Consider the following 144179-nt stretch of genomic DNA (forward strand, 5'->3'; position numbering starts at 1 on the left):
TAGGGGCCCTTCCATTTCAGTTGTAATTGATCCTCAGAGGATCCTTCTTTCCAAGTTTTTAGTAAGACTAAGTCTTCTGGTTGAACAGGGATGCTATTCTTTTCCTTTGTGGAGAATAACAATACTTTATTTCCATAATCTTGAAGGGCCTTTTGAACCTGACCTGAGTTGATAATATGGGTGAGTATTCTATGTGTCTCCTCATAAAACAGGAGGTCTGAAGTTAAAAAGGGCCTCCCATACATCGTTTCAAATGAGCTAAGTTTTAATGTTCCCTTTGGAGCCATGCTTATGTGCAAGAGAACTATAGGTAGGAGAGAAACACAGGCCTCCAAGGTCTCCTGACGGAGCTTCGTTAATATCCTTTTTGAAACAGGGTTGGCTTTTTCTACTTTATATGAGGATTGAGGCCTCCATGAGGAGTGAAGATGATAGGTAATGCCTGAGGCTGAGGAAGCCTAAGGCTGGGTCACCCTAGCTGTGAATGAAGGTTTGTTATTACTTTGCAAACTTTTTGGTAATCCAAACCTTGGAATGATTGAAGTAAGAAATTGCACACTTCCAGTGCTTTTTCTGTCCTTGTAGGGAAAGTTTCTATCTACCTGGTGAATATGTCTACAAGTGCTAGCAAATGGCATCTGGGTGAAATCTATTTGCAAGTCTTCCCTAGGTTATATTTCTTGGTGTTAACGTAGGTTTGAGCAGGGGTTGGGGCATGGGGTGGCTTTCTGGGCTATTATGAGCACAGAGTTCACAGGCCCTGGAGATCCTTTTGCAGCCTGGAATAGTCCCTTCCCCAGGAATATTTGGGAAACCAATTTGAATAGAGAATCCCATCCCAAATGTGAGGAGTTGTGGAAAAGCTTAATTATTTTTCATTGCTCAGCCTGCCACATCAAGGGTTACCGGGGGCTCCTCTGTGGAGATGGTAAGGTATCCTGTGGGAGCTGAAGAGAACCTTGGGCCCTGTCAGCCTCTGTTGTCTTGGCCGTTATGGGTTTGGGTGGCCCAGGCTCTCTTGGGAGCCTGGGGTAGTCTCTTTTCCAGTGCTACTCTTGATTACAGAAGGTGTGCTGATTCTGGCCCAAGGGCCAGCAAGTTGAGGGCTCTCATCTGGGCATCCCAGATGCTGATCTCATTACACTTAGTCGGAATGGGTAACCTTCAGGTGGCAAGGGGCTTGAGGCAGCCACGGACAATTGTGCTTTTTGGTTATTTCTTTTGTTTTTCTCCGCCTCTTCTACCCTGTCTCTATTGTAAACTCCAAAGGCCATCTTTACGTGTTGGCTCATAGGGGTTTGAGGTCCCATTTTTGCCTTTTGCAGCTTCCTCCTAATGTCACGAGCAAGCTGAGTAATAAGATTTATACCCAGGAGATGGCGCCCTTCCGGGGAGTCTGGGTCTGCATTTGTATATTTCCTGAGGGCCTCAACCAAACAGCCCTAAAACAGAGCAGGATTTTTGTCCTTCCCCTGAGTTACTTCTCTAACCTTTTCATGATTGAGTGGCTTAACCACATACTTTTTCATACCTTCAATTAAACGAGCTACCATGTGATTTAGCATTTGAGGTCTTGGGAAGCCCTCTGGTAATACCACAGAAGGTCCAGATCTGGAACTGGATCTCCCCTCACACGATAAATGGCATGGCCTTAGTTATGAGCAGCCACTCCATCTGCATATTCACAGGCAGTTCCCAGAACCCTTTTTCTCCTCTAAAGTAGAGTACAGGTGGACAATAATATTTGTAACTCATGTCAAGTTAAGTCAAAGGACATGGTCAACTTAACAAACTATTCTACAAACTTCCCTGAGTCCTCTGAAAACTCACCAAATTTCTCTTTGCGTAAAGTCAAATCAGACTTAGAAAAAGGCACATATACTGGTTGTCCCCACATCTCCATCAGCTACCTCTCAAAATGGACACAGGCTCAGTTTTAGGGGCTGATATGGGGACCTACTCTTGGTGGTATTGGTTGGACTTACTTCCTTGGGCAGCAGTGGTTACAGGCTGGGTTTAGTTGGATAAGGGAGAAGGGTGTTTGGTAACCTTGGATGGGAGCCACTTCAGAATTGGGGAACTGAGGAGGCTCGGCACTGGGGAGGAGGCACGGGCCTTCTGAGAGGAGTCACTGGGAGGGCATTATCTGGGATATCTGGTGTGGCTTCTTTGTGCCTGGAAGTGAGATGAGCCACACGAATCCTACAGTTGTCCCTTAAGTCCGGATCCTGGTAAGGGGCCATAAAAGCCGGTACATACACGCCTGTAATCCCAGCACTTCGGGAGGCCGAGGCGGGCGGATCACGAGGTCAGGAGATTGAGACTATCCTGGCTAACAGGGTGAAACCCCGTCTCTACTGAAAATACAAAAAATTAGCCGGGCGTGGTAGCGGGCGCCTGTAGTCCCAGCTACTCGTGAGGCTGAGGCAGGAGAATGGCGTGAACACGGGAGGTGGAGCTTGCAGTGAGCCGAGATCGCGCCACTGCACTCCAGCCTGGGCGACAGAGCGAGACTCCGTCTCAAAAAAAAAAAAAAAGAAAGCCGGTACATAAAGAACCTCTCCCTACTTTCCTTCCTTTTTTACAGAATAAGTCCAGTTATAAATAATATCATTTTAGGCCAGATTTCTTGGTCTCCCAATTTGTATTGAACCCAAATGGTGTTGCAATAGAAAAAGAGTTTCTTTCACTTTGTGCTGTCTGATTGGAATTTGTTCCAATTGCCTAAAAGGCATCCTAGCAGCGAGTCCCTTGGGATGCTTGGTTGTCGTCCCCATGTTTAGCAAGGATCTGTACTAGATGCAGAAACTTTTCTAAGTCTAGCGAGAGCCCACTTATTTTCCCTTTCAGATTCCCACCTCCCTTTTCCTCAAGAAAGGTCAGTAGGGGAATTTTCACCAATTCTTGCAAAGGGGGCATAAATACAGTTAGCAGGGCATGACAAAAGTGAATTTTGAGATATGACTGGGCAGTGGAGTGGTGACTGCTTCTACCAGTAAGTGGACTATGACAAAAGAGGTGTTTTAACAAGGAAAATATAGAAGGAGAGGGTAATGGGATTCTCATAGTCTGAATTCTACAAAAAGCAAAGAAAGTGTTTACTGAAATGAGCAGTATGACAAAGGCAAACAACGTTAAAAGGGTGCCTACTGCCAAAAAACCTGGAGCATTGGCCAACGAGGGTCCCTTTCCCAAATGCCAAAAACCCTGGGGCATGTGAGGGTTGGCCAACAGTGAACCACAAAGACCCAAGACCTAACATAACTGGGGCCACAGAACAATGTGACTCTGGTGTTCCACAATCAGTACAATGCGAAAACCTCTCAAAATAAACAATTGTTCCCATAGCCAAAGCAAAGACCACAAATGCGATAATGAAATTGGTGTAAAAGTAAAATGGCTGGCCGTTAGAGACGCAAAAGAGAAAGGTCTGAGAGAAAGAGCAACAAAAACATGCCAGTCATGCTCCCTTCTGGGCCACCTAAATGACAGGGGATAACAAATTATCAAGCCAGAGGTCCTGTTTCCACTTCCTCATTCACCCAGAAAGGTCGATATCAATGGGGAACAAAAGAGAGACTCAGCCATCCGTGGAAGCCAGTTGGTGCCGATCAGTTTTAATTTGGGTTATGGGTGAAGATTTCCCTCAGGTTCCCTCAGCCTGTTAGTCACCAGGAAACATAATGGCTCTGAAAGGATGCTTTGGCTACTGCTGCACAGCTCCATAGCATTAAAGCCCTATAGACTTACAGCTCCCACCTGTAATGAGTCCTTGTCTTGTTTGTCTTGTTTGTATTGTTTGTTCCTTCATCCCTTCATGGTCACTAGGCTGATGCAGGTGTACCCCCAAATTGAGGCTTCACCTGGGAAGGTTCTTGGCTTTTCTCAGGAAAGAATTCAAGAGTAAGCCAACAGGGAAAGAAAGCAAGTTTATTAGAGAAACAGTGTACACGTAAATGCCTGCGCCATAGACACAGCAGGGCTACCCTATAGTTAGAGTGGACCAGACTAGCACTTGTGAATTCCTGGTTAACTGTACTTATACCCACTCTTAATTGTATGTTAAATAAAGGGCGAATTATTTACAAACTTTCTGGAAAAGGGACGACAAGTTCCAAGAACCATATAAGGCAACTTCTGGTTCATTACCATGGCATCATTTGTAAACTGTCAAAGCACTGGTGGGAGTGTCTTATGCAAATGTGTTATAGTTCCTAGTCCTGGCAGTTTTGGGTCAGTTTCTTTGCTACATCTTGTTTTATCAGCAGGGTCATGACTGGTGCTTAGAGGACAAGTCCTGCTAATCTCCTACCTCAAAGTCCTGGCCATTTGGGGTTGATTATTCTAGGAACCATCGTTTGGCTTTCAAGACTGTCAATGGAGATAGTAGTCTGACTTTCCACAAGTCTGACTTATAGCAGGCTGGCTTCCTGGGCTGGTTGAGTTCCAGGGCCGGTTGTTACAGGCTGTGGGTCAGAGTTCTCCTTTTATGTGTGGTCTGGTCATTTTTCATTTGTATATTCAATCTCTCAATACAACACAAAAAATGATTACAAGGGGCAATACAATACAGTACAGTAAACCTAGGTGTGAACAGTCCTCATTTATCACCTTTGGTCTCTCCAGACTACTGGATTCTGTTCTGGTCCAAGTATACATACTCTTAAATTTAACACTGCAGAGCCAGAATAGGGTCAGTTTCCTGGTAGCCTCAGAGACTCATGGTAAGAAACCCTTAGGTCAGCTATACAGCTTATCCTTCAGTTCAAAAAGGAACATGGGCAGGAAATGAAAGGCAAACAGAAGTGACAACTGTTTTTTCTCCCAAACCACCTCATGGCCATCGTGTTTTATCTAGAAACCTTAATGAAATTACTGTGTGAATCTTTGAAACTGCTTTTTATTACTCTCAGATTTAGGTGATTTAGGACTATATCACTCAAATAAAACTATTTGTGGAGCCATAGTGATAAGGTGCACAACTTGCTGAAGGGCTTGATGACAATAAATTCTGACAGTCAAATTGACCTTGGACAGGACGCCACATGCAGGTGCTTAGAAACTTTCTGGGAATTGTGGAGGCACTGCTACATTCCATGTGTGGGAGTTTAGATTAGAAAAAAGCAAAAGGCACTTGAAGGTAAATGAACTAACAGTTCTGCTTTGGGTCTTCTTTGAACAGGAAGAGAGATTGATTGTCAACTACCAAACTTATTTTTGTACATACATTTAAAAATGTAGCACTTTGATGGCTCTCAACAAAGAGTAGTAAGCAAAAGTAATGAAACTTTGGCAGTGTTTTCTTACTACTAATTTAGAAACATTTCTATTTGCATTATCAGAGACCATATTGCTTTTTTTTCTCTGAGCTGTCTGAGATGTTGTACAAATCCCATGTCTCAAATAATTTCAAATGAGATTGAGAAAAACTAATTTCAACTCAGTCTAATAGAATAAGCATTTGTTGATGTCATACCTTGTTCTCAGCACTGCCATCTTAAGTAATGTCAAAAGCTAACATTTCATTCTTGATCTTAATATAAATAGAGAAGTACAGATTAAAGAAAGTGAAAAGCTTCATAGGAACTACTAGAAAAATAAAAATAGAATATGTGCTTTTAAGAGTAATGAAAATACAATAGCAATTAAAGTCTGGTCTATAAACAACAGAGAAATAAAAGGAAAGTGAGAAAACATTGAAAAACAAGAAAAAGATGTCATCAGACAAAAAATAAGTTATCACAACCAAAAGAAATGATTTGAACATTTTTTATAAGCAAAGATTAATTATACTCTCTCTCTATAAATGAAACCCATCCTAATAATCCTAGATGGCTTAGTATAAAAAGATAAGCCAAGATGCACTGGAAAAACCACCAATAATCAAAATGTTGATGTTGCAATATTAATATCAAACAAGGATAATTCCAGGTCAAAATAATTAACATAGCACAAAGGATATAATTTTATATTGATGGAAATAATAAAAATATTATCTTTTGGCAAAGATTACAAGACATAGGCTCATTCATGCTGTTGGAGGATATACACTAGTCAATTCTTGTCAGCCCTCCTCTTCTGCTATGTCAATCACAAGGGGGCCATCTGATAACATTTACCTCTTTTCCTAATCCATTTCCTGCTCATTAGGGATAGTTCCTGTACCTCAAGATGTTACTCATCATCTTCAAAAACAATTTTTAAACCCTACTTTCTGAAATATCATTTTGGTTTTCTATTGCTGCATTAAAAATCACCGCAAATGAAATGGCTTAAAACAACACCCATTTATTAGCTCACAATTCTATAGGACAGAATTCTGGAAAGGCTTAATTGGGTTCTCCCCTTCAGGGTCTCACAAGGCCAAAATCCAGCTTGGGATGTCTTATTGTTACTATCTGCAGTGGGTATCTATTATTTTTGCCTGTCAGGCACACTTTCCCTTACTTTGGAAGTAGCAACCTATTTTTCCCTTTAGTCCAATTCCATACTTTCAGTCCAGATTGTTTAGAAGGGATGGGCATCATCCTTCAAGTCTAACCTCATGACACAGACCCAGCTGGAGAAAGTACAACATTACCTCTGGGCCTGACTCTAGTGACATTTTCAGAGTAGATTGCATGAGTCAAGTCAGGTCAACGAGTGACCAAGACTTTTGCTAGAGCTTGAAGGAAGAGGAATGCTTCATGTTGTGGGGAGTTAGGGAATAATGTAAGTCAATGGCCATCTTGGAGAGGGCTTGGTTGAGAATAAGCCAACCCAAAAAGTAAAGCAGAACCAAGAAATAGAGAGACAGTATCCCAAAGACATTATTAAGCCCTGGGATTCAGATGTGCTTAAACCAGACGTACCCCTGGAATTCCCAGTTATGTAAATCAAAAAATTCCTCTTTTTGACCTAATTAGTTTAACTTTCTGTCATTTGTCATCAAGAGTATACTAGCTCAATGCTAGGCATAGTGGTTTGAGCCTGCAGTCCCGGCTAGTGGAAAGGCTGAGGCAGGAAGATCACTTGAGCCCAGGAGTTCAAGTGCAGCCTCGGCAACATAGCAAGACTCCATCTCTTAAAAAAACAAAGCTGAATCACTACTATTATAGAAACTTTAACTGGAAATTATCATTTTACTTGGAAACTCTCTGGACCTCATTTATATTAAAGCAATTAGATGACTACTTAAAATTCAACCCAAAAAGCAGGGAAAATTTCACTTCCTTTTGTACTTTTTTCTTTTTCAGACAAGGTCAAGAAATTTTCCAGCTTCTTCCCTGAACCTTCCATTACCCCCAGATTGGTGACTAGGTGTCCTCATCCTAGAACAGCCTCTGTTCTACGCAACAACCCAGAACTGCCTGCTCACACCTGACCCTCTGGGGGAAGCCTCTCAGTCAGTTCATTACCAGCCTGCTCACCACATGGTTGGTGGCAGGGCTTGTCAGGGATATGGGCAAATTTCCATCACCCTCAGAGTAGAAAAGACGCCCTGCCCCACCCCCCTGATTTTCTCTGAGCTTTTTCCCTGAGAGATGAGATTCCTTCAACCAGATTAAAGGCCACAGAGAACAAAGAAAACCACAAGGATACGGAGTTTAATTTCAAGTACCACTCCTTTCATAAGAACTCTTAACTGGTAGCTAAATTGTTTCATTCTTGCTGCTAATAAACAATGAAGGTTGGCTTATATGGTGAAACCCCATCTCTACTAAAAACACAAAAAATTAGCCTGGCGTGGTGCTGTGCGCCTGTAATCCCAGCTACTGGGGAGGCTGAGGCAGGAGAATCGCTGGAACCTGGGAGGTGGAGGTTGCAGTGAGTCGAGATCACACCACTGCACTCCAGCCTGGGCAACAAGAGCAAAATTCTGTCTCAACAACAACAACAACAACAACAACAACGAAGTTTCCAAAAAGCAAAGCAGCACTGGGGAGAAAATAACGAGAATATTTTATGAAAATGGATATTCGGTCTTTGAATAATTAAGGATATCCAACTTATAGGATATTTTAAAAGTCCCTAAGCCACCTTTATGCTAGACTATGTCATTACTGATCTTGGGCATTAAAATTTATCATAATAATTATGAATAACTCTGTCAAGGTATTTCACTTATTGGCTGGATTAGATATTAAAATGAAGGAAATGTTGAATTATAGTATACATTGAATATTTAATAAATTAATCCCCCATGCTGACAGTAGGAGTTCCAGAAATAATGCCTATTGCATGTTAGCACTTAATCAATGCTAGTTAGTGATAATGGCTTAAGGACAAGTAGATGCCAAATTGATTCACAGTCCAAATTAGAAGCACAGAGGAATCATACTCAAGGTTAAAATCATTCTAAAAAAGACTGTTGGTAGTTACAGTTACAGGAAAGGAAAGAAGATTGAAGTTTTGCTGAAGTTGATTCCTTTGAGAGTTGTGAGACATAAACTTATTCATATAAATTTTGGCTCTGGTTTCTAGATCTGATTATTTTTCTTTCATTTGATTTGTACCTGGGTTTTCAACAATAGATTCTGACTCCAAAATCCATACTACTTCTCAAAGTTGGAAGAAGAGAGGAAGGAAACAGAGAGACAGAGAGGAGGAGGAGAGGGAGAAATAGGGGAAGAAAGAAGAAAAGGAGTAGGACATGGAAAAGTAAGGGATGAGGGGGAAAGTGGGAAAAAGCAAAAGAAGAAGAGAGAGGAAGAGGGGAAAGAAAATAGGGATGGGGGGAGCTGGAGATGGGGAGGTCTGGTTCCTCACCAGCCCCAGTGTGTCCCCCAATCCCCCCTTTTCTGAGCAAGAACCTCTTATTCATTTTGACGTAGCAGGTGGACTCCAACTTTTTGTAAAGAATACTCAAAAGGAAAACCACAGATGTATATGTGAGTAACAGGAAGTCCCTATTCCTGGAGTAGTAAAAAAAAAAAAAACTATACAATCCTTGATTAGGACATCACTGCTTAGTTTTTAGTTTCTGAGTGCTATACAATTTAAACAGGAGTTTTTAATATATTTAAACTGTATTTGACATAGAGATAGTACAAATTAGTTTTCTTAAGCAACGTTAAATTCTTGTCTCTCAGCATAATTAAAAGACATTTGATAGAGAGAAGTAATTTTAATGGTGGGGGAAAACATGCTACTGGAGACTTTAGGAGATCCTGAGTAGGGGCTTTTCCAGGAATTGAGCACAGATCAAGACAGGAAGGGAAAGGAGATGGCAAAGAGGTTTGCCCCCACAGACGTTTGCATCTGGTTGGTTTACATCTGTTTTAGGTTTGCTGCCCTGTTCAGTTCTTGGCAATCTCTTCAGGAATCTGATAAAGCTAATAAGGAAATTTATTAGCATAAGCTCACTTCCTGAGTTGGCCTGCCTACACTTATCTTACAGAAAAGTCCCAATTCCTCCCCAACCTGAGCCCTAGTTTTCTCACCATAGGGATATTACAGCACGAAGGGATTAATATAAATAGAAGGCATTGCTTTAAGCTCTATACTTCAGTGGTTTGATAAAGTTTGAGGAAAACAGGGATAACTCAAGTATGTTGAGGATCAGTGATTTCACATTTAAAAAGTATAAAACTTACTTATAGTCTTGAAGAGAAAGGATTCTATAGGAATGCAAATTTATCGTTATCGCTGGTACCATATCCAAATTTCTTGCCTACATTTTTCTGATCCAGGCTATTAAATTTCATATTAAACTAGAATAAAAAAGATATTCATTAAAAAGAGCTTGTAAACAGATAAAGGTTGAAAACAGTGAGTATAGGAAACTCCACACAAAAAAACCCACCACATTTTAGGATATTTTTACAAATGATAAAGACAAAGTCAGGATGTAATAATACTAGCAGCAGAAGTTTAAATTTAAGTGAGGACTGAGCATCTATTAGGCACTGTTCTACCTGCTTTCAATGTATTTATTATCTTATGTAATTCTAATAAGAACCGTTGGCCGGGCGCAGTGGCTCACGCCTGTAATCCCAGCACTTTGGGAGGCCGAGATGGGCGGATCACGAGGTCAGGAGATCGAGACCATCCTGGCTAACACGGTGAAACCGCATCTCTACTAAAAAAATTCAAAAAATTAGCCGGGCGTGGTGGCGGGCGCCTGTAGTCCCAGCTAATCGGGAGGCTGAGGCAGGAGAATGGCGTGAACCTGGGAGGCGGAGCTTGTAGTGAGCTGAGATCGTGCCACTGCACCCCAGCCTGGGTGACAGAGTGAGACTCCATCTCAAAAAAAAAAAAAAACAAAACAAAAAAAAAACAAAAAAACCCTCTGCAATAAGTGCTGTTCTATTCCTATTTTATTGATAAAGAATCAAGAAACCAAAATTCTACAGTATGTATTGGTGTATACAAAGAGAATGGAATGCACATAAACTCGAGGATATCACAGAATTAGTATCCTAAATCCTAGGACAAGGATGTTGAAAAGTATTTAGTAGACACAGAAGACAATGAAGTTTATAAATTTGATACAAACAGGAAAGTGAGTATAACAAAAAGCATATTCACAAACTCTAATAGGTGGTTGGCTTGGCTTAAGGAACTCTAAAATAACCAGCTATGTTTGTTTTGCATGTTTTCTTAACTTATTGCTCCTTGGTGTGCTGAAAAGCTTTTAAATCTCTGTGGTACTTATGCACTGTGGAAAGAGCTTGGCCTTGGGCAGCTTCCATCTTTGAGAGAAATTGTCTGCAGAGATCTGACATATTGGTTTCACATATATTATGTTACCGCCACTCTAAACGTAAGTAAAATGAACACATGAACAGATGACAGCAATGATGATAATATTTTTGGAACAACAGCAATATTCTGTGCTTTGATTGGACAGAATTGAGCTTGACATGGATCATATTTCCCCTTTTAAAGTTAACTTATGTTTTTCTTTTCATTCTGCCTAGAAGAAAGCAGCTAAAATAGCAGTCAGCACTCTCCTAGCATTTGGCTGGTGATGGTGGACTGTTTATTTGGTTTTAAGAAATATATTTTAACTGTGGCTGTCAGTAAAATAGAGACCTTAGCATACCACAGGCACCCACACTATGAACCACAGACCACGGAAAAGCACTTAGTAGTTATATGTAATCAAATTTGTGCCATCTGATACAGAAGAGTGCCTCACTATTTATGGGAGCACTATAACACATCTTTTATAAACCGAGAATCTATTTGTAGTGTGAATGGTCTCTTACTCTGTTTTAAAGTTTGATTTTTTTGTGTAGATGTGGTCTTCCTCAAGTAAGACACTTTTGGAAAGTAAACCTAAGGTAATCAAACATAATGAACATTCATTCATTCATTCAACAATGAAGATATCTGTATTAAGGACTATGCTGGGTAAGTGATTGCAAGGAGGAAGTGCTTTAATGCCCCTCAGGTACTCGACTAAGGCCAGGGAGGAGAGAAGAATTCTGATGTGTTACATATTCTTTTCCTGCAAAGTCAAAAATGAAACAAACGTCTTTTCTTCTGTAACATATCTATCCAATAACTTCTTGAAGGCAATGTTTTCTTCTGTAACACAGCTATCCAATAACTTCAAAAGGCAATCTTTTTAAAATCTCCTTCCCACATATAACACACAGCACAAAAATGTGATGAATTTGTGTTGTCACGAAATATCAAAAATGTCAATGAGGAGAACTTGACAAGTCCCGGGGATCTGAATGCCCGGAGTCCTAAACTGTACCTAGAGTCTTGCAGCGTCATAGCCAGAAGGGACTTGCGATTCTTGTGCCCACTCCACTCTACGGTCCCGTTCCCTCTTTCGTTTTTCAGAGGAAGAAACTAGTGTTCAGAAAGGTAGGGGAAGGATCTGAAACTGGAGCTAGGCTTTTTGATCTTCAAACTTTTTAGGTGATTTGCTGGATGAGTCTGCTCCTCCTCTTTTGCAGGCAGGAAAGCTGTATAGAATGACAAACTTTGGGTTTCAGGGGATGTTCTCTCGTTCTCTTTTAGTTAAACTTATTATAAATAACTCGTAAGCAGAAGGTGTGGTGGCAATGGATGATGGACGGTAAAAAGAACTTCCCCAAAGGCTGGGCGCGGTGGCTCACGCCTGTAATCCCAGCAGTTTGGAAGACCGAGGCGGACGGATCACTTGAGTTCTGGAGTTCGAGACCAGCATGGCCAACATGGTGAAACCCTGTTTCTACTAAAAATACAAAAAATTAGCCGGGTGTGGTGGCGAGACCCTGTAATCCCAGCTACTTGGGAGGCTGAGGCAGGAGAATCGCTTGAACCTGGGAGGCGGAGGTTGCAGTGAGCCAAGATCGTGCCACTGCACTCCAGCCTGCCTGGGCGACAGAGTGAGACTCGGACACACACACACACACACACACACACACACACACACACACAAAAGAACTTCTCTAAAGACAGCCCGAACAGACCCACTCGGGGTTCAGGGAATTTGCTCTTCCCTTGGTCCTTAACTGACCTACCACTCCCCAATAACTGCGCTCAGCCACTCTTAGGATTTGGCGGGTGGACAGGCGAAACTGCGGATCCCAGGATGCAGTTCCCCCCTTCATCACCTGTGTAGCCCGGTCGCTACCCTCACTGCATTCTGGGAAATGTAGTTTCTTATCAGTAACGACAACGTCTAGGAAACGTTTGGCCGTCAGGTTGGAGGGATCCGCCCCTCCACTGGCCCCGCCCCAGGTTGCTTAGGAGATAAGAGACGCCGAATCTTGGTACTTACGTTCCTGCCGGGCAGGACAGGTGCATAGGGAACTCCTCAGAGGTCTGTACCTCGAGGGCTCCCATGGATAGCCTTGACAGATCCTGCCAGGACTGGTGCGACAGGAAGCAACACTGGTTGGAGATCGGACCACCGGACTTGGTGGAGCGCAAGGGCTCCCTGACCCTCCGCTCCCATCACAAGAAATACTCGAAGCCGGTGTTGGTGTATTCCTGGTGAGCGAAGTCCCCTCGCAAGTTCCCGGGTGCTGCGGGGAGGAAAGAGAGGGGAAAGGATGGAACAGGAAAGGAAAGGAGAGTCAGAGAGAGGGGACAGGAGTGGAGACGACAGAGGAAACGGAAAAAAGAATGAGAAAAGTGGGGGAGAAATGTAGAGAAAGAAGGAAATGAGAAGAAAGGTGAGAAAAAGATGAGACGAGAGAGGAATGGGAAGGAGGAAAAGAGAGAAAAGAAAGAAAAGGGAAAGAAATATTTTCAAAGGAGAAATAGAGAGAGTGGGAGAGAGGGTTGGAGCAGAGAGGAGGAAATAGGAGAGCCTTTCAGGGGCAGCTCCCAGCCACACACTGGGCCACGCAGCAGCCAAATCCCCGCCACCTGAGGTTTTAGCTCATTCACACAGAGCGGGTGTGTATAAATAGGGGGTGAAAAGGGGGTGCTGTCAGAGGCCTGGAAATCACATTTCTGACACAGGCACTTACTCATAAAAGGAATTAGAGGCCAGGGGCACAGCAGGAGGGAGATGCCTATTTAGAGGACCAGCCTCCAGGGCTGCCACTTCCTGGGGGTAGGGTGTACATGGAGTGATTTGAACGAGGCCCCTCATATTTTCTAGGCTACATACAAGAACTTTTCTGGCCAGAGACTGCAAACTGGCATCTCCCACTGGTTAAGGCCAACAGACATTGTTTGGCATGAGCTCTGTTTACTTTTTTTTTTTTTCATTTTAATTAGTTGGCCACATTTAAAACTAGGAGATTCACAGTAAATCCAGGGTTGTATCTTTGAAAATTTGAAAGTCTTGGCCAGAGAGGATTTTATTTCTCTGGGGAACTATGAATGTACCAGAGCTGAGCACTGGCTACACCTTAAGATGGGTGTTGTTCTGTCTTTAGGAACTTCCCTCGTGTAAGTTCTTGCTTGGCCCCAAGAAGCATTTGGTTTACTTCTTGTGCTTTAGAACTTGACCTGGAAATTCACTTTCTCTTATTAAATATCACAGTGACCAATAGCAACACTGTGATGTATAACTGGAAGAAAAGTGGAAACTTTTAGGACTTTTCAAATTCTTTCCCTTGAATTAACTTTCCTGGCTCTGCTGTTGATAGTAATTACATTTGGAGTGGTTGGAATATTTGGGAGGGGCGTGAAGAAAAAAAAGAAATGAAAAGAAGTCACAAATCTTGTCTACTTTATGTTTTTGCTTTTGAAAGAAATGAGTGATTTTGACTCTAGCCCTAAGGCTAAGCCCGACTTCATCCCATTCATTCATGTAATATATGCGACCCCTGCAGTTTCTGTCTTGCAAACTTTCTAAAGCCTATTCCCTGCTTTCCAACAAGTTTACCTTTCTGCTTTTACTTCTCAACCCTGAAACTGTCTCTCTTCCTCCTTTGAACTCAGTATGAGAAGTTATACAGATTTGGAATCCAAAACTACACTGGGAAACAGAACATCCTCTTTTAGCCTCATATAGGGCTTACCTCATAGCTCTCAAGCAAAACACTTAGCTCTTCTGTGACTCTGTTACCCCACAGAGATTTGAGTCATACCATAAATCACCACTAGAAGTTATTGTTAAAGAGAAAGACTTTTTGCAAAGGGACAGTGCTTCTGCTCTCTGCTGCACCACTATTACTTTGAAAATTGCATTGTGAAAGTTACAGACATCAATAGCAAAACCACAGAAGAACACAAATGAGAAGAAGGTGAGGAACCTGGTGAGGAGAGAAGGATAGTGGAACGCTGTAAGTCATTCCAGCCGCTGCTGAAAATATAGCGGGACCTCATGCGTTGGTTTTAGAAGGAAGGCTGGGGAACAGGAAGACTTAAATTCAACCCAACATACATTTGTGTGTCATGCACTTTGCTACATGTTGGGGACATAGAGGTAGAGAAACAGATTCAATGAGATAAATTTTATAAAGCATTTAGCATCATTCTAGGAAAATCATAAGTTGTCAATAATATAGGGTAGCTGTATGAGTACATTTTCATACAGCTATAAATAAATACTGGAGACTGGGTAATTTATAAAGGAAAGAGGTTTAATTGACTTACAGTTCAGCAGGTCTTGGGAGGCCTCAGGAAACTTACAACCATGGTGGAAGGCAAAGGCAAAGCAAGCACCTTCTTCACAAGGCAGCAGGAGAGAGAAGGGTGAAGGAGGAACTTCGAAACGCTGATAAAACCATCAAATCTTTTGAGAACTCACTCACTATCATGATAGCATGGGGACAACTGCTCTCATGATCCAATCACCTACCTCCCTTGACACATGGGGACTACAGGTCCCTCCCGATGTGGGGATTACAAATCAAGATGAGATTTGGGTGGGGACACAGAGTCAAACCGTATCAGTAGCTAACACTATTGATTTAGCATAGCATAATGGTTAAAACTCGGGCTCTAGGTTTGAAAACTAACTCTCTTGCTGTGTGTTGCGGCAAGTGACTTGACTGCTCTGGGCCTGTTTCTGCAACTGTAAAATGGGGATGATAGGATTATTATAAGATTACATGAGGTATGATATGTAAAACACCCTTTAACACATGGCCTGCCACATATTAAGAACAGTAGAAGTTAGTTTCGCTCACGTGCATTTGAAGAGACCACCAAACAGGCTCTGTGTGAGCAACAAGGCTGTTTATTTCACCTGGGTGCAGGCGGGCTGAGTCTGAAAAGAGAGTCAGTGAAGGGAGATAAGGGTGGGGCCGTTTTATAGGATTTGGATAGATAAAGGAAAATTACAGTCAAATGGGATTTGTTCTCTGGCGGGCAGGAGTGGGGGTCACAAGATGCTCAGTGGTGGAGCTTTTTGAGCCAGGATGAGCCAGGAGAAGGAATTTCACAAGATAATCTCATCAGTTAAGGCAGGAACAGGCCATTTTCACTTCTTTTGTGGTGGAATGTCATCAGTTAAGGCAGGAACTGGCCATCTAGATGTGTACGTGCAGGTCACCGGCGATATGATGGCTTAGTTTGGGCTCAGAGGCCTGACAGTTAGTTATATGTATTAGGACATGGCCATTGACCTCAAGGAGCTCCATAGGGCAGAAAAGGAGAATAATATCAATAAATTCAGTATCATCTGATTTTTGCAAAAAAGAAATGATTATAAGAAGCAGAGGTAATGGTGTGGTGGGGAGGTTGGTTCCTGAGCAGGGTTTTGAACTAAGGATAGGGACAAAAAAGAACAGGCAAGTGCAGTGGAATAGTAAAGAACAGCCCCACAGGAAACAGAATTCTTTTTCAATAGTTGACAAATACAGTTGATCCTTATTATTTCCGGATTCTGTGTTTGTAAATTCACCCACTTGCTACGATTTATTTGTAAGTCAAAATTAATACTTGATGCACTTTTGTGGTCATTTGTAGACATTCTCAGAGCGGAAAAAAGGCAAAAAAATTTGAGTTGCCCTACGTGCATGTTCCCAACTGAGGTCAAACAAAGCAAGCAACGCTCTGCCTTTTTGTTTCAGCTCTCATACTGTAAACAAGTATCCTTTTCATGTTCTATTTAATGCTTTTTTTTTTTTTTGCATTTCGTGCTTTTTGTTTGCTATATGGTAAAATGGCCCCTAAGCATCATGCTAAGCACAAGAAGACTGTGACACACCTTACAGAGGAAATGCATGCATTAGAAAGCTTCATTCAGGTTTAAATTATAGTGTAGTTGGCAGTGATTTCAATGTTAATGAATCAACAATACACGTTATGTAAGGTGTTTTTAAACTGAAACACACATAATACAAGGTTATGTCTTGACTGACAAAAATATTGTGACCAGAGGCTCACAGAAACCTAACCTTGTATTTCTGTATTTGCTAATTGAGTGTTTGAGGCAAGTTTATAGAATATAAAGATAGCAAGAATTGACTGTGAAATGTGAGAAGCACTAGCATTTTCTGTGCTGACTGTATTGCTGGCATACTTGTTCTTCCGTATCCAACCAGTCACCAAGATTTGTCCTACAAAGCTGAATAAAATTCAGGTTGTGTAAAATTCTAAATTGAATGATGTCATTGACTTATTTTTATGCATTTTGGTCATAATTGTTAGCTTTCTATTGATTTGTTTTATGATAGATTAAATTTTTATTAAATTTTAATATCTTTTATTAGTGATTTCTTATTTAATTGATGAACACTTAATATCTATAAACACACCATTAGCATGGCTTCTCAACAGAGTATTTAATCAGTTAAGTGACTGTACATATAGGTACAAAATAAAATCTGTATCTGGGAGAAATTCTGACTTTCCTCTGATAACACAGTTCAAACATTTAGATATTTTTTCCTGTGTTTCTCTTTATCTGGCATGTGATACAGAGCTATTTGACCTCATTACTCATATTAAAATCCGTTGTGTATAATAGACGTGATAAAGTAATATCTCCAAAATCCTTTTTAGGGGATACCTTTGGTTCGTTACTAGGATAAAACATTGCCAAAGAGCCACCTCTTCCTTGCAACTGAAGTGGTCGATAGAGCCATATCACCCTTATCACACCTTGATGCTTCTGAGCCAGAGATGCCTTTTCTAGGAATTATTTTACCCCACTTATTCCTGTAGCATTTATGGAGCCATATCATCAGGTGATTCCATTAGAACTGAACTAAGGGGAAATATTTTCTGTTAGGATATCTTCCCACTCATTGGAATGATGAAATACTAAGAACCACAGCAATTTAGACTTACCCTTAACAAATTCTCTCATGTGAGGCTAATTCTTATATTCATTCATTCATACTCATCTTTTCCTTGGCCAAATTGACATCTGGTAACAAGTGATAATAATTTAAAGCAAAACAAATTCATTGGGATCTCCATGGAGACAGTTCTTGCTCTGGTCTCCATGGTGACATTTAGTTTTAAGGACTCAGGTTAATTTTATGTATTTGTGATTTTAATTACTTTTCTTCCCTGCCTAAGCCCCAAATTAAAGAGCCTGGGAGTTTCGCTTCCTGTCTCCTATAGGAAGAAACCAGAAAGATAAACAGAAAAAAAGGGAAGAATTATGGTGATAATTGTGGGGTAGGGAATTTTGTAGTTTTAAAGACTTTTACACAAAATCATCTGGGCTGGGGCAATAAATTAGAATTAGAATTAAAGAGGGGAATCTTTCCATGAAGCTCTTCAGACTTCCCCCCACCCTACTGCACTGTTTGAACAGGAAGTTTATATGTATTTAAGGTACTTCACATTCACAGAAGCACCCAGTTCCAAGACACTAGGATATCATGAGTGCACTTAAATAGAAAAGAGAGTGTCTGAATTTTCTAATATGCTGTGTCATTCTTCCTGTATTTAATCAATGATTTTCTCAGGTACTAACCTGGAAGCATTTAGAGTTCCTCCTGTCACTGGAGACCAAGCTTGTGTTACACAGATCTTTGCTAGCCAGCAATCCCATCTTTCTACATCTCCAACACACATTCGAGAACTACGATAAAAAGCAAAGAAAAAAAAGTAAGGACCCTTGGTAACAACATGCTGCAGCCTGTCTTTTTGCTGAAATCCACAAGGGCTTCTTTTCTATCAAGTTTTCTTCTTTCTGCCTTTAACATAGACTTAGGCCCTCAATCAAAAGCTTATTAACTCTTAATTTGTACACATTTTTAAGTTTGGTTATGTGGTTTCCATGCAAACAGCACAAAATTTGACGGGAGAGGGAAGAGGCTTTAAAGGGGCTTTTGGATCTATAGTTAGAAGGCAGAAAGAAGGGCAAGCCTCAGGATAAGGGATAAGAATGCAGTAGGTGCTCAATTAATGTTTCTCAAATAAATGAGCAAATGAGCAGGCAGAAAGAATAAAGACAGAAACCCAAAAGGTACTGCAGGCTGGGGCCCTATATTTATATTTTAATGAGGCCTTGAAGTAAAAGACTACAGTATAGTACAAAATCCCCACTAAAACCAGGGCTGATTTTCACAGCCATGCTCTTGATGCAATAGCATAACATGGAAGTATGTTTGGACACCTCTGTAGAAATGACCTTAGAAGGGTATAATATATACTTCTGTTACAATAGTAAAGAATTTTTAAATGGGAGCTAAGCTTGTGCTGTTCCTAGTTGCAGTGTGTGTCATACCATCAAGAACTGATGGGTATTAATGAGGTTTTGAGTTAATGTAGGGACGAATGATATTTACACTTTAAAGAGATATTTTTATTTCTCAATTTATACTTTAAAAAATTCCAAATTATAATATCATGCAGGCATTTAAGATGATGTAATAGTAGGCTAAGAACATGGAAATATATTCACTCTGTAGCGGGTAGCAGAATTAGAAATATGCACACAACTCAGATGCATATATAAAATTTATTTTCTAAAACCAATCCTCAAACTTTTCAACTGTTGGTTACTAGAGAAAAATTCAAACATGCCAATTAAAGCTTATCTCTGTCTCTTTTAGTTTAACAGCTTGTTTTAGGTTAAAATAGTCTCGTTCAGAACAGTGCCCACTCTTTGAGTCCTTCCTCCTCCACCTTCTCCTTCCCCCACTACCATCTGTATGTGTACGAGGGGCTGAGGTTATGTGACATTTTGGTGGGGGTGGAGGAGTGAGGCCTCCAGATCTATCGTAGGTCCTTGTCCTTGCTCGCCTCATCCTGGTCCAACCGCTGTGCATGCTGCTGCTGCTGAATTTGTGGCTGATCCTGTTGGTTTGTTGAGGACTTGGTGTCTCTGCCTCCAGATTCGGTCCCACTCGGTCTCTTGCAGGGGACTACAGATACCTGTCAGGCTTGTCCTCTCACAGCCCCCGACTTAGGCTGGTCACCCTGCAGCCACAGTGGTGGGGCACCTCTACCCTCAACATGGTGGCGTGCAGCTGGCCCAGTGATACTCTACTCAGCTTCCCTCTCAATGCCTTGGAAAGAGAGCGAGCAGATGCCATGGTTTGCCCAGGATGGTTTACTCTCATTGGCCTGAGACTTACCAAAAGCCCCTCTTTTAGTTTCTAAAGTGTTCTTCAGAAGATAAATTACAAAGTCATCCTCCCTGTGGTATATTTGGGAGCTTCTGGTTCTTGTTAATAGAAGCTTAAGGAATTTAGAAGGTCTTTTGATTCTCAACAATGCCTGACTTTCAAGAAAATATCTCACTCAGAACTCAAAAATTTCATTTTGTCAGTCAGAAGTTAATCAATAATACTCCATTTTTCTTCAGATTTCTGGTGAAACAGTCCTAATTTTTCCCAAAGCAAATGTGGGTATCTCTGATTTATCAGAGCAAAAGTTATTTTAAAGGCTGGCTCAGTAAAGTATAAAGATTAATATTTGAAATATTAATCTCAAGTATAAAAAAACAGCATGTACTGGAATTCTCTCTTTGGTTAAAAATATGTGTCTAGGTTGGGCACAGTAGCTCACTCACGCCTGTAATCCCAACACTTTGGGAAGCCAAGGTGAGGGGATCGCTTGAGCCAGGAGCTTGAGACCAGCCTGGGCAACATGGTGAAACCCAATCTCTACCAAAAAACCACCAAAAATTAGCCGGGTGTGGTGGCACACCCCTGTGGTCTAAGCTACTTGGGAGGCTGAGGCGAGAGGATCGCTGGAGCATGGGAGGCAGAGGTTGCAGTGAGCCGAGACTGAGCCACTGCACTCCAGCCTGGGTGACAGAGCTGGGTGACAGACCCTGTTTCCAAAAAATAAAATAAAATAAAATAAATGAGTCTATATGCACTGAAAAGAGAGTGAAAAAATATTCACCATGTAACATGATACTTATTACTGGATGGTGCATTTATGGATTATTTGTCTTTTTCTTTTTTCTCTTTGCTACTTCTACATTTTCCATAATGAACATGTATTTTCATAATAAGAATAAAGTAAAATAACTTAAAATTTGTGATATCACTTTCTACAGCTTTTCCCTGGATGCAAGCATTCTCTAAAGGATCAGAATTTAGACACAATACTTCATTTCTTTCAGCTTCTGAGTCACCCTCCATGGTTTATTATGAGCCTTTTAAAAATATCTTTTTAATTGTTAGTTTATGTTGGGTAAAAAGGATGATGTTATTCACATTCATTTGGTTTAACCACCCTTTCATTCTCGTCTGCGTTCTACAACGGTGGATCCTACGCCACGGTTATTTTTAATCTAGTCCTACATTCTCATTCCTCAACATACGCACATTACCTACAAATGCTTCTGGATATAGTAGTTTTTTGGGGAAAGCACTATATTTTTTATTTTTCAAGATGAAATCCAGGAGACTCAGCCTCCTTTTGCCCTGACTACATTTTTCTTCCAGTGCTGTTTTCTTTTATGAAATTCCAGTCAAATTCTTTTTCTGAAAACTGATCGTTATAGAATGATTGTGCCATGACCTTTGTGTGAAAGTTTGCTCAACTTAACTGGCATTTACAAAAATAAAATCGTTTTACATGCAAGATAAGCCCTGGTAAGGCAAAGTATACAGAAGAGGCATTTCACCACACGGGCAAACTTGGATAGGAAAGATCCTTGCTATACAGAAGTACCTCTGCCTCAAACCAAACCTCTACCCTTATGACCATCTCATAACTGGGCTGTGGAAGCCATTAGAGTCCTCTCCTTGTTGTAATGCTGCTGTAGTCTTTCCTCTCACAGATAGTCTAAGGTACTTTTTCACCAAGCTTGTTTTCTTTTACCTTACTGACTATCTCTTTCTAGGTAAGAGTGTTGTGGTTGGGAGAGGAAGTTAGAAGAATGTGGGGCTTCGTGACATTTTGATAAGGAGAAGTTCACACTGAGAAGCCCAGACTTGGGGCTCAGGGTGTTTTGTGGCACTAGAACTAGTATTGTTGAACACACTTCTCTGAGTTTCTCTGGGAACCCATCCCCATTCGCACCATTTTCTGTGTGTACTGGTCAGAGCTCTTTTGGTTGCAAGTGACAGATGGTCAGCTTGCCCTAGCTTAAGAAAACAGAATGAATTAACTCAGGATATTCCTGGATGATTGATTACCAGGTGAGAAAGGCAGCGGTAAGCTGGGCCTTAGGAACAACTGGAACGAGGGATGAAAATGTTACCAGGTCTTACTGTGTTTCCCCTCTCTCTTTGTGGGTTTGCTTCATCTTGTTGTGGAAGAGTATGGGAAACATGGCTGCTGCAGTTCTGGAATATATAACTTACATCTTGATCCCACAAAGAAAGTTTGGCTTTAAGGTATTTTCAGTTCTGGCTCAACAAATTCCAGGCCATATGTCTTTCCCTGGACCAAGTACCTGTTTGGAGTCATCTGGCTAGGCAAGGGCAAATGGAAATATGGTAGCTCTCCAAGAGCAACGAACAAGGAGGACGCATCCAGGAGAAGGAAGGAGTGCTGGGCTGGCAGTCCTAGAGTTACTGCAGTGGAGAAGGAATAGCAAATTTTACACACTCAGTTTCACAGCAAAAGTCTAGAACATAACCTATTAATATATTGGGAGACTTCCTACAATTGATGCTATTTTGACTTTAAACTCTCCCTCCCCAGCCAACTTGTATCTACTCAATGCAATTTTAAAAAATGTATCTTAGATGTAATGGGCAGAAAACAGAAATCTTGTGTAGAGATTAGATGAAACATATCTTTGCAGTGCTTTGCAAAGGTTATGAATAAATTTGAGTACTCTTATTTTACTTTTTTAAAGAAAGGGTTTCACTTTGTCACCCAGATTGGAGTGCAGTGGCTCAATCATAGCTCATGGTAACTTCAAACGTTTGGGCTCAAGTGATTCTCCTGCCCCAGCCTTCCAAGCAGCTGGGACTATAGGCATGCACCACCATGCCTGACTAATTTTAAAAAACTTTTTTTTTCTTTGGTAGAGTTGACAGTCTTCCTCTAATACCCAGGCTGGTCTTGAACTCCTGGTCTAAAGCGATCCTCCAACCTTGGCCTCCCAAAGTACTGGGATTACAGATGTGTGCCATTGCATCCAGACTTCTTACTGTTTTTGATAGGCATTAATCTTTATTACTGTTTGCTTTATTTCATTTGAAATACAATTATGTTTTAGTTATTATTGGTCACACCGTGTATTTTCTTTATTTTTATTTAACTAAGTTGTGATGCATTAACAAAGAGAATTAATTGCAGAAATATTATAATATGTTTATTTGGTAAGCTACTAGATCTCCAATCAGATGGTTCCAGGTTCAATTAAATGGAAGAATTAATATAATACCATTTATCTATTGCAAAGTAAATTTCATTGCAAATAATTTAGCCTCCTTTTATAGACAGTGATAGGATAAAATTTTTTGAAATTAAAATATAGGAATAAATAACTTGTCACAATTTTTTAAACATTTGGAAAAACTGAATTGCTCAGTAAGGATCCAGAAGCATTAAATAAGCTTTTTTTAAAAAAAGCACTAAGCTTTTATTCACTATCTTCTTTCCAGATGAAGAACTCTTTTTTTTTAATTGCATTTATTAAAAGTGTATTTATGAATCCATTGCTCTGTTGAAAGCACTTTGCTGGGTTAGGAATTTGACAGTGACTAAGACATCCTCCCTGCCTTTAGGATGTTAGAGGTTACTGTGAGATAGGAGTGGGGAGGGCTACCCCAGCAACTACAATGTACTGTGATATGTGTTTTGATTAGCGGTAAGCAGGTTGCTCAGGGAGCATCCAAGAGGAGCCTTTAACTTAGGCCTGTTGGACCAGGGGAGCTTTTCAGAGGAGGTTCACCTGGTTCCTAGGATCCCCAAGGAGAACTAAAGTATGATGCATTAGTTTCCAACCGAGAGCAGTACTACCCTTTCCCCAAGAGTCTTTGGAAATACGTGTGGGCATTTTTTGTTGCGTAATGACTGGTATCTTGTGATGCAGAATGTGTGGTTGTAAGAATTGTGACTCTTAGTCCTGGAGGTGACCATAGCATCTTAACAACATTTATCCATCTATCTATATGAAGCCTAATTTACATATCCATAAACTATAAGAACAGCCAGATGGGTGAAAACAGCAGAACTAACATGTATCTAGCGTCAACACATTAAGTTTAGTTAGTTTGCATATGGCCATTTATAACAAGGGTGTGAACAGCAACTCTCCTAATAGATCCAGTCAAAGAAAGGGAATTCCCCACTCAGTATTGTATAAGAACCCCGAGCTTTCAGAGATCAGTGGCACCTGCTCTCCTTGTAGGGATGCAATAAGGCAACAACGGACCACTGCAAGCAGTCTCTCAGAGGTTAGGATATTGTGATATCCCACCCAGACCTCTAACAAATAATTAGTTGTTATGTCATTATTAGAAAAATTTAGTCTGGAAAGATTGCATGGTTTTTTAATTTGAATTTTTCTTTGTGTGTAAAACAATCCTATAATAAACATAAGTAATTTGGAAATACTATTGTTTGGTTTCCACATATGTCAAAGTCAGTGTGGCGCGTGTAATGTGGTAAGTCTTGCTCCTTGTCTCAGCCCTTGCCCATGTAGCTCTGACAAATGAGCAGGTCAAGGTGTACCAAATGTCCTGCTGGACTTTCAGGCACAAATATGAATTTTTTTTCCCTACTAGTACTGTTTTGGGGAATAACTCTTAGCTCTGTGATAATTTTCTTTATTTCTTCTATAGAAATAGTCTATTCGGATTTTTTTTTTTTTTTTTTTTTTTTTTGCCCTTAACAGTACCTTTTTTTTTTCTCAGCTGGCCTTAGGCCTAAACTTTTTTTTTTTTTTAAATACTTTAAATTTTAGGGTACATGTGCAAAACGTGCAGGTTTGTTACATATGTAGACATGTGCCATGTTGGTGTGCTGCACCCATTAACTCGTCATTTAACATTAGATATATCTCCCAATGGTATCCCTCCCTATTTGGACTTCTTGTTTCTACTGGGGGCGTTGGGAAATAGTTTTTCTTAGAAAGTCATGTAAGTCATCTAGCTTTACATATATATTTGCATAGAGTTATGGAAAGTAATCTTTAATGATTAAGGTGTTTTTCTTCTATTTTGATGGTTATATCCTATTTTTAACAATTTTATTAAGATGTAATTCACATGCCATACAAATCACCCTTTTAAAGTGTATTTAATTCAATGGCTTTTAGTATTCACCAAGTTGTGCATCCATCACCACAATCAATTTTAGAATGTTTTATTACCCCCTCAAAATAAATCCCACTCCCTTTATCCCTTACTCCAAGCCTCCCCTAGTCCTCAGCCCTCGAGCCACAGGCAACCACTAATTGATTTTCTGCCTCTATAGATTTGCCTATTCTGGGCATTTCACATAAATGGAATTGTACAACATATAGTCGTTACATAATATTTTCAAGGTTCATCTGTGTTGTAGTTTTTATCAATACTTCATTTCTTTTTATTTCTTAATAATACGTCATTATGTATTTTAGTAGATACGGGGTTTCGCCATGTTGGGCAGGCTGGTCTCAAACTCCTGACCTCAAGCAATCTACCTGCCTCTGCCTCCCAAAGTGCTGGGATTACGGTGTGAGCTATTGCACCTGGCCAAAATATATACATACTATTTAGTCTAACATTTTCCATTGTTTCCGGTGAAAGAGTTTATCTGTGCAGCTGCGGGAAATGTAACTTGGTTTGCACTCCAAGAGGCCACCTCTGTGCAATCTTGTCGATCTCTTCTCAGCACTCCTTCTACTTGGCCTCAGCTGGACTTTGGCTGCTTTTAATAGCCCTTGTACATGTTATAATCTGGGGATGATAACTTGTGATTTTGCCAAAAATTTATTTGCTTTTAATTGTTTCATTTCCTTTGCTGTTTTTGAATGAATTCTAGGAGGAAAGGGAAAAATGTACATTTGTGTAGTTACGTTCATTATGGAAGTCTGTTTTAATTCTAGATTTTATTCCTGAAGAAAAGCTTATTTGTTTTCTAATGTTAATGCAACAAATTGTCCTGAAACCAAAAGACTTTGTATTATCTACTCAATATGCACAGCTCATGGAATCACTAAGTGTGATTTAAAATAGATCTTAAGGTGACATAATGTAATCTTTTGATGTTATTCTGGAATAATTCAAATTATTTAAGCCAGTAAGATTAAGACTATTGGAATAGGAGCTTACACAGGTAATTGAGTGATTCTTTGCTTTTTGTTTTGGACGGGGGCAGGCTGATCTCCATGTCACTCCATGCCAGGTATACTGCAAGGTGTTTCAGACTACAGTAATTACTAATGTACAGTGCCCCTTAAAAACTCCCTCTTTAGCCCTACTTTTCCACCACCCAGTGTCTTCAGCCAGCTATTGCAAGTTGTTTCTGGAGGAGAGGATCAAGGAAACTCAGAAGTATCCTAGGGTTTGAAGATTATTGAGACCCAGTTGTCTAACCATAGGGTGACAGAACGTACTCACCCTGGTTTGACAATGACAGTCCCGTTTTTCACCACTCCTGGTGTACTTAGCATCTTATTTCCCTCTAAAAGTGTCCCAGGTGGGATTATCAATTGCAGTGTTGCCCTATTTTATACATGTCCCTTCAGCTGTTTTCAAAGTCATGTGTTTGGCAGTTAATCAGACTGACCACATTTATTTAACATTTAAACTGTTACGATAGACAAAGCCTCCAACTGTTGTATTCCTTTTGATTCCTTCCAATATTTTCCATAGGGCCTTCTGTTTTGAAGATTTTCTATGAAGAAAATTTATAATAATGATGGGTCTTATTTATGTGCCACTCAATATATGCTCAGTGGAGAAGATGACTTCACTTATCTGTCTCCATCAAATGGTTTCCTTTTGAGTGCAGTTAAGTTTCAAATTCTGTGGTTTCATGGTTATAGATGCACAGATCACATACAGCATGAGACACATAGAAAAACAAAGTATTTCTTCGTAAGTCTGAAATGTCACAATTTTTACAAAGAACATAAGATTTTCTTTATGATTCTGCAAATACACCTGAAAGTCTTCATTTATCAGTTTGAGGGCTATGCCACCAAATAACACTGCCTTGGCATGTAAATCATTTGCCCACGAAATCTTCAAAGAGTATTGTCAATGTCTCATAGTCTTTGATTCTATCGGTTTTATGCTTCTAATGTGTTAGGGAATATAGCTGACTCTCAAGGGTAATTTTCTTTTAAAGTTCTAGATAGCAGATGATTATAAAAATCTAATAGGAAAGGTATCTTTTGCTTCTCATTTCACCAGCTTTATATCAGAAAATACAATAGCTAACGGCATGGTTGTGAACTACATTAATAATTCTAAAATTTAAAATTAATATATCCTGCCATCTGGAGTCTTAACTAAACATTTTAAACATCTTTGAAATCTGCAAAGAAAAGTGTGTCTCTTGTCAAGTCACCACAAGCTAGAATTCAGCTCAGATTTTCATTGTTCTCATGTCAGATATTGCTCAGATTCAAACCCCTTTGCAATCAGTGTTATGCATATGTATGTTGAAAGTTTTCTCATTCAGCAAGTAGATTTATAATTTCTCTGGAGACAAGTTAGCATTGCAAAGGACTAGCATCTCTATATGCATAATTACTCCCTCTTTACGTGTGCTTTTGCAGACTGAGCCAGGATACTCTTCATTTTTATGGACACGTTTGAAAGCCGTTGCTTTCAGCATTTATATTAAGGTGACAGTAACAAAATGTAAGAACATTCATCTAATCAATCAATCAGTCAATCATTTAAGATTTAATGAGCATTTACAATGTGTCAGACCAAGATCACAAAGATGAATAAAAAATAATCCGTGTCTAAGAAGCTTTCTGTCAAATGAGAAGGCTGATACATGAACGGATAATTACAAAACAATATGAAAGGTGCGGCAGTGACAAAGATGCTGGTTTCTTTGCAACCTCCCAATTCCCTTGCCCCACATAAACATACAACCACAGAAACCCTAGAGTATAACCTGTTTCCTTTCCTGTAAGAAGAATCCTACGACCTAATCCCACCCTCTCCTCCGCTGACACGGAGCTGGGCCCTCTGGCTTGGGGCAGCCTTGGGGAGCTGCAGGACCTTCCTGACCTGCAGCTCTGGATTCTAGTTTGTTCAGTCCTGCAACTCAATGTAGCAAGTTTTTCAGATAGCTAAATCTATTCAGTTTGAAGGACTATGAGATTGTTTTTACTGATTGTTGGTGTTAGAGGCCTTCTTATGAAAGGTGGTAGATGATTATTTTATTTTGAATGTTCTCGTCAAAACAAAAAGTTGGCAGCTTTATGTTGGCCCCATCCTTTTTGGGGGAAAGTTTGGCTGCTCCATGAAGCACTTAGGTTTGGGAACCACTGAGAGTCTGGGGTGCAACTGTTCTCTAGGGCTTTCTCAACCTTGGTACTATGGACATTTTGGGCAAGATACTTCTCTGTGGTTGGGGGCTGTCCTGTGCATTGCAGGATGTTTAGCAGCATCGCTGTCCTCTACCCGCTAGACACTGGTAGCACTCTCCTCCTTAGAAGTATACGCAACAATGTCTCCAGGCATGGCCAAATGTCTGCATTGTCTCTGGGGTGGGAGTGGATGCCACAAATTGATCCCCTTCTCCAACCAGATTGAAAACCACTGGTCTAGAGCAATATTTTTCACGACCCATCAATGTATTGTGAACTCAATTCAGTGGATTAATAATGGCATTTAAAAAAATAAAATAATAGAGAATAAAAAGTATCCAAATTCCTATGAGGGTAAAGACTGTTTTGTCACATTTTGGCTTCAATTTCTTTTTTTTTTTTTTTTACATTTTATTTATTTATTTATTTATTTATTTTTTATTATTATACTTTAAGTTTTAGGGTACATGTGCACATTGTGCAGGTTAGTTACATATGTATACATGTGCCATGCTGGTGCGCTGCACTCACTAACTCGTCATCTAGCATTAGGTATATCTCCCAATGCTATCCCTCCCGCCTCCCCCCACCCCACAACAGTCCCCAGAGTGTGATGTTCCCCTTCCTGTGTCCATGTGTTCTCATTGTTCAATTCCCACCTATGAGTGAGAATATGCGGTGTTTGGTTTTCTGTTCTTGCGATAGTTTACTGAGAATGATGATTTCCAATTTCATCCATGTCCCTACAAAGGACATGAACTCATCATTTTTTATGGCTGCATAGTATTCCATGGTGTATATGTGCCACATTTTCTTAATCCAGTCTATCATTGTTGGACATTCGGGTTGGTTCCAAGTCTTTGCTATTGTGAATAATGCCGCAATAAATATACGTGTGCATGTGTCTTTACAGCAGCATGATTTATAGTCCTTTGGGTATATACCCAGTAATGGGATGGCTGGGTCAAATGGTATTTCCAGGTCTAGATCCCTGAGGAATCGCCACACTGACTTCCACAATGGTTGAACTAGTTTACAGTCCCACCAACAGTGTAAAAGTGTTCCTGTTTCTCCACATCCTCTCCAGCACCTGTTGTTTCCTGACTTTTTAATGATTGCCATTCTAACTGGTGTGAGATGGTATCTCATTGTGGTTTTGATTTGCATTTCTCTGATGGCCAGTGATGATGAGCATTTTTTCACGTGTCTTTTGGCTGCATAAATGTCTTCTTTTGAGAAGTGTCTGTTCATGTCCTTCGCCCACTTTTTGATGGGGTTGTTTGTTTTTTTCTTGTAAATTTGTTGGAGTTCATTGTAGATTCTGGATATTAGCCCTTTGTCAGATGAGTAGGTTGTGAAAATTGTTTCCCATTTTGTAGGTTGCCTGTTCACTCTGATGGTAGTTTCTTTTGCTGTGCAGAAGCTCTTTAGTTTAATTAGATCCCATTTGTCAATTTTGGCTTTTGCTGCCATTGCTTTTGGTGTTTTAGACATGAAGTCCTTGCCCATGCCTATGTCCTGAATGGTAATGCCTAGGTTTTCTTCTAGGGTTTTCATGGTTTTAGGTCTAACGTTTAAGTCTTTAATCCATCTTGAATTGATTTTTGTATAAGGTGTAAGGAAGGGATCCAGTTTCAGCTTTCTACATATGACTAGCCAGTTTTCCCAGCACCATTTATTAAACAGGGAATCCTTTCCCCATTGCTTGTTTTTCTCAGGTTTGTTAAAGATCAGATAGTTGTAGATATGCAGCATTATTTCTGAGGGCTCTGTTCTATTCCATTGATCTATATCTCTGTTTTGGTACCAGTACCATGCTGTTTTGGTGACTGTAGCCTTGTAGTATAGTTTGAAGTCAGGTAGCGTGATGCCTCCAGCTTTGTTCTTTTGGCTTAGGATTGACTTGGCAATGCGGGCTCTTTTTTGGTTCCATATGAACTTTAAATTAGTTTTTTCCAATTCTGTGAAGAAAGACATTGGTAGCTTGATGGGGATGGCATTGAATCTATAAATTACCTTGGGCAGTATGGCCATTTTCACGATATTGATTCTTCCTACCCATGAGCATGGAATGTTCTTCCATTTGTTTGTATCCTCTTTTATTTCCTTGAGCAGTGGTTTGTAGTTCTCCTTGAAGAGGTCCTTCACATCCCTTGTAAGTTGGATTCCTAGGTATTGTATTCTCTTTGAAGCAATTGTGAATGGGAGTTCACTCATGATTTGGCTCTCTGTTTGTCTGTTGTTGGTGTATAAGAATGCTTGTGATTTTTATACATTGATTTTGTATCCTGAGACTTCGCTGAAGTTGCTTATCAGCTTAAGGAGATTTTGGGCTGAGACAATGGGGTTTTCTAGATATATAATCATGTCGTCTGCAAACTGGGACAATTTGACTTCCTCTTTTCCTAATTGAATACCCTTTATTTCCTTCTCCTGCCTAATTGCCCTGGCCAGAACTTCCAACACTATGTTGAATAGGAGTGGTGAGAGAGGGCATCCCTGTCTTGTGCCAGTTTTCAAAGGGAATGCTTCCAGTTTTTGCCCATTCAGTATGATATTGGCTGTGGGTTTGTCATAGATAGCTCTTATTATTTTGAAATACGTCCCATCAATACCTAATTTATTGAGAGTTTGTAGCATGAAAGGGTTGTTGAATTTTGTCAAAGGCTTTTTCTGCATCTATTGAGATAATCATGTGGTTTTTGTCTTTGGCTCTGTTTATATGCTGGATTACATTTATTGATTTGCGTATATTGAACCAGCCTTGCATCCCAGGGATGAAGCCCACTTGATCATGGTGGATAAGCTTTTTGATGTGCTGCTGGATTCGTTTTGCCAGTATTTTATTGAGGATTTTTGCATCAATGTTCATCAAGGATATTGGTCTAAAATTCTCTTTTTTTGTTGTGTCTCTGCCTGGCTTTGGTATCAGAATGATGCTGGCCTCATAAAATGAGTTAGGGAGGATTCCCTCTTTTTCTCTTGATTGGAATAGTTTCAGAAGGAATGGTACCAGTTCCTCCTTGTACCTCTGGTAGAATTCGGCTGTGAATCCATCTGGTCCTGGACTCTTTTTGGTTGGTAAGCTATTGATTATTGCCACAATTTCAGATCCTGTTATTGGTCTATTCAGAGATTCAATTTCTTCCAGAGTCTCACTTCGTCACCCAGGCTACCAGTGTAGTGGTGTGATCTCAGCTAACTGCAACCTCTGCTTCCCGGGTTCAAGCGATTCTCATGCCTCAGGCCTCTGAGTAGCTGGGATTACAGGCACGTGCCACCGTGCCCAGCTAATTTTCTGTATTTTTAGTAGAGACGGGGTTTCACCATGTTGGCCAGGCTGGTCTGAATTCCTGACCTCAAGTGATCCGCCTGCCTCAGCCTCCCAAAGTGCTGGGATTACAGTGTGAGCCACCATGTCTGGACAAATTTTGGTTTCAATTTTATGCATGGAAATACATGTACATATTCTGGATTAAGAAGTATCATTTTTTGGCCAGGCGCAGTGGCTCCCGCCTGTAATCCCAGCACTTTGGGAGGTCTAGGTGGGTGGATCACCGAAGGTCAGGAGTTCGAGACCAGCCTGGCCAACATGGTGAAACCCCATCTCTACTAAAAATACAGAAAATTAGCTGGGCACGGTGGCGTGTGCCTGTAATCCCAGCTATTCAGAGGGTTGAGGGAGGAGAATCGCTTGAACCCAGGAGGCGGAGGTTGTAGTGAGCTGACGTCATACCATTGCACTCTAGCCTGGGCAACAAAAGCAAAACTTCATGTAAAAAAAAAAAAAAAGATTGATCATTTTTCTTACTGGGGACTGTAGTTGAAGAATTTGAAAGTTACTGCTCTAGAGGCATTGTAAATTCTATTTTAGTACATGTATTTATTTTTCTCATGAAGAATTTTTCATTGCAACAAATAAAAAATCATGGCAAGTCGTTCGATGACTAAACAAATGCCGGTAGCAAGGAGAATGAGGCTATATGAAATATACATTATTGCACCTTGATTATTTTTATATATGTATATATTACATTTTAATCACAGAAAGGCTATAAGGCTTAGTTAGTTTTGACAAAGTGTTTAAAAATACCCAGCTAAAGCCTGTTGTAGATATTATCATTACACTTAATAATATTTTGCATTTATATGTCACCTTTCATTTGAGACTCTCAAGGTGTTGATTCATTTAGTTCCTCAGTTTATGATTCTCGGTTCATCTCAGGAAACCTGAGGCACAGGCCACTGTTCCCCTAACATAATAAAGTCAGAGAATTAATTCAGTCTCCTGTTTCCTTTAGAAAGCCTCAATCATTTTATATATGGTAAATATGTATTATACAGAGAGCATATAGTAAAGACATATCTTATATTTTATTTGGGTCTATATATTTTACTATATTTCATACAGTATATTTTATACATTTTATAATTTTTAAACATGTATATTTCTCTCTGCTAGGCTGGCAGCCTCTTGGGAGTAGGGGCAGATTTGGGGCTGTGAATCTCTCAGAGCCCCACAGGCTGTGGGCACAGCATCCATGGGCAGCCGGCAGGCACGAGGAAATGCCAGTTACATTAGCTCAGTCCCCCAAAGAAACACCTTCATTATGGATTCATGGTTTTAATGCTGGGTTTTTGGCTGCTATCTAAGGTTGCTATAGGAAAAAAGAACATATCTGCATCTTTTGTAAGAATCTAGTTATCATGAAACTTAAAGTATATGGTAGGATCATTAGGGCCACATACTGACTTTCACAGACCATAAATATCTTTGCTTTCTTGGGCCCCTTCTTCCATTAAAAAAAAAGTTTAAAATGATAGTTAGACTGATGGTATAAAGACAGGTATAATCCAAGCTGGATTATATATATATATATATATATATATATATATATTTCTGATTTAAAAGTAGTTATTTTGTAGGCCTCTAGAAGTATGGGCCCTGGGCCTTCTTCAGTGTCTAATAAAGAGGTGGGCCTTGGGGCAAATATGCTGAAATATCACTGGTATGTTTCCCCTTCATTTGTGTGCTGCTGTAGGGATGTACTCCGGTTTTATTGCCTCAGGGAAGAATGACCCAGCAGGTAACAAAAGAGCCAAATTATTGGATTTGGATTTCAAAAACTTGGGTCTTAGCATAAGCCTGATAGATTTGGGAGCATGAAGAGCCAAGCCACCCTGTTCCACAGCAAATGAAGAATTCATGGACACAAATAGGAGAAGGCCAGAGAAAAAGCTGAGAATGTTTGAATTTGTCTGGGATCCTGAATTTGAGTTAAGATTTTGGAAATCCTGGAGCCAGATGGGACCTGTATTAGTCGTTCTCATGCTGCTAATAAAGACATACACAAGACTGGGTAATTTATAAAGGAAAGAGGTTTAATTGACTCACAGTTCCACATGGCTGGGGAGGCCTCACAATCATGCTGGAAGGCAAATGATGAGTAAAGTCATGTCTTACATGGCAGCAGGCAAGAGAGAGCTTGTGTAGGGGAACTCTCCTTTATAAAACCATCAGATCTCATGAGACTTGTTCACTATCATGAGAACAGCATGGGAAAGACCCGCCCCCATGATTCAATTACCTCCCACAGGGTGTCTCCCATGACACATGGGAATTATGGGTGCTACAATTCAAGGTGAGATTTGTGTGGGGACATAGCCAAACCATATCAGGACTTGTCATTGCTCTCCCCATCACCCCCTATTCCCAGGGTAATGTTTTCAGAACTGCTGAAGATTGGGTCTCCCATGTGTCCCCAAGCCCAGAGTGCTGGAGAGATGAAACACTATCTGTTCGGTGGATCAGGCACATAACCCAGGGATGGTGCTGGGTTTCCAGGAACCCAGGTGGAGAGAGACACTAGAAGGTGTCTGGTGGGCTAGAGAGTGGCACCCTTGTGGCAGAGCACCAGTCTACCTATGAGTTTGTGTGGCAAGCCCAGGAGGATGGAGACCTGCATGGATCTGTAAGGGAAGACCACAGGGGAAGGAGAGTGTTTCTGCAGATGTAAGCAAGGAGAAAGGATGGCAACAAAGATGGATTCTTGGCATTGTGGCACCACACAAACCCCTCAGAACTGGAAGAAATCCAGAATTGACCAATATTCCGGTTTTTCCTCTTGGTAAAATGAGAGCTTGGAAGAAAAATTAAGTTCAATTATGGCAAAACTAAGTTCCAATGTATACCAGATTTTGGAGCCTGATTAGTATTCACTATACATAGATGTTTATGATGCTTTACAGCATATGAAGGATTTTCTGCTTTTTAAAAAAATTTTAATTCATATTAAGATCTTAAAAGGTATTGTTATTATTTCTGTCCTCATATTATACATGTGAAAATGGAAGCACAGAAAGGTTAAGTGACTTCCCCAAGGCCACACAGCTGGGACCTGGTTGAGCTTGTGTTGTCCAATATCCCCCCTGAGGACTTAAGTGAAAGCTTCCTGTTAGGATCTCATAAAATGCTGGTAGGTTACCAAAAAGCATTTAGTGTTCTGCACTTTGATGCTCAGATGTGAGGAGAGAAGAGGGCTCAGGTGTGTTTTGCTTGCCGCCCCACCTTGGGCTCCCTTGCTGCTGGGTTCTACTGCAGAGCTCTGCTGTCATGCTCAGAGGTGGGGAGGCAGGAGTGTTAATGGGAATGTAGTGCAGGGGCTGAGCCCTAGTCCAGTGGGGGTGGGGAAGGAAAGAGGATGCCCTTTGGATTCGGTGCCCAACCTAGGTTAAGGGAAGCAATTCTTCTTACCTAGATTTTTACCCACACTTACCATGTTGTAGATTTTTCTTATTTTTGTGTCTCTCTATCTAGACTGCAAGCAACTGAAGGCAGGGACTCCATTAGACTCACTTCCCACTGCATCCCCCACACCTACCAAAGTCCCTGGCATGTAGTAGGAATTTTAAAACATTTGTGGAATAAACAAATGGCTGGATGATTGAATTCTCGGGTACTTGAGTGTCCCCTAAACAATTCTAGCCCTGTATCCCTTAAAGCAAAGTAACTTCTGAGGGTTGCTTAGTCTTAGCATCCTATATTTCACTCAAGAAAGTTCTATTAAAAATAGCTACTTCAGTTGCCAGCCACTTCTCCTACTTTTTCCTTCTCTACCCCCAAATCCTCTTCTTCCTTCTTCCCCCTCCCCTCCCCCTCCCCTCCCCTCCTACTTCTCCTCCTCCTCCTCTTCCTCCTCCTCCCCCCCTCCTCCTCCTCCTCCTCCTCCTCCTCCTCCTCCTCCTCCTCCTCCTCCTCCTTCTTCTTCTTCTTCTTCTTCTTCTTCTTCTTCTTCTTCTTCTTCTTCTTCTTCTTCTTCTTCTTCTTCTTCCTCCTCCTCCTCCTTCTTTCTTCTTCTTTTTTGAGACAGGGTCTTATTCTGTTGCCCAGGCTGGAGTTCAGTGGCACAATCATGGCTGACTGCAGCCTTGACCTCCCTGAGGTGATCCTCCTAGCCCAGCCTCCCGTGTAGCTGGGACTACAGGCACATGCCACCAAGCCCAACTGATTTTTGTATTTTTTGTAGAGATGGGGTCTTGCCATGTTTCCCAGGCTGGTCTTGAAGCTTCTAGGCTCAAGGGATCTGCCTGCCTCCCAAAGTGCTGAGATTACAGGCGTGTGTTACTGTTCCCTGCCTCTTATTATTCTTAATCACTCTTTTAATCAAGATGTTTGGTATATTTTTTCCTTCTTCCATCTACATTTTTAAGAACTGTTTTCTTCTACCTCATGTTTATCAGCTTCCTTTATTGCCTCTTTAGAAGCAGAAGCACAGGTTATAAATCAATATGGGCAAATACTTTGCTGTCTTGTTTTGAAAAAAATTGTAATTAAAATTCATGGTAGAAAGAATTTCTAAAGTGGAAAGTTGCCTTTCCAAGATATTACCATGTCTTATTTTAGAACTTACTGTTGGTAAACTAATCTACATTATTAAATAGGATTCAGTTCATTGGAATCACTGAGTAATTACTGTGTTTGATAAGTATTGTTTGGGTGATATTATTAGTTTTATCACTTATGCTAGGTTGCTTTTAGGAATTAGCCTCAGCATTACTTGAAAAGAGATGGAAAATACTTTATATGTCACAAATCTAATAAATTTATACTTAATACTACAAATATAGAAAATTTTCATTGGATAATTTTTAAAAATCTGAATGCAATACAGAATAAATAAACTACATCTCTTAACGGACTCCTAATTTTTTCTTAAGGCACCGTGACAGAGAAGCTTTTCCCAAAGGTTATGATATAGAGGGTCCTGAGAAAGTTAAAAAACTGTGTAATTCAACATATCGGCGACTGGGAACCGATGAATCCCCAGTAAGTAGTTGCTATTACTTCGTTTGAAGTCTGAAATCTTTGTCATAGTGAAACATAAAAAGGTAAAGGGAGGAGTGTTTTGTGCAGCACCATCCCTCGTTAACTGTGTTAGTTACTTAGATGACTTAGTCACTGTGTGCTGAAGCAACATTACCTGTAAAATGTGCCTACCTCACAAAGTGATTGGGCGAATTACATGAGATGAAGCAAGTTGAGTATGTGGCATGGTGCCTGGCACATAAAAGTGCCTAGGAAATTGTTCCTGTTGCTATGATGCTGTTGTCACTACAGCAGCAATATCCTGCTAGATGTCTCCTTTCACCTCCACAATAACCCTGCAAAGTAGGTATTAACCATCACTAATTACAGAGGAGGGGAAAGAGGCTCTTAAAGACTAAGCAACTTACTCAAAGTCACACAGCTAGGGCGTGGAAGAGGGAGAGTTTATACCCTGGTCTTTGGTTTCAAGTGTTTTGTGCTTATCTTAAGCTGGTGGAGTTGTGAGTAATTAAAACATGCTATTAACAGTGTCATAATGTTTGTACAATCCAGTTACAAGAAAAATATTTATGGCATAAGTAATTCCTGTTTTAATTGAGGTGAGTGCGTTACTGCTTGGCTACCTAGGTGTCTGTCCAGTCAGCATAAGGCAAGAGCTCAACAACTAGGAGACCCCCAAATTGGGTCCTACAATGTCACGAGCTTTGTGGCTAGCTGAAGACAATTTAGCCTTAGAGGATGGCCTCGGGGCATGAAGAGCTGGTGATTTGATGAGGGTGGTCGTACAGGTGATGAAAAGATTGGGTTTGTGTCACATTCTGCCCCCGCCCCCCAAGGCTGGGCTAGTTTTAGACCAGCATTTGAAATGGGGCAGGTGTAAAAAGACGCATAATTCCACATTGGAAATTGTTCTAGAAGATTCTCCATTCTGCAAGGTAATGAGGACAAATTAGCTTAGCATGGCAGTGCCATTTCCTCCTTTCCTCTTATAGTTGCAGTGGACAGAGAGTAATAAGGATCGCCTGGAGAATGGGGATTTATCATAAAGTGACAGCTGCCTGGATATAGAATGAGCAAACTTGCAGGAACTAACACAGCTCTAAAGCAAGGCATCCCCATCGCCACCCCAACCTCTCTGTGTCACATGCACACACAGAGTCTCTTTGGCATCTCTATTTCTCTCTGCTCAGGTTTACCTCTTGCTCCATAGCCCAGATCTCAGGGGAATCTGATGATTTCCTCAGTTTCCACCCAACCCTCTTCCCTTTGCACCAGGCTGCCTCATGGGTCATCAGCCAGCATGTGGATGGGGCTCTGCAGTGTGATGCCCAACTCAGTCAACATCCACTTGCTCCATTCCCCCACAAACACAGCTTCACCTTGCTTTCTTCAGCATGGGGCTGTGGTCAGGAGAAGAGTAAGCTGGGCAATTCAGGCATTGCTTGACATGCACTTAGAGACTTTGGTCCTTAAAAAACATTTATTTTTGATTTCTATATTAAAGATGTTTTTAAAGAACTTTTGGTCCTTAAAAACATTCATTTTTGATTCCTATATAGAAATGCTCTTGGTTTCTGGGTATTCCTATACCTCATATCGTGGGGGAAGTGAGATGAAGCGGGATATGAGGTATAGGAACCACAAACATTCCCTCCCCAATATTATATGCGTTACAGTGGTCAAGCCTCAGGTTTAATGAGAATGTGTAAATAAATAGTAGTATTTACTGTCTGTATGTCTTTTTGTTGATGGCCATTGAAACCCTGTCCTCCACCTGCCAGATTTGGAATGTGTATTCAATAGAAAAGAAAATAGACTGAGGAATCACTATTTCTGATGGAACTGCTATTCTCTATCTTAATAGCAATTTACATTTTTCCCTATAGACTTTCTGTGTATAAAGCACTGGCTCATCCATCTTGTTTTTCATTCTTCACAACAAAGCTATAAAGCTGTCAAGAAATATATTATTATTTAGTTCTAAACCTAGACTTACAGATCTTAAATGACTCACCCAAGGTCCCAAGTGTAAAGAAAAGGAGGGGATACTGGCGCCAAGCCCCCACACCTTCACATGCCAGGTGTGAGGCTGGATATAGCAAGAGGATGGGCAAGTCCTTCTTCCTGTTGTCACAGAGATTTGGTAAAGGCCTAAAGACACTCTTGATAGTTGGCAGGAACCACATGCCTTAAAGCAAGAATCTGGGCCACCTAGGCAGGACCTGCTAAGAGACTAAATTAGATTAAACCAGTATGAGTAGTTATGTCCTTAAAGACAAGGGACTGAAGAGTTAAAAGAGTATTCATGTAGTTGTGGGTTCTGTGCCTCTCTTTCTCCAGTTGAGAGAGGTTTCAAGGGAACCACTCAGAGAGATTAATATGTATGTCCTGGAATTTAGAGGACACGGGGTCCAGTCACATGCCTAAAAACCTAAATGTGAGAGGTCATGCCTGATATGGCACAGCAGAAAGAGGGAGTGCGGGGCAGGGACAGTAGTGGTCAAGAAGAGACTTGCCTAAGACTTTTATTAAACAAAAGGAAATAACTTGCTGTGGGAGGGAAGGGGCAGTTTGATTAAAAATGAAATTGCTTTATGATTGCATCCTATTGATGCAATAGGATCAATTCAACAAGATGGTTCCATTAAAAGTGCTTCATTTCATCCTCTGGACAGCTGTTCAGGCAGGTATCATGCATGATCCACATTGGATAAATGAGGGAGCTGAGAACAAGTGAAGCTTAATCACTGGTGAAAAGTCAAACAGCTAGAAAGTGTATTAAAAATTAAAATCTATTGTTCTTCTCTGGCTCTAAATGCTAAGATCTTAGAGACTTTTCCAAACTGCCTCTTGGAGTACCAAACTTTTCCACTTCTAGTGTGCTGGCCTTTTTACCCTGCTACACTGCACCTTCCTTGTAGAAAATAGACCTGATTATTTTTTGCTCTGGCTTGGATATTGTATATCTCACTGCATATGTGTTGGGGCTTTGATTTCTTACATCTTAGCCATAACTTCTGTCCTATTTCCTGAATTATGTCCACACACATGCTGGCTAGCCCTATTCCCATCTGTTTCCCCTTCTGAATGCCTTCTTAACATTTTTGGTTTTTTTGCAAGTTTGCTGCTGAGTGGCTGCTTTGTACATCCACCGCACTTTCATTTAGCTGATTGAGGGTGTCCTTGTCCTTAAATGCTGCTGCAGGAGCTAATATGAGCATCATTTATTTGTAGCAGAGTTTAAAATCGGACTTACTTTTGTCTACGTTTTGGCTAAGGCTCTAAAAGTCTAAGAACAGAACAATAGCCTCATGTGCCGAAGTAAAGAATTAGGTCACTTATGCAAGATCCTCAAAGAAGATGGTGTTAATAGGCTCCCACTCACATGAGGGATATAAGAGAATTGAAATGCAAGAAGCCTCAAGAGGAGTTTGATAGTACAGAAAGGATTTTGGAGAGTGTGCTCTAAGTCTTATCTGCAAGGACCCTTGTGTGCCTCACGAAGTTAGACACAAGACTCTGGTGACTGGTCAGAGGAAGCAGAGCAGAAAGAGGGAGCCAGCTCCTCTAGAGGTGGAGCAACAATGTGTGAATCCTCGGTCCCAGATGTGCCTCTTGTGGATCCATTGTGGACCATGGGGAAGAAGAAAATGACATGGAATCATTTCAGAGCCTGTCGAACAGCATCTCATAGTAGGTGCCCAATAAATATTTGTAGAAGGAAAAGAAGGAGAGATGGGAGGGCATCTAGCTGGGTTTCCAGGAGCCGAGGCAAGACATTTAAGTCTAGCCAGAGGCATCTTCTATCATGGGACATGCCATTCAATGTTCCCAGAGGTGATCCCAAAGTCTACCAGAACCTCCCAAGAAAGTCACCTTGGAACATTCACCAGTGCCAGAGAGGGTCAAAGATAAACATACCCAGGGGAAACCAAAGCAAGATTACATTCTGCCATTCCCACTTTTACCTCTCTCTCTTCCTCATCTCCACACATCCTTGGCATCAGTCCCCAAGGAGATAGAGGGAGGTGGGGAATGGGGAAGAAGTCCAAGTGGGATAATTGAGAAGAAGCCAACTGTGCCCCCTGTTCCCAGTATAGTGGGCCAGGCCGAAGCAGCCCCAAGGTGGAGGAATGAGAATCTTCCCATGAAGTTTGAAGTTTTGGCTATTATATGGGACTGGCATTTTAATTACCTCAGTGAAAATCCTCTTGGGACAAAAGTAGCCAGAGAAGTTTTGTATTATCTGAGAGTCACCAGAAACGCCCCGGGACCTGTCTTATATTTCATCAAGGAGCATGAGAAAGAACTAGTCCTCTAAATGACTGTGGATGGGCAGTGATGGAGGAAAAATAGATTTGTTTTCTGATTGTACCTACTTATAAGTCCCACTTGTTCAATAAGCCAGTTGCCCTTTTGTATGTAAAAGAGCAGTCCATTCTTATCATATCTCTCTATCCCCTTTCCCTACTTTAGTTTTCTTCATGACACTTACATTGCTGGACATATTTTAGACTTACTTAGTTATTAATAGTTTGTCACCTTCTGTTAGAATACGAGCTCTATGAAAGTGGGGAGTTTGGTCTATTTTGTTCCCTGTTTTCTCCCCAGTTCCTAGAACAGTGCCTAGAACATAGTGGATGCTCAATAAGTATTTGTGGAAGAAAGGGAAGAAGGAAGAAATGAAGTAAGGGAGGGAGGAAGGGATGAAGGAAGTAAACAAAGAAGGAAGGGAGGGAGGAAGGGGAGGAGGGAGGAAGGGAAGAGGACAAAAGGAAGAAGTTCTACATTCAACAAACATTTTTTGAGGCCCCATTACTTTGCCAGGCATAATGCTAAGTGCTAGGGTGAGAAACATAATTCAAAAATTGGTGCCTGTATATAAGGAACTCATAGGTTCCTAGGGGAAATGGGAACACATAACCACGGTGGCAAAGGGTATGATGGATGCTATGACAGGAAGAACATCAGGATGCTGTGAGGTGTACCTGAACTGAAATGGGTTGGAAGGAGGTTTGGGTATGGTTTCCTTTGAAGCTCTGGAGCTGAATCCTAAAGGAACCATCTCTTGGCAGAATCTGGAAACATACCATTCAGGTTTCAATGGTGGGATAATTGATTTCCTATTTCAATGGTCCCTCAGGTTTCAGGAGGCCAAGTGAGGCCATTGGGGAAATAGATTCACAGGAGAACAGCAATTCAAGCCACTGGGTTTGCCCTGATTGTCTTATTCTAAGCTTAGTGGGTAATAGCGTTCTAAACTATAGTCTTTTACCTGGACTTTATTCAGGTGCTACATATCTCTACCCAGGTGAATTCCATGAAAACTAAAATCATCAAGAGTATGTCTATCATCATTGCTTCAACTTGTAAAGCCTTTCACCCAAGGATCCTCACAACACTACCAAAGGCCCTATCACAATCACTTATGTTACCTTCCTAGCATGTGAGGCTGATACTAAAGTGAGAGCCACTGGGAGGCCAAAGAAAGACCACTTCTGAGAAAGGGGTGCATGTTGAATCCCATACACCTAGAAGGATTAAGTACAGAACACATATGATGCTGTGTCATAGAAGCTGAGAACTTGTCAGACATAAATGAACAAAGAAATACATGAGCAATTTATTAAACAGATTTTTCTTATACAGCTAGTGGCTCAATGCCAAGGCATTTTTGGAACTAACAGGACAACATTGTTGAGCAAATTAGGCTAATATTAACAGCATCACAGATATTTTGGATTTAAAAATGGCAAATAAATGAATAGTACAAAAGTATATTAGCATTCATTTTATGAATAGATTAAGAATAGCCAAATAAGCCTAAATCTGAGCTGTTTTAGTGAATAAAAATATGACATTTAAAAACTAATGTCCTAAAAGGGATACAAACGATATAATTATACCAGATATGGGAAATTCAATTATTTACTTAATTGGTTCAAGTATTTTTTTCTTTGACATTGTAGGATAGTATTTTGACCAGTATAATCTTATAATCTTATAGATGCTTCTTGCATTCATATCTAAGCACCTGAAAGGGGTATATGGATCAAATGTTTATAAATGGAATATTTTAAATGCCATTGCAGGGGAAAGGAAGATGTTTGGGGATAGTAGGCTGTTGAGCTAGGGTCTCTTCTTGCTTCCTGTCTCCATAATCTTGGAGCTTGTGGTTGATGTCACAGGTTTCAGCATTCTCTCCTGGAACAACTTTGGATCAGCTTTTCCAATATCACCACAATGACATCTGGCTTTCCTGTGTTAGGAATTCCGTATCAATTTTGGCCCACTGAGTGTACTTCCCTTGTTTTCTGCTGCATCTCTGAGTCTATTTATTCTAGCAAATATCTTCTCTGTCATTTCCAGACGTTTGGGATGGGAATGAAAGCAGGCCACCCAGCATTTTGATCCCATCACTTTCATTTGCTGCTCCTTTTCTACATCAGTAATCATGCCCTAATTTAACTCTTACAGAAACTAGACTTTAATTTTTCATTTATATTAGTTTGCTTAAGCAGGTGTAACTGTTATGTTGAACAAACGAGACTTGAATTGGGCAATCATGTGCATGTATATACACACACACCCGCACGCACAAACATGCAGAGACACACACATCCATATTTTTTGCCTCCACTGCCTATTTACCCTGCTTTCTGGAATCGGTTCTTCCTTTATGCTTGGACAAAATGCTGTGCAGCTTCCTTAGGTTTTATGGTCAATCTCAGATAATAAGAAGCCTATTGGTCCCATTTCAATAAGTAAAATATTTCATCAAAATGATGAATTTCATTTAGAGTTAAAGCTTTTCTCTTCCTCCAGCTACAGCCTGCTCTAGGCTGGTAAGTCTGCAGAGGGAAGTGAGTGTGAAGGGTAGGCCGAGTTGGATAATTTTTTATTTCCCCACCTGCTCTGCTTTTCCTTTCCCCCAGACAACTAGAAGAGCCTTTTGTGTTTATTTTACTAATATTAAATATTTAATTGAGACTATTTTGTGACAAGAAGTGGTTTTGTCATCTCAGAGTGATCATGAAAAAATGAGACTTGTTATAAATTTATTTCTGCTAGAGACAGGAAAAGGAGCATCCCGTAAGCCAGGTGTGGTGGTGCACGTTTGTAGTCCTAGCTACGTGGGAGGCTGAGGCAGGAGGATTGCTTGAGCCCATGAGTTTGAGGCTGCAGTGAGCTATGATTGTGCCACTACACTTCAGCATGGGTAACAGTGAGACCCTATTTCTAAAAATAGAGAAAAAAAAAAAAGAAGAGGAAGAAGGAAGAAGCTCATAAAAGCTTGCTTGAAGAGGTAGTTGTGGAAAACAATAAAATTATTTTTCTGATTGCACCCTATGAGTCTCAGTTGTTCAAAATAATAGCAGTTATATTTGCAGAGGCCTCTCTCGGATCCTTTAGAATCTTTACATGGCACTGCTGAGTTAACCTAGATGTGAAAACAGCCAGGATTTCCAAGGACAAAACTTCTGAGAAATAAGTATGGTCTTTGTGATGATTTTAAAAGATAATCAAGCCTTTGTATATATTTTTTTTTTTTTGGCAACGGTGCAGAAAAGCTACAGTTGGTAGGGGGAATGCTGCTTAACAGGCTAAAATAAGACTCTTCCTTAGTTATGACTGAAGATCTAAGATAATAGATGCCAGCTCCTCCTTTATTCCAAGTAAGTGAGATGCCAACCCACTCATGCAGAACATGCAAATTATTTGGGCGGTAACTGAGTTTTGAGCTGCTTGGTGTCTCATTCACCTTGATGATTTAAAAACAAACAAAAATGGTTGAAATCAAACAGATCTGGTCAAAATAATTTAGCAGTTGGAGGAGTTGTCTGGAGAGAGTGTGCATGCTGTGAATCCCACCCCTTTAATCTCTTAAGGGGTAGGGGTGGGAAGTGTGTCTCCTTAATTTCCACCCTGAGAGTGGGGCCTCAATGATACCACCCAGGGAACTTGATGCACTGGGGTCTCACTCATGCTTGACAAAATGCTACAGACTGGAAGGTTCCAGAAGCAGCCTGTGGCATCAGAGGGAAAAGCTTGACGTGAGAAGTACCTGAGCTTCTAATATGGTTTTGCTCTGTGTCCCCACCCAAATCTCATCTTGTAGCTCCTATAACGTGGGAAGGACCCAGTGGGAGATAATTGAATAATGGTGGCGGGTCTTTCCCATGCTGTTCTTGTAATAGTGCATAAGTCTCATGAGATCTAATGGCTTTAAAAACTGGAGTTCCCCTGCACAAGCACACTCTCTCTCTTTGCCTGCTGCCATCCATGTAAGATGTGACTTGCTCCTCACTGCCTTCTGCCATGATTATGAGGCCTCCCCAGCCCAGTGGAACTGTAAATCCATTAAACCTCTTTCTTCTGTAAATTACCCAGTCTTGGGTATGTCTTTATCAGCAGCATGAAAACGGACCAATACACCTTCCTTCACTGTGGGTCAGAGGAATATACTTTCTGGGTGCCTGTAAAGAACCCAGGAAAGAATTGTCAATTGGGGATTATCTAAAATGAATCTTGCCATAAGAGATTCTGCCAAGGGTAAGTCATCCTCAGCAGAACAGTCTGGCCAACCTGAAATATATAACCTGAGAAGTCATAAGTGTTCTCTTCATTCCCTGTACCAGTCACCCAGGTTATGTGTCTACTGGATTTACTTCCCATAAGTGCAGCACAAATGGGAATTCATTCTAGAAGAATAGAAATTGGGATTTAAAAATAATTCGTACTCAGGAAAACAGGGAATATGAATGATATTATGAAATGAGCTTCCTCTATCCATTAGATATTTTCTATATTATAATTTTCTCAAGCTAGATTTTATTATGTAAATTAAATGGAAATTTTAGTGATTATCCTGCGAGTTTGTGCTGTGTTAATTTAGCTATCTCACATACCAAATTGCCAATCTCCAGTCTGTGATATACATATATACAAAGCCCAAAAGACTTTTAAACATATGGAAGTGCTTTATGAAGTACCATCCTTATGTCAGGTTATGAACATTTCTGCACCAAAGTGATTTTTTCACATTAAGATGGTGTAGGATTAGGTTTGCCTACATGCAACAGACACTGAAAATCAACAGAGGCTGTTCATATAGGGTTGTATTATTTCATGTAAAGGGTCTGGAGGATAGCAGGACTGGTATGAAAGTTCTATGTATTGTCAGAGACCAATTCCTTCCAGTTTTCTGCTCTGCCATCCTTGGGTAGGACCCAAGATGGCTGCTGGAAAACAGTCATTTTGTCCCCATTCCAGGCAGCAAGAAGGAAAACAAAAGAAGGACTTTCCCTGGAAGTTCTTTCCAAGGAAACAACTATTTCCACTTATGCTTAATTGTCCAGAACCAGTAACTGATCATATCTAAGTGTAAAATAATCTGAAAAATGTGGTCTGCAACACCAGGCACCCAGCTAAAGTTTGGGGATTCTATTGATGATGAAGAAGGAATGTCTAATATTGGGAGATAACATTTGCCGCTGGTATAGGAAACAGAAGTTAAGAGTTGTCTTTGGAGTCAGATGGCTTCTCTTTAATTCTTGGCTCTACCACTTACAGGGTTGTAACTTAAGTCGAGTCTCCAACTTTCCATGTCTTCATTTCCTTATGTGTAAAGTGAGAATTGTAGAGTTGTCACAAGCATTTAATGTGAAGATATTTAGAACAGTTTCTGGCCATGTGCTGTTATTACCATTATCCCCATGATTTACTATAACCTACTATGCTATAGCTAGTATAGCCTCTGGAGTTTGTTTACAAATCTAGTTGTAGAACCTAGTATGATGCCTGGCACTTAATAGATGTGGACAGATGGATGAATGAATGAGGCAGACTGCATGAGTCTTAAATTGTGGAGCTTCTACTTTCTAGCTGATTTGCCTGGGCATTATTTAATCCCTTCCAGCCTTAGTTTTCCCTTTTTTAAAACAGAAATAAATTATACCAAGTGTTCTTCATTTGCACCTCCAGATCCACTCTCCACTCTTCTCACCCTGCTTTGTGCCAAGGAGGCTGACCTCTAGGGTTGGCTGCAATGAGCTCCTTGCCTTCTGGCTTTCCACTGGGTGGGCCCATGGGAGGCACTGGCAGGTGACCAGAGGTGGGAGGAGAGGGAGCTTGGACATTTATTTCTGTGATTTCCTCCCTGTAGGACCATGGTTTGGCAGTGGCTGGGTTTCTGTTATGAAAGATACAACTATCAGGTGGCCCTCACTACAGCTGTAGGTTGTTCTGAGTAGGTTGATACAACTATCAGGTGACCCTCACTAGAGCTGTAGGTTGTTCTGAGTTACAGTAACTGTTCTACCCTCAAGGTTCTCCACTATTGCTATCCTCAGTGTGCTTCAATAGTGTTGATTTTCTTAATGGTTCCCACACGTTTATAAAGAGATCCTTCATTAAATTCTCCTCAGTTCCCAATTTGATTGTTTTTCCCTTCTGAGACCATGATTAATATTAATACATAACACTCAGAGGGTTGCTTTGAGAAGGTGTTGAAATAATGCATTTAAAGTGCTTAGTACATTGTCTGGCACAGAATAAGCACTCATTCTGCTCCACTAATGCTATGATTATCTGTTTCCTTTTACTCCTCTATTTTATGTTTGGCAATATCTTTGTTTCATATGATTTTCAAAGAGTTGGTTGATTTGCTGAAATGTTTTACTGTTAAAAATCATCAGAGCATATCTAAGCTTAATTTTTACACTTGCTCTTAGCCAAAAGGCTGAGAAGCAATCTAAGCTTAATTTTTTGGTCAATCTTATACCTTCAAACAAAATGGTGGCTACTAATTTTTTCTCAAAAGATTTTTTTTGCTGTTAAAATAAATAAGACCCAATGTAGTGTCCCCTACCATCGACTTTGAAACCTGAACATCTAAGAAGAAGAGTAGTTGAGCTAAGGGTATATGGATCAAAGCTGGGAAATTTGGCTGGGAGGATAGTCATTCAGGAGGTTGAGGTCTTGGAGAGCAGTGCTCTGAGAAGCCAAGGATCTAGAGAGCCATGGAGTAGACCAGGAAACCAGCACCAGAGACTTAATCAAAATGGTTTTGACTAGGCTAGACTCCTGGTTATAGAAAAATCTTATTACTAAAGCAAAATGGACCCAAAGCATCTGACTATAACCATGATACTCTTGCAGTTGAAGGCTCTGGTTTTCTAAAGAGTGGTCTCTCTTTAAAAAACAACAACAACAACAACAGAAAGTCTAGTGGTATTAATGTGTTCTGAGGCTTCATGAATATCTTGGGGAATCTAGTCTTTCAGATAAAGTAATGGATTTTCTTGGTGATGAGTTCTGGTTCTTGGCTCTGAACCTCCAGCTTCATGATCTTCTAGAGTTTTGTATGGAGAAAATATTGAATCCCTTACATCCATTTTTGTTCCTTTGATCCCTGAGATGTTACCCTTGATGTTTCTGCAATTGGTTTGAGTACATCTTATAGTTTGAAGATTTTTCCACATCGCAATAATTGCTTAGTAATTAATTGAATTATGCTGTATGACCGAGAGTGAATAATAATGATGATGATGATGATATCTGAAGTCCTTGTGATTTACAAAGTGATTGCTACAAACATTTTCCTGCTTAGGGTATTTAAAATATACCAACCCTGAAAAGGATAAAGAAGGAAATAGAAAGTAGGTAGAGTTAGTATATTTAATTGAATGCAGTTCTTTCTGTTTCATAGAAACAACCAATTTGCTTTTTATTTCCCAACAGCATCCAGTAATTGCTATTTTTACATATTTATGATGAAATAATTGACAGCTATGATCTATTACTTATTTTTAATGTCAACTAGAGTCAACAATTAAAATCAGAATGTACTTCAATAAAAACATGTTTTAGTAACTGACCATTTGTAGTGAAAATTCATTTTTCTTATATGTGGCTTCTATGTTTCCAGATTTGGACATCAGAAACACATGAAAAGTTGTCACAAATGTGTTTAAACACAGAATGGGTTGAAATGAAGAGCAAGGCTTTATTGAATGAGGAAACAGTGAGCTCCGGGATTATCGAAAGGTATTCTTAATACTTTTCTTTACTTTATAGAATGTGGACATGCAGAAAGGACTTGTATAAGTAGCAAAAAGGTATAGTGACCCCAGTTCCACACTAAAGGAACATATCAAGCACATTTGTCTCAAGCTTCCATGCTTTCTGCTCATGCTGTTCTCTCTGTTTGGGAGTTTCTTTTCGTCAATTGTTTACCAATCAACTCTCTACTTATTCTGGGCCCAGCTAAAATGCCATTTCCTCTTTATATGTGTTTTTTTTTTTTTTTTTTCTGGCCCAAGGTTCTGACTATCCAGGTTTGAACCCCAGCTCTACAATTTACTGTAAAAGTTATTTGGTGTTTATAACCCAGCTTGTTCACCTGTAAAATGGGAATTACAAAAGCATCTACTTCGTAGGGTTGTTATGAAATTTAGACGAAATAAAGTATGAAGTGTGCATAGAAGTATTGACTGACATGCAATAAGAATTAGGTAAGCTGTCATTAATCAGAATTAATTGCTTTTTGATTTTTGTTCTCTGAGTATTTTATGTCCTACATGACAGTTGGACTTGCATTCTAGTTATTTATATGAAGGCATTTCCTCAGGAATAGAGAGTTCTTTGAGGATAGAAACTCTTTATTCATCATAGTTGTCATCCTGCATCCTGGCACAGTGCCTCCCCATCGAAGTGTATGACACATAGCCTTTGTCTTATACTGTAATTGTTGAAAAATGCAGTCAAAATAATGACAAAAATGCTAAAAATTCCATTGACTTGTTGAGACATTTTGTTTTACAAAGTTCATAAAAGTTGCAAACATGAAAACTCTTTAAAAAGTAATCATCATAAAAATCTAACCCTAAATTAGTTTTTGTTTTGTTTTGTTTTTTGACCTGGAGTCTTGCTCTGCTGCCCAGGCTGGAGGACAGTGGCGTGATCTTGGCTCACTGCAACCTCTGCCTCTCAGGTTCAAGCAATTCTCCTGCCTCAGCCTCCCGAGTAGCTAGGGCTACAGGCACATGCTGCCACGTCCGGCTAATTTTTTTTGTATTTTTAGTAGAGACTGGGTTTTACCATGTTGCCCAGGCTGGTCTTGAACTCCTGAGCGCAGGCAATCCTCCCGTCTCGGCCTCCCAAAGTTCTGGGATTACAGGCGTGAGCCACTGCGCCCAGCCCCTAAATTAGTTTTACATGGCTTTGAAAGTTTACACATTACACTCTAACAAGTTTTCTAAAAAAATGTTATCTTGTTTTAGGGTCACCGGATTGCCTGCCACAGGTTTTGGAGCTGTCTTTCCTAGACATCCACCGGATTGGAGCAAAATGTTAGTAGTCCCTAAACTGCTACAACTGTACAAAATGTTTCTTGATTCAGAAGGTTTGTTTGCAGGGGCAAAGGTATGACAGGGTGAGCCAAGGTCAACAAAATGCCCTTTACATGACATCTTCGACTTGCCTTTAACCAAATGTTTTCTCCTTTCACATGCACAACATTAATAACCGTAATAATAAAACAGTAAATCCTCACTATTTGCAGATCCTGTATTTGTAAATTTTTCTTCTCTGTAAAATTTACCTATTTGTATCCCACAAGTCAATACTCGTGGTTCTGTCATGGTCATTTGTGGACATATGCAGAATGGTAAAAAAGGGAAGGCACCAGATGTGTACAATCCCAACTGAGGTCGAACAGGGTGATGCCCTGCCTTCTTGGTTCAGCTCTCATTCCATAAACGTGTTCTTTTCACAGTCTATTCAGTGACACGTTTTTCTAACTCTTATGCTTTTTGTTGGTGATCTTGTTTAAGACATCCCTCAAGCATGGTGGTGAAGTGCTGCCGTGTTCCTTAGAGCAAGAAGGTTGTGATGTGCCTTTCAGAGAAAACACATGTGTTAGACAAGCTTGATTCAGGCATGAGTTGCAGTGTTGTTGGTCATAAATTCAAAGGTGATAAATCAAAAAATAAGATGTCTTTAAGCAGAAACAGACATAAAACAAAGTTTTATATTGATCGATTGGTGAAAATGTGACCAGAGGCTTGCAGGAACCTAACCCTATATTTCCACTAAGATCAATGGTTCAATATTTGCTAATTCAGAGTTTGCAGCAACTTCATAGAACATTACTGTGAACAAAGAGAACTGACTTTACAGCAAGAGACTATTTTTACTGATATAAGAGATAAGTTTGTTTTGGCAGGGAAGCATGAATTCTTACTACAAAAGAAAAAGGTCTTATTCACTCATCTTTCTAAACATAAACTTTCATTATGTACAGGTAAGTGATGTGGAAATACACTTATAAGCATGAACAAATTCTAAGGATTGCATTGTGCATTGTGGGGTTGTTGTGAAGATTAAGCAAGTTAATATATGTCAAACAATTAGAGCAGTAACTGATGCATACGTACTAAATTCTCTGCTGGACGTGGTGAACCTTTCAGTTTATAAACTCATATCAGTTCAGAGAAATTTTCTTGATTTATTTTATTCTTGACTTATTGTGTTTTCTCTGTTTTCTCTTTTGGAAATCCTTTGTTTGAATGTTGGATTTCTTGTCCTGATCCTAAAACTTTCCTGTCTTTTCTCACCTTTTCTTTTTTATCTTTACTATCTACTTTCCTCTCTGTTTCTTCAACTCTACCATTGAATTATCTTTTTGTTTTCTGGATCCTTTTGTTTTTATAGGATCTTTTTTTTTGGTTTCATGACTTCAGTATCTTCTCTTTTCTATCTGAAGATGTTAATGAAAGTTTTAATGATAGCTTTAAAATTTTTTTTCTTCCCCATGCATACTCTCTGTTTTCTCCAAGATGCCTTTTGTTTCTGTTCTTTATTTGTTTGTATGGTATCCATCTTCCACGCTAGAGACATTTTCCTCAAGCACCTGCTAATCAATCCTCTGCTCATGATTAAGAGATGGGGCTCCGAGCCTGTGAGTGAGGCTTACTGCCTTGGAGATTCCCTGGAGGAATCTAGGTGGGTCATTATTTCAAAGAAGCCCTAGTACCAGTACAGTCATGCATCGCATAATGTCGGGGATATGTTCCGAGAAATGTGTTGTTAGGTGATTTCATGGTTGTGTGAACATCATAGAGTGTACTTACACAAACCAGATGGTCTAGCCTACTACACACTGAGGCTAGATGGTAAAATCCATTGCTCCTAGACTATCAACCTGTACAGCATGTTACTGTACTGAACAGTGTAGGCAATTATAACACAGTGTTAAGTATTTATGTATCTAAACATATCTAAACATAAAAAAGTACAGTAAAAATACAGAATGAAAGATAAAAAATGGTACACCTGTATAGGGCACATGCCATGCATGTACCCTGCAAGACTGGAAGTTGCTCTGGGTGAGTCCATGAGTGAGCAGAGAGTCTATGAATGTGAAGGCCTAGGACATTACTAAATACTACTGTAGACTTTATAAACGCTGTATACTTAGGCTACACTAAATTTATAAAACAATTTCATTTGTCCATTTTGCATTGCTATAAAGGAATACCTGAGACTGGGTAATTTATAAAGAAAAGAGGTTTATTTGGCTCACAGTTCTGCAGGCTGTGCAAGCATGGCATCATCATCTGCTTGGCTTCTGGTGAGGCCTCAGGAAGCTTTTACTCATGGCAGAAGGTGAAGGGGAGGCAGGAATGTCACATGGCAACAGTGGGAGCAAGAGAGAGGGGAGGAGGTGCCAGGGTCTTTTTAACTACCAGATCTCATGTGAACTCTCCTTACTGCAAGGAGGGCACCAAGCCACTCATGAGGTATCCACCCCCATGACCCAAACACCTCTCATCGGACCCCACCTCCAACATTGGGGATCACATTTCAGTATGAGATTTGGGTAGGTCAAACATCAAAAATACATCAGCAATATTGGCCTTTCTTCAAAAAGAAATTTACCTTAGCTTGTGGCACCTTTTTTACTTTATACCTTTTCTTTTTTTTTTTTTTTAACTTTTGGACCCTTTTAGCAACACTTAGCTTAAAACGCAAACACATTGTATAGCTGTATAAAATATTTTCTTTCTTTATATCCCTATTCTGTAAGCTTTTTATTATTAAACAATTTTTTTTACTTTTAAAACTTTTTTCTTAAAAACAAAGACACAAACACACACCTTAGCCTAGGCCTACACAGGGTCCGGATCATCAATATCACTGTCTTCCACCTCCACATCTTGAGCTTCTGATAGGCCTTCAGGGGCAGTAACATGCATGGAGTTGTCATCTCCTGTGATAACAATGCCTTCTTCTGGATACCTCCTGTAGGACCTGCCTGAGGCTGTTTTACAGTTCACATTTTTTTAAATAAGTAGAAGAAATATGCTCTAAAACTGTGATAAAAAGCGTAGTACAGTAAGTGCATAAACCAGTAACAGTTGTTTATTATTGTTATCAAGTATCATTATATACTGTACATAATTGTATATGCTCCACTTTTATATAGCTGCCAGCACAGTAGTCTTGTTGACACTAGCATCACCACAAATATGTAAGTAATGCATTGTGCTATGATATTACAAAGGCAACAATGTCAATAGAAATTTTTCAGTTCCATTATAATCGTATGGAGTCTTCATAGTACATACTGTACAGCCTGTTGTTGACTGAAAGAGCATTATTTGGCATGACTCTATTTTAGCCTCTCCTTTTGGGCTGGTCATATTTCCAGATAAGCCTCTTCAATCTCCCTTCTGCAGGGTGAAGAGTGGGCTGATGCCTGTGTTCTTAGAGTGAGCAAGCAATTGGACTGGGACATCAGTATGAATACTGCATTATGTATGGTCACTGAATTGAATTGTGTTTTTGATTAAGGACTCTCTTACCCTACAGATGAATAAATTTCTAGCTTTCTGCTAAGGGAGGGGAGGGGCAGTTACCTGGCAGTTGGGGAAGAGCTTTGGAGCAACACCTGTTTTTCAGATAGCTCTCCCCACAGGCCTTTGCTGACTTAGGATTCATTCAGCTTTCTGCTACGTCAGGCACCACATGTCAGTCTTCTCTTCAGTTCCCAAAATTTGTTTCTCTTGTCCTTTCTCCTGTTCTCCATATTCTTATGAGTCAAAAAAAAAAAAAAAAAAAAAAACACAACATTTTCTTAAGTCTCTTTACTGTGGTTTTAGTGGAGCTTTTTGAAGAAGCAAGATTCGATGTTCATCTTAACTCTGATGTTATCAGAGTTATCAGAGACTTGATGTTATCAAGTCTCACCTGATCTGCAACCTCCTCTAGAGGACCTTCCCATACCTACTGCCACTCCACTCCCCATAACTTGGTTAGGTCCCTCACTGTGGGTGCCCATAGCACTGTGTGCTTCTTTTATGCAAACACTATTAATATTTGTTGCAATTGTTTGCATTCTTCTCGTTCTTGCTAAATTCAATGCTCTGAAGGGAAAGACTATCACAATTCTGTCCCCAGTGCCTAAAGAGAGCCTAACCTGCAGCAAATACACCACAATTATCTCCTGAGTTAATAGATTAATTATTTCTGATGTTGAACAGCAAATTATAATAGAAGAGGATTTGGCTAATTTCTATCTTATTTGATTTAGGGGTTCAAGGCCTTTAGAGCCAAAAGTTGTTCTCAATTCTTTTTGGTAAATGCATTTGAAGACATAGTTTCTTTTAGAAAATCAGCCCTTATTAGTTTGAATTGCTAGAATTACTCATTTGTTTTATTTGATTCATGAGTATTAACAAGGAAATAAATACATGAACACCTTCAACCGGCCCCTACTAATTCCATATGTAATTCTTTCTTTCAGTTAATATACACTAATTATAGAATGTTTCATACAGTACAATGCTGTGGTGTTTTAGAATCTGCTCTCCTGAATATTAAATAATATTTTGCTTCTTGCCAACTCTACAGCTCTGAAAGTTAAATGTCAACTTTAAAAGGCAATGAATAAGAATGAATTTGCTCAGTGGACCAAAATATGCTTCAAGTTATAAAAGAAAGACTGTAATCATAAGGTGAATTTAAGGTTTAGGTTACCTGTTAAGGGAGAAAAATCAGGATAAGGTATAGTTTTGTTATTAAGGAGACATTAGGTTGATGGACTTACTTTAATTTTTAGATAATGTCCGTTACACAGAAACGGCATTTGACTGACTCTCTTTCTCATAACTCAACCTGTATCCCACTGACTTTATTTTGGACCAATGTGAAGAAGACATAACACCTTTCCTCCATAAGTGGGTAGCAAACATCTCAATGAAACTAATTGAAAATCAGAACAGCTAGAATGTTTGACACCACCAGAACTTGTCACTCCTGACCTTAACTAAAGAAAAGCGCTCTGTGAATAATTCCTTCCATGTGCATCACAGATGGAGGAGATAGAGAAAAATAAATTGAAGTATAGGGAACAGTTAAGATGACACTATAGTGATATCAAAGACTTAAACTTTAAAAATGAAATTTATAGACTTTGAGTCCCGATTGAGCTTGTCTAGAACCAAAGCTATTGTTTTCCTTGAGAGTTGGTCTCAGTCCCATGAGTGAGTCTCCAAGGAATTGACAGTGGCCTGTGATGGGCAGAGTGAGAGTCAAGAAGGCTCAAAGACCTCTCAGGCATCAAAAATGCCCATTTGGTCTCAAACTGTTAATAATACAGATGCACGTGTAGGGAGTCTCTAACATGGATAACTTATGTTATATGGGTAGAGACAGTAGAGGAATAGAAAAGTAACGAGAGGCACATTTCCTTTATGGCATATAGGAAAAGTAGATGGGAACATGAATATAGTTAGTAAGTCAATTTAAGAGTTTTTATTTGCCTTCCTACCTGATTCTCAAGCATTCTCAAGTAACTTTTACTTAATTTGAAAGTACTCTTTATGAGGCATGGAAAATAAATTCACTAATTATCAAAAGGCCCCAGTATATCTGATTATTTAATACAAAATCATTTTATGATTTGTCCATAGAACCAGATGATTGTAGCTAATTCATTCTAGGAAGTAAGGTTTTCCATGTACAAATCTCTGGGCTGTGTCTACGACCATTAAACAAGCGATCAGAAACCAAACCAGTAAAATAAACAACAACCAGAACTGTATCAAGCAGATCCAATTTTGAAAGGGAGATGTAGTAATAGATATAATTTTATGTTAAGATCTTATTTCTCAGAAGCCCTCATTTAAATATACACATAGAGTTCCTTCTCTATTCCCACCGTTTCACTTGACTTCACTTTTTTTTCTCTTTAAAAAAAGGAAGGAAAAAAATATATACACATATAAACATGTGTGGTCCCAGGATAATGGTCCACAGGAGAAGTCAGGTTTTTTTGATAGGGAAAAATCAGTTCAGGCAGGGTATTTGCTGTGTGAGAAGCAGGTCCATGGGGCCCTGAGTTTGAGGGCTCCCCAGGAGTACTGAGTTCCCACTGGAGGATGGAGAAGCACCCGAGGTAGACCTCACACAAGGTCAGCCCTCACTACTGCACCTTGTCGTTTTTACCAAATTTGATTGCCTCCTGGTGGTAGTGATTAGCGTGTATTGTTGAAATTTCATAATAAATGACTCGTTTCAACAATTCATCCAAACATTTATGTAATCCACATAATGGGAGAAGAAAAAAATTAATAGTGTTTGGGATCACTAAGTAGCTTTTGGAAATTGTGTGTGTGTGTGTATGTGCATGTGTGTATACGTGTGTGTGTGTGTGGGTGTTTGCTTTTTTCAGAAAGAACATGGTATAGAAAAATAGGATAGGAAACCTGGGTTCTACTTCTAGGCCTGCAATAAACCTGCTACGTGACTGTGTGCTGCCTAATAGCCCTCTCTGGACTCCAGTTGTTTCCATTTGGAAAATGAGGGGATTGAACCAAATGATCTGTAAAGTCCTTTCCCACTCTAAAATTTTATGGCTCTAGGAGAAAGGCATCTATAGTTGCATAAATGGGCAAGTTAAATGAGGCCCAAAAGTAGTTCAGGCAGTTAAGTGTTCATTGTTGGGATGGAGCACTTATCCTTATGTGTGTGGAGTGGTCTTCATAGTAGCAGTAGCAAGCCTGGGCTGCAGTTTAAATTCTTCCCTTTTATTCCTCTCTCTGAGACATTAGCATCTATAAAACCTTTGGTACTCTTCAGAGGAAAGGGACTACATGTAAATAGTAAGAAGGATTTTTCTTTTCTCAAAGTACAGTACAGGACATTTATTTTGTTTTCTACTTATGCATTTGTGCTATGGCTTGCTTCCTGGTAAAATATTACCCAGTTGTTGAACATTTCTCCAGAAGAAAAAAAGCTTCAAAAGTTACCCTATGGTGATGATGATATGGTAGGCTTTGTGTCCCCACCCAAATCTCATCTTGAATTATAATCCCCATAATCCCCATAATCCCCACATGTCAAGGCAAAGACTGGGTGGAGATAACTGGATCATGGGGGCAATTTCCTCCATGCTGTTCTCTTGATAGTGAGTGACTTCTCACCAGATCTGATGGTTTTATAAGGGCCTTTTCCCCCTTTGCTCACTCTTCTCTCTCCTGCTGCCCTCTAAAGAGGTGCCTTCCACCATCATTGTAAGTTTCCTGAGGTCTCCCCAGCCATGCCGAACTGTGAGTCAATTAAACCTCTTTTCTTTATAAATTACCCATTCTCGGACAGTTCTTTATAGCACTGTGAGAATGAACTAATACAGATGAGGAGGAGGATAAAAACAAAAATATGCAAAGAGGAAAGTGGGGTGATGAAAGGCCATGAGAGTGAGACAGGCTTGAATTCAGTTCTTGATTCTCCATCTTATTCATTGTAGGAGCTTTCATTTTTGTCTGGCCAGCTTTCTTCTTTTGGACAACATCCTCTCACCTATTCAGTGTAATTTGACTAGGCCATATTATGGATGGCTGACTCTGTTCCCCATTTCTACCTCCCCACAAGCCTAAGTGTTGGGCACAAGATCCAGACCAGGCTATTCAGAGGATAGTTATTGGAGTTCTAGGGAAGATGCCCTGTCCTGCTCCAGTTTGCAAGTTATAGAGGACATCCTCCTTCTGTGGGAGTATCTATGTATAAATGAAGTTAAGCAGAGATATGGGAAAAGACAGTTCTGATGACATTCTTCTTATACAAGCTGATATTTTCCTTTAAATTTTATCTATTAAGTTTGAGTTGGGTTTCTATAACTTATACTAATAAAAGCAAACATCATGTAAGTACATGATGCTTATTATGTACCAGGCACTATTCTAAGTGTTTTATATATGTTAACTCAGTACTCCCTACAAAAACTCTATGAATTGGTTTCATCATTATCTGAATTCTGTGATGGGAAATACAGAAGCACAGAGAAGTAAATAACATGTCCAAACTCTCACAGCTGGCCAGAGATAATGGCCAGGATTTGAGCTGAGATAGTTTAATACCAAAGCTCATAGCCACTCCTCTATGCTGCTTCTCTCAATAATAGGCCAACTAAGAGACCTCTGGCACATACTTAAGTTTCCTGAACATCACTTGTCTTTGTAAACATGGAGAGAATAATGGCTATATTTAGTCAGGCCAGGCCTTAAGCATTGGATTAGTCAGTATTCTCCGAGAAACAGAACCAATATGATATGTATGAGGAGATTTATCATGTGCTTACATGGTTATGGAAGCTGAGAAGTCCTACCATCTGCCTTCTGTAAGCTGGAGGGCTGAGAAAGCCAGTGGTGCAATTCACTTAGAGTCTGAAGGCTGGAGGGCCAGGGAAGATGATGGTGTAACTCCTGGTTCAATTCTGAAAGCCTGAGAACTAGTGGGCCTGCTGGTGTAAATCCCAGAGTTCAAATGCCAGATAACTAGGAGCTCAGATGTCCAAGGTCAAGAGAAAATGGATGTCCTAGCTCAAGAAGAGAGAAAATGTACCTTTCCTCTTTTTGTTCTGTTCAGGCCCTTCATGAATTGGATGATGCCTACCTACACTGGTGAGGGTAAATCTTCTTTACTCAGTCCACTGATTCAAAAGCTACTCTATTTTGGATTAGCAAAAGAGATGGACAGATACAGACAGAATCTGGGCTATCTGGGCATTCTTTGGCCCAGTTATGTTGACACATAAAATTAGCCATGACAAGCACTAAGCTTATAAAGGAAATACTGGTGAAAAGTTATTTATCCATTTTGAAATTTCTCAAATCAAATGTTCCATTTCTTAAACTACCCGGGCTCCTGGTTCCTTAGACATGCCTAGGTCCCGGCTTGACATTTTTGCCCTGTGAGGCAAGAGTGCTACCTGAGTGCATATCACCAACTTGAATTTCCTGGAATGGATAGCTTGGCTGGTACTGAGTGGTGACGGCTTACTAGTTGGCAAGTTTGCTGAATTAATTGCGGAGTCAACCTAAATGCAATTTTTCTTTGCATTATCCTTGCATATAGGATATCTCTCCTTAGCTGATGTATGTTGAAGCCAAATGACCGAGGAGGTGGGATATCTGGTGTTAGTATTTGGGGTTGTGACTCAGGTCCTAATGAGTTTGGTTTGGAACTTGGATTGTGTGCCTTGGCAAAGGATATTTTAATGGCGGGTAACAATAACCTATTCTATCGCTATCCTTGCATTGTAATTCAAATAATTTGATAAGAAAATATATGTGAAAGCACATGATATAGTGCCCGTTAGATCTGAAGTTTTGGCATCCTGATGGGCTGATGGCTGACTCAGACCATTCTTTGTTTCCTGTAAGTCTTTATTGAGTCTAACTTTATTACAGTAGCCATTCAAGTTATATCTGCCAAGTGGAAAGTCAGGTTTCTCTGTAGTTTTGGGTGTGCTCAGTGAGGCCCTAAAACTAGCATTATGAAGATAGGCTTATATGGTTTATCTTGTGGCCACTAGTTTGCAGAGATGGCTGCAGCACTTTTTTCCCTCCCTGAACATGCATGCTGCTGCTCCCAGCAAGAGGCTGAGGTTATTTGCCTGCCCTCTGCAGCTGGGCTGGCCTTATGACTGGTTTTGATTAATAGAATGTGGCAGAAATGATATCCTGGGACTTCTGATTACAGACATTAAGAAAAATAGTAGTTTCTACTTTCTGATTCTCAGATCCTAGCTGATATGCTGTGAGAAGCCCAAGACACATGGAGAAGCCACATGGAGGAGAATCAAGGCTTGTGTTTGACAGCTCCAGTGAAGCTCTCAGACAATAGTCAAAACAAACTGGAGCCATGTGAATGAGCTGTCTTGGATCATCCAGCCCAGTCAAACCTTTGGACAACTGTAGCTCTAACTAACATCACATGGAACAGATAAACCACCCGGCTGAGCTAATCATTCCACAGAATAATCAGAGATAATAAAATAGTTGTTATTTTAAGTTACTTTCAAGCCATAACAATAGGTAATTGAAACAACCTTCATATCTCTTAATACCATGCTTATATGGCCATTTCTTCTGATATTAAGCCTATAGGTATAGTTTTTGCCATTTCTAATCGATCAGAGATGCAAGCAGTTCAAATTGTGGGGACTGATGAGCTAATAAAACAATGTGCACAATAATCAACTCAAAATGGATTAAAGATTTAAGTGCAAGACCTGAAACCATAAAACTCCTAGAATAAAACATAGAGGAAAACCTTCTTGACATTGGTCTTGGAAATGAAATGATTTTTTTGGACAGACATCAAAGGTACAGGCAGCAAAAGCAAAAAATAAACAAACAAAAATGAGACTACATCAAACAAAAAAAAGCTTCTTCACTGCAAAAGAAACAAAAATGAGGCTGGGTGTCATGGCCCCAGCACTTTGGGAGGCCAAGGGCAGTGAATCACTTGAGGCCAAGAGTATGAGATCAGCCTGGCCAACATGGTGAAACCCCGTCTCTATTAAAAATACAAAAATTAGCTGGGCATGGTGGCACATGCCTGTAATCCCAGCTACTCGGGAGGCTGAGGCAGGAGAATAGCTTGGAGCTGGGAGGCAGAGGTTGCAGTGAGCTGAGATCATGCCATTGCACTCCAGCCTGAGTGACAGAGTGAGTGAGACTCTGTCTCCAAAAAAAAAAAAAAACCAAAAACAAAAACAAAAAGAAACAAAAATGAAAAGGCAGCCTATGGATGAGGAGAAAATATTTGTAAGCATATATCTGAAAAGAGCTTAATATCCAAAATTTACAAGGAACTCATACAACTTATTAGAAAAAAAAAAAAAGCCTGATAAAATGAGCCAAGGACTTAAATAGGCATTTTTCCAAAGAAGACATACAAATGGCCAACAGGTATTTAAAAAGGTGCTCAACATCACTAATTACCAGGCAAATATAAATCATAACTCAAATGAGATATCACCTCATGCCTGTTGGGATGACTTTATCAAAAAGACAAAAGATAAGCGTTGGCAAGCATGTGGAGAAACTAGAACCCTTGAACACTGTTGGTGGGTGTGTAAAATGGTACAGACATTATGGAAAAAAGTATAGAAGTTCCTTAAAAATAAAAAATAGAACTACAATATGATTTATAAGTCACACTTCCAGGTACACATCCAAATGAAATGGAACCAGTATCTTGTAGAGATACCTGTACCCTCATCTTCATTGCAGCATTATTCACAATCGCCAAGATACAGACTCAACCTAAGTGTCCGTTGATGGATATTATTTCACCTTAAAAAAGAAGAAAATCCTGCAATTTGTGACAACATAGATAAACCTAGAGGATATGATGCTAAGTGAAATACAGACACAGAAAGAAAAGTACTGCATAATCTCACTTCTACGTGGAATCTAAAACATTGAATTTATAGAAGCTGAGAGTAGAATGGTGGTTGTCAGGACCTGAGGGGTGGGAGAAATAGAGAGATGCTGGTCAAAGGGTACAAAGTTTCAGTCATGCAAGATGAATAAGCGCTAGAGATCTAATGTACAGCATGAGGATTATAGTTGACTATAATGTGTCACATACTTGAAATTTGATAAGAAAGTAGGTCTGAATTGTTCTTATCGCAAAAAAGGTAACTGTGAGGAGATGGATATGTTAATTAGCTTGACTGTAGTAAAATCAGTTTAATATGTAAATATATATCAAAACATTATGTCATGCGCTTTAAAGATGTACAGTTTTGATTCAAAATAATAAAAAAAAACCCCAAATTGAGTGGCAAAGATTTTTTAAATATCAGGGCTGTGGAATTTATATTTAAGCCTGACATTTCCTTTAATCCCATGTATATTAATAAAGAGCCAGTATAATTAGTATTACTCTTCATAATATTTAAAGTTTATGTAGTTGTCATAGAAAATCATTAGTTATAATTACTTAAAATGAAGTCTTCAGTTGATCTCAGTGAATAGTAATGTACTATGTATCTTTGAGTTACAGAGGTGGCTTCACAGGAATAAGAAATTTCCAGAATTTCAGAAGTCTTTGCTGCTATCTGTATTTAATTTGATTCTGTATTTGACAGTTATGGAGTTAAATTATTACCCAAACATATAAATCTTATATTGTCCTTTCAAATGGCTTTTAAAAACTATTAGGTCTGAGGAAATTACATTTGTCCCACATATCTGAGTTAATTCTTTCAATAGAACCATTTAATGACTGCATACTATTTACTAAGAAGAGTTAGGCACCGGGAATATAGAAAAAAAAGACATCAGCTCATTTGTCTAATGTATGAGACAGAAAAACAACCAATTAATACTTGTGTATCAGCCAAGGAATATGCTTGGCTGAAAGTAACAGGAAACCTAACTAATAGCAGCTTGAATAACTAAGACATTTATTTGGTCACCTGGCATGAAATATAAAGGCAAGGAGTCCAAAACTGGCATGGCACCTAAACAATGTCGTCAAGAATTTGGATCTTTTTGTGTTTCTTCTTTACAAGTCTTATTAACTAGCTTTCATCCTTGCGATCTCAAGATGGTTGCTATACCTCCAATCCCCATTCTGTTCCACAAAGAAAGAAGCGAAAAAGTAAAGAGGTAAAGGGAAGCCCTCCCCAGGATCTTCATCCTACATCTATTTTATGGACTGTGGCATGGCCACCCATGGCTACATGATTGTTTTCAGCTTCTAAGTAGAGAAAGACAAGGGAGAAGGGAATTTGGAATAAGTGTTGATTGGGCCAAACTACATGCCACAACACATTAGGGGTAAACAGGATGCAAGGGAGCACTGAATTCAGATTTGGGAGGTCAGGAAAGGCTTCTGGGTAGAAGCGACATCTGAGCTGAGTCATGAAGTCTGAGTTGGAGTCAGCCAGATCAACAGGAGAGAAGGGCACCCTAGGCAGAGGATGAAGGATGTACAAAAAAGGCAGGGAGGCTGGGCGCAGTGGCTCACACCTGTAATTCCAGCAGTTTGGGAGGCTGAGGCGGGAGGATCACCTGAGGCCAGGAGTTCGAGACCAGCCTGGCCAACATGGTGAAACCCTGTCTTTACTAAAAATACAAAAGTTAGCCAGCATGGTGGCACACACCTGTAATCCCAGCTACTTGGGAGGCTGAGGCATGAGAATCGCTTGAACCAGGGAGGTGGAGGTTGCAGTGAGCTGAGATCGCCACACTGCATTCCAGCCTGGGGGACAGAGGGAGACTCTGTCTCAAATAAAAATAAAATAATAATAATAAACAAAGGCAGGGAGGAGCAGGACCTATGGGAGGCATGCATGGTTCATCAAGCAAGAATTTGCAGTGATGACAGCTAAAGTTGGAGAGAAATATTGGGGCTAAGAAAGCAGGGCCTGAAAGCCATGCTGAGTTTGGACTTTATCATGTAGATGGTATGAAAGGTTTTTGAGCATACGGTAGGAATAATCAGATTTGTGTTTAGAAAACAGAGAACAGATTGGTAGGCAACTGAGATTGCAATCTTGAACGTATCAAGGCAAGATGTAATAAGGGCCTGACCTTAAGTGATGGTGATGTGGAGGGGGAGAAGGGTGCAGATTTTAGATCTAGTAAAAAAAAAAAAAAGAGGCATTGACATCTACTTGAAGATTGATTAATTACGGGGGTAAAGCAGACTTGAGATTGATTCCTAGGCTTCTGGCTTAGGCAATTGGAGGGTGATGGGGCCATTCACTGAGGCAGTGAAGTCAGGAGGAAGAGCCAACATCAGATAAGCATGTGGATATTTGAGACTGGAGCACAAGAGAGATTACTGATCTGTCCCAACTGCAAACATAGGTATCCTAGCTGGCTCCTCTGCCTTATCTTTCCCTTTCACTCCATTCTCCAACCTGCAGCTTGAATAATTTATTTAAAACACAAAGATAACCAACCCCTCCCACTGTTTAATATCATTACAGTATAGTTTTCTCTTCTACCTTAATGAGCATTTACTATGTGTCTGGCACTGAGATAAGGGCTTTACATGCCATATTTTATTTAATGCTCATTCTTTAAGATAGATACTGCAACAATCCTCGTTAGAAAGGACTCAGAGGGGTAAAGTGACTTTCCAAAAGTTTTTCATCCAGTAAGCACTAGAGCTGGGCTTTAAACTCCTATCTGGTCTGTCTGACTGCAGAGCCTGTGTCATTAACTTTTAATGGGAAAATCTGCAGTTACTTTTGCACCAACCTAAATACTACATTGCATCATCTTTGATGCTTAAATGTGTATAGTGCTCTATATCTTTCAGAGTACTTTCACACACATTATCCGTTATTCCATTCTGCTTAACAATCACTCAAGGTCATTTGGGTGAGTATTAATTGTATAAAGGAGAAAATCAAAGCACAAAAATAACCAAAGAATTCAATTCCTCATTAAGTAATTAATCCATTTATTCTATAAATATTTATGAGGCTGATACTAATGGGAGGAGTTTAAATGCAGAGTGGTTAAGAGACTTTCTCAAGGCTCCATGACTGCTTAGTTGCAAAGCAGAAACTGGAAGCTTTGGGTCACAGTTCCGTGTTCTTGTGGGAGGGGAGAACATCTTGCAAAGCTGCTAGGGTTCTTAACAAGTGCTGGGCTTGGATCAGGATTAAAATCTGATTCAAATTGTCCTTCATTTCATCTTTCCTCTCCACCTCTTACCCACTAGCTTCTTAGAAATTGATCTCTAAAAAATAGGCCTGGGGGCTGGGCACAGTGGCTCATACCTGTGGTCCCAGCATGTTGAGAGGTTGAGGTGGGAGGATCAATTGAGCCTAGAAGTTCAAGTCTGCAGTGAGCTTGAATCACCTGTTCTGTGAAAGGGCTGTATATACAAAGCGACCCCCCAAATGCAGAAGAAATAAGAAACCAAAGAAAGAGGCAGACAAATCTGGGTCATAGGTTTCGGGTAGTTTAAGGGGAACTTAAAAGCAGGGAGACTTACAGAAGAATGGTCTTGGGAGGCTACAATACAGGTAGATCTCCACATCACAAATCCCCAGACCCAGGGCTTAAATCTTGGGGAAAGTATCCCTGCTCTGGAAGGAATGTGTAGGTGGCTATGGGTGTCAAAGCCTATGATTTCCAGAACAACAAGGGTCGTTTTGGAGGAAACTTACAATCAGTAGGTCTTCCTACATAAAGAGTAATATATCAGTCAGAAATTTGGGAGGCATTCTTGAACTTGGGGTTAGTTAGAAGTTACATGGTGGATTGACATTTAAAATAAAGTCACTCTTCTCTCCATGTTGCCACTGCACTCTAGCTAGGGTGACGGAGTGAGATCCTGTCTCCAATAAATAAGATAAAAAAATAAGCCTGGCATTCAGCAGCTGTGGATTTGTTCTGTGGCTAATTCAGCAGGTAGAAGTAGGAGGAAATGACCGGCATGTCTGTATCAGCTCAACCTAAGTTTTTTTGTTTGTTTGTTTGTTTGTTTGTTTTTGTGAATGATGGTTGCTGTTAAGAATGAGACAGAGTTTTCCAGAGTGGTTGTAGATTGCGGCCTCACCTGCACAATGCACCCCGTCACCTCAACACAGGGTCAGGTAGATTCCGTGACCCGCTGTGGCTATATTTATCTTAAGTAATGAATACTGCTTCTACTGCTGCCAGTGACAAGATTAACTCCAAATTAGTTCTCTGCTTCTTTAAGTCACGTACTCACATTCAGACTCCTAGATGACCCGTCTGATTTGGTGAATACATGTCACATGCCCTTGTTCTGGCTGCCAGGAAGCTGGGTGATAAAATATCTGCCCCCCATCTAGACAAAACAGAAAAGAAACAGTTGATCTTTAAGGTTTCTTTGAGCCTAAGAAGCTGTGATTCTGTGGGCTTGGGTACATCATCTTGTCATCCAGTCACATATGTTACCACTGGTGTTAGGGCAGCTGTAGACGTTTTAACTCATACCATGAATTTTATGATAACTCCATTATCAGACACCTTTTCCTTTCTTATCTTACGAAACATCTTTCATTGTACTCTGCCTTATAAAGTATATAATAACTACAACTGTTAAAGACAAAAGAGGGCACGTGTAGCAAATTGTGGGTGGTGCAGGGTGAAAGCCAGCCACCTAAATTCCCGGCATCCTTACAGTGTGGCATATCCTAGTGAATTTACTGGTTTCTGGTTTTACATTTCCAGAAAGCCTGTTTTTATCAGTACTTCAGAATTTATCTGACACATGGAGATCAACTCGTGCTCATTAAATCACGATAAACACCAGAATTCTAAGTAGTTAATTTATAATGAGAAATAAAAATTTCAAGCACACCAGACGGTCATGTCAGCCTAATAAAAGGCATTCTCTCTCTGTGAAAAACCATACGGGAAGCCAAACAATCATCAGAATGTTGTTCACTCTTTGGAATCAGAGCAAGGGGAGTTGGTTACGTGATTACAATGATTAATGGCCTTAGACTTTGGTGGCCTGATTGTAATAGGATTCTTTCGGTTGTAAGGAACAAAAACACAATTAAAATTTTCTTGGGCAAAAAGGACAGTTTATTAAAAGAGTACTGGAGTGCCTCATGGAACTTTGGGAAAGTCCTTGGAAGAGCCTGACTTCAGAGATGACTGGACTCAGGACTAAAAAAAACCTGGGATTCTCTTCCTGTTGGCTTTATTCCCTCCCGCTGAGGACCAACTTCTTCCACCGGCTGGAGGATATTACATCTCTCAGTTACTGTCACGGGAGAGTGAGTGCCCCTTTTCCAGTAGTTTCTATTAAGAAAAGGAAATCCCAAAGAGGGCCCTGATCAGACTGGTATTTGGACCTAAGAGCCACGAGTAGGGATGGGAGCTGTAAAGCAGAGCCACCTGGCACAGGCTTGTTCCTGCTGGTTCCAGATAATGACTTAAATCACTGTTGGCTGTCAGTAAGTCCGGGTTGGTGGATTGACATTGATGTAGTCCAGCTCTGCTTCCAGAACCAGGGGGATCTGTTTGTAAACCAGGATACCTCTTCCCCAAGACAATGCCTAGAAATAATGCCTCTGTTGTTTTTCTGACCTCTTGCTTCCTGGAGTTTCTCTGAAGGGCATTTCTCTTAATGGACTTGTTCTTTTTGCTACAGCTAATATCTAGAGGAATATCCATGTTGATTTCCCATATTTTTATTCTCAAAAGACCACCTTATTTCAAATTTGGGGAGCACATAATGTACTCTCTATCACTTAAAAATTGATTGTTGCCCTGTTTTTTGGATTTTTTTTTTAAGGGGGTGAGGGAAGGAGAAGGCAATCACAAAGAGTTGGTGAGTAATTGGCTGAAAGTCATCATTCAATATTATAAAAGTTTCCATTTTGTTCCACAATGCCTTTTTAGAAAGATAACTGAATGTTTTAATCTTTCACCTGTATTTACTTTGCATACTCAGTGTAGTTAATCTATATCTCTTTATATTCTAATTTTATTTTTATTGATTTAAATATTCAATGAATGTTTCTCATTGCCTACTTTGTATCAGACTCTGTGCTGGGAGGTGATAATAAGGAGAGGCAAAAGGGCTCAATTAGGAGGGATAGGTTTCTATCTGCTTTACACGAGTGGAGAGATACCCAAAAGCTGACCTGCAGGACAGTTCTACCCAAAGCAACTCTCCAGTGTTCTGCTGGGGTTCCTGATAAGCATATCATTTGAGTCATAACTTTGAGTAGGAAGAGGGTAGGGAAGCAAGTTCACTGTTGTCTATTAACACAAACATATTTTAAGATTATGGAATATTTTCATTATCTAAAATACTCTTCAAACATCCATCTACTCATTACCCAGTTATAATGTAAGTTAATATTTTTACTATACATGCTTCAATGTTTTTAAAGAAATGGTTTATCATGATTTATATGGCCATTCAATATATCCATTTTCTTGCAGGACATTAGCTTCCAAATTTTCACTATTACAAATAAGGCCACAGTAACTGTCATTATACACATCTCCTTGAATATATATGTAAGAGTTTCTTTATACACCATAAATATTACAATTATAAATCACCAATTCGCAATAACATTTTTTAAAAAAGAGTTTTCTTTATACTCAGAATTGTTGGGTAATAAGACATATGCACCTTCAATTTTGCAAGATATTGCCACTAGTTTTGCTTGAACATATTTATTGTTTCATATCCTTATAAATAGGGATTTTTAATTTTTATCAATCTAATAGATATTACATGGCATTTCATTGTTGTTTTACTTTGCATTTCACTAATTACTAAATTTGATTTGCAAGAGTTTTAAAGGCTGGGCACAGTGGCTCAGGCCTATAATCCCAGCATTTTGGGAGACCAAGGCAGGTGGATCTCTTGAGGCCAGGAGTTCAAGACCAGCCTGGCCAACATGACAAAACCCCATCTCTACTAAAAATACAAAAATTACTTGGGCCTGGTGATGCATGCCTGTAGTTCCAGCTACTTGGAAGGTTGAGGCAGGAGAATTGCTTGAACCTGGGAGGCAGAGGTTGCAGTGAGCCATGATTGTGCCACTGCACTCCAGCCTGGGGATGACAGAGTGAGATTTTGTCTAAAAAGAAAAAAAAAAGAGTTTTAAAAAATTAATTCTGTTATTAATCCTCTTTTGGTTAGATTTATTTTATTGATCCTCTTTTGGTTAGATTTATTTCATTTTATTTTACTATTTTTTTGAGATGGAGTCTTGCGCTGTCTCCCAGGCTAGAGTGCAATGGCGCAGTTTTGGCTCACTGCAACCTCCGCCTCCTGGGTTCAAGTGATTCCCCTGCCTCAGCCTCCCAAGTAGCTGGGACTACAGGCACCCGCCAGCACGCCTGGCTAATTTTTGTATTTTTAGTAGAGACGGGGTTTCACCATGTTGGCCAGGCTGGTCTCAAACTCCTGACCTCAAGTGATCCACCTGCCTTGGCCTCCCAAAGTGTTGGGATTACAGGCATGAGCCACTGCACCCAGCCTTTTGGTTAGATTTATAATAAACATCTTCTTCCAGTCTATGACTTTTCTGAAAACTTTGTTTATAGTATCTTTTGATCAACAGAAGTTTTAATTTACAATTTAGTCAAGACCTAAATATGAAATGTCAAATTCTAAAATTTTAGAAATTTCATATATAATGCATACATATATACGTAATATACATGTAATTATATATGCTTATATGTAATATTTTTATAAGACTAAAGGTTTAGCCCAGCATCACGTGACTCACTCTTTCCTCACTAACTTGTAAGGCCATTTCCATCATACACCAAATTCCTATATTTAAGCAGTTCTGCTTCTAGGCTTTACATTTTCTCAATTGGTCTATTTTTATACTGACTCTCTTTGGCACTTCATAGAGTCATATGACTATTAGGATTTGTTTGTCAAGTTCTACAAAACACCTTATTGGTGTTTAGATTGGAAGTGCTTTAAATTTTTTGGATGGAATAATTGCTATCATTATATCCACCATTCCACACGTACATAAATTATTTTACGTTTTTCCACAACATTTTGTATTTTCCCCATAAATGACTTGTATATCTTCTGTTACATGTATTCTTATAGGAAACAGATATTTTGTTGCAAGTATAAATGGGATTTTCCTCCTTTGATTATGCTTTCTAATTTCTTGTTGCAGGTATATGGCTATGCTATTTTTGTATATTGATCTTTTATCCAACAACCTTGCTGAAACTTGCCTATTGTTATAATTTGTAGATTCTCTTGTATTTTTAAAAATGTAAACAACTTTGTCATCCATGGAAGATGATGATTTTGTTTCCTTTATTCCAATTATGCTATTTGCTAATGTTGATTTTGCTTGTCTTTCTTGTTTTACTGCATTTTCTAGGCTCTCTAGTGCATTATTGAATAGAAATGCTAATGGAGGACTTCTGTGACTGGGACTATTTCAGGGGGAGAATTTTCATGAGCTTAGTTTTTATTCTTCTTTATTGTGTTCTTCTCATAGTAATGTTGCCTTGTTCTGTTCATTTAAAGTATGATGGATTTTCCTGGACTAGCAGCAATCATAGATAATTCTATCCAGGAGGAATGAAAACTTTGGGCAGTTTGCTCAATATCCTAGTTCAAGAGTGCCCTCTTCAGTTCTAACAGTGAAGTGAGGCTTATTTAATTAATGACACGTTTCTGGGGTGGTGAAACATAGGAGGGAGTGATGTTTACTGATAATCGTGATACTACCTTACAGCCCTAGGATCCTTATTTTCTTGTGTTTTATTTCTCATTTTTCTTTACCTTCTAGTTGTACTGCTCCTTCCCAGAAGCAGTGTCTTCCCAAGACTATAACTGTGGTCCTGGATACTTCCTTGAAAAGTCATGCTTCAGATCTTCTGGTCTTAGACTTGTTCTTACGATTTCCTCATCAGGGAAGGGCGTTCTCCTTCTGTGGGTGCTGTCCTCTGTGTTTCACCCCTGCTAGAGACTTGCCACCTCTCCTGTCTTCCATATAATCCCTGCCTGATTCTGTTTCAGCATGGGCTCTGATTTGGCTCTACGGATTCTGGACTGTTCTACCTACATGTAAATCCAAGTTTGTGGTATTCCCTATCCTTCACTATGCTCTACCTCTGGGCAATTGTGAAGTTTTATTTGCTTTACTGTTGACCTGTATGGTTTTGGAGGATGTATGTAGAGATTTGGATTTAAGGAACCAAAGGGTTGAGAAATGTGTGTTACAATCTTCCTGCATAAATGTGGATTTGTCATTTTATTTCTGTGATTCTGGTCTATTTTTGTCTTACGTATTTGTATTGGGCTGTTCTTGCATTGCTATAAAGAAATCCCTGAGACTGGGTAATTTACAAAGAAAAGAGGTTTAATTGGCTCACAGTTCTACAGGCTTTATAGGAAACATGGTGCTGGCATCTGCTCAGCTTCTAGGGAGTCCTCAGACAGCTTTTACTCATGGCAGAAGGTGAAGGGGGAGCAGGCACATCGCATGGCAGAAGCAGGAGCAAGAAAGAGAGTTGGGGGGCAGGAGCTACACACTTTTATATGACCAGATAGTGCGAGAACTCACTCACTATTATGACGATGGCACCAGGCCATGAGGGATCTGCCTCCATGACCCAAACACCTCCCCCCAGGCCTCACCTCCAGTATTGGGAATTACAATTCAACATGAGATTTGGGCAGGGACAAATATCCAAACAGTGTCAATATTCTATATGTTGTTAGGTTTATTGACATAAGATTGTTATATACTTTCTTGGTGACTTGCTCTTTTAATCAGTAGATAATGATCTTTGTAACTAGTAATTTTTGCTCAAAGTCTCTTACATAGGATGTTATTATAAGAATTCAATTTCCTTTGGTTAATATTTGCTATTGTTGACCAAAAGATCACCAGGATGGCTAAATAGTAGAAAGGAGAGCTTTATTGGAGATATTGGTTTGGAAGCTGGGAAGAGAAAGTCTCCAGCATGGACGAGGGGAAGCACAGTTTGGGTTTTATGCCTCACAGGGCCTGAATCATGCATATTCAGGAGGTTCGGGGGGAAAAGCTATACGTATTTATGAGGGAGCTGTGCGCATATGTAATGGATAAATATGCATATGACATACATCCTACGTTCACTTTGGGACTGGGTTTTAACATTAAAATGAGGTGGAATTTGGCTTTATCAAAGGGTGAACTTTAGGACACAAAGACAGTTTATGCACAGCCTCTATCAGCTGGCTGAAACTGTTTAAAGGTCTGCAATTGCTTATCAGAGAAGAAAGTTTGTAAGGCCAGTCCTTTATCCAATTAGAGTCATAGTGGTTTGGATCGTAAGTCAGAATTAGGACAATTGGCCTGATATCTCCTATTGTTAGGATATTTAGTGAGAATTTAGAAATTTGCCATGCCAAACCATCCCTGAATCCCCAACCCATAGGTAACTTTTTGTTTTTTTTTTAACCTTAGGTTCTGTCTTAGTTGATAAAGGGGCATCTATTTTGGTCTCTCACATCACACTGTATATACTTTTATATATTTTTGTTTGTTTTGGTTTATTTTTTATTATTTTATGTTTAATTTTTGTGGGTACATAGTAGGTGTATGTATTTATAGAATACATGAGATTTTGGTACAGGCATGCAATGCATAATAATCACATCATGAAAAACTGGGTATCCATCCTCTCAAGCATTTATCCTTTGTGTTACAAACAATCCAATTATACTCTTTTAGTTATTTTAAAGTGTACAATTAAATTACTATTGACTATAGTCCCCACGTTGTGCTATTAAATACTAGGTCTTACTCATTCTCTCTATTATTTTTTGTACCCATTCACCATCCCACCTCCCCACTATGCCATCCCTTCCCTGCCCTGACTATCCTTCCCATCCTCTGGTAACCATCCTTCTACTCCCTATGTCCATGAGTTCAGTTGTTTTGGTTTGTAGATCCCTCAAACACGGTGAGAACATGTGATATTTGTTTTTTTTGTGCCTGGCTTATTTCACTTAACATAGTGATCTCCTGTTCTATCAATGTTGTTGCAAAAGACAGAATCTCATTCTTTTTAATGGCTGAATAGTGGTTCATTGTCTATAAGTACCACATTTTCTCTATCCATTCACCTGTTGATGAATTCTTAGGTTACTTCCAAATCTTGGCTATTGTGAACAGTGCTGCAACAAACTTGGGAGTGCAGGTATTTCTTTGATATACTGATTTCCTTTGTTTTGCATATATACCCAGCAGTGGGATTGCTGCATCATATGATAGCTCAATTGTTAGCTTTTTGAGGAACCTCCAAACTGTTCTCCATAGTGGTTGTACTAATTTACATTCTTACAACAGTATATAAGGGTTTCCTTTTCTCCACATCCTCACCAGCATTTGTTATTGCCTGTCTTGTGGATATAAGCCATTTTAACCGGCATGAGATGATATCTCATTGTAGTTTTGGTTTGCATTTCTCTAATGATCAATGATGTTGAGCACCTTTTCATATGCCTATTTGCCACTTGTATGTCTTCTTTTGAGAAATGTCTATTCAAATCTTTGGCCCATTTTTTGATAGGATTATTAGATTTTTTTTTTCCTGTAGAGTTGTTTGAGCTCTTTATATATTCTGGTAACTAATCCCTTGTCAGATGGGTAGTTTGTAAATATTTTCTCCAATTCTGTGGGTTATCCCTTCGCTTTGTTGATTGTATCCTTTGCCATGCAGAAGATTTTTAACTTGATGTGATCCCATTTGTCTACTTTTGCTTTGGCTGCCTGTGCTTGTGGAGTATTGCTCAAGAAGTCTTTGCCCAGACCAATGTCCTGGAGATTTTTCCCAATGTTTTCTTGTAGTAGTTTCATAGTTTGAGGTCACAGATTAAAGTCTTTAATCCATTTTGATTTGATTTCTGTATATGGTGAGAGATAGGGGTCTAGTTTCATTTTCTGCATATGGAAATCCAGTTTCCCCAGCACCGTTTGTTGAAGAGACTGTCTTTTCTCCAGTGTCTGTTCTTGGCACCTTTCTCAAAAATGAATTCACTGTAGGTGTGTGGATTTGTTTCTGGGTTCTGTATTCTGTTCCATTGGTCTGTGTGTCTGTTTTTATGCTAATACCATGCTGTTTTGGTTACTATAGCTTTGTAACATAATTTGAAGTCAAATAATGTGACTCTTGCAGTTTTGTTCTTTTGGCTCAGGATAGCTTTGGCTATTCTGTGTCTTTTGTTATTCCATATACATTTTAGGATTGTTTCTTCTATTTCCATAAAAGATGTCATTGGTATTTTGATAGGGGTTGCATTGAATCTGTAGATTGCTCTGGGTAATATGGACATTTTAACAATATTGAGTTTTCCAAGCCATGAACATAAAATATTTTTCCATTTTGTGGTGTTCTCTTCAATTTCTCTCATCCATGTTTTATAGTTTTCATTGTAGAGATCTTTCACTTCTTTGGTTAATTCCTAGGTATCTAATTTTATTTGTGGCTATCGTAAATGGGATTAGGTTTTTTTTAAATTTCTTTTTCAGATTGTTCCCTGTTAACATATAGAAATGCCTTTTTTTTTTTTGAGACCGTCTTGCTCTGTCACCCAGGGTGGAATGCAGTAGTGTGATCATGTCTCACTGCAACCGCTGCCTCCCAAGTTCAAGCAATTCTCCTGCCTCAGCCACCTGAATAGCTGGGATTAGAGGTGTGTGCCACCACACCTGGCTAATTTTTGTATTTTTGTAGAAGCTGGGTTTCACCATGTTGCCCAGGCTGGTCTTGAACTCCTGGCCTCAAGTGATCCACCCACCTGGCCTCCTAAAATGCTGGGGGCATGAGCCACCATGCCTGATCTGCCACTGATTTTTGTATGTTGATTTTGTGTCCTGCAACTTTACTGAATTTGTTTATCAGTATAGTTTCTTTGGTGGTCTTTAGGATTTTCTAAATATAAGATCATGTCATGTGCAAACAAGGATAATTTGACTTCTTCCTTTCCAATTTGGATGCCCTTTATTTCTTTTTTTTGTCTAATTGCTCTAGCTAAGATTTCCAGTACTATGTTGAATAACAGTGGTGAAAGTGGCCATCCTTGTTGTATTTCAGATTTTATAGGAAAGGCTTTCAGTTTTTCTGCATTCAGTATGACACTAGCTGTGGGTCTGTCATATAAAGCTTTCATTATGTTGAAGTATGTTCTTTCTATACTCAATTTTTTGAGGATGTGTATTATAAAGGGATGTTGAACTTTTATCAAATACTTTCTCTGCATCAATTGAAATGACTGTATAATTTTTATCCTTCATTCTGTTGATATGATGTATCACACTGATAGATTTGCACAGGTTGAACCATCCTTGTGTCTCTGGGATAAATCCTGCTTGGTCATGATGAATGATTTTTTTAACGTGTTGTTGAATTTGGTTTGCTAGTATTTTATTGAGGATTTGTGCATCAATATTCATTAGAGATACTGGCCTGTAGTTTTCTTTTTTTGATGTGTCTTTGTCTGGTTTTGGAATCAGGGTAATACTGGCCTCTTAGAATGAATTTGGAAGTATACCTTCTGCCTCTATATTTCAGAATAGTTGAGTAGGATTGGTATCAGTTCTTTAAATGTTTGGTAGAAATCAGCAGTGAAGCCCTCATGTCCTGGGATTTTCTTTACTGGGAGATTTTTTATCTGTGATCTCATTACTTGTTATTGGTGTAAGAGTTAAAGAAAGAGGAAAGAAACACAAAAAGTGGCTCAACAGTCAAAGACAGGTTTATTTTGGAGAATAAACCTGAGAGGGGCTTCTGGCCGATTTCCGTCAGGAGCATTCTCTCATACAGACTAAGAGTATTTAAAGGTTCAGGGCTAGAGAACTTATCATAGGCTTGGAATGTTTCTGTGTTGGGGAGAAGTTTATGTGGGGTTGGAATGACTCTGGTTGGAGGGGAGGTTATCTTGGGGCTGACATCTCTCTGGTTGGGGAGGGGTTTATCTTAAGGTTGGAATGTTTCTGGTTGGAGATGTCATTTGTGGTTTATGAACATGCTGACCTTAGCCATTAGGCTGATGCCCTTTGGATTCAGGCAGTTTTTGATGAAAGTGAACTTTAAAATGGTGGTGTTTGTCCAAGATGGCGACGCTCCTGCTCTGTCAACTACCCTGTTCAGGTTTTGGATTTCCTCATGGTTCAGTCTTGGTAGGTTGTATGTGTCTAGGAGTTTTGCCCATTTCTTCTAGATTTTCTAATTTATTGGCATATAGTTTCCTGTAGTAGCCACTAACGATCCTTTGAATTTCTGCCCTATCAGTTGTAATGTCTCCTTTTTCATCTCTGATTTTATTTATTTGGGTCTTCTCTCTTTTTGTCTTAGTCTGGCTAAAGGTTTGTCAATTTTGTTTATTTTTTTAAAAAAAAACAATTAAAAAAAAATCATTCTTTTGTATTGTTTTCTTCATTTCAAATTCATTTATTTCTACTCTGATTATTATTTCATTTCTTCTACTAATTTTGGATTCAGTTTGCTCTTGCTTTTCTAGTTCTTTAAGATGCATCAATAGGTTATTTAGGTTATTTATTTGAGGTGTTTCTTCTTTTTTGATGTAGGCACTTATAGCTATAAATTTCCCTCTTAGTACTGCTTTCACTGTATCCTTTAAGTTTTGGTATGTTGTGTTTTCATTGTCATTTGTTTTAAGGAATTTTTCAATTTCCTTCTTAATGTTTTCATTAAGCCACTGGTCACTGAGAAGTACATATTTTAATTTCCATGCATTGGTATATATTTTTATGTATTTTTACTTTCAAGCTTCTTTGAAAGTAATTTTATTTTAGATATAAAAGCAGGTAGCTGATCATTAAAAATTGTTTTTATTTTAGAGACAGGATCTCTCTCTGTCACCTGTGCTGGTGCTGCTATAGCTCATGGCAGCCTCGAACTCCTGGCTTTAAGAGATCTCTTTCCTCAGCTTCCTGAGTAGCTGGGAGTACAGGTGCAAGCTACTGAGCCAGCCAGTGTAGGAGTTTTGACCTGCTGCCTTTCTGACCTGGGCTGGTTCACCCCTCCTTAGGCAATCTGGTGGTCCTGCTCCTGGGAGGTCACCATACTGATGTTGAACTTAGTGTGGACACCCCATAGGCATACAGCACTATAGCTCAGAACTCCTGGGCTCAATTGACCCTCCTGCCTCAACCTCCTGAGTAGCTGGGACTATAGACACATGCCACCGAACATGACAAATAGGAGGTTTTTTTTTTAAATACAGTTTGATGTTCAATTTAAGTCTGAGAAAATATTTTCACGGATAGGCTTAACCCCTTTATTTTTATTATAATTGCTAAGATATTTAATTTTATTTTTATGATTTTAATTTGTTTTATGAGCAGAAATAATGTCCCCCTGTTCCTTTTATTCTCCTTTCCTGACTTCTATTAGATTTGTCTTTAAAAAAAAACCCATTTGATGGTTTGAAAGTTACATTTCTAATTTTTGTTGTTTTAATCATTAGTACTCAAACTCTAGTGTACATCAGAATCACCTGAAGGGCTTGCTGAGATATGTATTGCTGGGTCCCACCCCTAGAGTTTCTAATTTAGTTGTTTTGTGGTGGGAACCAAGTATTCGCATTTCTGTTCCCAGGTACTGCTGCTACTACTCAGGAAATCACCACAACCTGAGGGCCTGGCAAGAATTGGTGGTTACCACCCAGGTATCCAACAGCCCGTCTAAGTTGGACTTGTTATTTTGGGATTCTTGTTGGGGTTCTGTTACTTTCTCACCAGCTCAGCCATGCGTTAAAACTTCTTAAAATTTCCTTTTACCCTGGTTTTTCAGTATGCAATACTCAGAGGAGTTTCTTTGGCCATCCAGTCCCATAATATTGCCAGGAATGGAGGTGGGGTTTTAATTTATCATAAGAGAATAATTTTTCCCCTACTGTGAACTCAAGCAGAGAGAAACTTTCTTGCAAGTTTCTCTGGATTGATAGCTGAGGTTTCTCTGGTTTCTTTTATATGGAGGTATAACCTTTACAGATTCTTGGCTGCAGTTGGAGTTCAGCTCTCTGCCTCCTGTGAATCTAAGGCCAAGTCTCTTACTCTAGATGTGTGGGTCAAATTCCACATCAGTTTATGATTTCCCATTATAATGACTATCCTCTTCAGTTCTAGCACCTCAGGGTTTCCCTTTTGGGCTTGGCTATACTTGTAGACTTTGGGGGATGAGTGTGGATGTATTTCATCCAGCATTTCTGTGTGTTTAATGGGGTGGAGGTTGGGAATGTTATGTAATCTCAGTCTATCTGGCTGTCCTCCACTATTCTTCAGCGGTCACCTGGCAAAGAATGTGGGTCAAAAAGTTCATAGAGGCAGGAAGTTGGTGGTAAAGAGAATCCTTGGAATGCAGAGCTCCTGAGCTCAGGGACTTGAGCCTGGGCTTTCACACATATCATTAGTACAGGAGAGTAGTAGGTGGTGCTAAATTGGAAGTACAGTAGTCTCCCCTTATTCATAGTTTTGTTTTCCACAGTTTCAGTTACATGAGGTCAACTGCAGTCCGAAAATATTAAACAGAAAATTTCAGAAATGAACAATTTGTAAGTTTTAACTTGCAGGTGGCTCTGAGTAGTGCCACAAAATCTTGTGTCATCTGGCTTCATCCAGTTCAGGACATGAATCCTCCCTTTGTCCAGTGTCTCCACACTGTCTACTGTCCCTGGCTGTTAGTCACTGAGTAGCCTTCTTCATTATTAGATTGTCATGGTATTGCAGTGCTTGTGTTCAAGTAACCCTTATTATACTTGATGATGGCTCTAGAGTGCAAGAGTGGTGGTGCAGGCATTCAGATATGCTAAAGACGAGCTGTCAAGTGCTTCCTTTAAGCACTTTAGGTGCTTAAAGATGAAAGTTCTCAACTTAAGGAGAGAAAAAAAAATCGTATGCTGAGGTTGCTAAGACCTATGGTAAGAACAAATCTTTCATCCTTGCAATTATAAAGAAGAAAAGAAAAATCCATGCTAGTTTTGCTGTTGTATCTCAAACTGCAATAGTGAAGGCCATAGTGCTTGATAAGTCCTTAGCTAAGATGAAAAAGGCACTATATTTGTGGGTAGAAAACGTGAACAGAAATGTGTTCTAATTGACAGCAATTGGATTCAGTACTATCGGAGGCTTCAGACATCCACTTAGGGGTCTTGGAACATATTCTCTAAGGATAAGGGAGACTGCTGAAATTGAAGTAAGGGGTACCCTGCTGCTGGTGGGCAATACTATATACAGAGGCTGGGACAGTTGTGGGGTTTTAAATTTTGATTAGGGCCAATCCTTCCTGAAATGTTTTTATTTCATGTAAAGTGTATACCAATAAAAATGTAAAATATTTTTCGTTTTTGAAGTCATTCTTTCCTCATTGACTTATCCCTCTTAGGTGTGCATTGACAACGTACTCAGAAGATTATGTTCCACCATATGATTATCAGCCACATGTGAGTACAAGAACCGTAGTCTTCTACCTATTTGTGTACTTGAAATGATTATTTGCACCTAGTATAGTCAAACTTGGGAAGAAAGGAGAAATTGCTAAAGCTTATGATATTTTACATTTATTTTGAGATATTAGCTGTTTATTGGAATCATGACAATGTTTTATGGTTATGATTTATTTTTGGATGTTTATCGATTTCAGGGAAAAATATTGCCGTATCTAAAGTATATTAGACACTTTCTTCCTCATCTTGTTTACTTGTCCCCTCCCTGAATTCAATTTATCTGGAATAAGAACCCACTTTCTATTCATTTGTATTGCATCAACACATAAAAATAAGTGGCTTAATATAGCTCTGGGAAATATGTATGTTAATTTAAGAATGTCCAGTTTATAACTTGAATGTATTTCTACTTTACAAATTATGCAACAGAAACAAAACAAGGCTGCTTCCAATTAGCCTTATTCTGAAAATCTTAACCAGGGCAGTAGACATGAGATAGAAATAAGATATTTAACTATTGGTAAAGAAGAGAAAAACATCTTATTTTCCAATAGTATAATTATCTATTCAGGAGAACCAAGATATTAATCTGAGAAGTAATTAGAATAAATAAGACAATAGCTTTCCTTCACATCAACACTAACAGTTAATAAATTATAAAAGAAAAAAGCATACTAATTATTATTAGCAACACAAATTCAAAATTCTTTAGTGAGGAAAGTTTCACCAGGATCAATAAAAGATAATGTGGCAGTTTATCTCCAAAGATGGCAGACCTTCCTGTTGGCACAAGCCACTCACCATTGAAGGTGAGGATTCCTCCATCTCGAGTTGAGGTGATCAGTAGAACATGGCAAAAGTGACTGTGTGCCAGTTCTAAGCCTAGCTTTAAGATTGCCTCCACCTTTTAAGCTCTGAGCCACCAGAGAATCCAGGCTACTCTGTTGGAGGGAGAGGCCGTGGGAGGAACACTGGCAAGCTTGACTTACGAGTGAGGAAGCCATCGTGGATAATCAGCTTAGCAGAGCCTGGACTCCAGCTCTGGCTTCCATCTGACTGCAACCCTTGAGGATCCAAAAGAAGAAATTGAAGCCATTATCTGTTTGTTTTAAAATATGAACCAAAACATGACTGAGGCAGATATCTCAAATAAAAAGGAATAGCTACCATTTTAGGGAACTGGAAAACTAAACTAACTATAAACCAAATTTATAAGTTTAATATAATGAAATTCCAATGGAATTTGTTTTCTATGAGAATTTTAAGATTCCAGGAATTATTTGAAAGGACAAACAGATAAGAATAATCAGAAATGTTTTGAAAAGGTAGCATAACCGATTTAGGGAAGTAAGGGGTTTAGGACGCCACCTTCATTATATGCTACATTCTGATTTATATTTTTCTATTTAAAAAAATAATATTTAAGACATAGAAACAGCAAATGTGGTAGTTTATTGTTTAATATACTTAATATATATAGAACTCATACATATTGGCAGGAGAAATGTTAATGACCCTAGAGAAATGAGCAAAGGAAATAATATATGGGCAGTTTACAAAGTAGGAAATATAATCAACTAACTAGTAAATATAGGGAACACACCCCATTTACAAATACTAAACAATATGAATTAAGACAAAAAGATTTTTCTTTTGAGAATAAAATTGTCAATGTTTTCAAAACATACTACTTGAGGCTAGGCAGGGTGGCTCAGGCCTGTAATCCCAGCACTTTGGGAGGCCGAGGCAGGTGGATCACTTGAGGTCAGACATTTGCAACCAGCCTGGCCAATGTGGCGAAACCTTGTCTCTACTAAAAAAATACAAAAATTGGCCACATGTGGTGGTGCGTGTCTGTAATTCCAGCTACTTGGGAGGCTGAGGCAGGAGAATCTCTTGAACCCGGGAGGCAGAGGTTGCAGTGAGCAGAGATTGTGCCACTGCATTCCAGCCTGGGTGATGGAGTGAGACTTGGTCTCAAAAAGGGAAAAAAAAAAAATTTGACCTAATAATTCTTTTTCTAGGAAACTTCCCCAAAGAAAAGTAATTGAAACTAGCAATAAAATTCATATGCAAATACATTCATCACTGAATTATTTATGATGACAAAACTTGGAAAGTACCTAAATATTTAGTATTACTGAAACTGCCTTTGCAAAAACTATAGTAAGAAGGGAAATGTGACATAACTGAGTCCATCTTGCTTCTACCAGGCTCAGCTGCTTTTGCTCCTTCTTGTGTGGAGGCCATAACAGTTCTTTTTCTGAACTGATACCCTCGTTCAAAAATGGAAACCGTATTTGTAAATACTAACAAAAGGTCATAAGGTTAGACTTATGGTAAGGGCTTGAACTTTGCTAAAGAATAGGCATAGTTAAATAATGACCTGGCATTGCTTAACTTGCTTTTCTATACGTTGCTTACTGCTCCAGATCCATTTAACGAGGGTCACAAGATTTATAACTTCCCCAACTACTCCCAGATAACTTCACTGTTGTGAAACCTAAAGAACTGGTCTTTGAGATATTTTTCACATTTAGCATTTCAGCAGTCAGAGAAATGTTCCCTGGTCCTGAGATCCTCTCCTAGGAACTGACTCAGCTATGCAAAGACAGTTTAGACACTCCTGTGATTTCATTCTCAGCCAATCTTTTCAGTTCCCCAGGCCCTAGCCCACCAAATTATTCTTAAAACCCCTAGCCTCTGAATTGTTGGGAAGGTGGATTTGAGAAATTTCTCCTGTCCTTCTGCTTGGCTGGTCCTGTGATAACTAAACTCTTTCTTTGCTGCAACACCTGCTGTTCTCAATGTATTGTTTTTTGGGGGATGGCAGGCAAGAAGAATCCATTGGGCTGTAACATTAGAAGTAGCATTAATCAAGTATGTTATAGTCATATGATGAAATATTGTGCAGCCTTTATAATCTCCATAGATAGTTCTTAGTGTCTTGATAAATCTTCATTTAAGGGTAAAAAAATTAAGTTACAAAGTTGCATGTATATTTTATCCAAACTACATAAAAATATAGAGAAAATTTTAGAAACTAGGGAAACTGCCAAAATGCTAGCACAGTTGGCCAATGAATGTTGAGATTCTAGGTGATTTTCTTCATCTTTACACTTTTTAGAATTATCCAATGTAACAAGTGTGATGGTTTATCATCAGAAAAACCACAAGGAAAGAAACATATCATTTTAAAATGCATTTCAGGTCCATTTTCTTATTTACATGGGATTGGACTGTATCTTTAAATAAAAGAAATCTAATTAAAAACTCACAAATTTCAAAGGACTAAATATTATAAATATAAATAATGTGGGATGTATTTTTAGGGCACATAAATCATTAACCATTGCATTATATATTTATGCTTTTAATTTTTTCAGCATTATTTCTAATATTTCTCATGTTATTTGTTTCCACATTAACAGCACAGCATACCATGACAGTTGTTTGCCTTTATTTGCAATTTTGTTCACTTACTTCTAATGTCTTTTCCAAAGCAATTGATTTTGAGGCACGTTTTTAGCGCTGCTTCTGACACCCACATTTAATGAATGCTTGCATGACATTGTTATTGGATACAAATAACTTTTGATTATAATAACAGTGGATAGTTAAATAACAGAGAGTAGTGATTGAACTCTTAACAGATGTTGTCGTGCACATAAACAAGCATATAATTCACACATACTGAAAAAGGAGAGAATATTTTCTTGCTAGAGACTTCACCATGTGGCCTTGCCATGAACACAGTTCACCATTCATTCGGTCTACTACATCTGCAATTATGCAAGTTTTGAAGAAATCTGAAAATATTTGGATTTATATTATCTCAAATGTTGTGCATAAATTGAGACTTGATTAATTTTTATATTATGGTCTCTTACGTTTCCTTAATCCACATTTGTATAAAGTGGGACAGCATTATAGAAAGTAAAGGGAATGCAGTTTATCATTCCATAGCTCTAAGCATTGGTAAAGAAATACAGAGGATTAGGAAGCCATGGGGTCATTTCCAAGCAGGGAAATGGAAGAAAATTGCAACCCGTTTATTTTGAACTTCTCCTCTTAAACTGGATGTTTATTATAGCTCATCTCAATTTCAATTAAAGATACCTTCTCTTGAAAGTACCTCCATCATTTCCCAAAGAACCAGAACAGCGGAAAAGTTGGAAAGAAGGTACATTAGAGAACTGATCCAAAGCTGGCTGTTAGAAACTGAGAAAGTTTTTAACAGAGAATTGTTTCACAATACATGGACAAGGCGTCCATGTATTGTTTCAGAGTAAAGAAGAAACTATATCCCTTTAACAGCAGTTAGTCCCTGAAATGGCAGGATTGCCTGTCCTACTACTGGGACTCTATGCACTGGTATGGATGTGGCATTGCTAAAATATTGAGATTTCTGTGCTGGTTGGAAATGAGCTGTGGCCTCAAGTCCCCCGGGACCCTGGACTTCCTGGATGCACTATGACTTTCCTGGGCCCTAAGCACTTTTGCCTTCATGGGCCCCTTCCTCCACTAAAGCAAACAAAGAAATATATTTTACAACTGAGTTGATATAAAGACAAAAGTAATCCGAGTTAGACTATATTCTTCTTTTTTTTTTTTTGGATTTAAAGCTTATTAAAGAAATATCTAAACTACCTATTGGGTACTATGCTTATTACCTGGGTAACAAAATAATCTGTACACCAAACCCCCATGATATGAAATTTACCTACATAAACAAACCTGCACATATACCTCTGAACTTAAAATAAAAGCTTTTTAAAAAGAAATATCTTTTTAGGCTATATTTCTCATTTTCATTTTGTAAAAAATACCCATCTTTTCTCCCCTCTTTTACGCAGTTTGAATCCTTACCTATTTTTGACTGCGTTACTGTATTTTATGGCCATGTGATATGACCACGTTATTCTTAACCCTCCTGAAATTATTACTAACATACCAATGAGTGTTGTTATCACACAGTGTTCTTTTTTTAATCCCCCACTGGGAAGCACTCTTGGACTTCTATGCCCTATTTTAAGACCAATTTTCTGTATAACAGCTGTCATCAGTTTCTTTGCTCTGAGGTGTTTATGGATATTATATTATCAGCATCATTTCTGGGCTTAGCTTTGAGTTTCTACAGAGTTTGTTTTTCAAAATGACATCCGCATTTTTTTATTGTGGTAAAATATGCATAACATAAAATATACATGATATAAAATTTACTATTTTAATCTTTTTTAGCATGTAATTCAATGGCATTAAGTACATTCCTGTTGTTATATTCATTTTTAAAGATTCTGATTTTAAAAGAAATTAAAATATGTTCACGGGCCCCTAAAAGTATTGTGAGCCCTAGGCACTCTGCGTTCTGTGTCTGATGGCTAAGTTGTTTCAGCCTGGACTTCCTAGAAGCCAGATCAGTACCTGGCTGACTGGAGGCTTCTAGAACTTACTCAGTTGGCTTGGCTGAGAAATACTTAACCATCCCAGATGCAGATGCATCTTCGCTAAAAGTCAAGAGTTGGGCATGCAGGAATTACCATTAGGAGCCCTTTATTGTTTAATGAGGCTCTTTCACCTCAAAGATACTCTCCAAAGAGGAATTGCCTTTGGTTTTCTATTTCCTAATGATACGGACAGCAGGTAGGGAAATACTGGGTAGAAGAGGGCGATCTCCAGTGAGGGTCACATCCTCAAGCCTGGACCTATGGCCCAAAATGAGAATATACATTCCTTTTTACCTGCCTGAACGTTGCCTTTTCCAAAGCCACCCTGGCCCGCCACAACCCCATCCTGTACCTATAAAAATCCTAGGCCTCACCAGCAGAGCAGCAGAGAAGGAGAGAAGAGAAAAAGCAGTCAGACATTGGAGAGAAGCAGCTTGATTTCAGAGGGACAGTTCGTTGAGAGGACCTCAAAGAAGACTTCAGCCAGGGACAGCCGAACTCCAGGGGAAGATTATTTTCCCAATCCATCCCTTTCCAGCTCTCCATCCCACTGAGAGCCACTTCCACTGCTCGATAAAATGCTCCACATTCACCATCTTTGATTTGTTTGTATGATCTGATTCTTCCTGGACACCATCTTCAATTTGTTTGTGTGATCTGATTCTTCCTGGACACTGAACAAGAGCTCAGGATACAGAGGGCTGTCACACAGAGCTGTTAAACACTTAGCCATCTGTGGATGGCAAAGCTAAGACAGTACACTTTAACACATGCCCTCAGGGGCTCTGGGGGTCATGGGCAACCCCTAGGCGCTTCCATGGGCTCGCACAGAGTTCTGCTCCTGCTGGTCACCCAGAAGCACTCATCCCAGACTCTGCACTCACTTACCTACCTGCAAGGAGTTGAGAGCTGTGGGCTGAGTAAGCAAGCCACCCCTTCATGAGTCCCACGAAAGGGTCAAGGGAGCTATCCCATTATACTAGGAAGGGTTGCCTACCAGGTGCCTTGAAAAGAAGACAAGAGAAAGAATGGCTTGCTGAAAAACAGAAAGAGCTGGGACAGAAAGAGAATCCAGAACAGGGTGAAGATTCTATAGAAAGCCTCACTTGTCTGAATTATATTAGCTTTCAAATCCCAGTTATTTTAAGGTCCTCTCTTTGTATCTTTGCTTCATTCCATGTCCCTATTGTCTTCCCCATTTTCATTTCAGCATAGACAGTCTCTTTCTTTTTCTTTCTCCTCCTCCTTTCCCTCCTCCTCTTTTTCTTCTGTTATTTTAAAAAATAATAGCATGGAAAATTGTTCAAGTTAATCTGGCCACATAGAAAAATGAAGTATAAAAGCCTTGTATTCTAAAGTGTGGTTTTTCCAAACTTGTACCTGGAAAATTAAGGCTGAAATTTAACTAAGTTCCAGGCTTATAATGTATTTTTATTACTTTCATTTTAGTGCTATTTTATTTGTACTTCATCTGACTATATCCACGATTTAATTTTCTTTGTCTTGTTAATTGCCTGACTCAATATTCACTAACAAATGAATAATTGCCATTTGCTTATTTATCTTATCGTGTATTATTGACTGAAATGAAATGAGTGAGAGTTTTAGAATCCTCTGCAAATAAGGTAGTGGTAGGGGGTAGAATTGGAGAGGAGGGAAGGGTCTTATAATCCCTGCCAGAGTGTCCCATAATGCTGCTGCTAGTTAACCATGGAAACAGGCTTCTTTGACTTGGGTTCAAAAGGATATGGTGGCCTTTCTAACCTAAATATCTTGTCTGAAAGATCTCAACACATGTCATACATATGTGTGCTGACCTTATATTTATACTTGAAGGCTTGGTTTTATATAGTTTTATAAACAAACAGTTCTGGTTCTGAGTCTCATGTCATTCTGCCAGCTCTAAGAACCACATTTCCTAGGCCCCAGCTTCAACCTTAGGATCTGCTGGTTTTTGCTCATATAACTCCATAGAACTTCCATGGACTACCGAGTTGATTGGGAGACAATAGAATTTGCCTTATTGAATAAAATATACAGTTGCTGGTAGATGAGTAGAAGGAAGGAAGGAATGAAGCAAGGAAGCAAGGAAACAAGGAAAGGAGGGAGGACAGAAGAAATAAAGGGAGGAAGAGAGGAATGAAGTAACACTTATTGTCTACCATGTTCCAGGCACTGGCTTAGTTATCTTACATGTATTAGCTCACTTAATCCTCACAACTGCCCCAGAATATCAACCTATTGGAATTACATACTGAGGAATCTGTGTCCCAGAGAGTTTAAGTATGAGTAATAACACACCATGTAAGTGTTCAAAGTGAACTTGGGTCTGATTCCAAGTGCCATATTTGTAGCTACTTTGCAAAACACGACTCAAAACTTATATACTCCAACCTTTGTAGGCCTTGATCTCACTTTAAGACTAGAGTTAGATGGACAGACACAGTGGATCACACCTGTATTCCCAGTACTTTGGAAGGCTGAGGTGGGCAGTTCATTTGAGCTTAGGAGTTCCAGGCCAGCCTGGTCAACATGGTGAAACACCATCTCTACTAAACATACAAAAGATTAGTTGGGCCTGGTGGCAGTGAGCCTAGATTGCACCACTGCATTCCAACCTGGGTGACAGAGTGAGACTCTATCTCAAAAAAAAAGAAAAAAAAAAAAAGACTAGGGTTAGACAGTGTGATGGTTAATTTTCTGTGTTAACTTAACTAGGTTATTTGCCCTGTAGTTTAGTCAAATACTTCTCTAGATGTTGTTGTGGAGGTCTTTTGTAAATGTGATTAACATTTACAATCAGTTAACTTTTAGTAAAGATTATTCCAAATAATGTAAGTGGGGCTCATTGAATCAGTTTATAGCCTTAAGTGCAAAAAACTAAGGTTTTCTGGAAAAAAAGGAATTCAGTCTCAAGATTGTAACATAGAAATCCTTCCTGAGTTACTTGCTGGCCTCCACAATCATGTGAGCCAATTCCTTAAAATCAGTCTCTCTCTCTCTCTCTCTCTCTCTCTCTCTCTCTGTGTGTGTGTGTGTGTGTGTGTGTGTATTCTATTGGTTCTGTTTCTCTGGAGATCTTTGACTGATACAGACACAGTGATCTTTCCAAGCTCTCTGGCTCTCAGATTCTACTATTTGATTTGATTTGATTCTGTCTCAATGATCTTTTCCCATTGAAATAGTAATTTATTTATGACCAAGTATCCTTTCGGATTAAAGACCTTGGTAGACATTTAATTCAAACTTAGTTGAAAATTAAATGTTAATTATACTTAATTATAAATTAATTATTTTAACTTCCTGCTCATCTTGTGTATCACCAACAGTAGAGAAATTGTGGGGTCTTAATTCTCAGGAAACGGATTGTTTTTTAGAGTTGTATTCTTTTAGTAGAGAGATACCCTATTTCTCCAGAAACTTAACTTTTGCCTTATGTTGCCTCTGAAGTTATTTATTAACTTTTTTGAGACAGAGTCTTGCTCTGTCACTCAGACTGGAGTGCAGTGGAATGATCTCGGCTCACTGCAATCTCTACCTCCCAGGCTCAAGTGATCCTCCTGCCTCAGCCTCTGAAAGTGCTGGGATTACAGGCGTGAGCTGCTGCGCCTGGCCTGGTCTAACATTTGTTTCTAAGTTAGGCCATGAAGCTAAGTTCTGCTTCAGAGAACTTGGAATTATGAGATATTTTATTTTCTTCTTTTTGATTATCTTCAGTTTCTACAGTGAACATATAAAACTTTTGTAAGGAGAAATAAAGTTTTAAAGATTGAGAAGCCTAGGCCTCAAATTGATATACAGTCCATTAAGTCATTCCATTATAAAACAGTGGCAAAGGTAAATGTCCTCACATAATATAGACTGAAGAATAAGAAAAATCGTATTTGTGTTTTATATGATTGAAGTGATAGAACCAATCAATTTTGTGCATTAGAAACAAACAAATATATCAACAGCTAATGTTTAATTGTGTATTGCTTAGTTTTTGATGCTGGCCATAACAAAAATTTGTGTGATATTAATCTTTAAAAGTCAATTTATTTGTGAAGTGTTCATTTACATAGATCTTCATATTTTTTGTAGTGAAACCTTACTATGTTGACTGGATTCATTAGTGGTAGAGATATTTATATTTCTATCCACAGCCTAAATTTCTTTGTACTTCCCATGGCTATTTCCCTGTAGCTAAGAGTCTCATGCTCTGTTAATATCTGTATTTGTTACAAATGCTTCTCCCTCCTAAAACTTTATCAAATAAATAGGAGTAGTAAATACTTCTTAAATACATAAGAATATATCCCACTAGTTACATATTTGTTTAGCTACATTTGCCAATTATTCTTATGTTTGTGACACAATCATTGGAGGAAAAAATATCCAATAGAAATAAAACTTGGCCAGGTGCGGTGGCTCACACCTGTCATCCCAATGCTTTGGGAGGCTTGAGATGGGAAAATGGCTTGAGGCCAAGAGTTCAAACCTGCAGTGAGCTATGATTGCACCACTGCACTCCAGGTTGGGTGACACATCAAGACTCTGTCTCTGAAAAAAAAATTTTGAAAAAATAAAAGAAATAAAATATTTTAAATTTAGTGAAGTAAATGAACGAGGGAATCCACCTGAGATACCCATCCCCCATTGGTCCCCAGGGCAGATAAGGTAGGTTTGACTGTGGGGTAATTCTTCTTTTCCTCCCACCATTCTGCATGTGTGCTTAACTACCTTATTAGAGGAAGGCAAGTCTTCAGTCAAGTGCATGTAATTGGTAAAGACTTTTATACATGATGTATGCTGGAAATAATGAAACAAAATATCACAACAATTTACTTTTATATCTATTTTCATTCCATCCAATGTGACATTCACATAAATAAGCTTACTAACTCAAATATCATTTTAAAAGTAAATGGAACACTCAAAATGAGCATCCTTATAGGCATACTGGGGAAGAATGGTTTTTGCTGTGCTAATGCCAGGTGGCTAATAGCTATCTTTAATGGTGGACGCAAGGTTAGTTTGCACTGACTAATTTGGCCAGGAAACATAAACCATTATGCATTTTTATGGATGATCTGGATGAAGGAATTGAGACTATGCTTCCAAATTATCCTGTAATATTAAATTAGGCAGAGTTACTACGTTCCAGAAGGCAGTCCTAAAACTGAAAATGACCTTGAAAAATAAAACTATCAGAAATGAAAGGTCCTAAAGAAAAAGGATGAAATCCTATATGAATGAGTAGAACCAAGGAATAGCCTACCAGAAGATTGAAAAAAATCAGCTAAGGACTGGCTATACAGTTGACTAAGAAGTAGCATTATCATTTTACCGAAAAAAGGTGCAGGAGATAATGGTGCTTAGAGTAAGGATAGAGCATACAAGGGGCAATGGGGGTGGAGGTGGAGTGGATACCAGGAGACCCCATTGTTTAAAGATACATTAATGCATTTTACTGATGTAAGTGGTAAAACCATGAGGGAAGGTGGGTTGGGGGAACCACTCACTAGGAGGACCCTCCTTTAACATCCTAACCTGCCTTGCCATGATCTGAGGAAGAAGAAAGAGAAGGAAGAGAACAAGAAGAAAAGAAAGAAGAATGCTTTCTTAACCAATCTTCTGAAAGCCAGTTTTCCCCTATGGTGATTCTTTTGTTGCAACTCCAGTGCTTCCTGTTTTGGCAGGGCCTATTTTGCCCTCAGTATTCCTTTCTCTGGTGCTCTTTCTTTTCCTCCTTCTACCAGCATGTTTTATGGGACTCCCCCAACCCTTCACTGAAAATGCACCCTCAAGGGTGGCTAGAGGTTAATTGACATTGTTGTGTTTTGTCAGATGCTACTCTGGGTTAGGCTTCTTTGGAGCTTAGCAATTGTTGATTACCACCACATTCTTCAGCCTCCCTCCCTCTTCAGAGCCTATGACATTGCAACACTCTCTCCTAACCTCTCCTTGTCTGTCCTTCATGGCTTCTTTATGGACCCAATCATGGGCTTCCCCAACATTTGTGCCCCAGATCCCTGCACCTCTCATTTTACACAATCTCAGAGAATTCATCAATTGCCATGGCTGTATACCAATCAACATTGGGCAGGGGGTAATTTTAATTGTTGTATAATTTCGAACTTACAGGAAAGTTTCAAAAATGGCACAAGGAGCTTCCATATATTCTTTGCAGAGTTGATAGCTGTTTACCATATGAAGGTAGGCTGAAGACATCATGCCCTTTTGCTCCTAAATAGTTCAATGTGTATCTCCTAAAAATAAGGATGAGTGTCTGTGGTACAGTTTTCAATTTCAGGAAAATTGATACAGTGCAATTATACAATCCACAGTCCATGTTAAATATCATCCATGGTCCCAATAATGTTCTTTATAGCTATTTTTTCCCTGCCAGTGATCACTGCTGTGCATAGGGCACTGACTTCTCTCTAGGCCATCTGTCCCACAGCACTACCTTCCAAATAAACATTTTTTACTGATGTCATCTTAAATTAAAAATGTCTAAAATGTGACTCATCATTTCCCCCCTAAAACAAATCATCCCCACCCCCATGTCTTTCTAATTCTTTTCAGTGTTATTATAACTCTCCTGGCCTTCCAGGCTTGAAGCTATGAATCATCTTTGGTTCTTTGTCCTCAGTTAGCTGTGTAAGTCCTTTATGTTCTTCCTGTGAAATGACTCTTTCATTCTGCATAAGCCTTTGTGCACTAATGCCCACTCATTCCACACATCAGACAAATTCTTCTGGTTACACTCATCTACCTGAAGGGCTCAGAAAAAGCTTGCAATGCTTGTCCTTCCTTAAGTAAACTCTGTCACAACTCTGTGTGTGTAGCACCGAATAGTGACCTAGCCAACAGTAACATATAGTAATTCACAAATCTGTTTCAATACACACTTTCTTCCCATTCCCACTAAATACATGTTGAAGAGAGATTTACCTATTATGTTAGGGTGTGGAAAACATAACTGTCTGCAACTCACGTATGCAGAGGAAATTTATCTAACTGATATTTGACCTTCTTCTGGAGCCCACCACCAGTGGGAAAACATAAGTTCTTCAATCCATTTAAAGCTTAGTCTGATGCCATAATTTAAATAGTTCTGCTTTCTATAGAAAGTGTTTAATCCCTCCTGAAGAAAACGCTCACTTTCTCAGAGATCCTCTCCCATCCTGTGTGTGCAGAGAAGAGCTAACATAGCAGAACTGAGACTACTATCCTTTCAAAGCCTGCTCACAATGTTGGTCCTTGATTGGCATCTAGAAACTTGGCTTTCAGGATAAGAATTCCCTGATTAGAATGACCCACTGTGGCTAAAATGTTTGTGCAAACAATATGTTTTATGCTGAACACCTGTTTCCTTCTGGGAGTCTGAAATTTTGGGACATGCTAGGCAGAGGCTGCCTACATGACCCAGCTCCCAGTAAAAACTCTGGGCACTGAGTCTGCAATTAGCTTTCCCAGCAGACAGCATGGCACAACTCACTGTTGGGGGATTTACACTCATCCTGTGTGACTCCACTGGGAGAGGACTCTTGGAAATTTGCACCTGGTTTCCTGTGGATGTCAGCCCATAGCCTTTGCTGATTTTGCTTTGTATCATTTTTATGTAATAAATCAAAACCATGAGTACAACTATACAGGTGGTCCCTGACTTACGATGGTTCAACTTACAATTTTTTGACTTTATGATGCATTTATTGGTATTAAATGCATTTCACCTTATGAGTTTATTTTTTACTTAGATGGGTTTATTGAGATGTAACTGCATTGCAAATTGAGGAGCGTCTGTATATAGGTGTGTGTGCATATACACCCACAGCTGTGAGTCCTCCTAGATCATCAAACCTGAGGTGGTATTGGGGACCCCAATACACCATACTCTTTTCTCCCCTGAAAAAAGTATATTTTTCTCTCCTCATGACTATTGTTTTACACTAGTATGAGCAGAGTGGGTTGTTTGCAGCAACAAGAATGCAGCTTTCCCTACAATGGCATCCAGATACATGAAGAGAAGGATGTGACTTAGCATCCTGATGCCAGAAGGGAGGAGGAGGGTTTTACGTGTGGTATTTTCTGCCTGTTCTGTTCTCTGAGGTGATATCCCTAGTCTACCTCATTGCTCTTTTCTTTGCTGGCATTAGTGGCCAAACTTTATAGACATTGTAACTGGCAATCTTTTTCTCTTTATCCTTGGGCTTGGTTGGAGCCCAGAAGGCCTGTCTGGGATGACTCAGCCTCATTTCCATTCCCATAGACACTGTACACCCCACAGACAACTTCTGTGACTCTTATGCAGCCCCAGCTCCAATGGTCGGCTCTGCAGCCCCTGTTAGTATCTTCCTCTGCAGACTTGCAGCTACCTTAGGATCTCATCCATGCCACAGGAAAACAAAAGTGGCTCAAGATTGATGAGTCTTAGTGGTTCCCTCTGTCTGACCATGCTAGTGAAAGGAAAGGGCCATCTGAGAGTTGATCTGTTTCAAGAGTTTCCAACAGAAATGGGGGCCAGGAAGCTGCTATGTATTTTTTTTTTATGCTTTAAGTATAAGGGTACATGTGCACAACGTGCAAGTTTGTTACATATGTATACATGTGCCATGTTGGTGTGCTGCACCTATTAACTCATCATTTACATTAGGTATATCTCCTAATGCTATCCCTCCCGCCTCCCTCCACTCCACAACAGGCCCCTGGTGTGTGATGTTCCCCTTCTTGTGTCCAAGTGTTCTTATTGTTCAATTCCCACCTATGAGTGAGAACATGTGGTGTTTGGTTTTGTTTTGTTTGGTTTTGGTTTTTTTTTTTTTGAGATGGAGTCTTGCTCTGTCGCCCAGGCTGGAGTGCAGTGGCGCGATCTTGGCTCACTGCAAGCTCCGCCCCCTGGGATCACGCCATTCTCCTGCCTCAGCCTCCCGAGTAGCTGGGAATACAGGTGCCCGCCACTACGCCCAGCTAAATTTTTGTATATTTAGTAGAGACGGGGTTTCACCGTGTTAGCTAGGATGGTCTCGATCTCCTGACCTCGTGATCCACCTGCCTCGGCCTCCCAAAGTGCTGGGATTACAGGCGTGAGCCACCGCGCCCGGCCGGTGTTTGGTTTTTTGTCCTTGCGATAATTTGCTCGGAATGATGGTTTCCAGCTTCATCTATATCCCTACAAAGGACATGAACTCATCCTTTTTATGGCTGCATAGTGTTCCACGGTGTATATGCGCCACATTTTCTTAATCCAGTCTATCATTGATGGACGTTTGGGTTGGTTCCAAGTCTTTGCTATTGTGAATAGTGCTGCAGTAACATACGTGTGCATGTGTCTTTATAGCAGCATGATTTATAATCCTTTGGGTATATGCCCAGTAATGAGGTGGCTGGGTCAAATGGTATTTCTAGTTCTAGATCCCTGAGGAATCGCCACACTGACTTCCACAATGGTTGAACTAGTTTACACTCCCACCAACAGTGTAAAAGTGTTCCTATTTCTCCACATCCTCTCCAGCACCTGTTGTTTCCTGACTTTTTAATGATCGCCATTCTAACTGGTGTGAGATGGTATCTCACTGTGGTTTTGATTCACATTTCTCTGATGGCCAATGATGACGAGCATTTTTTCATGTGTTTTATGGCTGCATAAATGTCTTCTTTTGAGAAGTGTCTGTTCATATCCTACAGAATGGGAAAAAATTTTTGCAATCTACTCATCTGACAAAGGGCTAATATCCAGAATCTACAAAGAGATCCTATGTATTTTTTGCCATCATTCTCATTCGTCTAGTGTAACATTCACTATTCAGGTCAAAGGGACTTTGCCTGATTAAAGCCCAGGGATGGGAAAATTGGCACATAATGTTGGCCCTTTCTGCTTTCCCTTCCCCTTTGTTTTTTTAATTCTCACAATTCTCTTGACAGGTTCTTCCCTATCTTCCTCCTCTTCATTTCAACTCTTCTCTAAGCCTTCATAGCAAAGGATATTTTCTCTACCCATTTGGAGAACTCTATAATCTCCCAGGTTTGATCATTGACATTCTAAAGTCCTCAAAACTGTGAGTGGGATTACAAGGATATTGTCTTGCTCAAAAATCCTATTTTGTATGTTAGAAGCTGGTATGACTTTTCTCTTTGGTTGGTGTTTTTCTGAAACAAAGTACAAATCGGTGGTTATATACATGGAAAGAGGAAAACACATGAATAATTTTCCAGTTATTACCCGCTTTATTGACTTGAGTGGTATACCAAACGACTTTCTTGTCCAGGATTCCCACAATACCAATTTTGCCTTGGTTCTGAGCTGCAGTCAATAGTAAGGTTTTTTAAGGTTGTTCTTGGTATACCTGTTTTTTTTTTTCTATTCTATTTCATGCTTTTTGTGTTAAACTTTGAAAAGCATACTCTCTCTGCTTTCTTATAATAATTATACCCTCTAGGTTTCTAGTAAGTTGTTCTAATTTTTGAATACCTGCCTTGTTCTCCTATTTCATGTTTGCATGTTTCTGATTCCTAGTTGTATGCTTTGTCACAAATTTCCTGTTTTCCTTCACTCCTACTTTTCATATACGCCCTGCTCCCTTGGTTTTGACCCATTTATTTCCTCTGATTCCAAGTACCTCAGTGTTCCAATATTGTAGATTATTCAGGTGTATGTTAGGATGCTTTTAATAAGATGTACAAAATCCAGCTCAAACTGGGTCAGACTATAAAAGCAATTTACTGGCTTCCATGTTCTAAAAAGTCAGACTTCAGGAAAGGATTGATATAGTAATGCTATTGTGTTTCTTACTGACTGTCAGATGTGACTTTTATGGTGTTGGTGTCATGCTAGATTGGTTATAGGAGAGCTGCAAACTGCACCCTGGGATAGATGCTTCTTCATTTATGTCCAATCGTGGAAAAAGAACTTCTTTCACATAAACCATTGAACAGAAGTCCTGGGCTTTAATCTGTTTGGACCAATTTAAGTCAAATGCCTAACACTGAACCTATTACTGTCATTGAGAATGAGATGCCACTATTCTGATTATCTTCAGCCAGTTAGATTCTGCTCCTAGACCTGGGACTGAGATCAGTCCTACCCAAACCACATCCCTGCTACACCCTGGAAAATGGGAGAAGCGGACTCATGGGTGAGCTGGAGCCAGCTCTTAACAGTTGCCATGAGCTTACTATGCTCACCTCTTCTTCAGTGTTCACTGACCTCACTCTGGTAACTTGAAGTTAGCCTTAGTGGGAGTATTTATGCCACAGAAATTGGCAAATATTACAATTTTAATTTTTTAGAGCTGGTTTACCAACACAGCACTGAGAATGAGAGGAACCCAATGTAACCAACATGGATTAACAGGCAACAGTCTCTTAACTAGTTTTTCTAATGTCAGAATTGCTTTTTCCAATGCATTTTTTTTGAGACAGGGTCTTGCTCTGTTGCCCAGGCTGGAGGGCAGTGTCATGATCATGGCTCACTGCAATCTCAGCTTCCTAGGCTTAAGTGATCCTCACACCTCAGCATCACGAGTAGCTGGGACTACAAGAACGTGTCATCATGCCCAGCTAATTTTTTATTTTATAGAGACGTGGTCTCACTGTGTTGCCCAGGCTGGTCTCAAACTCCTGGCCTCAAGTGATCCTCACACCTTGGCCTTCCAAAGTGTTGGGATTACAGGAGTGAGCCTCTGTGCCCGGCCCATTCTTTTTTTAATAACAGCTTCACTGAGATATAATTTCACATACTATAACACTCACCCTTTTAAAGTGTACAATTCAGTGTTTTTTTAGTATATTTATGGGATTGTACAATCACCACCACAATCAATTTCAGGACATTTTTGTCACCCCAGGAAACTCAGTATCTATTAACAGTCACTCCCCATTCCTTCCCATCATCCCATTCCTGTCAATCACCAGTATACTTTTCTGTGTCTGTGAATCTGCCTATTCTGCACACTTAATACAAGAAGTTGTACAATATGTGGTTTCGCTTCTTAGCATAATGTTTTCAGGGTCTTTCAATTCTGTAGCATGTATCGGTATTTTATTCCTTTTGTTGACAAATAATATTTTATTGTATGTCTAGACCGTGTTTGTTTATTCATGTAATTGATGACATGTGAATGATTGAGATCCAATTCTAATCACTGTTTCAGTATCCAGTTTTTTCCTCCTCTAGTCTTTAATGCTTCTGCTACCAGAATCACTTTCCTAGAACAGCACATTTCATCTTGTCACTCACCTCATAAAAATCCTTCTCTCTGCCTATGAAATGCTGAAGGAGCCCATAGACGCTGTATTTGAGGCTCTCTTCAGTTTGACTGCAGCAGGGATGGGAATGAGAAGATCTCACCTCCCTTTGAGGGAACATTTTGGCCAGTGATGCTCAAATCTCATTTAAAGGACCTCTATTTGACCTACCCACCAAGCAACCAACCATAACACCTGAAGAAATAGCCCGAATGACAAAAGCAAAAGCCCAAACTACACAGAACAGTGACACAGATATTATGTAGCTCTGCAATTTTATAGTTGATATTTATTTTCATCTCTTAATTGATAAAGGTTTTGTTAGGGTTCTGGAGGGATAATGAGTTTTATAGTCAGATAGATCTAATCTGTAGTCCTGGCTTAGTCGCTTATTACTGACTTTCTTTAAATTCTCTCCTGAGATTTTAAGCAAATCATCATTTCTACCTGTAAAGTGGGTGTAATAATTCATACCTCAGAGCCCAGTTATGGATTAAAAAATATAAACACTCAATACTTGTGCCTAACCCATAATAGGCACTCAATAAATACATGGACACTATTAAGGTTGAATATATGATGATAATTTTCAATTATTTTTGACAAAACCCATCTAAGATTGTAACTATTTTGGTGTTCTTTCATTGTTTTATAGCTTTGGTGATTTAATTTCAACATTGTCCTAGTGCTTTAAAATTAGAGCCAATTTAAAGCAGAAATTAGATAATCAGTTAAAAGTCTTTATGTTCCATGTCTGCCATTACCCTTGGTGTAATCGGAAAGAATCAATATATCTTTTGGGAAATAGTCAATGATAATATCTTGTTTTATTACAATGAAGCTTTTCTGAAGTGGCCTAAGGATAAACATCTTAAACACTACACTGGGTTATGTTGAGGTAAATTCTTACAGCAATGTGTCAGAGCTTGGCATTTACCAGTGTCATGGGAAGTATGACTTGGTAACAATTATTAAAGATATAACCCAAGATATTATTCTTTGCAATGGTTATAACATATTTTTAAAAGGTGTTGAATTGTAATTAAATTATAATTGTTTTGGTCTATATATATGATCATAAAATTTAAATTGTTCTTTATGCTGTGTATTTGTGGTTTAGAAAAATTTTACATGTGTGGTAACTTTTTAGTTTTATAAACAACCATGAATTATATTCTTTTTTTGGGCTTTGAAGTAATTATGAATGCAATAGCCATTTTTTTAACTGAAACATTTGCTATTTGAGAGAACAAATTAATCAATTGTTAAAAATTAACCTTCAATCATAAGAATAATATATGAAAAATAAACTTTTGAAGATTACTTCTTTTTACATACTTCAGTTATTAAATATTATTTCTCTTTTTTCCCCCATAGGCTTATCCCTGTCAAGATGATTATTCCATAGTCCACAGAAAATGCCGTTCTCAGTTCACGGATCTAAATGGTTCTAAAAGATTTGGCATCAACACTTGGCATGATGAGAGTGGGATTTATGCTAATTCAGATGTAAAACAGAAACTCTATCCCTTGACTAGTGGGCCTATTGTGCCAATTTAAAAATAATGTATAGAATCAGCATCTCTGACTAATGAAAAATGGATGTAGCAGTTGATGATTTTCTATCTTAATAAATGCAATGGAAGTGTTACTATAGTAGATTCCTTTAAGCAGAAAGTCTTATTTTCTGGACCAGTGTTTATATCCTTATTTTCATAAGCTACTCTGGTATTTTCCGAAGTTTATTGTGTGTCTTGCTGAGAGCATGCTACACAATTCTAGATGGTATTTAGTGAAACATTATTTTATGGATTATGTATTTGTTTTAATAATTATTAGAAAAACACATAAAACTAGCACAGTCAAGGTTATGATTGCTTAGGGTGTGGCTAATTATAAAAAAGTAGGCCAACTTAAATTCCACAGAAGACAAATTTTAAGTGAATAAATATATAGGTTGACATAAAACTCAAATGGCCAAAGTTTAGGCAACACTGGCCCTATAATAATGCTGAGTATGTATGTGATTTTTTTTTGAGGGGGAAATTGGTATCTATAAATTTCTATTTATCTGTGGTAGCTAGTTTCATTGTGGATTATTTATTTTGCATGACATTTTTCCTTATTCAAGTTAAGACCTTTTGAGTATATGGATAGCAGAGGTGCAGATAGAATCTTTGTGAAACTCTAGGGGTTTGATGGGAAATCTAGTCATCTAGTGTTAGATTTGGAAGAAATCTTAGCCATTGTTTTGACTTACCCTCACATTTTACAGATGAGCAAACAGAGGTCCATGGAGATTTAAGTAGTCTGCTGTATTGGTCAGCTGGGTCTACCGTAACAAAATACCATAGACTGGGTGGCTTAGACAACAAAGAAGTCTGCAAGCCAGGAAGACAGCCATCACCAGAAATAAACCCTGCCAGAACCTTGATCTTGGACTTTTCAGCCTCCAAAACCATGCAAAAATAAATTTCTGTAAAATAAGAAGGTGAGTCAAAACAATTGCTAAGATTGTTACCTTCTTGCCCTGTTCTTGCATGGCAGGAGGGGGATGGGGGTGGCGGACCTCTTTCGCTTCCTCTTCATGTAAGGCTACAGTTTTATTTGATTAGACCCCCACTCTTATGTCCTCATTTAACCTGAATTACCTCCTAAAGACCCTATCTTCAGATAGCCACATTGGGTGTAAGGGCTTTGACATATAAATCTGGGGAGAACAGAATTCAGTTCATAGCTGTTGCCCAGGGTTATAGGAGTAGCAGATTCTGATGGATCTTTGAGGTGCATTTGAAAACTTTTATTTCTTCTGAGGATGTATTTAATTATTTGGCCAACTTGGGCTTCATTTACTTATTTTTCTTTAAAAAATAACATTCACGAACTAGCATTTCATGATAAATGCTAATTGAACACTGCCTCTAGTGCTGGATTCACAAGATATAAAAAAGACTATAAGCTTTTTGATGACAGAAATGATAATTAATATAGAAAATGTGATATACCAGGTAAGCATGTGCCAGAAGAATCTTACTATAATTTCCTGCTGCTTTAAAATGTGTGTCCATATGCACACAAATACGTATATTATATATGCTAATTATGTATATTACATATACATTAAGTATAATATAGTCTATATAAATGTTAATTCATTATGTAGTACTTATTCTAGTAGATATCTACCTAGGATTACCTTTCCTTCCACTTACTATACATCCAAGTTTAACCATTCCTAACACTAATATATCTGGGGTGAAGAGCTATTTGAAGTATGCAAATCTGGATGTCAAGCCACTCATCATTTAATAATTTCTTTTTGTGGAGAAAAAGTTTTAATGGCCACATCATTACCTTTGAACACTGCCTGGTGCCTAGAACATAAAATAAGATTCACTTACTTTAGCAGAAATGTTATACTGTCACGATGACTAACATGACATTTTGTATAAACGACTAGGTCTGCTATTAGGGATCACCTTATAAATCAGTTTGGGTTTGGGTTAGAAGGAGAATGAAATAAGAGAGATTGTATTTAAACTAGCCTAGGAAAATGGTGCACTGAAATAAAGGTTACTGCAGGGGTTTTCCCCATGACAAGCATTACGTTGCCTTCAGTGAGTGAATGAGTGAATGTTGGACTCAATGAACTCTACGTTATTCTAACAACTTGATCTTTTAGGTAAAAATATTTTATATTGAGGTAAGCACTTCAATGGTTCATCTCACCAGCATCAAAGACCACTTCAAATAAGACAAGCTGGAATTCAGATTTCATTGTTGGATAATGTCCTCTGTGGGAAGTGACTACACTGTCTCCTGACTGGTCCATGTGTATGTGTCATAGAACCCCACTTAAGACCCCAAAATCACACTATATCTTTTGTGTTTACAAAGTTAATAAGATCTGTATCTACATCAATATCTCATTCAAATGAAACCTCAAAATCACACCCGAGAACCCAAAATCACACTATATCTTTCATGTTTATAAAGTTAGTGAGATCCATTTCTACAGCAATATCTCTTTCAAATGTACACAGCATCTCTCTTTTGGCCTTTATGCATTGCTGTGTCAGAGACATTGGTGTGAGCCCACCACGGCAGGGGGCAGACTGCTGGGAGAATGAGAGAATGTTGAGCAGATCCTAAGCAGATATATCAAAGAGGGGGTCTCTGAGTTAAGTTTGACCTACATGTAAGTTTTATGTGGTCTGCACAGTGTGTTTAAAAATTAATTTTAAAAAATAGAACCAAACTTTATTAATTAAGACATTTTACTTAAAAATCAGGATTTCTACTCCCTTGAAAGTCTGGCAGATCTGGCACCACTTGGCCACATTTTCACGCAGTAACAATCAGCAGGGGTATGAGGGAGGGCGGGGTCTCTTTAGATGGACGCTAAGTTCACTGTTTTGCTGCAATTTCCACCTGGCACACTTCACTCCACTGTGGAGGCATTATGACCCCCTCCCTAGGGAGAGATGAGACAATGTGAAATAGTAGGGGGAAGGAATGGTAGAAAAGCAGCAAACTGGCAGCTCTGGTGACTGGCGTTAGGATGAAGAAGGCAGAGGCTGCATCCTGATAGTGGGGATATAGCACATCTGGTTCAGTTCAAGTCAAAATCAAGATCCCAGCCTAGATAGAATGTAGAGATGGGGAGTGGGTCAAGGACTTTGCTTTATAAATATAGAATAGAGAATCCTCAGCTCAACCTCAATCCTCAGCGTATATTAGGAACACATTTGAGATGAGGTAAGAAGTGAGGGTACCAGGCCCAAACCCTAGGATATGACACTGGCAGATCAAGACAAGAGGCAGGGCCAAGCCAGCTCAGTGGTTTGTTTATAAAGGAAAGTCACTCCATGGACACCAGTGCTCCAGAGGTGCAGAAAAATTCCAGATTTGTGAAAACGCTAAGAAAAAATGGTGAAGTCTTTTTGTGGGACATAGAATGTAGGTGGCGGGCTGGGAGAGGCCATGGAAGTGCCTGGCACAGCCACTGTCAAGAATAGAGCAGCAGGAAAATTCTTTCATAAAGATGTACAGATCAGAAGCTAACTTTATTTCAGACAGAGCAGCAGGGAAGTTTGCAGATAGCTGGAAGCTCACTCCAAATAGCAGAGAACAAGTATGAGGCAGCCATTGTAAACCAAAGTAGAAAATCTAAGCAAAATCTAACACAGTAAATTATCGTTCCAAATATTAATATCATAACTTTAAAAAAATGTTTAACAGCTTTATTGGGATATGATTCACATATTATACAATTCAACCCATTAAAGCATATAATTCAATGGTTGTTAGTATATTCACAGAATTCTGCTATTATCACCACAATCAATTTTAGAACATTTTTATCACTCCTGAAAGAAATCCATATCCATTGGTGGTCATTTTCCATTCCCTCCCAATTCCCACAGTCCTAAGCAACCAAGAATCTACTTTCTGCCTCTGCAGATTTACCTATTTTGGATCTTTTCTGTAAGTAGAATCTTACAATATGTGGTCTTTTGTGACTGGTTTCTTTCACTTTCCATAGTGTTTTCAAGGTTCATCCATGTTGTAACATCTATCAGCACTTCATTCCTTTTTGGATGAATAATATTCCATTGTATAGATATACCACGATTTATCCATTCATTAGTTGATGGACATTTGGGTTGGTTCCACCTATGAACATTCATGTATGAGTTTTTGCATGCATCTCTCTTGGACATTGTGATGGTTAATATTGAGTGTCAACTTGATTGAATTGAAGGATGCAAATTATTGTTCCTGGGTGTGTCTGTGAGGGTGTTGCCAAAGGAGATTAACATTTGAGTCGGTGGGCTGGGAGAGCCATACTCACCCTCAATCTGGGTGGGCACCATCTAATCAGCTATCAGCACAGCCAGGATAAAAGGCAGAAGAACGTGGAAAGACTAGACTGACTTTGTCTTCTGGTCTACATCTTTCTCCCATGCTGGATGTTTCCTGTCCTCAAACATCGGACTCCAAGTCCTTCAGCTTTGGGATTCTTGGACCTTTGACCACAGACTGAAGGCTGCACTGTTGGCTTCCTTACTTTTGAGGTTTTGGGATTTAGATTGACTTCCTTGCTCCTCAGCTTGCAGACGGCCTATTATGGGACTTAACCTTGTGATTGTGTGAGTCAATTCTCCTTAATAAACTCCCTTTTATATATATATCTATCATACATCTATCCTATTAGTTGTATCACTCCAGGGAACCCTGACTAATACAGACATGTACCTAGGAGTAGAATTGCTGTGTCATATGGTAACTGTATGTTTAACCTTTTGAGGAACTACCAAACTATTTTCTAAAGTAGTGCACCATTTTACATTTCTACCAGCAATGTATGAAGGTTACAATTTTTCCATATCCTTGCCAATGTTTGTTATTTTTCATTGTTTTGATTGAAACCAGTTTGTGAAATGGCCGTTTCACAAAACATGAGTTCTTGAAGAGTGGAGACTATATCTGCTCATCTGGGGGTTACCAATGTCTAATACACAGTGAGCACTCAGAAATGCTGAAGGGTTGGTATAAATATGTTTGTCATAATCATATCTTAATATGAGTGAATGCTTGGGTAATTGATAAAAATGCAATCTGTATGATTGGAATGGCCTTGTTTAAAAATATTCTGATATTTAGCACATTTGTCCTACTAAGGGCTTCAATGGTAATCTTGTGAAATTGGAGGAGTTGGCAAAATTGGCCTAAGAAAATGTTATGTCCTGTATGGAAAACGTGAGTTTGCCAGAGCATCCATGGAACTGACTAAAATCCTCCTTAAAGTAAAGTAATGATTGCTGGCCAACCAGAGCACCAATCAGAATAAACCTTGCATATTCAAATACTAAAGACCCTGAGAAATTCTGTAGAACAGAAAGCAGTTAAATTCTATTTAATCCAGCATTTCCCAGGCTTATTTCATCAAAGAATCATTTCTTCTTGCAGGAGATATCTATAAATATATCCCAAGATATTAGTATTTCAGGGAAAACATTAGGGAAAACATTAATCTAAGCAATTTCTAAATAAGGATGAAGGACAAAATAAATATTTGTTGAGTGGCTACTAAGTACCACATACACAGGTGAAGTAGATTTTATAAAATCCCAGTTCTACTGCTAAGAAAAAAAATTCTAAATACCTCTTTCAGTCAACAGATTTAGACAGAACCCCAACTTCATGATGATGAAATACAGTACAAATTTATCTTAACAGTTATTGTGATTGGCATGTACATATTCTCTATTCTCTTCCTTATCTTTCTAAACAAAGAGGAATGGCTAACTCCCTCTACTTTAAATTCTCAGAGCTACTTATGTTACATTTTCCTGTAAGGTTTTCATTAAGTACCAATAGAACTTATGGTCTATAGTTTCACTTATCATTTTAATGTAGGCCGAATTGAGTATTTGTAGGTTATAATTATTTTATTCTATAGGGTAAGAGCAGGCTAAAGGCTTAATAAGAGACCTTTTACCATAACAATTAATGTGTTGGATTCACATAGGTGCCTAATAAGTGTTCATTTATGAGAATATAAGATTCTATGCAATAGGTTCTTAATCTCAAGAACTATCAGGAAAAATTTGCGTTTTTATGTAATGTAACATAAATGTAATTAAACTTAATTTAAGTCTATAGAAATAGGTAGAATCACTAAGTAGGAAAACAAATAGAATGGGATAACCTGAAGCAAAGTTAGAGAGATTTGGAAGAGGAGAAATTTACATTGTAATTGAAAAATGAGGAGAGATAAAGAATGAATTAAAGTGAAAGTATTTTTCAATATTGTATTCTTTGCATGCATTTGATTAACATTTTTATTAAAAATTTATTCAAAATCCCAATAGATTTAATTTAGGCAGTATATTGACAAGATAGTTGATATGACACTGATCATTAACAAGGTGACTAGGTTGTTTTTATGAAACCAATAATTGGTCACAGAAAAGCCCTTAGTCATGACTTAAAAAAAACAAACTGCACAGCATATATAGTGGCTTTTTAAAAGTTAAAGTACCCAAACAAAGAAATATTTCTAAACACCCAAGCAAATGTTGAAATCTGAAACATTTTTCTATTGAAGCCAACTGAAGAAAATAACATGGGGAAACCAAAAACTAAAAAGCATTTCTTTTCAAGATGCCTCTTTCTATACATCGTTTAAAATCCAGCAGAGTGTATATAAAGCTCTTTTATAAAGCAGGAAGGTAGAAAAAGAAGCTGTTGGCATTTCTGGTTTTTATTGAATAATTGCAAGAAAGTGGCTGTGAAGGAAGAGAAAAAAACTCAAGGAAATGGGTAGGTGAAAAACACAATAAGACAATCAAATAAAGAAAATGAAATGAGTGTGGGGGCAGATTTAATGCCTCGCACTTCAGAGAAATCAGGTGGAGAAACTTATCTCATGAGCTAGCCAAACAGATGGCATATTAGAGAATCCTGGGTTTCTCTGAAGATGGGATTACCTTAATTGAAGTCCTGGGGTAGGGGCAGGAGTTTTTCTCAGTAGAGAATAAGCAGATTGTCTCCCTTCTCTAATGCTGCCAAGGAAAGGTAGAGGAGGTGATTACTCATGGAAAAATATCAATGATGCATTTTTTTTTACATTTCTAGACTTTTAGAACTTAACAGTAGAAAATGTGCATTGGCTACTCAGCTTGAGGTGATGCCTGACTCAATAAAAGTGTCTGTGGCACCAGGGCTCCTTGGAGAAATAGTTGATTCTATGGTGCGGCCAGGAATATACACAATGAGCCTGGAGCACCTTGTAGTTCCAGAAAGTAAACACGCACAACAGACAGACAGACACACACACACGGAATATGATGAAGATATGTCAAAGGGACATGAGTCAAAAGAAAGAGCTTCAAATGGCCCATACTGATATAAATAAATAATTGAATAAATAGATAAATGAGGAGAATGGACACATCTTCCATGCAGAAGAATCCTGAACAATTTATGTAACTACTCTACCCTTGGAAGAGTGGAGCTCCCCTTAACTCTCAATTTGTTAAGTGTAGGCTGTACATAGCGACTTTCTTCCAAAAAGTACCATATAAAGATGGAAGAATAAGAGTAATGACAGTGGAGGTTCCTAACACTACCTTAGCCAGGTGACCAAGGTCAACATCAACAGTGATCAGCCATATTGCTAGTATGTACCCTTGACATGGTGTGATGAGAATGGCACTTTACCTCTGTGGTAAAGCTCCTATCTAGTCATGAGAAAAACATCAGATAAATTCCAGGTGAAGGACATTCTACAAAATATCCAACTAGTCTTCCTTAAAACTTTCAAAGTCATTAAAAACAAGGACAGTATGAGAAATTGTCACAGCCTAGAGGAGCCTGAGGACATGTGATAACTAAATGTAAGGTGATATCTTGCATGGGGTGCTGGGACAGAAAAAGGACATTACGTAAAAACTAAGGACATTTGAAAAAAGCATGGACTTTAGTTAATAGTAATGCGTCAACATTAGTTCTTTAATTGTGACAAATGTGCCAAACTAATGCTAATAATAGGGTGATATGGTTTGAATCTGTTTCCCCACCAAATCTCACATCGAATTTTAATCCCCAGTGTTGGAGGTAGGGCCTGGTGGGAGGTGATTGGATGGTGGGGGCTGTTTCTCATGAATGGTTTGGCACCATCCCCTTAGTGCTATTGCCGTGATACTGAGTGAGTGAGTTCTCACGAGATCTGGTTGTTTAAGAGTGTGTAGCGTCCCCCCCACCCCTTCTGCCTCCTGCTCCAGCCATGTGAGGTACCGGCTCCCCTTTCGCCTTCTGCTATGATTTTAAGTTTCCTGAGGCCTCCCCAGAAGCCAGGCAGATGCCACCATGCTTCCTGTGCAGCCTGCAGAACCGTGAGCCAATTAAACTTCTTTTCTTTGTAAATTACCCAGTCTTAGGCATCTCTTAAGAGCAATTCAAGAACGGACTAATACCCAGGGAAAACTGGGTGAGAGGTATATGGAAATTCTGTACTATCTTCACAACTGTTCAGGAAATCTCAAACCATTCTAAAACTGAAAGTTTATTTAAACATTAAAAAATGTTTGTGATAAATGCTAGCACCTGAAGATTCTGGCTGAGAAATTGTTACAGAGATGTGATATCTGATATTGATAGCCTAGCCTTGTGATGTGAAACTTGTTTTTCCATAAATTAATCTACTTGCATGAAATATCTTGTTTTTTACATGGTGAATATACTTCTATATAAATTCAGCAACAGCAGTTCTAAAAAAAATCTGGTAGAAAAAAAGTCAAGAGGTAGTTGGAGTCCACAGGTGCAAAAAATACTATGCGATTTCATTTATTAAAAGTTCAAAGCAGGGCACAGTGGCTCATGCCTGTAATCCCAGCACTTTGGGAGGCCGAGGCAGGCAGATCACGAGGTCAGGAGTTCAAGACCATCTTGGCCAACATGGTGAAACCCCATCTCTACTAAAAATACGAAAAAATTAGCCGGGCGTGGTGGCAGGCGCCTGTAACCCCAGCTGTTCAAGAAGCTGAGGCAGGAGAATCGCTTGAGCCGGTGGGGGAGGGGGGGGGCCCGGAGGTTGCAGTGAGCTGAGATCTTGCCACTGCACTCCAGCCTGGAAGACAGAGTGAGACCCCATCACCAAAAAAAAAAAAAAAAAAAAAAAAAAAAAAAAAAAAAAATTCAAAGCATATACTTAAGGTGAAACTAATCTAGAATGTTAGAGGTTGAAACGGTGATTATCTTTGGAAGGTATGACTGGGAGAGCCACTAAGGCTGCTTCAGGGAGATACTGCTCTTTTTCTTGGACTAAGTGGTAGTTCATTTTGTAAAAATTTATTGGGCTGTAAGCTTACGATTTGTTCACTTTTCCATATGTGTATTATACTTCGAAAAGAAAGTTTATTAAAGAAAACAAATGTGCTTTTTGGCCGGACGCGGTAGCTCACACCTGTAATCCCAGCACTTTGGGAGGCCGAGGCAGGCGGATCATGAGATCAGGAGATTGAGACCATCCTGGCTAACACGGTGAAACCCTGTCTCTACTAAAAATACAAAAAAAAAAAAAAAAAAAAAAAAAGAATTAGCCAGGCATGGTGGCAGGCACCTGTAGTCCCAGCTACTCGGGAGGCTGAGGCAGGAGAATGGTGTGAACCCAGGAGGCGGAGCTTGCAGTGACCCGAGATGGCAACACTGCACTCCAGCCTGGGCGACAGAGTGAGATTCTGTCTCAACAAAAACAACAAAAGAAAACAAATGTGCTTTTTGACATTTATTTAAATATGGTCCGCAAATGGGTTTTGGATAGTAAACACTTTTCACAGTTGAGGACCTCGCAGTGCTGTGTTGCTATTAGAAAAGTATGTTGTCCGTTTATTCCCTCGTTCCACAAGTATTTATTAAACACCCAGGACTGGCACCAGGAAAGGATTGGCCTGTCTCTAAAACAATAGATTATATGGGAAATAGACCTACTAACTGAAAACTGTAATATGTTAGATAGTGTTATAATACATATGTGTGAAGATGCAGGGGGATTCTAGAAATGTGCTTCAGTTTCTTGGGGAATATCAGAGAAGGCTTCTCAGTAAAGAGGGGCACTAGAGTTAATACATGAAAAACAAAGAGTACATATTTGGCCAAAAGGAAGTGGGTGTGGGTACAGGGGGACAAGAAGGGATGAGGAGGGAATTGCAGACAGAGGTCATGGCTAGAGAAAGGTGGCAGAGGCAGGGTACCTTTTGGAAAGTTCCTGAAGTTTGGGAGAGTGGCAGGGAGTAGGGGGAGCTGAGGTCATAGATGAAGGTAAGAGCCACATTGTGAAAGGCCGTGAAGAAAAAAAGACTTTATCCAGGAGGTGATGAGCTTTAGGAAGTTGAGTAACCCGACAGAACTATGATTAGAAAGATAACTCAAAGGTGGTGTAGAGGAATACTTGAAGGGAACAGGGCTGGAAGTAGGAAGAACAGCAAGGATGCTACCATAAGAGTACAAGAGAGATGGCGGCAGCATAGACAAAGCAGCAGACAGATGTTTGAGCCTGAGACTGGTCAGGTCTCAGTGACTAATTAGATGGGGAGGGGCCCGGTGGGTGCCTATGATTACATCAATGGTACCATGAATAATGACAGAGAACACTGAAGGAAAACTGGGAATGGGAAGGAAGAAGAGTTCCATTTGGAATATGTTAACTTCGGAACATCCAGGTGGGGACATCTAGCAGGTAGTTGGACATAATGGGAATGAAGCCCAGTAGGATGATCTGGAGCTATGAGAGTTCTCTTGGTAGATACAAAGGGAGGTCTGAGTTTACTAACGAAGAGTAAGTGTAGTGAGAAGATCATTGCAGACAAGGCTGTGTAGAATAAAGTGCTGAAGAGTTGGAGCTGTCAGAGGGTAGCTCAAGTGCTTCACCATCCATGGGTCCAACTCCATAAGAAGGACAACCGGGTCAACTCGGGTATGTAGAGTGGCCAAGGGACTGTAGGTCCTAGTGTGGTGGAATTATGAGATTCAGAGTAGTGAGGAAGTGAGAAAACCAAGAGGATGTGAGCCTGTGATGAGACAGCATGTAAACCAAGTTTAAGATTTCAGGCTGAGCCAGTTCTGACTTATAAATAGAATGGGGCATATAAATTCCATGAGGACATGAGCATTCTGCTTTCATATCCCCAGTAGGTAGGATAGAGTATGACATATGGTAGATGCTCAATAAATATTTGATCAGTGAATGAATAAATGAATGACGTATTGCTGAAGTAGACTGAATTGAAAGTTAATAAAATGGATGAGGTCAAGGAAATCTTTGGAAATTCTTAGAAAACTTCAATAGGTGACTTTGATTTGTGTTTAGGAATACATATTTCACATCTTCCCTTGTGGAAAGCAAATTAATAGGTATACTCAGGAGATTACTATTGCATGGGATATGATCATATTCAGGAAACATCTTTCACTACTTCCCGCCTTAGAGAAAATGAATTTACATAATATGTAAATGTCTATATTACATTCTAATTAACAATATTCTATTTTGAGGATTTTACCAGACTACCACTTGAAAATGTTTCATGTGAGATTATGTAATATCACCTATGATGTAGTCTAGCTAAACGTTTAACTTGAATACCTTGAGCTGTTAGTTCTTGTAGTTTATAGGAAACACAAAGGATATAACAGTAAACTAAATGGTACCACAAGGAAACAGCCAGACAGATTGAGAAGATGGGACATTATGTAGGACAATTGGCCAGTTTATTTAACAAGTCAGTGAGGTTTAGAAGGACAAAAAGGAATTCTGCTAGATTAGAAGAGGAAGCCTGGATCACATTGTTGTTTGGAGAAAGCAATTGTAAAAGAATTCTGTGACTATTGAAGTTATTAGACTATGGACTAGGTATGAGAAAAATGAAAATTTACTGATGTGGAAAGATGTAGATCATCAGTGAGTAAAGCAGAATATAAAACATTATGTGCAATAGAATTTTGACAAAAATATCATTTATGTTTATAAACATATAAAAAAGACCTGAAAGGATGTGTAATAAGCTTTTAAAGGGCTACTGTCTGGTTTGTGGGAACATGATATTTTCATTTTCTTATTCTTGTTTATCTGTATTTTCTAGCTTCTACAATGCCTTTGTATTTCTTTGAAATATTAAAAGGTTTTTTTTGTTTAAAAAATTAAAACGAAAAGAAACTGGAAATGACGTTTAGAAAGAATACATTTATTCTAAACACTACAAGAGAATGAAATAACTTCCTGTTTTAGTTTGCTACAGCTACTGTAACAAAGTGCCACAAACCAAGCAGCTTAAACAACAGAAATTTGTCTCACAGTTCTGGAGGCCAGAAGTTTGAGATCTAGCTGTCAGCAGGTTTTTCTGCTGAGGGTGTGAGGAAGACTCTGTTCCATGCCTCTCTTGAGCTTTGGTGGTGTGTGGCATCACCCGGATCTCTGCCTTCCTCATCACATGGCGTTCTCCCTGTGCGCGTGTCCGTGCCCAAATTCCCCCTTGTTATAAGGACACCAGTCACATTGGATTAGGGATCCTCCCCACTTCTGTATGACCTCGTCTTAACCAGTTACATCTCCAAGTCCCTATTTCCAAATAAGGCCACATTTCGAGGCATTGGGGGTTAGGACTTCAACATATGACTTTTAGAGGGGACATAGGGGACACAATTCAACTCATAAGAGTTCCCAAGAGATGAGTCCTCATGATTTAAAAGTGTATAAACTTCCCTACACAAGGGAATGAAGCCTACAGTCCATAAGCTGCTTTCTCTCTCTCATAATCAACACGAAATGCTTTTTTTTTTTTGAAGACAGGGATCTTGCTGATTGCCCAGGCTGGATTGCAGGGGTGTGATATTGGCTCACTGTAACCTCTGCCTCCTGGGCTCAAGTGATCCCTCCACTTAAACCTCCCTAGTAGCTGGGACCACAGGCGTGCACCACCACGCCCGGCTAATTTTTGTATTTTAGTGGAGACGGGGTTTCACAGTGTTGGCCAGGTTGGTCTTGAACTCCTGGCCTCAGGTGATCTGCTTGCCTTGGCCTCTCAAAGTGCTGGGATTACAGGCGTCAGCCACCTCGCCCAGGCATAATTTTTTACTTTTTGTAGAGATGGGGTTCCGCCATCTTGCCTAGGCTGGTCTCAACCAAAATGCTATTCTTAATGGACTTTTCTCTTGACCTGTAAGCAGTGCACAATGAAGAACTAATAAAAATATCCTCACTTTAAGAAATAACTAAGCTGTAGTAACACCTTCAGAGATCTGTATGTTTTATTTGAATTTGAACTCAGATAACCACAGGCTAAAACATTTAATAAAACTGCTACCACTTCTGATGAAATAAATAGAGAAGGGTAAAGAAAAATATCTCTTACTGAGAAAAAGCTTTTGGAGAATTAGTGTTGGTCTCATAAACAGTTTTTACTTATGTAAGACCCAGAAATGAGGATTCTGTATCAAAATACAAGTTTTCTCTTTCTAGATGCAGCAAACAGTGCCACGGAATAAACTGTGGTCTGGTTAATGTTTAAATCTGGCTCCCTCTACTGGAGGATGTGAGTTTTCTCCTTTCTTTTTAACTGGAGGTCCAAAAAGCATACACTGTACAGGATAGGGGTTCACAGCTCAGGGGTTTCCATTCTTCACTACATATATAGACATTGCCTCATTGACTGGCTTGTGGTTTGTAATAAGAAAAAATGTGTAAATCTCACTGTTGATAAGTCAGCCACCACATCCCTGCTACCTTCTACTTCAGAGATAAAATTTAACTCAGATCTTAAGACAAATAAGAACATGAACTTGACATTCAATCTTCCCCATGTTGGGACATAGACTGCTGATCTGAATTTAGGCTTTTAGAGCTAGAATAAATCCCGAGAGATCCTACAATCCAATTCTTCATTTTCCTGATGAGAAAATATATGTGCAGAGAGAGGAAGTGATTTCCTCAAATTATGCAATGTCGAGATCTTCAATGTGAATATAATCACAAATTGCACACGATGTACTTCTCTAACGTTTTATAGCATTTAGGGCATCAACTCAAGTTAATAAATATTTCTAGATTGCCTACTGTGTGTCAGACACGAAGAGATATACAAAGATGTGTGAGATGTGATTTTTGCTCCTTCAAGAGCTTATTGTTAATTAAATTATATGAAGGATAATTCCAGGTGCTGCCAGGTCTGCAACTCCAAATGGCCAATTAAATGATATTTCCCACATTAATAAGTACTGATTCTTGACAGATGATTGATCATTTCTTTGCACAGCCAATCTTCTTGATTAGGTCTTGGTGCCAATAGAGCTGCTTTGGGGTTTGATTGTTTTTCTGAACTGGAAATTGGTGACTTTGAATGGAGTTGGGGAGTGATATGTGTGTTGGGGTAGAGTTTCAAATTTTTGTTTTTATTGCTCCTGTATAAATGACTTTGGATCATTCCTGGTAAATGACTTAAAGTTGCTTTTGAATAGAAATGTCCAAACACATCTGAGTATCTGGTTCTATTTTTGTTGGTCCAGCTGTCCCAGCCTTAAACCCATCTCGCAGTGCTAAGATGCCCACGCAAATCTTTTGCGATCAACTCGGTGCATTACTTTTATCTGCCCACGGTAGTAACACGATCCTTATATGCCTGTATGTGAATACGGACAACTAGTAAGGATAGAGAGAGAAAGAGAGAGAGAGGGGGAGACCCTAAAGCCATTGTGACTTTATTGTTTGAACCACTCTATGCTTATTCAGCTCTGCCGTTTGCCAGCTGTGTCACCTTGAGAAAGTTACTTAACCTCTTTGTGCCTCACATACCTCATAGGTAGTTGTGATGATTAATGTATTAATATACATGAAGCATTTAGAACAGATTCTAGTACATAATAAGCATGTATATGACTTCATTGACATTATTACTTGATTTGTACGTGCAAGGAAAACTAATATGGTGTTTATAAATTCAAAAAAGTTTCAAAAGGTGATTTACAAAATGGGAGCCATCTAGATTAATACTATTTCATGCTGGCTCTGGACACAGATGCAGGGGGAGTTATTCTCTGGGGAAAGTGAGCCTTTTCAGTAACCACAGGCAGCAGGGTGAGAAATCTTAGTTCTAAACCAATGAAGTAAATGCTGGGATCCCCTACTGTTCTCATATATTCTGCATAGAAGATATGAAAGTATTATGGAAATGATTTTAAGTACATGAAGAGAGAGAAAAGAATCCTAGTGTTGAAAGTCTAAGAATATGTATTTGAGCACACTACATTTCTCTTCCTCCTGAAACATCTTTAGAAATCATAGCCTTTTTAAATTTAAAATTCATTGGTGATTCTTAGATTTTAGCATCAAAGTGAGGACTAAGCTCTGATTTTTCTCTTGCTCAAATTCCTACCTAAGGGGTCTAGGGAGTCATGCCCTATGAACCATAAATTCTTGTCAGATGGGTTTTATTTGACCCTATATATTGTGACTGACTTTTCAGTCTGACTTTGGCATAACGTTATGAGACGAGGAAAAATATTTAACCCCAAAATACATTTCCTTGCCATATCTTGAAGTTGCCCTGCAAAGTCTCTTGTGGGGAAAAATCCACATTCTCTGGAGAATCCCCTTCCCCCTTTGTTTTCCTCCCTTCTTTCCAGATCCAGGAGATAATTAACTAAGAGGCTGGCACCCTTTTAAGTCCCATAAGAAACATTTTACAACCTACTGTCTCTCTAAAGTCTGCTGAGAAATTCCTCTGCACACTAAAACTTGGTCCCCACAATCCTTTATCTTAACCTGAACATTCCTTTCCATTAATCCCAGGTCTTCAGATAAACTCCACCAATTGTCAACCACAAAATGTTCAAATTTACCTATAGCCTGGAATCCCCCGCTTTGAGTTGTCCCACCTTTCTGAACCAAACCAATGTCGTGCTTAAATGTATTTGATTGATGTCTCATGCCTCTCTAAAATATATAAAACCAAGCTGTATCCTAACCACCTTGGGCACATGTTCTCAGGACCTCCTGAGGGCTGTGTCACAGGACATGGTCACTCATATTTGGCTCAGAATAAATCTCTTCAAATATTTTACAGAGTTTACTCTATCAATAAAAGAAAAGGTACAATTGCAACAAAAGAATTCTGTGTTCTTAATATTCCTGATTAAGCAGCTGCTCTGCTCAGCACCTCTCGGAAGATTTTGTACAATATGAAATACCTTCCAGAGCTGAGCATCATTCTGAGCTTCAGCATTACCTCATTTTCATCAAGATAGATGTAAACGTGATTATTTTAAATGACTAGAGCATTTCCAAGCATTTAGCTTTTAAAACTCAGATGAGACTTAATCAACTGTTTTCCCATTTTATATCACCAACGTCTCTTATTCTGCATAGCTCAGAAGTCAAGCTGAGCTTGAATTAAAATCCAGTTTTCCAGGCTGTTACTGAAAGATAAAAAGACTAATTGGTTTACAGCTTCTTCAAAGCCTGTATACCATAGGTTGAGTTTCTGATGTTTAATCATTTATGTTACTGTATAGTGTCTATCCTATTACTGACAAACCCAAACCTTCTATGGGTTGTTTTCTCTTAGTGCCTGTGATCTCACCACAGCAAATCACCATTTCACCATAAGCATCTTTTTATTATTAGTTGGAGATCCCATACTATGCCACTAGTTGCTGCAAATCCGTTAGGCATTAATGACATATACTCCATAGCCATTCTGCTGTGAGTTAGCAATGAATAAATCCATTAAAATGAAGGGTTGCTGAACTTCCTGCATTACTGTGTGAGGAGCTCTGCCAGCTTGCTCCACAGAGAAACTGGTGAAAATTATTAAAAGCAAACTAACTCAAAGCCTCTGGAAATGATCCTAAAGGCATACAGCAAATGAAGAAATAATCCCAGCACTTTGGGAAGCCGAGGCGGGTGGATCATGAGGTCAGGAGATCGAGAGCATCCTGGCTAACTTGGTGAAACCCCATCACTACTAAAAATACAAAAAAATTAGCCAGGCGTGGTGGAGGGCGCCTGTAGTGCCAGCTACTCAGGAGGCTGAGGCAGGAAAATGGCAGGAATCCGGGAGGCAGAGGTTGCAGTGAGCCGAGATTGTGCCCCTGCGCTCCAGCCTGGGCGACAGAGCGAGACTCTGTCTAAAAATAAATAAATAAATAAATAAATAAATAAATAAAGAGGCTGGGTGCGGTGGCTCATGCCTGTAATCCCAACACTTTGGGAGGCCAAGGCAGGCAGATCACGAGGTCAGGAGATCGAGACCATCCTGGCTAACATGGTGAAACCCCATCTCTACTAAAAATACAAAAAATTAGCCGGGCATGGTGGCAGGCACCTGTAGTCCCAGCTACTCGGGAGGCTGAGGCAGGAGAATGGCGTGAACCCAGGAGGCGGAGCTTGCAGTGAGCCGAGATCACGTCACTGCACTCCAGCCTGGGCTCCGTCTCAAAACAAATAAAACCTACAACAATTTGGTAAGAAATGTGAGAGTCTCTGGTATTTGAACCAAGACTACTCTCCCCTTCCCCTTTCCCAGCTTAATGAGGCATAGACTTTGCATCATGTTGTCATAGCCAAGAAGATGGGGATCCCTCTCCCTCTAGCTCCCAGTGGAGAGCGCTTTCTTCCCAGGAGGAGCAGGACTTCAGCATTTCTCGTCTTGTCCACAGCTATCTGTTGCTGAGGTTAAGTAGTGGGTGTGTTCAGTCAGAATGGGGGCTCCCTTCCTCCTATCCCCCACTTATGGAGTAGAGACTGTACCTTGGACAGGCACATTAAAAGAATTGGGGCCCCAGTCACCCTTGCTGCAGTTCATGAGTTGGTGGTTCCTTGCCACCAAAAACAATCTCAGGCTGTGGCATTTGCTCTCCACCAAGCACTCAGATCCTGGAGCACAGCTGTCACTCAGAAAGCAACTTGTCTTTGTCTTCACCCCCAGCTCTAGAACCCTGGCTTAGAGATTTTGCCTGGGGAAAGAAGCAAGCTATAAAACAACTCTCAATGTCTTCGAAAGGAAACTGACTTCATTTGCAACACACTGTGGAGAAGCCCAAGCCAAAGGGCACTCTCAAGAGCAGTGGAGAGACTGTGGTGAAAGGCACTTGGGAGGCACATTTGTGAAGTTAATGAAGATAGAGCCTAGACTGTGGGTTGCCTAGGAGAGAACCAGAGAGAACCAGAATATGACAGCTGGAAGGAGCCCTCATAGGGTGAAAACAATTATCAAGCACTGACCACAGAAATCATTCCTTCAAAGGGACCACAATTTGGGGTGAATTCGTTTGTAAAGCTATTTATGCCCCCAGGGTACTTTTTAAAACAATAATGCAATCAGCCAGCAATTAGTGGAGTTCAATAGCTGGGTGTGGTCAGGGAAGGAAAGAAAAAGAGTCCTACCAATCCTATTATCATCCCAGGGTTACTGTAGCCATCCCCAAAGCCATGCCTCCCTGAGGAGCAACATTGGAGGCTTAACAATGTGTGTGTGTGTGTGTGTGTGTGTGTGTGTGTGTGTGTGCGCGCGCGCATGTGTGTTCACATAAAACTTCACTAAAATAACCCAGCTGGTTAAGAAAAAAAAAAAGCAAGCAAATAATAATAATAGCCCAGGAGAGGGAAGTCTAGTGTTCAGAATTGCTACAGTATATGACATAGTTTGGATGTTTGTCCCCTCCAAATCTTATGTTAACACTTGATCCCCAATGTTGTTGGAGTTTTGGCCTAGTGGGAGGTTCTTGGGTGATGGGGGTAGATCCCTCGTGAATGGCATGGTCACTTTCTCTTTGTAATGAGTGGGTTATCGCTCTGTTAGTTCATTTAAGAACTGATAGTTGAAAAGAACCATACCCTTCTCTCACCTCTTCCTTTCTCATGTGTGACATGCCTTCTTCCCCTTCCTGAGGCCCTAACCAGAAGTAGATGCTCATGCCATGCTTCTTATACAGCCTGCAGAATGGTGAGCCAAATAAACCTCTTTTCTTTATAAATTACCCACCCTCAGGTATTCCTTTAGAGTAATGCAAATGAACTAATACAATATATTATCTAAAATGTCCCATTTCCAACAAAAAATTATGCAAAGAAACAGGAAAGCATGATCCATACGCAGGAAAAAAGCAGGCAACACAAACTGCCTATGAGAGCAACCAGATGTCATATTTAACAGGAAAGTATTTCAAAATAGCCACCAAAAATGTTGGAGATAAATGCTCGGTGCCGCAAAGTGAAACCAGCACTCAGGCAAAAGTTTTTGCAGCAAGGCAACTTACTTCTGCAGAAGGGTGCTACTCGCATCAATCACAATTGCAAGAGCACACTGAATAAAGGAAAGCAGGGGTTTTTATTCGTAATGCAATCCCTACATCTGTGTCACTCCCCCATGGGCTGGGGTCAGACTGCACAATCTAAACTGACCTGATGGGCTATTTGTGAATATTTTCCCAAATAAGGAAGGGAAGGGGAATGTGAGGTACAGTGGTAGGACATGCAGTTTCAGTGGGAGGAATTGGTGTAGAGCAGGTAGCCAAGGGAACAGATGTGAAGTTATTGATTAGAACTGACGGGAAGGTTGTTTACAGTAACTAGGGACAAGGAGGCATGGAGAACAAGAAAGTTGAGTTTGAGAACAAAGAACAAGGAAGTTAACAAGCTAAACATGTGAAGAGGAATAAATTTATTGTATCCTACAATTTCCCCCCTCTTAATTTTTATAGTCCTTCCTCTTCAGACCTTTTTAAGATGTCTTGGCTTTGCTGTTCGACTTCATCCTCTAAAAGGAACAACTTATCTGAATAAGGTGGAGGAGAGCTAAGGGAGGCTTTAGTAAGTACTGTTTCTATAAGCCTTTGTACTAGCCCATGGATGCATGGTATGACACAACACCCAACAAGAATGAGTACACCTATTATGGCTGCAAGAGAAGTAAGCACTGAGGCTGTGATTCCTTTCCATTTACCAAATCACCTTTCTAGCTAGCCATGCTTAGAAAGGGTTATCAACTCTAGAATTTTTAGCTAATTCATTGGATAAAGAGGTAAGTCTCTGTAAGGCCTTGTTATGTTCCCATTGGGGGCAGTATTGTTTGGGATGAAGGTACAACATTGAGTTTTAATTATAATGCAAACTCCACCTTTTTCAGCTAACATCATGTCTAGGGCCATTCTGTTTTCCCAAACCATCTGGCTAGTAGGCCCTAACTGGTCAGCTATTACTTTGATGGCATCTCTAGTGTAATTAATAAATCATTGCTGTTTATAATAGATGTAATTTATCCAATTTACATTTTTATTAATAGTTACTCATGGAAATACTGATTCAAATCCTGCAGCTATTTGGTCTGGGCTTTGAATTTATCAGGTACTCCCCGTGGGACTCTAATTGCATCTAAATAAACTTGAGAGTCAAAAGACCCATAAGGGGCTTCTCTTATTTTATGGTGTTGCATTTTTTCTTTTTCTGGTTGATGAAATGCCAGGGTGAAAGGGATAGCCAATTAGACAAGAGCATAAGTACCACTCCAGTTACTTGACAGAGTGTCCAGTAAGGGTCTGCCACAATACCACCACACATCTGCTCGAGGATGGCTAAGGGCAGACTGATGGGTAAGCTTCTAGAAGGGCTTAAGCTCACTGCATCCTGTTAAGCTTCCAAGGAATGCCAAGTTTTCCCCTTGTTGTGAGAGACACAAGGTGAAATTGACGTTGGGAGATGGAAGCTGGATGGCCTTCGGGGGCTGACCCGCAGGGTGTTGGATTTCAGGATAGAGCAGAAAGAGAGCTTGGCATTATTTATTGTCCCAAGCTGTAGAATCCTGGAAGAGAGCTATCATGCAGCCCATGCCTGGTTGACTAGCGGACCATCCAAGTGGAAAGAGGACAATCTGGGCCTCTGGCTGGCCGTGCACACAAGCATAACAATTGCTTTTGTTTAACATGTGGACAGAATATTTGATCCATTCCAACCAGGAATTTGCATCTTGATATCCTGTTTCAATTGCTAAAGTTTGCCTTAAATCATTTACTTCTACAATATCTACCTTAGTCTTATCATTGGGTATAGAGGGGATAGCAGTTTGATTAGAAGAAGGCTTAGAAGGAGAAGAGAGGAAAGGGGGTGAAGAGGATGAGGGATTAATAAAATGCATTTCAAAAGTCCCTATGAGGTCTGTGCCAGCCAAGTTGGCTCCCATGCTGTAGAAGCGGCTCAAAGTAGGTCTAGGGTCGGTAGAGGTGGAAGTGAGAATTGAAATTTGCACTGGATTACATTGGTTATACTGGCAATTGGGGTTGGAGGTGCTTTCTTTAGTAAAGTGAATGTATGGTTTTAAGGATACACAACCACCTGTCAATGAGGTCTAGCCTTGATATTTGGTTGTCCACAGAACATCATTCCTGCTATGGCAGACCTGTTTCTCTATATTTGTTAAAGAGCAAGAGTCTTGGTAGGGGGAACCTCTATTTTAAAGGGGCAGAGATACTTTTCTAAGGCTAAGAGTTTCCTTTGACTTTGAAGATCTCTACAGGGTATGACTAAACAAGCATCAAACGTAATAACTTTGGGGGAGTTTGATTTAGTTACATTGATAACAAGGTGGTCAGCAATAGAATGAGAAAAGAAGAAAGAGTAATAGAATAGATGAAAGAGAGTTAAACTTAGCTTTAGTTTGAGGGGGTTTTCCCCTGGGACAATGGCCCATGACTGCGGAGGTGGTGGTGCTTTCTTGACTCAGGTGTGATGGGTCCATCCTTTTTCTGCTATCAGGACTGTGGTTCCAGTGGTTAGAAGCACTTAGGTGAAGTCCTTCCCAGGACAGCTCAAGTTTTTCTTCTTTCTAGCTTTTGATGAGGACATGATCCCCAGGCTGATGTTGATGTACTGGGAACTCCAGGGGCGGCGCCTGTGCTAGGAGACCTTTGGTTTTTAAAAAAAGAGAAAGTAGAGGAGAGACCAAGTATATAATTCCTGAGGAATTGATCTTTTGTTTCAAATGTAGGAATGCCAGCAGTGGAGTGTAAATAAGGCAATTAGAGCATCTCATAAGGAGAAAGGCCAATATCTTTCCAAGGAGCAGCTCAGATTCTTAAAAGGCAATAAGAAGACATTTGGTCCATGGCAACTGAGTCTCTAGAACTAATTTGGTTATGTGGTTCTTTAAGGTCTAATTCATCCTTTCTATTCTTCTTGAGGAAGGTGGGTGCCAAGGAGTATGATATTCCCATCTAATGTCTAGGGCTTGGGATAGCTTTTTAATGATATGTGCTATGAAATGGGTTCCATTGTCTGAATCAATATTTTCTATTGGTCCAAACCTGGGCACTATCTTTTCAGTTAATGCTTTAACTACATTATTGGCCATTGCATTTGAAAAGGGAATAGCTTCAACTCAATGAGTAAGGTGATCTGCTGTTACTAATAAGTACTTTAGGCGACCGATTGGGGGCATTTCAGTGTAGTCAATTTGAACACTTTGGAATGGTCTTAGCCCTGGATCCCTCCCCGCAAGGGGCGATTTCTTTGTAACTTGTTTGTTGGGTTTTTTTTTTTTACATATGAAGCAACTATCTTTAATCTGTTTGGCTACAGTATAAGTTCCTGAACACCCATAAACCCTGAGAACTGCATCACACATAGCTTGGGGTCCCCAGTGGGTCCCTTGATGCAGATGGGACAGGATTTCCTTCATGACGAGTTTGGATAGTATTTCTCATTGATCTGGTAACACCCATTTTCCTTCTGAGTTTTCTTTGGCTCCTATTCTTATTAATTTTTCCTTTTCTGCAGCAGAGAAGATAGAGGTTGCAGCAGGGGGAGGAAGACAAGGAGTTAAGTGAAAGATAGGTGTTTCAGATGAAACAGCAGCCTGCTTAGCTGCTTGATTTGCAAGGTTATTTCCCCAACTTGTAAAGGAAAAGTCTTTTTAGTGTCTGGGGACATGTACAATGGCTATTTCTTCTGGCAACTGGAGATTGTTTAAAACATGGATGATTAGCTCTTCATGGGCAAGATTTTGGCCTTTAAAATTAATAAGAGGTTTCTCAGGCCAAATTTTTCCAAATGTATGTGCTACTCCAAAGGCATACTTAGAATCAGTATAAATAGTTTCTTCCTTGTTCTGTAAGTGTTTTAAAGCCTGGCTGAGGGCAAATGGTTCACAAACTTGGGCAGATCAACTATTGGGCAACCTTCCTGACTCTATTTCTTCAAGAGTTTCTCTATCAATTACTGAATACCCATTATGCCTTTCTCCTTTAATTACTTGGGAGGAACCATCTATAAATAAGCATCGCCCCATTTTGAAAGGGGTCTCTCCTAGATCTGGCCTGACCTTCATTTGGTAGTCAATTAAATCTAAACATAGGTGTTCTCTTTTTAGATTTGGGTCTCCTGTCAAGAAACCTGCTGGGTTGAGTGAATTATCAGTAGTTAAGGTTAAATTCATCTTTTTTCTAGTAGAATAGCCTCATATTTTAATTTTTCAAGATTCAATTTCAGTATTTCAAGATTCTGGAGTCAGTGAGCACCTTCCTGCTTTTTTATTTAAAGTAGCTCTAACTTGGTGGGGTGTGCTTACAGTTAATTTTCCCCCAAAGGTTAATTTTCTGGTTTCTTCAACTAATACTTCTGTAGCTGCAACAGATTGAAAACATTGAGGCCATCTACAGGTATTGGGTGTAAAACTTTTGATAGGAAGGCTATGGGCTGCCAGCGGCCACTGGGTTCTTGAGTGAGCACCCCTAAAGCTACCCTGTTATTTATGTTAACAAAAAGATGAAATGGCTTTTCTAGGGAAGGTAAGGCTAAAAAACCTGATCGGCTTCCTCAGAAGTCCACAGGAGATGGTCCAGCTTCCACTAGGTAAGCTTTTCATATAAAAGTTTACTTTTTAGGGCATATGAGTCAATCCATAAGCAGCAGTATCCAACTAATCCTAAAAATGTTCTGAGTCCTTGCTTAGTTTGAGGCAGGGATAAGGACACGATGCCTTCAACTCACTCAGGCCCTATTCTTCACTTACCTCCACTGATAAAAGTGGCCTAAATATTTAACTTCAGTCTCCACATACTGAAGCTTTCCCTTTGAGACCCATAGCCCCTCAAATTCCAGATGGTTAAGAATATGTGTAGAGAAGTCAGCTACTTTTTTTACATCTTCACCAGATATAAGAATATCACCCACATACTGGACCAGGCATATCTACTTTGGGATGACAACTTTTTCTGACACTTGTTCTAGATTTGGCCAAAAAGGTTTAGGGAGTCTGTGAACCCTTGAACTCCATTGATACTGTTGTTTTTGCCCTGAATGGGGGTCCTCCCACTCAAAAGCAAATGTGTCTCAGCTGTCTTTAGCCAAGGGGCATGCCCAGAAGGCATCCTTTAAGTCTATTACTGTAAACCACTGATGATTATATGGAATTTTGCTGAGAATGGTGTATGGGTTGGGGACAACAGGATGGGTAGTCTGGACTATTTGACTGATGGCTTTAAGATCTTGCACCAGTCAGTATGTCCCATCTGCTTTCTTGACTGGCAATACTGGAGTGTTATAAGGGGACATACAGGGTACAAGGGAGTCCATCTTTAATAAGACTTTCAATTATAGGCTTTAACCCTATTCTGCCCTCTAGGGGAATGGGGTATTTTTTTCCTCCTCACTACTTCCCCAGTGGGTTTTTAGCTTGATGTGGCTTGGAGGGATTTGGAGTTTCCCTAGGTTTCCCTCCCTTGACCAGACATTGGGATTACTGTATTTTTCATCTGCAGTGGTGAGTAGGTTTAATGAGGCAAGAAATCCTTTAGGGTGAACTTGTAGGCCTATGCCTAATTTTAGCATTAAGTCTCTTCCCAATAGATTAGTTCCTGCCTCAGGGATCAATAAAAATTGGATATGAGTCAATCAATCTTGGTATTTAACTTCTGTACTTTCTAAGATTTTTGCCTTAAATCCTTCTCCTTTTATCCCAGAGACTAAAAGTTCTTCTGAAGAGCAGGCAATGTTAGGTGGAGGGAAACAAATGGAGAAGTGAGCCACTCCTAAATTGACTAAAAAGGTGATAGGCTCCTGTTTGGGTCCCACCTCTAAATTTATCAAGGGCTCCTGGTGGGATTCGAAGCAAAAGAGACAGAGCCCCTGACTCCCCTATTCTTCCTCAAAAGTCATGAGTGGTAGGGCTTCTTTCTGCCTTTGCAATTCAGGACATTCTCTCTTGAAGTGGCCTGCTGTTCCACATTTGTAGTACCTATCCTGTCTCTCCACTGTCTCAATCCTGGGATTCTTTAGCTTTGCTCCCCCATATTTTTTAGATGGTCTGGTAGATGAGGGGCGGGGTCCTCTAGATGGAGGCTTGTGTCCTTTAAACAGAGATCTGGACCCTTTATAGTTTCTGGCCCCCTGGAAGCTATATTTAGAAATGTGTGGGTTTGGAGCCACCTGCTGGAAAGTGTATAACATGAGTTTTGCCTTTTGTTTTTGCTTTTCTTTGTCTCTCTTTACGTACACTTTTGGAGCTTCCCTAAGGAGTTCACTCAGAGGTTGGTTTTCCCAATTTTCTAATTTTTGTAACGAAATATCTGGCTAACTTTTAGTGACAAAATGGAGCTTTAACATTCCCTGTCCAAGGGGATCTTCTAAATTTAGGCCTGCATATTGTCTCATTTGGTCCTTTAGTCTGTCTAGAAATTTCATAGGCCCCTCATCTTTTTCCTGTTATGAAACAACAATCAAGTGCTCTAGAGAGCTTTTGGGTTCGGGGTACTGATTCCCTAATTCCTTTTATTATCGTGTCCCTTAGGTCTTGCATATTTTCCTGGTGAGCCACATTATTATTGTCCCACCAGGGGTCTTGGGTGGGAAACTTCTGATCTGCAGTAGGAAGGTTTTTACCGGGAGGGTGTTCATGTTCCCAAATTACCATAGCAGGCTTATGGATCATGCTTCTTTCTTCCCCCGAAAAGAGGATGCCTAGGATGGACATTAACTCAACGCAAGTGTATAATTGAGGTCCCAAGAATTGATCAACTTGATCTGCCACCCATAAGGGTCATCAAACAATGGCTTAAGTTCCTTCGTCAAAGTTTGGATCTCCAAACTGGTTAAGGGAGCATTCACAAAGCCAATAGCTCCCCATTCTTGTGGCACCTCCTTTAAGGGGAAGAGAGTTGGGGCTGACTCCTTAGATGTAGAGGGAAATGGGAAATTTTGGATAGCATTTCTCCATTGTTCTATATCATGTTGGAGTCCTTTTAGGGAAGGGTACTGGGGCTGAGAAGTAACAGGCTCATGGGATGGTTCCCAAGAATCAGGATTGTAAGGAGGAGGCATAATGTGAGCAGGGGAAGGATCTGGATCAGGATCTAGGATGGCAGCAGCTGCCTGAGGGGAAGGGTTAGGGGCACTGAGTGGGGGAAGATGGTCTAGGGGATCCTATATGCTGGAGTCTTTAGGCACAGGAACTGGCTTTTCTGACTCTTCATTTTGAGATTCTAGATTGAGTTTTTCCCTAGTTGTCTTTAAGGAAAAAGGAGAATGGGTCCCTGACTCCAAACAAAGAGCACAATCCAGTTCTTCTTGAGAAACCAGGCTTTTATCATTTACATATTAAATCAGAAGTTGACACACCACATCCTCATTTGACCCAAACATCGGCCAGAAGATTGAGGGTTTGAGGATGGGTCCCTGAGTCCAAATAAAACCGCAATATTTTATCATTTGTTGCTTTTTCTTTTTGTTTAGTCCTCTCATTATCTTTCCAATATTTTAACATGAGACCCAGGGGACTATCAGAGGGAATATCTTTATTGCTATCTTTATCCCTTTTACTCCCTGTCTTGCTTGGGGTATTTCCCATGTTGAGTCCTAGTTAGGCTCAATCCCTCGTATTAGAGATTTCTTGCCTATCCTTCTCTGGAGGCTTATTGAGACTCAATCCCTCATATTAGAGATTTCTTGCCTATCCTTTAGCCCCACCTGCTGGAGGCTCCTTGTACCCTTCTTTCACTGTGTCCACTCTGGCCGCTTCCCTGAGGGGAATTTAGGTCCCTCTTAACATTGGTGTGCCAGTATAAACCCCACAGCAGGATGCTCCCTAAGCCATATGAGGTGACCACGGAACCGCAGATAGGAACCACTCACTCTGCACAGCAGTAGTGCTTAGTACCATCCACACAAGCACACTGCCAGCAGTAGTGCTTGTGATCATCCACACACACTTTCAACCTCCAGAATATCCCGACCACCAAGGAAATACTTTGTCACTCCAGTGACATTTCTTACCTTGGCCTGTGCACAGAGTTACCTGGTCTCTGTGCTGTTGCAAGCCTTTTTCTCCCTGCATTGCTGAGAGTCTGGGTTTATTCATTGCGCTGGGTGGGTCCTGATCCCTCACCCTGAGGCCACTGCAATGAGACAGTGGGATGCTCCTCATGAAAGGTGACAGGAGACCCCGTTCCCAGAGGAGAATGGGAATCCTGGACGAGCCCCAATATTTGTTGGAGATAAATGATCAGTGCTGCAAAGTGAAACCAGCACTCAGGCAAAAGTTTTCTCAGCAAGGCAACTTATTTCAACAGAAGGGTGCTGCTCACGTCAATCACGATTGCAAGAGCACACTGAACAGAGGAAAGCAGGGATTTTTACTCCTAATGCAATCACTACCTCTGTGTCACTCCCCCATGGGCTGGGGTCAGACTGCATAATCTAAACTGACCTGGTTGGCTATTTGTGAATATTTTCCCAAATAAGGAAGGGAAGGGGAATGTGAGTTACAGTGGTGGGACATGCGGTTTTGGTGGGAGGAATGGGTGCACAGTGGGTATCCAAGGGAACAGATGTGAGTTATTGATTAGAACTGACGGGAAAGTTGTTTACAGTAACTAGTGGCAAGGATGCATGGAGAACAAGAAAGTTGGGTTTGAGAACAGAGAACAAGGTAGTTAACAGGTTAAACTTTTGAAGAGGAATACATTTATTATGTCCTACAAAAAACGTCTTCATAGAACTTAACAAAAGCATGATTACAGAGGTAAAGGAAGGTATGATGACACTGTTGCATCAGATAGAGAATATAAAAAAAGAGATAGAAATTGTAAAAAAGATCCAAAGACTGAGTGTGGTGGCTCATGCCTATAATCCCAGCACTTTGGGAAGAAAAAGCAGAAGGATTGCCTGAAATCAGGAGTGCAGTATCAGCCTAGACAACACAGTAAACCCCATTTCTACAAAAATAAATTAGCCCAACATGGTGGCATGCAGCTGTAGTCCCAGCTACTTAGGAGGCTGAGGTGGGAGGATTGCTTGAGCCCAGGATTGTGAGGCTGCAGTGAGCTATGATCACACCACTACACTCCAGCCTAGGCAACAAAATGAGACTACGTCTCTTAAAAATAAAATGAACCAAATGAAAATTCTAGAACTGAGTAGTTCAGTGATTGAAATAAAAAAATTCAACATCAAGGGGCTCAGCAGTAGATTTGAAATGGCAGAAGAATTTTCAAATTTAAACATAGATCAACAAAGATTAAGTAAGCTGGAGAACAGAGAGAAAAAAATGGATAGAAATTAACAGAGCCTTAGATAAATATGAGACACCATTAAATGCACCAATATATGCATAAAGGGAATATTGGAGAGGAGAGGGAGAAGAGACGAAAAAATATTCAAATAAATAATGGCAGGCAACCTCCCAATTTTAATGAAAAACAATAACCTATATAACCAGGAAGCTCAATGAACTTCAAATAGGATAAACACAAAGAAATACATAAACAGATATATCATTACTAAAGACGATAAAAGTCAAAGACAAGGAGAAAATCTTGAAAGCAGCAAAAGAACATCTCATTCCTTATAAAGGAAGCTCAATAAGATTAACATTCAATTTGTCAGTCAAAACAATGGCGATCAGAAGACAGTGGAATGGTATATTCAAAGTGCTCAAGGGAAAACAAAAACCCTTGTTAACCAATAAACATATACCTCTAAACTATTTTTTTAAAGTGAAGGAGAAATACAGACTTTCAAAGATAAGAAAACTGAATTTGTTGACAACATACCTATCTTGCAAAGCATGCTAAAGGAAGTTCTTCAGGCAGAAAGCAAGTGACCCCAGATGGTAATTTGAATAGAAAAACTGAGAGTACCAGTAAAGGTAATTATGTAAGTACAAAAAACAGTATAAATGCACATTTTTGACCCTTTCTTATCTTAATGAATGTAAAAAGCAATTGCATAAATAATATGTAAATAATGTATTGTTGGATGTATAACATATAGAAATGTAACATAAGCATAACGTTTTTACTAATAACAGCACAAAGAGATGAATGGAATCGAAGCTGTATTGGCCAAGGAAATGAGTACAGATGATAAAGTAATAATTATAACATTGTATCTTTTGGTCTGCAGTATGTATAATAATAGATGTAATATGTATAATCATAATACTACAAAAAGGGAAAAAGTAAATAGAGCTATGTATCAGTAAAGTTTTTATGTAATCACTATAATTAAGCTGGCTTAATATTAAAGGTGATTTTGATAAGTTAAGATGTATATGGTAAACCCTAGAGCAACTATTAAAATAAAACATACTAAATAGTAAAAAATTATTAAAGAAATTAGAATGTTACATTAGAAAATATCCACTTCATACAGTAGAATTTAGTGAACAATGAAGAGAAGAACAAAAAGGCGTAAGACATATAGAAGTGTATTAGTCAGGGTTCTCCAGAGAGACAGGACCAATAGTATATACTTATAGATATAGATAGAGACATATGAGAGAGGTTTTATTAGGGGAACTGACTCAAACAATTATGGAGGCTGAGAAGTCCCATGACAGGCTATGTGCAGGCTGGAGACCCTGGGATGCTGGTGGTGTGGCTCAGTCCAGTTCCAAAAGCCTCGGAATTAGGGAAGCTGATGGCTCAATTCTCAATCTGAGTCGAAGGCCTGAGAACTTGGGGTTGCAGAGGGTGGGGTGCTGGTTTAAGTCCTGAAGTTCCAAGACTGAAGAGCCTGGGGTTCTGATGTCCAAAGACAGGAGGAGAAAGTCTGTCCCAGCTCCAGGAGAGACAAATTCACCTTTCATATGTTTGTTCTATGGGGGCTGCCAGCTGATTGGATGGTGTCTGCCACATTGAGGGTGGATCTTTTCCACCTGTCCACTCAGATTCACATGCCAGTCTCACAGACACACCCCAAAAGAATACTTTAAAATCTCTCTAAGTATTCCTTAATCCAGTAAAATTGAAACCTAAAATTAACCATCACAGAAAGCAAAATGTAAAATAGCAGACATAAATCCAACTATGGTCATGCATTGCTTAGCAACATTCTAAGAAATTTATTATTAGGTGATGCATTGTGCAAATGTCATAGAGTATATTTACACAAACTTAGATGGCTACTACACACTAGGCTATATGACATAGCCTATTGCTATTAGGCTACAAACCTGTACAACATGTTACTATACTGAATACCGTAGGCTGTTGTAACATGATATGAGCATTTGTGTATCTACACACAACAGCTTGCAGGACTTCAAGTTGCTCTGGATGAGTCATGGTGTGAATGGTAGTGAATGTGAAGGCCTAGGACATTACTATATACTACTGTAGACTTTATGAACTCTGTATGCTTAGGCTACACTACATTTATTTTTAAATTTTCTTTAATAATAAAACTTAGTTTACTGTAACTTTTTAGTTTACAAACTTGTACACTTTTTTAACTTTTTGACTTTTTTATAATAACACTTAGCTTAAAACACATGTTGTATAGCTGTACAAAAATATTTTCTTTCTTCATATTTTACTCTAGAAGAATTTTTTCACTAAACTTTTTCTTAACTTTAAAAACTTTTTTTGTTAAAAACTAAGACACAAACATACATATTAGCCTAGGCCTATACAGAGTCAAGATTATCAATGTCACTGTCTTCCACCTCCACATTTTGTGCCACTGGGAGGTCTTTAGGGGCAATAACAGGCATGGAACTATCATCTCCTATGATGATAATGCCTTCCAATCCTGAAGGACTTTCTGAGGCTCTTCTTGAGAAGGTGTCACTCTTTTCAGAAATATGGCCATGGTGATTTGCTTGGTTTGTTTCTTTTTTTCATCATAGATTTGCTTGTAAGCAGATAACACACCATGAACATTGCTCTTCATTAATGAAAACCTTTCATTGTTGGGGTTCATGTTTTCAGTTTTTTAAGGAGCTTGTTGGGGTCTGCAAAAGCTCCTGCTAAAGCTTTCACTATAAATTTTTTGAGAGTTCTTCTTTTACTTCTCCTGTAATTATCTTTCCTCTTGCCTCTTCTTCAGCTATCTGTTCCTCTTGCAGTTCCAACAACTTCTTGTTAGTCAGTTCCTCATGAATCATCTCTAGGAGCTCTTCAATATCATCCTCACACACACCCAGGTTTAAGTTGTTTGTCATCTCAACCACAGCCTTGTTGATTTTTGTAACCTCCTCATCCTTTACAAATCCTTTGACATCATGGTTGAAACTTTTGAATGTCTTCTTCCAGGTACCATTTATATACTCCTTGGTGACATCACCCTAAATCAAAGCAAGGTTCTTGATGCAGTCATAGATGTTGTAATTCTTCCAGAATTGCATCCGCGTCTTCAGTTACAGCAATAGCGTGGGCAAAGGTCCTCCTCAGGTAGAAAGCCTTAAAAGCTGCTATACTTTCTCAATCCTTTGACTGTATCAAAGAGGTGGTGTTTGTAGGGAGAAACACTACTTTGATATTGGAATAAAGATCACCAATAAGAGGAGCATGTGCAAGAGCATTATCAGCAGTAAGTAAAATTTTGAAAGTTATGTTATTTTTCAGACAGTACTTCTCCATTTTGCTGGCATAGCAATTCAAGATGGCATCTTAGAAGAGGAACTGGGTCAGCTGTGACTTCTTACTCCCCCTGTAGTGCACCGGCAGTGTGTGCTTTTTAATATGGTTGAAGGCCCTGGAGCTCTCAGTGTGACAGATCACAAAGGGTTTCAATTTGTAGCCTGCAACACTGCCCCCAAACAAGATTATGATCCTGTCCTTAAAAGACTTGAACCTGGCATTGACTTGGCTTCCTTATGAATGAAAGTCTTTTCAGGCATTTGTGTGCAGAATAGGGAGATTTCATCCATATCAAAGATTTGCTCTGGCAAGTAATTTTCTTCTGCAATCAGCTTATCCAGAGTTCCAAAAATTCTTCAGCTCCCTTCATATCAGCACTCATAGACTCACCACTCACTTTCACATTGTGTAATGAATAATAATTCTTGAGTCATTTAAACTCCTGAGCTAGCAGCAAATTCAATGTCATAGTCGGGTCCAGTCTTTTTCTTCAATATCACGAATAAACTTTTTGCTTTGGTTATGATTATCATGGTGCTGAGAGGAGTATGCTTCTGTATCTGATCTTCAATCTAAGACATTAGAAGTTTCTCCATATCTGATATAGGGTCATCTCAAATTTTGTTAGTCTCACTGGCTTTGATGAAGCAGATCCTTTAACAGTCTTTAACGCTCTTTGTCCTTGTTCTTCAAAATGTTAGCTACGGTGGAATAGGACATGCCTGATTGGTGAGCAATAATCATCACTGATTTTCCACCTTCATAGTGCTTAATCACTTTTAATTTTGTTTCCAGGTTAATCATTTGATGTGGCCTCTTAATGGCAACATTATTCATGATTTTTGTATACTTAGGAGTCATAATGAACAAAACAACACAAGATTAAATCAAGCACAACAGAAAATGGTACAAGCAAAAGATGAGGTAAGTACGAGATGGATAAGACTGCTGCTGGCATGACATGACATACTGTTTTACAGTAAACTTTTTTATATGTAGAAATACACTCTAAACATTAAAAAGTATAGTGTAGCTGGCATGGTGGCTCACGCCTGTAATCCCAGCACTTTGGGAGGCCGAGGTGGGCGGATCACCTGAGGCCAGGAGTTCAAGACCAGCCTGGCCAACATGGTGAAACCCCATCTCTACTAGAAATACAAAAAATTAGCTGAGTGTGGTGGCGGGCACCTGTAATCCCAGTTTCTCAAGAGGCTGAGGCATGAGAATCGCTTAAGCCCTGGAGGCAGAGGTTGCAGTGAGCCAAGATCATAGCATTGCACTCCAGCCTGGGCAACAGAGCAAAAAAAAAAAAAAAAAAAAAGTATAGTATAGTAACCAGTAACATAGTCATTTATTATTATCAAGTATTATGTACTGTACATAATGGTGTGTGTGTTATACTTTTATATGACTGGTATCACAGTAGTTTACTCCAGCATCACCACAAACATGTGCATCGAATGATTGACCTGGAAACATGTGCATGTTTGTGGTGATGCTAGAGTAAACTACTGTGTTACCAGTCATATAAAAGTATAACACACACAACATTACAGTCGCTATGATGTCAGTAGGAGTTAGGAATATTTTTTAGCTCCATTATAATCTTGTGAAACAACTGTCATATATGTTGTCTGTCAATGACCAAAATGTCATTGTGCAGCAGCACATGATTGCATATCAATAATAGCATTAAATATGGATGAATGAAACAATTGAATCAAAAGGCAGAGATTGGTGGACTATAAAAAATATGATCCAACTATAAGCTGCCTACAAGAGACACATTAGACTCAAAGATACAAATACATTGAAAGTAAAAGAATGAAAAAATATCATGCAACAGCAACCACAAAAAGTTTGGAGTGACTATATTAATACCAGACAAAATAGACATTAAAACAAAAAGTGTTACTAGAGATAAAGAGGGCTATTTTACAATGACAAAAGGATCAATCCACTAGGAGGATTTAACTACTATAAACATATATGTGTCTAATAACAGAGTACGAAAATACATGAAGCAAAAACAATCAGAGGTTGGAGAAATAGACCAACAATACGAGTTGAAGACTTTAATACTCCTCTTTCAATAATGTGTAGAACAACTATGCAGAAGATCAAAAAGAAAATAGATGACTTGAACAATACTATAAGTCAACCTGATGTAGCCATCCATAGAACACTCTACCTAACAACAACAGAATATACATTCTTCTAACATGCACAGGGAACATTTTCAAGATAGAACATAAGCTAGATCATAAGGCAAATCTCAATAGATTAAAAAGGACAGAAATCTCACAAAGTACATTCTCCCACCAAGGGAATAAGATTAGAAATCAATAGTGGGAAAAGCCTCAGCCTGTCACGGTGCCTCATGCCTGTAATCCCACTATTTGCGAGGCTGAGGTGGGAGGATTGCCTGAAGCCAGGAGTTTGAGAGCAGTCTGGGCAACATAGCAAAAGTTTATCTCTAAACATTTTTTTAAAAAATTAGCCAGGCATGGTGGTGAGTATCTGTAGTAGCAGCTACTTAGGAGGCTGAGGTGGGAGGATTGCTAGGGCCCAGGAGTTCAAGGGATGCAGTGACCTATGATGGAACCACCATTGCACCCCAGACTGGACAGTGGAGCAAGACTGTGTCTCTAAAAATAAATAAGTAAATAACGAATGAAAAAATTTTAAAATAGTGAAAAAATCGAAAACCTACAAATATGTGGAACTTAACACACACCTAAATGACCAATGGGTCATAGAAGAAATCAAAGAGGAGATCTGAAAATACTTTGAGATTAATAAAAATAAAGATACAACATGCCAAGATGCAGAAAAGCAGTGTTTAGAGGGAAGTTTATAGCTGTAAGTGACTAGATTAAGAAAGAAGAAGGAACTGAAACTAATAACTTAACCTTCCATTTTAACAAAATAGAAAGAGAAGTGCAAACTAAATCTAAACAAGCAGAAGAGAGAAAATAATAAAAATCAGAGTGAAAATTAATGAAATAGATAATAGAAAAACAAAGAAAAATCAATAGAACTAAAATTCATTATTTGAAACAATCAGTAAAGTGTACAAATCTTTAGCTATATTGACTAAGATAAAAGGGAGATGCCTGAAATTAAAATCAGTAATAAAAGTAGGATCATTCCTACTGTATTGACTTTACAGAGATGAAAAGGTTTGTAAATAAATATCATAAATAATTGTAAGCCTAAAAATTAAATAGGTGAGATGAAATGGACAAGTTCCTAAAGAGACTCAAACTATTGAAAATAACTCAAAAATAAATAGATGCTTGAATAGACATATAATGAATGAAGAGATTGAGTTTTGGAAAACAAAAACAAAAACAAAAACAAAAAACCACAAAGAAAAGCCCAGACCCAGATGGCATCACTGCTCAATTCTACCAGACATTTAAGATTTAAAGAAGAATTAATGTCAATTCTCCAAAACTCTTCAAGAAAATAGATGAGGAAACATTTCCCACCTTGTTTTATGTTCCCTGTATTGCTCTGATATCCAAACCAGAAAAAGACATCCCAAGAAAACTATAGACCAATTTCTTATGAATATAGACGCAAAAGTTCTCAACAAAATATTAACTAAAAGAATTCAGAAACTTATAAAATAAATTATACACGTGACCAAGTGAGATTTATTCCAAGAATGCAAGATTGGTACAGTAGTGTAATACAACGTATTAATAGAATAAAAACAAAAAAACACACAATCATCTCAATTAATACAGAAAGAATATTTGACAAAATTTAACAGCATTCCATGATTTAAAAACTATCAACAATGAGAAATAGAAGAAATTTTTTTCAACCTGATGAAGGGCATCTACAAAACCTGACATTATTATATAGCTAACATTATACTTAATGATAAAAGAGTGGCAACTTTCTCCCCAAGATCAGGAACAAGAGAACGTCAACTCTTACCACTTCTATTTAATATTGTATTGGAGGTTCTAGCCAGGGCAATTAGGCAAGAAAATGAAATAAAGGACATTCAGATTGGAAAGGAAGAAGTAAAACTATTTCTATTAGTAGATAACATAGTCTTGTATGTAGAAAATCTTAAGAAATCCACCCAAAATGATTAGAACTAATGAACAAGTTCACCAAATTTGCAGGATACAAATTAGTTGTATTTTTATACACATGCAATGAATGATCCAAATGGAAACTAAGAAAACAATACTGGCTGGGTCTGGTGGCTCATGCCTGTAATCTCAGCACTTTGGGAGGCTGAGGCAGGAGGATTGCTTGAGCCCAGGAGTTCGAGACCAGCCTGGGCAACAAAGTGAGACCCTGTCTCTAAAGAAAAAAAAAAAGGAAAAGAAAACAATCCCATGCATTAAAAAGAATAAAATATTAAAATACTTAGGAACAAATTTAACAAAAGAAGTGTGGTATTTATACCCTGGAAACTATATAGATAGATAGATGGGAATCAACCCATATTCATGCATCAGAAAACTTAATATTGTTAAGATGGCAATATTCCACAAACTGGTCTACAGATTCAACACTACTCCTATCAGAAGCCCTGTGGATTTTTTTTTTTGTAGAAATTGACAAGCTGATTGTAAAATTCATGTATAATTGCAAGGAAACAAACATAGCCAGAAAAATCCTGAAAAAGAATAAAATAGGAGGACTCACACTTCCCAACCTCAAAACATACCACAAAGCAATGGTAATGAAGACTGGCAAAACAATAGATATATGGACCAATAGAATAGAATGGAGAGTCCAGAAATAGATGCATACACTTATGGTCAACTGATTTATGACAAGGGTGCCATGACCTTTCAATGGGAAGATAAGAATCTTCTCAACAAATAGTGCTGGTACAACTGGATAACTGCAGATGAAGGAATAGAGTCGGACTCTCACCTAACGCCATAAAAAAAAAAACAGCTCAAAATAGATCAAAGACCTAGATATAAGAGCTAAAATGATAAAATCGTTAGAAGAAAACATAGTATATCTTCATGACCTTGAATTTGACATAGCATTCTTATATATGGCACCAAAACCAAGGACAACAAAAGAAAAAATAAATTAATTGGACTTTATCAAAATTAAAAAATTTTATGCATTGCAGGACACTGTCAGGAAAGTGAAAGACAACTCACAGAATGGGAGAAAATATTTGCAAATCATACATCTGATAAGGAATCTGTATCTAGAATGTAAAGAACCTTTATGACTCAATGTAAAAGTAAAATAACCCGATTAGAAAATGGGCAAAGGGTCTTAATAGACTTTTCTCTAGAACCATATTCAGATGGCCAGTAAGCACATGAAAAGATGATTTACATCGTTAGTCATCAGGGAAATGCAAATTAAAACCAGAACGAGATATTACTTCACACTGACTGGGATGGCTAGAATAAAAAAGTTAAATAATGACAACAAATGTTGCTGAAGATGTAGAGAAATTGGAACCCTCATATACCACCAGTGGGAATGTAACATGGTTCCACTGCTGTGGAAAACAGTCTGGCAGTTCCTGACATAATTAAACATAGAGTTACCATATGCCCCAGCAATTCTAATCCTAGGTATATAAGAGAAAAGAAAACATATGTCCATGCAAAAACTTAAACACAAATGTGCATAGCAGCATTATTCATAATAGCCCAGAGGTGGAAATAACTCAAATGTCTATCAGTAAATGAATAAACAAAATGTGGTATATTCATACAATGGAATATTATTTCAGCCAATACAATGGAGTACTAACACCTGCTATAATTTGGATAAACCTTGAAAACATGCCAAGTGAAAGAAGCCACTTACAAAAGACCACGTCAGTTGATTCCATTCATATGAAAGCCCAGAATACAGAAATCTATGGAAACAGAAATTGGATTAGTGTTTGCTTAAGGCTGAAGAGGGAATGGGTGGATATGAGGGTGGTATCTAGAGACTGTAACCATTTGGAGTTTCTTGTTGATGTGATAAAAATGTCATAAAATTGACTGTGGTGAAGGTCGCACATATCTGTGAATATACTAAAAACCATTGAAGTGTAGACTTTAAATGAGTGAATTGTATGGTTTGTGAGTTATATCTAAATAGAGTTGTTTAAACATAAATGAAAGGGTTGATGAGAAAGGGAAGAGAAACAGATGAATAAAATATGTAAAATAATGCGGTACTAAAACCTAGGAAAATATTGGCCAGTGTGGGCTTTTCAGAGGCAGTGAGGGAAGGATGCTTCATCACTGGGTTACCTGTGACCTTTATTGAAATGCTGAAGTCACACTGAAAATGATAAATATACATGCAGATTTACCTCCTTAATATATTGAAATAGAAGAAATTCAGAAACAGAGATTATAAAGCTTTCTTATATTTATTTAAGTGTCCACAGTCTTCCCAGGGTTCCAAAGCATTTGCACATCCTGCTTAAAACTTATAGTGTCCTTGTAAGGTCCAGTGGTAATTAAGAATTATCACTGTTGTATTTAGAGAAAGAAGGCATAGAAAATTTATGATTTTACCCTGCATATATTCCTGGATATTATTTCATTTTAAAAACTTATGTTGTCCTCCAATAAAAAGTAAGCTCCATGATTCATTTATTCAACAAATGTTTATCAAAACCCTGAAGTGCTCCAAGCACTGTTCTATGTGCTTGGGGTACCTTAGAGACCAAAACACAAAATTGTATATCCTCATGGAAGATGCATTCTGTTAAGGGAAAACAGACAACAATCAATAAACATAATAAATAAATAGATTGTAATGTGTGTTTGAAAGTGGCTAGTTTTATGGAGAAAATAGACCATGAGAATATTGGCTTACTGTGTTTTTATCTGTGCCAACCCTGGTACCCAGAGGAGCACTGGTCCAGAGAAGCACAATGAATATTTGTTGAATAAATGAATGAATGAATAGATGCAGTTCAAACTGTATGTTTGGCTTCTAAAGATTTACAGTTTGTACTTTTGGATTGGTTTTCCTTAAAAAAAAATCACTGTAGCTATAGAAAGAATTTAACATCTGTCCCCCTTCCCATTCGGCTTTGCTCTCTAAGAGGAGGAGAAATGTAGTGGTTAAGCACGAAAATCTCCAGAGCCAGACTGTATGGATTCAAATGCCAGATTTACTACTTATTATTTCTGACAACTTTAATTATGTTTATATCAATTTTAAAATTACATTCATTTCATTCAACTACAATTTAAGGCTCTGTGTTTTGAAGACCTCCTTGCTACAGACACTTTCGATGTTGTGTGTTAACTTCATCTTTATAATTCCCTTGAAATCTTACATGTAATCAACATTTATTATGTGTCAGTTGTTTACAAGAAACTGTACTGGGTCTGTACTGGGTCCTAAAGGTATCATATAATGATGCGCCTGTCATAGGTGATGTTGATGGACCTTTAGGTCTGTCAATTGGAAACTTGATGCATCTAGATTCTATGCAAGATATGAACTCTTTTGTCAGCTAAGAGTGTCTCATTCACATCTAACATCCTCAGAACCTTACACAGTGATTGGTACATATATGGCACATTTTTTTATGAATAAAGAAAAAGTTATGATTTAGTAATACCACTCACATACATACACACACAGCACACATTTGCAACTGATTGGGCATCCTGTTTAGTATATATCTGGGCCTGGGTCTGAGGTTGGCCCACTTAGATCTGGACTCCCTTTCAGAGCAACAAAGTCTACATGGACTTTGTATGTGACTTGTAGCTTGGCAGCAGCCCAGGAAACTGCTTCTCTATCTTAGACATCAGCCAGCCTTGAGGGAAGTTCAGAGAGTAACTCTCTCCTTCCTTCCTTGGATGCACTGTTGCAACCCTCCCTTGTGGGCTGGTTGTTCATTTTTGTGTTTTGGTTACATTCTCTTATTTCTTCATCTTTTTTTTTTTTTTTTGGTTCTGCTTTAAAAGTAAAACAACAGTAGGGTTTGTGAAGACATTGCAGATGGTAATTTATTAGCTGTGATATAATGGTATCAGGAAATAGCTAGCTCTTTGGCTGTTTATTTCCCTCGTGGTGGATGGAAAGAGTAAGTATAGCAATGTTTCAGTTGCTATGGATACCAAGTCTTTGAGATAATAGAATCCTTTTAACATAATCCAGTTCTATTAGATTGGCTTTTCTCTTGAATGTTACATCTACCAAGCATACTTTCTTTTCTCAGTACAAAAATTTATATCCCTTTCTCTCAATATCGGGAAGTGTTATTTTAATTTTTCCTCCAATTTTGCCCTGCAGTTTATCTTTTTCCTATGTCTCCTCTTTCCTACATCAGAAAAGATGACATGGAAAAGTAAACCATATATCTGTCTTTCCCTCTAGCTAAGCGGAAAACTGATTTAGTTTCACACAATTATATGCAAGTACTGCAACATAATTTGTCCAGGTGTGATGTTTAAATCTTTTTAACTCAAACCACAAAAATGGGGTTAATTATAAAAGGCATATAAACATCTCCTCAACATTCCATTGGTTCATTGAGTCAGATGTCTTCAAAATAGAATCTCTTTGGGATGTATAATTTTGAGTACAGCATTAAGTAAATGACTGTTGCAGAGGAAAAAAAAAGTCAAGTGTTCAAAAGAAAACTCAAAAAGTGGCAGCTCATAGTTCATGGATATAAGAAAATTCTACTCCCATGTGTGAAGTAGTCAGACTCCTTGCTAAAAACATACATTTTAAAAAGTCTAAAATGTTAGTTAAATCATAATTCATCTTTTTTTTGAGAAATCATTTTAGTAAATTTATAACAACACTAATTTTTTGAACTCTTGCTTCGGTCTCTCATTCCTAATTCTATCTTGTATTTATCTTTACAGAGGGATTCAGTTCATTATATACATTTGAAATTCTGTGCAATAAATATTTTTTTGCACTGTCATGCTAGAATCTGTCATGCTGAAGAAGAAATGGCCAGTGTATGTGTCATGAGGCTGGATTTTAGTCCCAGCTCTTCCTGTGCTTGTGTGGCCTCAAATGAGTCATTTAACCTCTTGGGTCTTAATTTCATCATCAAAAATTCGAGGTCAGACTACATTATTTTCCAGAGCCCCTTGACATCCCAAAATGTCTACATTGCTTTGAAATCTATCCACATCTCCAACTGATTTCCAGCATCAAGGTTAGAAACTGTTTTAAATAGGCTTACTGAGTTCAAAACCAAATAGAAAAGAGAAAGTCTTAGAAGTACAAGCCTGCCAGCAACCTTATTTCCATCCTGCACTGTACTGACAAGAATTTTAAATTTACAGTGGAAAACAGGAATTAGACCATATTTAGGTAGCTAGTTTCAAAACCTTTATTGTTGGTGATATTTTCTCCAGATGGAAAGTAGGTATGTAAAAGTAATCTTGGCTACAGCTAATATTTATTGTTCCTGTAGTAAATTCCAGACACTTTGCTGAGTGCTTTGTGTGGTTCAGCCCATCAAGCCTCGCAGCAACACTATGAGGCAGGTATTATAATGTTCATTTTATACATGAAAATGAACACAATAAGGAATGAAAATCTAAGTCGTTTGTCCTAAGTGGCTCAACTAGTAATTGGCAGCCCCAGGATTTAAATTCATGCTGTCTGACTCTGTCTAGAGTATATAAATACTATAATGCACAGATTTTTTTTTTTTTGGTGCATGTGTGGCTTATACAGTTGTTCCTTGAACAACACGGGTTTGAATTGTGCAGGTCCACTTATATTTTTTTCCATCAACTGCAGATTGAAAATACAGTATTCAAGGGATGTGCAACCTGTGTATACAGTGGGCTGACTTTTCCTATATGTGGGTTCTGCGGGGTCAACTGTGGGACTTGAGAATGTAGCAATGGTCCTGAAAAGAATCCCTCATGTATATCGAAGGATGATTGTATATTCTTTTTTGTTGTTGTTTTGATTTGCTTTGAGACACAGTCTCACTCTGTTTCCCAGGCCAGAGTGCAGTGTCATGATTGTAGCTCACTGTTACTTTGACCTCCTGGGTTCAAGCAGTTCTCCCACCTGAGCTTTCTGAGTAGCTGGGACTAGATGCTCATGCCACCATGCCCAGCTAATGTCTTCCTTTCAAAATTTTTTGTAGAGACAAAGTCTCCCTATGTTGCCCAGGCTGGTCTCTGACTCCTGGCCTCAAGCAATTCTCCTGTCTTGGCCTCCCAAAGTGTTGGGATTATAGGTGTGAGCCATCATGCCTGACCTATATATTCTTTATATGTTCTGACAAAAACTCATTATCTCCTTTGCATTCCCCAATCCAGTTCTTCTCTGCATGCCTGATCTCAGTGAAAGGCACTACTTGCACTAATGACACAAGACAGACACCTGGAAATTACACTTGATACCTCCCTTCCCCTCACTTCACTTACCATCCATGCAACCCATCACTAAGTCCTATCAACGACATTTATTAAATAGCTCTCAAAATGCATGTATCAAAGTCCCAGAGAAAACCTGGAATACTAAAAGAATTTTACCTAAGGGATTTTAATGAAGGGACTATGTATAGATATGTGGGAAAACCTAAGAATCTGCAAGAAATGGTGGAGCACCAGTGGACTAGCAATAGTGGATGCTGTTAGCATCTTTATGGGTTGAATTGTGTCCTCCCAAAAAAGACATATTGGAGTCCTAAGCCCCAATATCTTGGAATGTGACTTTATTTGGAGATAGATCCTTTTTACAGAGGTAATCACTTTAAAATGAGATCATAGGGTGGATACTAATCCAATATGACTGATGTCCTTATAAAAAAGGAAAATTTGGATACATAGAGATACACATACACAGGGATACTGCCATGCGAACACAAAGGCAGAGATCAGGGTGGTGCGTCTGGTATGCCAAGGAACACAAAAGATTGTCAGGAAGCCACTAGGAGAGTGGCATGGGACACATTCACCCTCACAGCTGTCAGAAGGAACCAACCTGCCAGCTCCCTCCCACAATTTTTTTTTTTTTTTTTTTTTTTAGACAGGGTCTCACTCATGGCCAGACTGGAGTGCAATGGTACAATCATAGCTCACTGCAGCCTTGAGCTCCTGCACTCAAGCCATTCTCCTGCCTCAACCTCCCAAGTAGCTGGAACTGCAGGCATGAGCCCCTGCACCCAGCCCGGATGACATCTTGATCTCAGTCTTCTTAATTCTATAATGCTAGTTTGTGGTACTTTGTTATGGCAGCTCTAGCAAACTAATACAGCATCCTTTGGCCTGAAGGTGCATGGGAAGAGGACAGTATTCCAGGAAGCAGGTGAGAGCCATGATGGTAGAAGAGGGACTGCTTCTCAGGGACTGTGGCCAAAGGGAAATGCATTTTTCAGCATTTATTGGCTAGAAATCACCAACTATTTTCTTACTTTGAAATAATTGTGTTTATACAGGAAAGGTGCAATAAATGCTTGATTCTTTTCCTTTGTTTACTAGTTTTCAGAATAATGGCTTGTTTTCCTAGACATTTCCAAAGATGACTGGTTTTTTTCTGCATCATGAACTCATAGATTTTTAACATACCAACCTATTGCAATCTATTGCAAGCATTATCATTTTCTTGCTCACACTGAACTAGTTTTTGGCCAAAAACAGCCACTTCGGGCTGGCTGTTTTGACATTTTTATATAGCCCCAGTGATCTCTGACAGCTTCCTCGCTCTCCAGTATGGCAAGATGCCTGGGCTCAGCTTGATCATTTCTTGTCCCAGACCTGAGAAGAGCCATTTCTCCAAGGAGCTTAGACCAGAGAAAAGCCATTTCTCCAGGGAGCTCTGTCTGGTTCATTTGAGTGGGAAACTACAGTATGAATATCCCTGATTTTTGATGGTGCTTCATCTTGACATCTTCGGAAATGGCAATTGCCTCTTTGGGTGGTGTCTGGTAGGAGGGTATTGTGAGGTGAGGGTTATATGGCTTCTTCCTGTAATTGACAGTTACACAGATTGTTCCTCCCATAAAGGCCTGGTTTGCTGTCATTGCTCTTGTTTTTTTCCTGCTGGATCCGTAGTTTAGGTCAGGAAAACAGAAGTCTCTTTAAAAATTCCAGTTATTACAAATTTTAATAAGGAGATGCCATATGCTGAATTGTCCCTCTCCTCCCTTCAAATTTATATGTTGAAGCCTTAACCCACAATGTGATGGTATTTGGAGATAAGGCACTTTGGGAGGTAACTAAGTTTAGATGAAATCATAAGAGTATGACCCTTACGATAAAATGAGTGCCCTTAAACAAAGAGACACTGAGAGCTTGTGCCCTTTTCCTATTTCTACCCACATGCATCGTGGAAAAGCCTTGTGAGAATGCAGCTGTTTGCAAGCCAGGAAGATGGGCCTCACCGGGAGCTGAATTAGCCAATGACTTTGACCTTTGACTTCCTAGCCTCCAGAACTGTGATAAATAAATGTCTGTTGTTTAAACCACCCAGCCTATGGCATTTTTAAAAATTATTTTTATTGTGGTAAAAAACATATAACATGAAATTTACTGTATTAACCATTTTTAAGTGTACAGTTCAGTGGTATTAAGTACATTCATAATGTCGTGTAGCCATCACTACCATCCATCTCCATTATTCTTTTCATCTTGTAAAACTGAACTCTATAACCATTAAACAATAACTCCTATTCCTCTCTCACCCACTTCCTGGCAACCATCATTCTACTTTTTGTCTTTATGGTTTTGAAAATCTATAGTATTTTGTTATAACAACTTGAGCTAAGACAGAAATGTCCCACTTCTGGTATCAAAATCTGTATTAGTTAGAGTTCTCCAGAGAAACAGAACCAATAGGATCTATCTATGTATGTATCTGTCTGTCTGTCTGTCTGTCTATCTATCTATCTATCTGTCTATCTATCTATCTATCTATCTATCTATCTATCTATCTATCTAGATGTATACAGGAAGTGATTTATTAAAAAGAATTGGCTCATGTGATTATGGAGGCTAAGAAGTCCCATGATCTGCAGATGGCAAGCTAGCGACGCAGGAGAGCCAATGTTGTAGCTCCAGTCTGAGTCTGAAGGCCTGAGAACCAAGAGAGCTGATGGTGTAAGTTCCAGTCTAAGTTCAAAGACCTGAGAATGAGAAGAACCAATAGTGTAGGACCCAGTTTGAGTACAGGAGAAGACTGATGTCTCACCTCATGTAGTTGGGAAGAGAGAGAAATTCTCCATTTCTCTGCTTTCTTATTCGGCCCCTCAATGGATTGGAAGAGACCCATGCACATTGAGGAGGGCCATCTTCTTTACTCAGTCTACCAATTAAAATGCTAATCTCATCCAGAAAATCTCTCTCACAGACATACCCAGAAATAATGTTTAACCAAATATCTGGGTACCACATGACCTGGTCATGTTCACTCATAAGAAATTTACATGGAAAATGGAACAGTGTTGGAAATGGGAATGGAAGAAGTCCATGGAGCCTTGGGGCAGGACTTTGGAGATAAAATCTTATCCCTCCTGTCCCTTTCCACATCACTTTTGAGGTTCCAGTTTGTGTCAACCAAATGTAACTCCAGAAAATCAAAGAGAGGAGATGGCTAGAAGAGTATCCTATTCGGGAGCTTCCCACAAGATGACCTTCTTTATTTTAGTCAATTTCTGCAATAGCGGCTGCAACCACAAACCACAAAAATCTTTACATGTATTGTTGAAAAGCTACATATGGGTAGGTTTAATGAGTAAGATATGGACCCTGCCTTGCAAAAATTCTCAATGAAAGAATGAGATCTGCTGATACTCTATTGGCTTTCATTGTCAGAGTTATACTACTGGTAATCAGTGCAGGGACCAGGAGAAAACTTTCCCTTTGACTTCTTATGGTTTGTTGAAAAGTCAATGGACAAAAGGCAGATTAATAAAGAAAATGCATGTAAGTGCAGTAATGTGTACAGGAGTCATGCAAAATAAAAGAAATCTTAATAATCCTAATTTCCAGTGAAAAACTTAGGAAGTAAGCAATCTTACTTGTAATGTACCAGATGCAGAGCCCAGGACAGAGGATAGAGCTATGGAAACAATGCTTGGAAGATCTGACGTCTTTCAGCATGGACAAGAAACAGAACTGGGCCATCAAGGACAGAATCATATTGAGTGTGGCTGTGCTCTGCAGCTGGTGGTCCAGGCTGCTGTGGACACTATGTATGTTCCCTGGCCTCACCATGGCCACTTCTCTAGACCTCAGAATGTAAAGGCTCAAAACCAAAGACAAACTCACAGACAAATCATAACAAGTATCAAAAAGCCACAGAAACAATAGTTTTATGATCATAAAACTAATCTAGGAGAAACAGAATAAAG

The 144179-nt window shown here is 39.2% G+C and overlaps 1 protein-coding gene, 1 long non-coding RNA gene and 1 pseudogene across 12 annotated transcripts, besides 3 other annotated features; 1 reads left to right on the forward strand and 2 right to left on the reverse strand.

Moving 5' to 3' along the window:
- Positions 3300-3594: an enhancer, noted in NCBI's record as "tiled region #12610; K562 Activating DNase matched - State 5:Enh". NCBI's record gives its function as "activates a minimal TATA promoter and a strong SV40 promoter by Sharpr-MPRA in K562 cells {active_cell/tissue: K562}" and the evidence as "EXISTENCE:reporter gene assay evidence [ECO:0000049][PMID:27701403]".
- CFAP95-DT (CFAP95 divergent transcript) lies at positions 11292-12626 on the reverse strand. The gene is made up of 2 exons (NR_038833.1): positions 12537-12626; positions 11292-12154 (listed from the first exon to the last, which is right to left on the reverse strand). It is a non-coding gene; the product is annotated as a CFAP95 divergent transcript (long non-coding RNA).
- Positions 12620-12679: a silencer, noted in NCBI's record as "silent region_19937". NCBI's record gives its function as "represses an Ori minimal core promoter by ATAC-STARR-seq in GM12878 lymphoblastoid cells {active_cell/tissue: GM12878}" and the evidence as "EXISTENCE:reporter gene assay evidence [ECO:0000049][PMID:35858748]".
- Positions 12704-98114, forward strand: CFAP95 (cilia and flagella associated protein 95). 11 transcript variants are annotated; one of them, XM_011518230.3, is made up of 7 exons: positions 12704-12918; positions 36404-36512; positions 48442-48560; positions 49796-49864; positions 76940-77009; positions 78725-78782; positions 97841-98114. In XM_011518230.3, the coding sequence occupies exons 1-6, from the start codon at positions 12767-12769 to the stop codon at positions 78767-78769; spliced, it is 564 nt and encodes a 187-aa protein (XP_011516532.1). In that variant the 5' UTR covers positions 12704-12766; the 3' UTR covers positions 78770-78782; positions 97841-98114. The 11 variants fall into 11 exon arrangements, 9 of the variants coding, with proteins under 9 accessions (XP_011516532.1, XP_011516531.1, XP_011516533.1 ...); XM_011518229.3 differs by lacking the exon at positions 76940-77009 and adding an exon at positions 90359-90430; XM_011518231.3 differs by lacking the exon at positions 97841-98114 and adding an exon at positions 90359-90374.
- RN7SL570P (RNA, 7SL, cytoplasmic 570, pseudogene) lies at positions 76250-76541 on the reverse strand (annotated as a pseudogene).
- Positions 115794-116524: an enhancer, noted in NCBI's record as "NANOG hESC enhancer chr9:72538823-72539553 (GRCh37/hg19 assembly coordinates)". NCBI's record gives its function as "activates a minimal SCP1, AML or CMV promoter by ChIP-STARR-seq in naive H9 embryonic stem cells {active_cell/tissue: H9 hESC(naive)}" and the evidence as "EXISTENCE:reporter gene assay evidence [ECO:0000049][PMID:30033119]".

The sequence above is a fragment of the Homo sapiens genome, chromosome 9 (assembly GCF_000001405.40).
Source record: "Homo sapiens chromosome 9, GRCh38.p14 Primary Assembly".
Lineage (NCBI taxonomy): Eukaryota > Metazoa > Chordata > Mammalia > Primates > Hominidae > Homo > Homo sapiens.

Coding starts and splice junctions, on each gene's coding strand:
- CFAP95 (XM_011518229.3), top strand. CDS start 12,767: ATGGATAGCCTTGACAGATCCTGCCAGGACTGGTGCGACAGGAAGCAA. Junction 12,919..36,403: donor CCGGTGTTGGTGTATTCCTG/GTGAGCGAAGTC, acceptor TTTTTTCTTAAG/GCACCGTGACAGAGAAGCTT. Junction 78,783..90,358: donor CATATGATTATCAGCCACAT/GTGAGTACAAGA, acceptor TCGAACTTACAG/GAAAGTTTCAAAAATGGCAC.